This window comes from Varanus komodoensis, unplaced genomic scaffold (assembly GCF_004798865.1).
Source record: "Varanus komodoensis strain SLA01 unplaced genomic scaffold, ASM479886v1 scaffold32, whole genome shotgun sequence".
NCBI lineage: Eukaryota > Metazoa > Chordata > Lepidosauria > Squamata > Varanidae > Varanus > Varanus komodoensis.
In genome coordinates, this window is record NW_025335798.1 from 20,537,470 (window position 1) to 20,681,648 (window position 144,179).

General features: G+C 39.3%; 2 protein-coding genes across 6 annotated transcripts in view; both read left to right on the plus strand.

The window, feature by feature from the left end:
• Positions 1 to 2,495: 2,495 nt before the first annotated feature.
• KYNU (kynureninase) lies at positions 2,496 to 103,876 on the plus strand. 4 transcript variants are annotated; one of them, XM_044438198.1, is made up of 14 exons: positions 2,496 to 2,524; positions 4,482 to 4,669; positions 17,711 to 17,831; positions 37,088 to 37,170; positions 43,452 to 43,513; positions 46,085 to 46,156; positions 48,541 to 48,615; positions 52,430 to 52,576; positions 66,226 to 66,324; positions 66,841 to 66,914; positions 91,220 to 91,272; positions 92,880 to 92,965; positions 99,780 to 100,010; positions 103,270 to 103,876. In XM_044438198.1, exons 2-14 carry the CDS (start codon positions 4,501 to 4,503, stop codon positions 103,411 to 103,413), a joined length of 1,416 nt encoding a protein of 471 aa, XP_044294133.1. In that variant the 5' UTR covers positions 2,496 to 2,524; positions 4,482 to 4,500; the 3' UTR covers positions 103,414 to 103,876. The 4 variants fall into 4 exon arrangements, with proteins under 4 accessions (XP_044294133.1, XP_044294132.1, XP_044294136.1 ...); XM_044438197.1 differs by having other exon boundaries at positions 2,517 to 2,603; XM_044438201.1 differs by lacking the exons at positions 92,880 to 92,965; positions 103,270 to 103,876 and having other exon boundaries at positions 2,517 to 2,603; positions 99,780 to 99,869.
• An 18,487-nt stretch (positions 103,877 to 122,363) lies between these two features.
• The window catches only part of ARHGAP15 (Rho GTPase activating protein 15), a 438,685-nt gene continuing 416,869 nt past the window's right edge, over positions 122,364 to 144,179 (plus strand). Inside the window, exons 1-2 of one of the 2 annotated variants that reach the window (XM_044438196.1) lie at positions 122,364 to 122,496; positions 129,238 to 129,417. In XM_044438196.1, the coding sequence (XP_044294131.1) occupies positions 129,253 to 129,417 (165 nt within the window). In that variant the 5' untranslated portion in view covers positions 122,364 to 122,496; positions 129,238 to 129,252. The remainder of the gene's footprint in view (positions 122,497 to 129,237; positions 129,418 to 144,179) is intronic. The other variant, XM_044438195.1, reaches the window with a different exon arrangement.

A 144,179-nucleotide genomic window follows, 5' to 3' on the forward strand; every position in this document is an offset into this window, starting at 1 on the left:
ATTCTGTTTGAAGTCTGTGAATTTGCATATTATGTTAGGAAAGCCTTGTGACAGAGCCCTCCCCCCCACAAAAAATCCTTTCACTCTCTAACCCCCCCCCCAACACCCCCCAATCCCTAAGGTGACAGAACAAATTGCAACACTTCAGAGCATAGGAGGGAGTGCATTTCTGGATCCTCTCAGCAAAGAGAACTCTAACGACACAGCAGGAAGTCAGGTTCTGTCCTGGTCCTGTCAGGCCAGTTTTATCTGTACTGGGACTTGTCTAAAATGTAATCACTCACTGTAGCCTTAATGGTACAGCCCATTCTCCCATCTCAGATCTGTAATCTCCTCACTGGGATGCCTGTTTAGACCAAGCCTGGGCCGCTTCTGGTGCTTCACCAGCCCTCGCAAGCCTAACTGTCTCTCTTTGCCCTTGTCCAGAGGAGGAGCAAACCTCCTTTGCCTAAGTTAGGGTGACAGCATAACAGCTGCAGGGAAATAAGGCTCCTGAATAATGGTTGTCATATTACAGAGGTTGAAGGATCCTTGAATTCAGCTCCTTCAAAACTTGGACTGAGGCCTGTGTTTCAACCCAGGAGCTTTCACTCATTCACATCCGCAATCAACTGTAAGTACAAGTTAGTTCTATCCATACCTTTCCACTTCTCCCTCTATGCTTCAATTTCTGCTGCAATAGCTTAAATCAGGCATGGGCAGACTTCAGACTTCCAGGATCTACTTTGTTATTTATTTACTAGGACTCAAACATCCAGCAACTAGGGCTGGGTGAAAAGCGCCTACACTTAGAATTAAAGAATTTGGAATACAAAGGAAAAACAAATCCTTACTGATTTACCACCTGTCATCCAGAGATCTTCCACTAGATCCAGATCTTCTCTCTGCCTACCACTGTTTAAGTTTTAATTTCCTTGAAGAATCCACCTTGTATCCTTGTGGTTTATTTTTTGGTTTTGTTTGTGTTTATAAACAACCGATTTCACAGAAACTGAAATAAAATATCAAAATAGCATTATTTTCAGTAATTCTTTGGGTTAAATATTGGCCTTGCTAATTAAGGTAATTTATAATTTTGCCTTTTTCTGCCTGGAGTGTACTTGATAGTTACAAATACTGTACAAGCATGAAAGCCCCATTTAATCAATACAGTTTTAGTCAACAATCCTGTATTTGAGAGACAGGTCCACTGAACTCAGTGGGAATTACTTCTGAGTAGATACTAGAGGATTTCACTGTTCAGTGATTCCACAGTGCCTATTGATTCATTTGAGGTAGAAGAATTATCAAGCTGCTAAGGAGGAAGGGACAAGATACCAGAAGATTTACTTCTGCTCCTCCCTGGAGAGAAAACAAACCATAGAAGTATTTCCAGATGGGTCTTTCTAGTTGCTCTGCTAATTTTAGTTAAGTGTTGGTGTTAAAAATAATTTATTATTTTATTTATTTTTAAAAATCACATTACACCCTTTTTTCCTTACAAAGAACTCATAGTGCTTTACATAATATTCCTCCTGCTCTTAATCGCAATCTCATCCCCACAACAACAACCCTCTGAGGCAGGTTGCACTGAGAGTCCGTAACTGGCCCAAAGGTGGCTGCAGTTGGCTTCATGGCTGAGCGGGGGCTAGAATCCAGATTGCCTGAGTCTCAGGCCTGTGTATTGAACCACTAGGCCCCACTCTCTTTTCATAGGATAATGTTTATTCTACGTCAGTTAAACATGTATGCAGTACCAGTGACCATAATTCATGTTATACATGTATGGGTATACAAGTATGGGTTCTCAAGCTAGGTCTGTAACAGGCACATGGAGATTTGGGATTTCTTCATGGCTGATCTGTCCAGGAATTGGCAGGGCTTTAGTGACAATCTGTACTGGTGGCCCTGTGCTTTGGCAGCTACTCTCCATTTTCCCAGCAGGCAGACCAAGTCCTTGCAATTGGTCAGTAACTGGATTGCCAGATACCTGGATACTTTTCATACAACAAACCAACTATAAGTTGGCGGCAATAGGGCAATGTCCATTTCTAGCCTATATACCGTAGTCTGGCTGCTGCAGCTTTGATCTTACAATATGCCTGTTCTACACTGCAAGCACACATGGAGATTGCCAAAGCAAGTGGCAAGATCTTCTTTGTGAAATCTTTGTAAAGAAGATACAGAAAGGAATAACACAATAAACGAGAAAACTGGTATGACATTTAAAAAGCAGAATGAGGGCAAGGGGTGAGCAAAAACAAAACTCTTAAATCAAGGACAGCACTGAAAAGAGGATTATGAGAAATCAAATTAAACTGTAATTCATGTAGCAGGTTTGTGGTTCTGTGTGCGAAGTCTGAAGAGCACCTGCTCCTGAAGCTGAAAATGGGGGTGGTGGAGGGATCAGAGTACAACAGTGTTTTTTCAAAAAGCAAACAGAACAGTTTATAAAGGCAGGGAAAAGTGGGGCAAGGCATGAGCTGGACTTTGACAGAAAGGGAAAAAGGGCACACTTTCCACAAACATCACTTGTTAGCTGAAGGTAAGAAAAATCTGCCTTTGATTCCTAGAATCAGAAAGGAAATGGAATAGCAACTAAGGAGCTGAAAGGAGAAGCCAAAGTAAGTTAAACATAAAAGCAAGTAATGGAATAAAACGCTTATTTTTTCTTGAAATAATTCTGTTTTGTCTGTTGACAAATTCCTTCCCTGAGCCATGTAAAACATGGTGTTACGAGCATTGGGAATTCAGTTTCAGAGGGATGCAAGACATACCAGTTTTCTACAAAAATAATAACACTGGAAAAAACACTGTTTAGGAAAAACTCCTCTTGGATGTTATTTGCAAATGGTTTGGTTCACTAGTAGTTTGGGAAAAGGGAGTTTAATTTTTCATTGTGTGGTGTAGTGGTTAAGAGTGGGACTGAGGTGATGGGTATTCTAGTCCCCACTCAGCCATGGAGCCAACTGAGTGACATTGGACCAGTCACAGACTCTCAGCCCAACCTACCTCACAGGGTTGTTGTTGTTGTGGAAATAAGATTGAGAGCTGCAGGAGGAGAAAAATAGTAGTTTGGAGTTTTGGTGTATTTGATAGTATCATATTGCCATATTTCTGACATAGGTATGTGAACAATTTTTAATAACCTTTAATAACCTTTAATAACCTAATAACCTAACAATTCACTGAGGGCTTTCCGCATTCACTGGAAATGCAAGCAATTCAGCACATCTTTCTAGCAAGCCAAGGTTCTTAAAGTGCCAGTATCTAGTTCTCCTGAATACTGTGGCAAAGTGCCTTTCCTGTTTTTTACAGCCTTCCTACAATTGCTATGGAGTCTAACATTTCATAACTTATATATGAAAAACAGTTTCAGCTTTACTTCATCTTTCTTATTGACATACAGCATGAAAGGGTGAAAGAAGGTGGTGACTTATTTGAATGTTCAGATTTTCAGCCTTGCACTTAGCATCCCTTTGCTTACCTGAAATTTTGGGCGAGTCAAAGAAAGCAGCATGAAGCGGAGATGCAGAGCGGAAAGGCAAGAAAGGTCAGGGTGATCAGCCTGGGTAGATGTTTATTGGGATTAAAAAAAGAAAGACTCTAGATAAAAAATATACCATAGGTACAATTTGGAGGATGTGATTCTGTATTTCACTCCCAGTAGGCGTCTCATTTGCACTTCACATTGAACTGCTGCTTCCTTGTCAAACAGCAAGAAGCACACTAATTTGTCAAGCTGTGTTTTCCAGTCATGTGAGCAATCTGATGCTGCTGAAGCAGACCTGATTCTGAATCGAGTTCTTCAGGAATTCTTCACATCCCCATTGCTGGCGGAATGGGGAAAGTACTCCGTGATCTTCTCCTGGGACTAGGGATTCTCATGTTTAGTGTGGAAAGAGTTCCTCACTGCAGAACACTCTATTGCCTGTAATCGTACTGATGTTTGATTTGCACTGTTTTTAAAATCCCTGGACTGCCCATCTCCAGGCATGTCTCCAAATCTAAAAACGTACACATCCCATAGACAGCTTCTGTGAATCAAGAAGCTAAGGAGCATAAAGATTGCTCAGGCTTGAAAACACAAGTTTAAAAGTGGTGATGCACTTGCTATTTTCAGGGGCACAAACTGTAGAAACAATAGTGCTGCCTCAAGCCTGCTGATTCTGCAAGTGTGAATGACACTATAGAATTTGTTAGTGCTGTTGGAGCAGTGGTAGAACACAGGAGTTGTTGAAGTTGCTTTATATGGAAAGCATAGTATTTAAAGTTAATGGCTTTAGGGCAGCAGCAGCAGCAGCAGCAGCAGCAGCAGCAGGCTGCCTTGAAAAATGCTGGAATTTAGAACTTCTCATTTCTCTCTTACACTCCTAAACATTTCACTTTTAAAAGCTTGAAGTCTAACTTAACAGACATAGTTATAATCTTCACATCAGAGGCTAGCTAATATGCATGGCACAGAATCTAAATGGAGATGTTTTTCTGCTTTTCATTTTTAGACTGAGAAATAACTTGAAAATGGATCTGTCATCTCAAGGCTCACCAGTAACCATTATAGAAACCATTGCCTCACAGCTTGCGTGCAGTCCAGGAGATAAGAAACTTGCTTTGCACTTAGACGAAGAGGATGAACTAAAACACCTCCGTGAATGTTTCCATATTCCCAAAATGAAGGATCTGCCTCCAAGTAAGAATTGCAATTATTCCAAGGTGGCTTTGTATCTTCTTGCATAAATCTATAGGAATCATTTCCACTTAAAGGGAAAATGGCTCACATACAGCCACAGCTCTGAACACAGCAGATCTCCTGCATTGCTAAATCAGTATATCAAGGTGATACTTTATGCTCTCATTCCCATCTTGAATAAAATGGAAGAATACAATGCAGCACTTATGTGGTGCTTATGCTGTCACTCAGACTCCTTGAACACTATGGTGACTGATTGAAAATTATAGGCAGGAGTGTTTCTACTTAATGGATTTGATCTGCCTTCCTCCCAGATGAGTATTGCCCAAAGACACTGCTGCTTAGGCACACATAAAAGTTTTGAGCTTTTATTAGCGTTTATTTTTAAAAAATGTTTGAAGGACTCCTACATAAGTCCCATTATGAATGAGTAGGAATGGTGATTGTGTTTGAGGCAAGATAACTTGCAGCCTAAATACTTCTGATGATAACTAAGGCTGCCACATTCAGTTCACAAAATGGCTATATCAGTTTTTAAAAACTAATTTGATCAATTAAGACAATATTCCTTCCAAGTTCATTGGGGGCAGCAGGTGTTTAAAACTAAGTTATATCATTTACCATCTAAGAAGATGCCATCCATTTAAAACTGTATGTGATTTAATTTTAATAAAAGTAAGACTCAGATTCCCCTTTCGCACAGAGGTGAGAACGCTTAGGATGGTATATACAGCTTTTTCTTATATCATCTAAAACTATGGAATGCTATTTAAAACTTAAAACTGTTGTTTTATTCATATATATCATGAAGACAGAGAAAGTTAATGGGTTCAGTAGGCCATTGATAAGAATCATACAATTCATTGCCTAAAGGGTTTTTTTATAATCGGGTGATAGCTTTTGTTATGGGAGTCATATTGCTTTGGCTAGACAGGGAATTAAAACAGAGCGATGGCTGAGGTAATCCATACTTGCCTTGGATCCACTTGGAAATGATCCAGTACTTTTTCTTTAACGTTAAAACGGGAGATTTCAAGTTATTTTTCTCAGCCAATCCAAGACTCAGAAAAAATGAACTATATCTCAACCTCTGAACCCTGCCCCAATCAATAGAACGGGAAAAGGAACCTGCGGGAGTCCTAGGGCATAAGAGGTTGCCCACACTTGTGAGCTCTGAGCAGGGGATGGCCTATCCTAACCCTTGATTTTGCTCTTAAAACTAAAGCGGGGCTAAGTGCTTCAGCAGGTGAGAGTCTGGCAGGTCATGTGATCTTTGATTTATTGCCAAGAGTTTAGCCCATTCCTCAAGATTCCCGTGAGATAACTGCTATGCTGGGATAGATATCTTTGCAGTGCTAGGAAAGAGATCTCTTATGGCCATGTGAATCAGGGAAGTTGACAGTTCTCCACTGCAGTTTTAATCATGACTTAGGAACAAAATTCAAGGGCCCACTTCCTTTGAGATCGAAACCCTTAAGTTCTTTTCCAAGAACTTTTTCCAAAGGAGAATTTCACTTTAGTGAAATTAAGAGTTATTAAGTTTTATTATTAACTGTATTGAAATTTCTAGGAACAGAAGTTCTGAAAGTGCATGCCTTTTAGGGCCATGGGTCAATTAGTCAAGGAATTTATAATCATTGGTCTCTATCTCTTTCTAAAGAATTGTTCAAATCTTCTTCTTCTTTCATTTATGTTTCAGAATTATTCACTAGCTAGTGTATTAATAGCAGTTGGAAATTCTTACTTCAATTTTGGCTTTGAAAGTTCTTTTAAATAATTCTTATTAACGATTCTGTCAAGTGTGGGGATAGTTGTTGCAAATGTGAAACCATACATAATACACAAAATTCATAAAACATTTCTCCAGTCTCCTAATTGGAGGTTGATATTGGAGGGGGATTATGCTGAAACTTCTCAAATATGCATTTGTAGGTCCTTCATATAAACATCCTACAGTTTTGATTTCATAATTAAGCAAGCAGCTTGGCTAGAAAGTAACACTTTTCATCCTTATATTTGTGATAACTGCTATTGTGACCACTTTGGTCCGACAGAGTGGTAGAGTTAGGAATTGAGAGTGAAATAGTCTGAAGTCATGGAGGCTGTCTCTTTCCATTTCTCATCAGCAACAAATCCTGCACACTTTACAAAGTGTTAATAATTACTAATGAGCAAAACAGTGGTCTCTTCAATAGATAATGGGAACAAAAGTGGGCGAGACTGTATATATATTCAGTGTGTCTCTCTGAACTCTCCATATGTACAGCTCACCTCCGTGAGGTCTTTTTCAGTGGAGCCTGGACTGTCCAATTTCAGAGTTTCAGCAGTGCCCTGATAGGACTGGTAGCAATACAGTTACATAAGAAGAACAGTGTTGTAATCATATGGGGACTAAACTGAGGAAGAAATTGTTTGTCTTGTCTTGAAGGGTAGAATTTTGCTGTTGGACACATTTGCTCTGTAGAACTTAATAGGATGTATGAGAAATGACTTTCTCTGCATAGACTTACCCTAGATTTAATGTGAACATCTGGTTGAACCCTGAGAATGTATATATCTATGTGCAGATTAAAGGCACTGAAGGGGTTACTACAGCTGCCACATCTGTACAGAAACTACTCATATTTACCCACATGTGCAATCTAATCTAATATACCCACAGAAGACTGTAGCAGCTATTTCCATGGGAGAAACCTGGTAAGATGGAGAGTTTTGTTTTGTTTTTTTACATGGATGACTCTATTGCGTTCTTCCATGATTCACCACACTGCTTCCGCAGTTCACCACAGTAATGTCTGCAAAGTTCTTACTCTGGCGTAGCCTTAGGCCTGCAATATGTTAAATGCTTATGTACCATTTCATCTACGCTGTAGCGACCACATGGCCAGATGGCCACTTAGACATTTCTATGCCGCTGCACGTGGCACTCAGTATACGAGCATGTAGTTTGATAAGAAGGGTTCAAACAGAGTAGCTGCCATCCCGATGCTGCCTGTTCGGCGTGCGAAGGACCTCAGAGAGGAGTATCAAAATGTGTGCCTGAGGCTACTTTGTTTTTATTATTTAGTAAACTCTTTGGGATTTGTTTGAAATGTGAAGAGGTATACAAGTGTTGTTAATAAATCATCAGCGTGGCTCTTTTAGAACAAGTAGTTATTGGTTTGGTTTCAAACACTGCATGATAGCTTAATTCAAGCCCTTTTTACAGCAAGAATATAACCGTCTGATTATAGCCTAAGTATTTGCTCCATCGTTCCAATTGGAGTACTCTCTCAGCTGCAGCCCCATAATCATGAGGAAAATTTGAGGTGTTGGAGTTGCCCTAATAAAAGTTGTATGTTTTATACTTTAGAATATGGAAAACTTCCTGTTTCTCTTCCTCCCACCCTCCATTCTGCAGGGTTTTTGCATTCAGGTTCCGGCTATGGGAAGAGGAGACCCATACCTGATATGCAATGATTGGCAAATCGCTCTCAAATACAGAGCTAGATTGAATACTTACATACTGGGCCAGCTTATCATTGTCTTCCTGAATTGTTTTCGTCCCTGGTTGTTTTATCTTGCTGTGTCATGACATTTTTCCTGATATCTGTAATGATTTTTCAATGTTTCTGTGCTTCTACGTTGTTCTTACATTATCACCCATTCAGAATCCCATTCTTCTCCCTGTCATGCGCATGTGACCCCATAAAACACTCTGTCCATGCTCTGTGCTGTGTAGTTGGTTCTGCATACTGACTACCCATCAATGTTGGCATTTTTCTCTGCCAGAGAAGGGTTGCTTGGCTGTTCCCAATAAACCGCTGAGTCTGAGTGTAGCATTTCTGTGTGAATTTGAAGATTCTTTCTCTCCAGTCCTAAAGAGAGGTTTCCTGACAGTGGCTAAATTAGAATGCCTTGTATGTTATTTTCTTGCATTTCTGTATCTGTTGTCCAAATCTTGTGAGATTTATTGGAGCTAATCAGAAGAATGAGCAGTACAGTGCTCTGAAGCTTACTATCTTCTCTGGAAAGGGAATGCTGTTTGTGAGGTTAGACTAGAGTTATAATTTGACAGTGAGATTTGTTCTTCCCTGTGTCCATAAAAAATACGAAGCCATAGAAAACCTGAAAGAGCTCATCCACTTACCAAGCATACTTATATTAGTTACTTGAGTTGCATTGATTATTGCTTTGGGCATTTCCCTGCCTTGTTGACTGAAACTGATTCTTAGTGCAAGCTACCAGCTGTGTAGATCTTTACATGTTTGCCTGCTGGTATTGTCTTCTCCTCTCCCATTTCCTGTACAGTTGCTCTTCTTCTATGCTGTCATTCATCTACTGCTGGTGCTGCTATATTTTATAGTTTAGGAACTGTCCTGAAAAAGAAAATTACCAACCTGGTAGAGAGTCAAATCATACAGTAGTGTTAAATCTATCCAGGTGAGTAACGCTGAATACAAAAGTATTGCCTGTTACGTTTAAGGAGATCAAGATCCGACCTTTATTTTGAAGCATGCATTTTTTTAAAATTTCATACATCATCCTAATATTTATAATGTGGTTAAAATAGAACCATCATTGACAGAAACTAATCCTTTTTGTAAGTTTTTTTTGGTTAGTCTACCAGAAATGAGATAATTAGGCAGTTTGATTGATTAGATGTCTTTAATGGCTTTGTGTTAGCTTACCGATGGCACTTAACAAAACACCAGGCTAAGACTTCCAGTCATTTATCAGCTAAGTGAAGCCCAGATTAATAAAGATAAACTGAATATATAATCATAGAAGACCCTCAAGATTTTGCAATAGTTGTATAATCCATGTAACTAATCAATGAGACTTAAGTATACCAAAAGTTAAGAAAGCAGTAAACACACTTGTGGTAGGGAGGAAATCGTGGTGATGATTTCAGGGAAGACAATTAGCTTTATGTACTACCCTTAGCGAGGAGAGATGGACCGTGGAATATTTAACAGAATTATTTACTCTTATGCATCAGCTTACGAATTGATTTTCCACCATGATTTCATTCCATTAAAATGTGGTTCATGTTGGTAGTAGGATGCATATATTTTGCGAGTGCTTAACACACTTACTCCTCCCCCTTCCTCTGTCCAGCAGCACAGAGTCCACAAATCTGGCTGTGACAGAAATGGGGGGCACAGCAATTGGCAGAGCTGTGCACCAGTAGAACGTGGTTTCTCAATGGGGAGGAAATAGGAATGACAAGTTCCAGGATCTACTTGGGGGGAAAAAAAATGCATTTGTGTCAATTTCCCATACCAAGCTGGCCCTCCAGTGCTTATGGCCTTGATTTCCTTATGTAATCATAAGGTTACATAAGGTTAATGGTTGCAGTTGCTTTTGATTTGATTTATTTTTATTGATTATATATTATGTTATTATATTGTTGTATCAATTGTTTTTCTTGGATCTTGATTTTAATGTTGCAAGCCATCCTGAGATGTTATACATGAAGGACAGCATATAAATGTTTTAAATAAATGTACTATCTTGATTTTCTTATAAACTGTTGTACTGGACTGGAAGAATCCTCCTCCTCTTGAAGCTAGACTTCCCAGGGATGGATAATACTGAGGAAAAGTCTAGGCCAGGAGGCCCAAGGGTTCCTGTCCAATGAGGGGAGGCGACCACAGATAGATAAGAGTAGTTGAATTCATTTCTGAAACAAATGCTGAGTGTCTATCCAGCCATCCCCGACAAAGTGTCATTATTTCAAGCGAGAGACCAGTAGGACTCCAGTGAGAAGAAGGGCTTAGTTGGAAAGGAACATTCTTCAAAAGTGTAGCCTTCTTGTGGAGCTGATTCCTAGATGGGATCCTGGAAATTCTGGCTGTGTTAGTTTTCAGGTACACCATGGTAGCTGCTGGAAATACTTGGTGCTACCAGCTTTCGTGCCTCAAACCCTTTTTTCTCTGACCATGCTCTGTGATGGAAAACCTGTGCTGCTGGTCCTTTGTCTTCTGCTTGACTTGGCAACTTGGGCTGCATTTGGGTTTGACTGCTTACACTTGCTTGTGCTTCAGTGTGCCCCAGACTGACCATTTCCCCATGGTTTTCACTTGCCATATGAGTTGTCCCTTAATTTGCCCTACTGCGAAATCTGATCCAACTGAAGCAGGTCTTGCACAGTGTTTGGGTCTGGTGAAGATACACCTTCAGTTTATGAAACAGTCTATGTTTTCATATCTGCTACAAAATCTAAATCTTTTACAAGTTTCAGATGAGCATGTTTGAGCACATAGTTCCTCCATCCAAACTGATTTAATTCTGGATGCTGTACTGGCACCATGCTGTTTGCTTAAATAGAATATATACATTTCAAACTTGTTCATGCCTGCTGTTCCTGTCTACAAGGTGATGTTTAATCAATAATTCAAAGTTGTTTGAAGCTGGTATTTGATGAACCTATATAGGAATGGTTGTTTTTACAATGTTTTATTCTCTTTCTTTAGAATATCCTAGAAGGGGTCTGCCCACCCACCCCTAAAAAAAAAGCTAAAAGCTTCACAGCAAGCTACTGCAAAGAATGTGAGCCTTGGCCCATGCTACCAGGACTGTTTGGGAGAATCTCTGAATCCAGTCCATTGCTTTAACACCAGGCCAAGATGTTCAGGAAAGATCCTTTGAAAAATAAAATACACATGGCATACATTAATTCCATGGCACACTGTGCAGTGCTTTAGATGGATGACATATCCTGTAAATTCCAATGTACTCCTACCTGCCCACTGAGATCAGGAAATGAGGTCCTGCTAAAAGAACCATCCCTAAAGGAAGTAAAAGGGATGGCAAGTAGAAGGGCCTTCTCCTTTGGAACGGACTTCCCAAAGAGGTCTGCCTTTTGTTTCAGTACCAGGTGGAAACTGCCTCCTTTCACAGATAGTCTGAGACCTGATTTTAACACCTGACTATAATAGCTCACTCTACTACAACAGATTCCCTCCCTCTTCCCCCTGTACCTTATAATGTTTAATCAATTCATTAATTGTCATTAATGCATTTTAATGTTGTTAGCCATTTAGGCCTGTTGGGCTATTCAGCAGCATATAAATTTGAAAATAAATAAAATAACTGGTGTACCATCTAAATGAAGGGAAGCCAGTGCCTGGGCCTAGATATTTCCTTGAGCAGGAATCAGTAATACTGCAAAAAGTCTCCATGTCATTCAACATTCAGGTGAAAAAGGCAATCAGATTTATTGAAAAACAAAGCAATTTTCTTGGTGCCTATTTTTAGAAGTTTGAGTAAGTTTCTTTAAGAGTAATAGAACTTTGGGGAATGGTTGCTGATCTTTTGTACAAGCTTCAGTGAAGTCCACAGATTTTGCTTTTGATGCTAATAACTGTAAAAAATAAGTGAAGGATATATTTTTATTAACTTTAAATAATCCCATAGTGTTAAATTCTCAGTTGCAACAGCTTGAACACTCATTATCTCTACCATCTCTTCCTTACCTTTGCTAACAGAGAATTTTAACCAGAGATAAACTATTTGAACCAGTAATGAGACTGTGTGTGATATATGTCAGATGCATTTGGGGTAGTATTAAGAGGAATATCCATTTCTAACATTCAACAATTAAATGTACCACTCTATGTGTATTTGCAGTTATATTCTGTGTAGTCCTGCCACTGCTGAAATAGGATGCTGACAATTTGAACAGCGCATACAGAAAAGTGGTTTTATATATTATCAAACTTCTGGAATATGGTTGCAGTTGTATTTCTTAAGCTGTCTTCAATGCCACCTACAGGTCTAAAGAACAGTAGGCATAAGTATAATTTGCATGAAGCATACTAGCATGAGTGATCTTGCCTTACATTTATTTGTACATTAAATGGACCCCAGATGCTCAGTGCGATGTGGTGGTTATAAGCACAGGACTAGGACTCAGGTGATCCATTTTCTAGTCCTTATTCAGTGAGGGATCCAACTGGGTGACTTCAGGCCAGTTGCAGACTCTCAGCCCAACCCACCTCACAGGGTTGTTGCTAGGGGATTGAGAGCAGGAAATGGAGAATGATATAAGGCACTCTGATTTCTTTATAAGAAAAAGGCAGGTTATCATTCTAATAAATGAACGAATGAATGAACAAGATCATCCAGGTTCTTTATATACTTACATACTCCAGTGTGCAGTACTATTGTCTTACAAATGAGGGAAAGCACATCCCATAAAGTAGGTGTATCCTTTAAATGGGGAGAGGAAGAGAAGCTTATAATAGGTTAACCTCATGCTCAAACATGCCTTTTAGTGACAGCTCGCAGTATGAAGTCATGACATCAATCACGGGCAAAGCTGCCAAATGACTTGCAGCATGCTACCTCCTTCCGCAATTTCATGGCAGATATTCAGCAGGTTCACACAAGAAATGCAGAAGGCAAATATAATAGACCCCAGTAAAGCCTGGTGCTTGTTCAGACAATTAATTTATCCAAATAGTTTTGAACAGGTGCCTCAGACACCTTGATTCAGAAAGTGCAACATCATATGTAGAAACAGATTTCTCTACGTAGGACCTTGCCAATTTTCCCAGCTTGTGTAGAAGCAAATTATGTAAGGAATATTCTGCTCCAGCTCCTCACATAACTTCTACATACATTGTGCAAATTCCAGTGTACAAATTCAAATAGTACAAAACAAAATAGCTAATAATCACACTCCGTTGTTTACCTATTTGGTGAGGAGTTTATTGTGTGCAAGCCTTTTTTTATTATTTTCTTCAGAGTTTTTCCTAACAAACCTTTTAATGGAGCTAATGTAGAGCTGACTAGTGCAAGCATGACCCAGCAATAAGTTGTTTTGTTAAATCCTTATTGGAATTGCATTAAAATTAACTTAATTTTACAGTTTCAAGATGAAAATATTAGTACAAAGCCACATGATTTTAGTTATCAGTTAGATTGCTTTTGAGTGATAACCAGTCTCGATTCAATCCTACTTTATAGGAAAATAATTTTACTTCATAGCTTTCCTAGTTTGTCTTATACTCACATACTTAAAAACATATTTAATGTGTTATTTTACTACCCAATAACACCACTGCTTCAGGCCATGTACCACTAAGTGGTCATTTTATAAAAACATATTAGAATGACCAATAGGATAAGGAAGCAAAAGTTCAAATAACATCTTAATGAATAAATGAATTACATTTATATCCTACGTTTTTCTGTTTAAAAAACTCAGAGCAGCCTCCATCATTCTTTTCCTCCTGCTCTCAATCCTCTTTCCAAAACAGCAACCCATGAGGTAGGTTGGGCTAAGAATCTGTGACTGGCCCAAAGTTGGCTCATGGCTGAGCAGGGGTTAGAATCCAGATTGCCTGAGTCCCAGTCCCACGCTCTTCACCACTGTACCATATGACCCTTAAAAGCTATTACAAAGCAAAGAAGTAGTTGACACAATTTGCCAAGATACTGTGACTTGTAGGTTCTGGAGATTTCTAGGCAGGAAAATGGAATGAATGCAAGAACAAGAAGAGTCAGTCTGGATCAGAACAAAGGTTCGTGTAGTCCTGTGTTACGTTTGCAGAGTGGCCAGCAAGCGGCCCTGGGAAACCACAGACGGCCTGTGAGTTCAACAGCTCCCTCTCAGCCAGGTTCCCAGCACATGGTGTACATAAGCATACTGGCCCTGATACTGCAGGTGGCATATAATCCTAAGGACTAGTATTAGTCAGTAGTCTTCTCCTCCATGCATTCATTCAGTTGCCTTTTAAACCCATCCAAATTGGTGGCTGTCAGTGCATCTTGTGGATGTGAATTGCCTAGGAATACACACTGTGCAATGGGAAAATACTTCATTTTATCTGTCCTGAATCTCCCACCAATAAACTCTGTGGAAGAAATCCATGTTCTCACATTATGAGAAAAGGGCAAAAATGTATCCCTATCCACTTCTTCCACCATGCACAATTTTTTACACTTCCATTGTACCTCCTCTTACCTTTAATGGAAAGGACAAACAACACATCTTGTGGCAGCTGGGGAATAAAATTGCATATTCAGGTTGCAAGAAAAGAACAAAAAGTAATACTTTATGAAGAAAAAAGTTTCTGTTCCAGTATGAGCCTGCTGGTTGTACAGTTGGGTGGGTAACAAAGCAACAGTGCATTTTAGGGAAAACAGCTTCTATATGTTTTAGCAGTTTGTATTTTATGCCTGTAGATAGAAAAAGGAGAATGGGTATGCTCCTTTAGCTTTTAACTCATTACCTCTTCTAATGCTTGACTGGAATTGAAGGAGTCCTGGTGAAATTTACTGTTCTGAGACCCAAATAAAAGACTTGCTTCTTCTAATCTCAATGAGACTCTATTATTGTCCTTCAGGATAACAAAGGCCTGTGAACAGAACCAATTTGGAAGTGTGAATAATATTTACACCTCGGTTATTGCTCATTTTAGAAGGGAAGCTGATGAAAAACAGCAGAAGCTTCAGTAATATAGATTAGATTGAAACTGCTCTTGTGATTTAGGCTTTTTAAAAGCCTTTAAAGCTTTAATTAAGAAGTTATGTTGGTTGTCTCTTATTCTGGCAAATGCATTAGTGGCTGAATTCAAAGTAATATCACAGAAACCTAGTCTGAAGAGCTTTGGAGTTATTTAATCTGTTTTCCTACAGCCCTGAAATGAAATTGCTTCAGACAAATGTAAACTCATTATTATGCCTTATTTGTATAATAAGTATTTTATGTAAATTTTAATACATTTGCTCAAGCTGTCCACTTGTACACATTATACTACAAGCTATCAATGGCTGATACATGCAAAAATGTGTTTTGCCAATAAATGGGACACCATACCCTATGACCTGTGGCGGAAACCAACACCATACAGATTTAAAGATGATTGTAAAGACTTAATCACCTCTCTTGAACTCTGATTTATGGACATGATGTCTTTTTTACCCTGTAAGAAGAAAACATTTTGAACAGCTGTCTTCCTTTTTTACAAATTCTCATTGCCCACAGGCATTTCATGATGACGATATGATAAAAGTATAAAAATAGGCTTGTAGCTTAGGGAATGGACTAATACTGGGTATAGGCTATAAAAAGTATATACAAAAATTATGTATTAATTATATTTCTAGGAAACTAAACTACATTATAAATACATCTACAAATACATTTGTTTTTGTTTCTTAGCTGTTGTTGCAGTTTAAAATTTGGAATTAAATTTCATGAATGCTGGTAACTCCCTTCCAGAAAAAGGCACCGGCTTGGATCCTGACAAACAGTGGCAGAAGGGGGCTGGCAGAAGCCTGTTACTTCCACCTTGAATCCTTTTCTTATCTGAGTGGTCTTATTTGATTACTATTACTCTTCTTTTGTCTGAGTATATCAGCATCTGGGTTCCTCATTTTACCAGTTTATTTCTTCCAGAAAATTCAGTTTTGCTTTTGTACTCTGACAACTATATCATGTCAGAATTTTCATTTTATGTCTTTACTGATGGGAATGTTCTCTAGTTGGCCAAACCAAAACAAAACAACACGTAGTCATAGCAAGGGGCTTGTGAATTTGTTCCCTTTAGATAGTCTGTGCAGGTCCAGTCTTCAAGGTCAAAGTTAAACTTTGTGAATTGGTTTGACAAATTTCACCTGTGTTTCCTTGAGGAAAGTTCCTCATGTCCTTCTAGTTTTCAGAAATGCTGCTGAAGTTGACCCATGACTGGTTATGGCAGATTTTCCTGGAGCTGTCAGGGACCTGAAGATAAAACAGAAAGACTGAGAGATGCCCAGTAATCGTCATCCACCTGTGTTAAATTGTCTTCAGGCTTGCAAATTCTTGGTTCCTTAACTCCGATCCTTGCCTGTGAGGAAATCTCCATTACTTCATTACATTATTTACTTCAATAATGTACAGGAGAGACTCAGAAATAGCTTTGTTTTTCCCTGGAGTATTGTTCATACTACTCTGTGATTTCTGTATACTGTTTGATGTGTTCCCTGGCCTGAATAAACTTTCATCTATCTCGAGATGTTTGTATTTTCTTCCAGGTAATCCTTAATACTAAGTTCACTACTTTCTGCAAATCTACTTACCACAATGTAATGGGGTTTAAAATAGATGGTATTGGCTAGAGCCTTTATTTCTATGCTCCCCACAGTGTTCTGAAAGATTGTGGAGCCAACTGGTTCAGGCTGAGATGAATGTAAAGGAGTGATGGCAGTCTACCAAAGTAATCTTGAATTCTGTCTGCACCACAGGGAGCTTGGGTAGCCACTTTCTCTTTTCCAGCATGATCAGTGGTAGGGGTGATGAGGTTTGTAGATCAAAATGTCCGGAAGCCACAGGTTTCCCATATCTGCTCGAAGCAAACACGCAAGAATGCACTGTCCTGGGAGAAATTTGCCCTGACATTTCACTGATAGTACTCTCTACATTACCTGTGACAGACCTCCATCTTCTCTTGCAATGTAGATGAGCTGGGCATTGCTGACAGAACTTATATCATCCTGTAGCTTGACGGTTTGGTTTCACTGACAGCATCAACTCCTTGCACATACAGTTTTATATTTAAATGTAGGGACGGTGTCAAATCTTTGTGATGTATAGCATCAAGCATACCCTTAGTGCTGAATAAAAGTCAAGCTGTGATACTAATATTAATAATAGAAGCCATCTAATGCTTCAAGTGGGGCTCCTTTGGTAGATTTCCTACATTCTTGATCTAATGTTTTCCCCGTGGTATTTGCTGTTACTGTGCTTTTACACAGCTGATATATTTTCCAAATTTGTACAGGCATGGAACTGTCCCATGTAAATGTTATGATGTGTATACTTAATGAATAGAGGGAATAGAGCTGTTTATATGGTGATACTGGGCGTGTACAGGTTATGTGGATTTTAATCTGTCTGAAAGTACATCCCAGATTTGTGTATCAGAGACTTATCACTGCAATATAACAATCTAATGGTCATGTGCTGGGTTCATCAACTTTGAATCTGTCACCTTCTATGTGTAACATTTTATAGGAAGGATAGTGACAGTATTTTTAATGGCTTTCTTGGATTTTTCCCCATTTCAGCTGATCCAGTTTTAGTGAATGAAAATGAAGACTGCATCTACTTTGCTGGTAACTCTCTTGGCCTTCAGCCAAAGAAAATTAAAACTTACTTGGAAGAAGAACTTGACAAATGGTCTAAAATGTGAGTAATTCCCAGTGACATAAACTACTCAGTATGTGCATTGAGGACAACACACACACACAAACTTTAAAATGAGCAGAGAATTTAAGCTCATTTCCCAGTAAAGAATATTGTAGACACAGTGCTTTCACAGTAAATGAAGATAATTTTACAAAGATATGGGCTTTAACACAAAAAGAAAAGAAAATAGGAGAGGAGAGGAGAGGAGGCTGCAGTAATCTGTGCCTCCTCCCATTTCTCCTCCCATAGTGGGAGAATCACATTCATTTTATGATCAATCTTATCCAATTACCATTTAACTGTCCTGTTTCAAATCTCATTGCTGTACCAAATACAAGTGTGTAGTTATTGGTTGTTGCTCTTACATGCCATCACATCATCTTCCTAGGCACCCCTATGATTGAAAGTCTTCCAAAATGTCCAGTCCTTTCCCTGCTCAGCTCTTGTAAACTTGAAGCTGTAGCTTCCTTTGTAGAATCAATCTGTCTCATGTTTCATCTTCGTCTTCTTCTGCCTTCAGCTTTCCCTACCATTATTGCTTTTTCCATTGAATTCTCCTGAAAAGGCCAAAGAACAATATTTTCAAGGAAATTTTGGCTTCTAGGGAAAGTTCTGGCCTGAGTTGATCTAGGACTTACTTGTTCATCTTCTCTCTGTCCAGGATATTCACAAAATTCTCCTCCAGCCCATCGGTTTTCTTCCGATGATCTTTCTTCACTGCCTAACTTTCCCACCTATACACAGTGACCGGGAATAAAATACAGTGGATGGCTTGATGTCCAGTGAAACATCCTTAGACTTTATGATCTTTCTAGTTCCTTCATTGCTGCCCTTCCAACTCCCAAGCTTCATCTAAATTCTTAACTTCAATCTCCGTAGGAAATGATGACTGAGCCAAGGTATGTAAAATCTTTCACCATTTCATTACTCCATTGTTGACTTTCAAGATGTGTAATTCTTCTTTAATCTTGATGTGTGTTCATTAATATACAGCTGCAGTCCTGTTTTTGCATTTCTTCTTTTCACTTTCACCAGACGTCCTGATGCATCATCCATCAATTTTCACTCCTTCCTCTGATCCTAATCCAACTTTCTTTATTATGTTCTACATACAATTTGAACAGAAAGGGAGATAAAATACAGCCCTGTCTGTCCACAATATGGGTTGTGCATCAGGACAATCGAGACACACCCATTTATTTCAGAACCATCCATAGCTTCTCATGCTCCACACTGTTAAAGGCTTTGCTGTAGCCTATCAATTGATAGACTGATCTTTTCTGAAATTCTTTGATTCTCCCCAGTAGCCTGAATATATTTGCAATATGATTTCAAGTGCTTCTTTTCTATTTGAATTTATTTTGAACAAGAGACATTTCTCACTACTTGTAGAGCAAGATTATTTGGTATAACAACTTGCATTAGAAATTAGTCCAATGATCCTATAGTTCAGTGAAGGTGGACCTTTTAGAGAACGAGGGCCCAAACTGCAACCCAAAACCCACTTATTTATCGCAAAGTGCCAACACTACAATAAAACCTGAAAAATAACATTTTAGTTTACAAAAAACACCTCACAGCCAGTCCAGGCAAATATATGTATATATATCCTGGGCAGTGCACTGACCGGCCATGTGAAAGCTCGGATGAGTGGCGGCTCATGAGTCGCAGCTTGTGATGTCATTGCCAAGTGTGCCATAGGTTCTCAACCACTGGCCTAACCCTACCCTGGTGCACACCCCTAACCCTAATATAGGGCAAAAGTTCCATTGAAAAGGGGGCAATTTTGAAAAAGCCTTCCTTCAGTAGCTTTTTCTGCACAGCTCAACATTTCTGCCCATTCTAAACACATTCCAGCCAACAAAACCATGCCAGGACACCTTGTTTTTCTAACCCTAAGCCTGTCCTGGTGCACTCCCCTAACCCTAATATAGGGGTAAATTTCCACTGATAATAGAACAATTTTGAAAAAGCCTTCCTTGACTAGCTTTTTCTGCACAGCTCATAATTTCTGCTGTGCAGAACCATTCTAACCATCACAATCATACCAGGACACCTCATTTTGCTAACCCTAACCCAGTGATGCTGAATCTTTTTGAGACCGAGTGCCCCAACTGCAACCCAAAACCCACTTATTTATTGCAAAGTGCCAACACTGCTATAAAACCTGAAAACTGAGGGTTTCGTTTACAAAAAACACCTCACAGCCAGTCCAAGCAAATATATATATATCCGTGGCAGTACACTGACCAGCCATGCGAAAGCTCAGATGAGTCGTGGCTAATGCGTCGCAGCTTGTGATGTCATCACCTGGCACCACCACTCCTTTCCGAGCATGCGCATGGCCCCTGTGTGCACTGTTATCCGATGCTCGGCTGCTGGAGCGCTGCTGCGGCAACTTGGCTTGCATGCCAACAGAGAGGGCTCTGTGTGCCCACTGTGGCACGTGTGCCATAGGTTCACCATCACTGCTATAGTTTCTGTACTCATTAACTTGGAAATGAAATATATATTGAGCATTCACTTTTACTTTATTTTCTAACAGTTTGTTTCTCATAGGATTGCACTTTGAAGGAATTTGTCATCCTTTCATCTTTTCTGTATAGTTCTCTTGTATATTTTTCCCCATTTCCTATGGTCAGTAAATATGTCCTCTGTTGGCCTTTCAGCATTCCTAACAAAGATTTGTATTTCCCTTTGATTTCTTGAATCTTCTGGAAGAGGACTCTTCTTTTTCCTCTTGGGTTGTTCTCTTTTATTTCTTTGCCCTGGCCATTGTAATAATGTTTTTTAATGTGATAGTTTCTGAAAAGTTGCATTCTGTATTCAGATCCAGTTGCTGTCAACTTTTACTTTTGCTTTTTGCCTGACCTCTACGAATGAGAGAGTTTCCTCTGTCATCCGTCTAGGCCAGTGGTGCCCAAACTTTTTGGGGCTGCCACTCCCTTTCTTCTTGGACAACAACCCTAGAAGTGTCTTTCTTTCTATTATGTCTGTTGCTCTACTGCAAATGTTAAACAAACAAACATTGCCCCCTTTGATCTTTCCACTGTCCCCAGTGGGGAAGTACTGCTCACTGGGAATCACTGATCTAGGTCTTGCCTTTCCTTCTCTTCTCTTCTCTTCTCTTCTCTTCTCTTCTCTTCTCTTCTCTTCTCTTCTCTTCTCTTCCTCCTCCTCTTGCTATAAGAATTGTCATTTTGCATTCAGTCTGATGCTCTTCTGCTTCAAAATAAATTCTTTCTGTGTCTTTATGTTTGTAATGCAGAGTTTAAATTCCTCAGGAATGTTATGTAAGTTGTATTTTGTCACTGTGCTTCTGCCGGTGACCTTTTCCAGCTTTACTTTGATATTAATAGTTCATGGTCACTACTGGAGTCTGTTCCTGGCCTTTATTTTGGCAATAAAATGCTTCCCAAATATTTTATTTCTGGACTAATAAAAATGGAGCAAGGAATAAAAGGAACACAGTGATTGGAGTCTATTACCAACCACACAGTCAAGGAGAAAATGAGGATGCAATTTTTGAAAAGCAAATTGACAGTGTTTCAAGGAGTCATGATATTGTCATTATGGGGGACTTCAATTTCCTGGATATCTGCTGGGAGACAAACTCTGCCGAACATACCCCTCCATGAGATTGCTAATATGTGTTTTTGATAACTTCCTCCAACAAAAAGTGGAGGAAGGAACAGGAGGAACAGCTATCCTTGACCTGACACTAACCAGCAGGGGAGACCTAATGGACAAAGTGGCAGCTATGGAAACTGGTGGAAATTGACCATTCCATACTTGAATTCTTGATTCTAAAGGAAGCAAAAGCCAAATGTCACCAAATATGTACCTTGGGTTTTAGGAAAGCCAATTTTAATAAATCCAGAAAAATGATCAGTAAAATCTTACGGCAAGTGATTCTAAGGAGAAAAGGAGTCCAAAAATGGGTGAGAAAAAAAGAAACTCTAAAGTCAAAATTACAAATAATTACAACAAGGAAAAAGGGTAGAAGACAACAGAAGAAGCTATGCAACTTCACAAGAATTTAGAAATGATCTGAAAACAAAAAGGGACATGCCTTGGAAGGAAGGCCAAGCTACAAAGGAATACATGCAGGTAGCATGGAATTGCAGGAAGGCATCAGGAACGCTGAAGCTAGGACTGAACTGAGGCTAGCAAGGGATGCTAAAGCAACAAAAACAGCCTGGAGCACTGATAGGAAACAACTGGCCCAGCTTTCTCCCCTCCCTGCCCCTGGTGCCATGTCTCTTTTCATGCATTTTGAGGACCATTTGCAACCTCAGCAATGCAGCAAGTGTGCTTCTTTCTGCATCAGCTGTAAAGGGTTCGGTGTGGGGGGCTTGGCATTTGGCGTCTCAGCACAAGGTCACAGGACCATGGAGTTGGGACTCCGAAACCATGATCCCCCAAATTATTTTGGGCAGCCCAACTATTGTACCCAAAGACAAAACAAAATAAAAACTGCACCCAAAGTCAAACAAAACAAAAACTGCATTTCTCAGGCTTTGGAGATACATATAAGAGTCCATATTCTGGCATTTGAAATTCACATTTCAAAATATGAACCAGAGTTAGAAGAGTTCTACCATAAAGCTTGTCATAAATTCAGAATTTGGTACGACGTCAAAATTTAACATTGCAAAATTTAAAACCTTTTGCTGCACTGGGAAAAACATTTTATCTGGTCTTTGTTATTGCTTGTCATCCACTAAACCCCATATGTGCTGTGCATTTTATACAGATAAAAGTCTCAGCATGCTCCATTCAACATGACAGTCATTTACTCCAATTGTCTATAGTCACATCCTTCCTAATGTGATTTCTGCAAGAGTAGTAGCTCAAAATCAAGTTGGGACAACTGCAATGCTATTCAGCTTGCCTCTTAATGGCAAATGGCATGCAGATCTCCAGGAGAGGAACTGTATAGAAGGGTGAATAAAGCCATGTTCTCTGCTGACTTTCTAGGCATGTTTTCTTATCCATGAACAAGTTAACACATGGCAATCCTGTTAGTGCAGTTTGCATTAACTGCACTGACTTGGGCACTCATATTTAAGACTGCCTTGACAGTATGAAGAAGCATCACTTACCTATTCTCTCTCTAAAATAGGCTTTGCACTTAATAGAAATGACAGGCTGCTTTTTAGATCACCAGGAGTGAAGGAAGGAATGAACTTTGGATAGCATTTGTCTCTCTGTTGTTCATTTAGCACACCTCTGCAGTTTTGTCAGCCATTAAAAAAAAATTGCAGTCTTGTCCATTTATCTATGATTTTCGTACTAGATCAAGGAAATGGCTGACTTCATTCAGGAGGTTAAAGTTAAATAGCTCTCTTCACCATTCAAATGAGACCTGGAGAGAAATATTTCATCTCCCATACTTTGCTTTTCATTGGTTCATTTTTCCACATATTTGTCCTAGTGAAGGAATTTTTGGCAGAATTAGACATTCTCAAGTGAGGTAGCAGCAGTTTGAACAGGATTAACTGGATTCCATGGTTTTTTGTTGGGGCAAACCATATATGTTGAAACTGCTTTCCTCACACCTATAGCACAATCCTGGATGTGTTTATTTAGGAATTACTGTTGCTCAGCACAGCCCTCCAGTGTGAAGTACCGGTGAGCTACACTGCAGGATCGCTGTATACTGCTCTCTGGGCCAACCTGACAACAAGTGCGTATAAAGCATGGCGTCATTGTAACTATTGTCTCTGCTTCAGTTCAACTTGCAATAGGGACATAAGACATTCATAAAACATTACAGATTAACCATTCTGGAGGGGCTCATACGCAACCCACCCATAGCCCATTCCAGTTTGCAGTATAGGGACAATTAATTGCACTTGCTTTGGAATTTGTGGTAAGGAAGGTCATTTTTAAAACATTTCACACTAAATAAACAGTTGGACAGTAGGAACTTTTCTTTTTGCTACTGCTTTCTGGAGCTTGGAATGGACATGTTTTCATGGTTCAAAGTCGTGTATAATTTCAGTGCTTTAAAATCTTGGATGTCAGCATTGATTTCTGTCTCGTTTTCCTGAGTACATGCAAAATAGTCTCCCAGTGTGAACCAGGGAAGATCCAGTCCAGTAAAGATATGGTTCTATCTACATTTTTTAATATGGATCTGTTACAAATCTGAGAGGCGAATAAATTCCCCTACCAGTGGAGTTCTTCTTTACAGAGGGTAGCTATGACAGTCTATTACAGCAAGACAACAAAGAGTCTTGTGACACTTAAAAACCTAACAATTTTGTTCTGGCATAACTGCCGATTCAGTTCCAGATTCTTTACAAGTGTCAGCCAGTTGGCTGCCACTATAAGTTAATTCTTGCCAGAACACCCTAGTGTGTCTAGCAGGGCAATCAAAGCTGTTCTTTAGTCCAACTCTTAAGAAAAAAAATAAAAAAGATGCTTTGGATTTACTTGCCAAAAGCTTAAAAATTAATAAAACCTTGTGCGATATCCTAAGGATACATGGAAGCTTTGCAACTGTGTGGTCCTGCAGGCGGTGATGGGTTTAGTAAAGAGTCTTTTTAAGACAATACAACAAAATTCTAGATGTTAAAAAGTGTGTCTTTGTGAAAAGTGGGGAACATAAAGAACAAGAAAGATACAGGAGTAAAGCTACAGTCCATGCAAGGCACGTATGGCTGCCATTCAACCTATGTTTCGAGGCTTTGTTGTGCAAACAAGTAACAGAAGCCTTGCATTGCCTGTTGGTTTAATTCCACATTCCTGGCAGAACACAGATGCAAAAGAATAAGAAAAAAGATGCTGATATCGAACATGTATGGTTATGTGGAAATATATGCAGTAGTAGATCCATGTTAGTTCAGATCAGGTGGACAAAATGAATATTTTACAAAGAACAATTTGCAAAAATTATATCAAGGTACACCAAAGAAATTTATTGAAGAAATAAAAGAGGTACACAGTAGATAGCACTCTGCTGTTTCAGGAAACCTAAAGAAAATGTAATGTCAAAACAAGGCCAGACTAAAATAGAACAGTCGGAGAGGAGTGATTTATATTTTGTCAGTGAACAAAATCCAGTACAAACACATGATGGGAAAGGGTAAAATCTTTTGTCATCAGATACCTTTTGCTTCTGCTAAGCCAAGTAGTAGTGGGTGAAATTATTTAGCACTGATGGATACTTGTAAAATCATAGAAGAGTAGAGTTGGAAGGGGCCATGAAGGCCATCAGGTTGCAAGACACCAATTTACACCATCCCACTTAGATGGCTGTCTAGATTTTTTTTAATGTCTCTAGTGTGGGAGAGTCCACAACCTCTAGGTAACTAGTTCCACTGTCATATTGCTCTGACAGTTAGGAAATGTCCTGATATTTAGCATGAATCTGGTTTGTAGCAATTTGAACTGATTGTTACATGTCCTACACTCTGGTATGAGCAAGAAGAGACCTTGTCCTTTCAGGTATTTATAAAGTAATATCTGTTTCCCCTCAGTCTTCTCTTCTCAAGACTGAACATATCCAGTTGTCTCCTCATAGGATAGTGTTTCCAAACCCTGGATCTTTTTTGTTGCCCTCCTCCAGACCCTTTCTCATTTTTCTGCTTCTTTCTTAAAACTTGGTGCCCAGAATCTGGAACAGTATTCTGGATGAGGCCTGACTATTGAGCAGTATAGGGGAACTACTACTTCTCATGATTTGGAAGTAACACTGTTAATGCATCCCAAAATAACATTTGCCCTTTTGGTGACTGCATCACATTGTTGGCTCATATTTAGCCTGTTGTCCACAATAAGTCCAAGGCCTTTTTATTTTTCAGTTCTGTTGACCCATGTATTCCCCATTTGAATCGATGCATTTGGTTTCTTTCCTAGGTGGAGGACTTGGTATCTGTGCCTATTGAATCTCATTATGTTGCATTCAGCCCATTATTCAAACTTAACAAGATTGTCCTGGAACTTCATTCTGTCTTCCAGGGTGTTTGCTATTACAGCCAGTTTTGTATTGTCTGAAAATATGATTAACATTTCTTGTACTTCCTCATGTAAATCATTAGTCAATATGTTGAAGAGCTCTGGGCCCAGGACTGAACCCTGTGGCACCCCACTAGTTACCTTCCATTTTGAGAAAATACCATTAATGAGCACTCTTTGTGTCTGATATAGCAGCCAATTCTGGATCTACCTAATCGTTTTTCTATCTAGTCCACTTTTTGCTAGTTTTCTTAACAAGCTGTTGCGGAGCACCATGTTGAAAGCTTTGCTAAAGTTTAGGTAGATTATGTCCACAGTGTTTCTGCTGTCCATTTTGAAGGTTACCCAGTGAAAAAATGGGATTAAATTAGTCTGTCAGGATTTATTCTTGATAAATCCATGTTGACTTTTATTATTCACTGAATTCCCTTCAAGGTGCTTGGAGACTGATTTTTTAATAATTGGCACCAGAACTTAATGACTTCTATCTGGAATAAGCAAACTAGGATTGTACAGTGTGGATGCAAAGAAGACTGGTGTTATGCAAATCAGTTACAGAAACACAATTCTATGCAAATTCATAGTACCTTTAAAAATACAGTATCTCTAATTCTCTTTAGCAAGAGAAGGAGTAACAACTCTGTTACTTGCAGTTTGAATAAAGAGAATGTTTTGTATCATGCCACGTAACTTAATTGGATCACCACTGCAATGAGATCTTGGTTATAAACCAACATTTTACGGTAAGGTAATTATTAACTTTTAATTAATTTATTAATATAATTACCTTTTAAGGTAGTTATTACATTGCACAGCTCCCAGCCAAACTTGGGTATATAATGGTGCAAAGTTTAGGATAAGACTTTATCAGGCAGAGCGGGCTGTGTCCACAAAAGCTTGTGTCAGAATAAATTTCTTAGACTTTAAGGTTCCACAAAATTCTTTGTTGTTTTGCTGCAACTAACTAAAATGCCTACTGCTTGAGATTTATTAGAATGCTCTACTATCTTTAAAAAACTCCTTGTTTTTATTTTGTTCAATTTAGCAACAATGTTGCTGTTGTGACAAAATTCAAAAGTATCCTGCTTAAAGGAATTTTAGATCATATTTTACCCATGATCATGTTAAAACCATCTCTTCTTATTATCAAAACCATTCTGAAACAATGTTTGTTCAGATGTTACATGAATTAGTGTCTTTTTGTTTTTTCTCTTCAGTTATGTAATATATATACAGACCTGATATATCGAAATGCTGAGAAAATTGGGGCTTTAGCTAAAGTTTTGGAAAACCTTTTAAATAATCTTACTTTTTTATATCCTACTTATTTCATATGCATCCTTCAACTCATTCTGTGAAATGGTTAGCATGTCTTATATGCCTTTGAGGTTGGGAATAAGCAAAAAATAGGACTTGCTTTGGCTTGTAAAATTATTCTGATGTGTGTGTGCTTTAGAGTATTTTTTTTTTAAAAATCTAGGGCCATTTTCACAGTCCTCATTCTGTTCTTTGCTCACTATTTGAGATATTATTACACGCAAAACCTATAACTTATCTTCTTACCTTTTCTCTTACGCTACACAGAAATGGGCTAGAATAGGATAGTTAATAAAATGTTGAACTGAAATTCTTTTGGGTCAGATAAAATATTCGTCCATAAGACACATCCAAAATAATCCTATGTAATTATAAGTTTTGATTCCAGTGAAGCAAGTGACATGTACATTACTATTATTGTTTAATGCATATTTTTTTCTTTCGATTTTGATTTATGCTCACAAATTCGCCCATCCACCTCAGCTGATAAACACAATAATACCTGTAGTGGCTCATGGGAACTTTACATAAAAAATAGGTATATTACTGCTGTGGATCACTGAATCTTGTAAAATGATGGAAGAAATTGAAGTGATGCTATAAATTCTACTAGTTACAATGAACAAAGTCATATACTTCCCTTCCTGTGTTTACTTGGTATCACTGCTTCTGCCACATTTTCCTCCCTTTTGCAGCTGGAAGAAGCTAACAATATGCCCTAGAGCAGGTTGCCTGAGACAGAAGAGTCAGTCAGGCCTTGGCTTGCAAGCCACTTGGCTGACTTTCCTTTACTAGGATAGGAAGACATTCCAGTAGTAGCAAACATATGTGGGGTATAATGTTTGTCTGAGGACTATTGTGAGGATGGTCTCAGAGTACTATGAACAATGTTTTTATCTCATGTATTTTATTGCTTTTATTTATTGTTTTTATATTTCATTGTAAACTGCTTAGAGCACTTCAGTTATGGGCAGTGTAGAAATTGATGATGATGATGTGGCTCCTATTTTCATATGGTATTTTAAGCCAGTCAGAGTGACACATTCATAAATTTGCTTTTTCAGGTTTCATCAAAATGAATACAAAAAGTTTCCTGGACTTTATTCTAAATATTAGTATCACATTGGAAAGCTGGGTTGTTCCTCATTTGTGCAATGTAAATCATTTGAAAAATGCTTCCAGAAAAGTGTTCAAAATGTGCTTATAATAGATTATAGTGACCCAGAGAAAACTTTTTGCTCTGAAATGACATGTGGGAGTTGCAAACACCACTGCTAGCTCAGCACTCATTCAATTGCTTAGTAGGTCCCTTACCTACCTGCAGATACAATGGAAGGTGTATCTTAACTTACAAATGTTGGTTAAGGGTGATGTGTAAATACCTAGCAAGAAGCCAGGTAGAACATGTGGAATCAACAACATATCATTTTAAGAGTGTTAAAGGTGTTAAACTATCTGACTTGCAGCCAGACAGCTTTACTACAGAATTATGCTGCCTTGGTGACTGATTGTAAACAAAGCCAGTGCTGGATCAGCATGAATTTATGAAAGGCCCATTGGTCAGTTAGAGAGCATATTGTATATTTTATTTCTTTGCAATTTTTGTATGCCTCTCCACATCAAAGCAGATTCTGGAGCTGTGAACAGTGCAGACATAAAGCAAATACAAGAATAAAATCAATGTATTAAAACAGTACATTTTAAGACATTAAAAGCAAGAGACCATTAAGGCTGTGGCTGATCAAAACAAAAGCTTCCCAGAACAAGTTTGTTTTACACAGGTGCTTAAAAACAGCACACTCTTGGTCCCTACCTGCCAGACTTCCCAAGGCAGGACACTCCACAGAAATGGGGCTGCCACACTGAAGGCTCTTGGCGTGGCAGACTCCATCCACAGGTGCATGTGGAACCACTAGAAGAAAGTCTTCCACTGATTTTAGTGACCAAGTGGATTTGTAATTGAGCAGGAGCTGCGTACACTATGTACACCATGAGATTTAGGAAAGTTCTCTGAGATACGTATGGGTAAGCATTTTGTTTGTTTTTATAATAATTTACCCAAATTTGCAAATAAGTTTGTATTTGAGATGCAGAGAACTTTAAAAAAAAGTTGGAGAAATCAAACTTCATAGGTCTGTCCATTCAGATCTAGGGTTTTGAGTGCTTAGCTCTTGTGGTGCTTCCGTACTGTCAGTAGCCGCACCTGTTGAGTTGACTTCTTATAGAAGATTGCTTCCATGTTTCACTTGCCCTCCAAAACAATAATCCATTTTCAAGGAGGAAGGGCTAGGGCACTACCACAATTCCTCATTCCCTGGTGGAGCATCCTTCTTCTCCTCACTGCTTTCTTGGAACACAGAAACATAAAAACACAGAAACAGAGTGAGTCAGAAGGGGTCCCCCCAGGCCATCTAGACTGACCGCCAACTCCAACCAGCTCCACTCATGACATGCCTACCATGTGCATGTCCAGCCTATCATTGAACGCTATCACCAATGGGGCTTCAACCACCTCCCATGGAAGCCCATTCCATACCCTCAGGTCCTAACCATCAGGAAGTACTTCCTGGCATCCATCTTGAATCTTGGTTCCTTGAGCTTTGCTCGGTTAGAACATATCCTGCCCTCCTCCACAGGGTAAAACAGGTCTTGACCCACCTCTGTGTGACACCTTCTCATGTACCTGTATGTCACCAACAGATCACCTCAGAGTCTCCTCTAGACTGAAAAGACCCTCAGTCTTGCTGTGACCTCCACCCCCATTTTAGTATCATCTGCAAATTTGATCAGCAGACTGGTCACCCCCTCTTCCAGATCATTGATGAAAAGATTGAGCAGATCCCACTCGTCACCGCCCACCATCCCAATGATTCCCCACTAATAGTTACTCTCTGCTTTTGGTCAGTCAACCATGCCCTAATCCATCAGATAATGCATTGGTCCATCCCCAAACTCCTTAATTTCTTAATTAGGATATCATGGGACACTTTGTCAATGCCCTTGCTGAAGTGCAGGTAAACCACATCCGCTGCATCCCGTCCATCTAGCCACCTCAAAACCTTATCATAGAATTCCACAAGGTTTGTCAGGCAGGACCTGTTTTTGCAGAACAACAAAAACATAACAACAGCCATGCCCTCTCCAAAGTTGCACCTGCAACCCTGGAGCTGCAACTTGTGCAGAAAGAACCATGCCAGCTGTGAGGGTGGAGGAAAGTGGCTCCAAATTCAGAGTCCCAGTTCTGATCTCAGATAATTTTTCTGAAATTGAAACTGGTGTAAGTCCATTTCAGTAATGTTTTTACAGTTAGCAAAAGCTTATGGAGCATCACATGATTAGAACGAAGGATGTTGCTCCAGATATCTGCATTTAAATCTCTTTATGTCAATGTATGTAGATACATAGAGAGATAAACATACAGGAACACTTATGAATTTATATTGCTTGTCACAAAAGTATGAAAGCCACTAAATAATAATAAAGACTAATATAATTAATAATTCTTCTCCACTCTTGTGCTATGCTTTGTGTAATTAATATTATAGATGAATATGACTCTTTCATTCCACTCTTTTGCTAGTCTTTAAATGTTCATACTCTTCCTAAAATAAAATATTCTGCTATCCAAGGTTTATATCAGTTTTCCACAATAGCTTGGGAATTAGTTTTGAAATTGTGGATTAGAACTGCACGTGGGTGAGGGCAGCTGTCAGCAACTAAATTCAAAGGGGAAGTACATTGGAAAATACAAAAAGCAGGGAAATGGAAAATAGCATTCAGTGCTCTTTCATTCCACTATCTATAACTCATGGTTATTGAGTTCTTTCTTAAGTGCAAATTCTGTTAGAGTTTTTGAAGGATTAAGTGCAGAGAAATCTCTTTTAATTTTTCTTCACCTTTTGCATTTTCTCAACGTATGTCAGTGGTCTTAACCAAACAAACAACAACAAACATTCAAAACAGAAATTAGTTCTGAGAGTTTCATTCTCCCAGTCATAATTTTAATTTGTTCTCTGCAATTTTACAGTGTGCTTCAATTAATATCATATATTTTATTTAGCTTATAAACAAAAAAATCTATTGCTGCTGCTTCTGGTATTCTTTAGCATCTGCACACTATAGTACAGTCCTGAAAGCTGCACCAGAGCATATTTAACACAACTTGTAATTAACAAGATTCACATGACTGTTATTCACAGGATGCAGTCCCTGGAACAAAGATGGGTGAGGCTTTTCTCATAGCAAACACACATTCAATTTGTTTAGCAATAGCAAACATGAAAATGGTAAAAGCACAAGTCCTGGATGGATTGCCATTTGAGTGGTATAAAACATTTTCCAGTTCTCTGGCTCCCGTGCTTTACTGTTCAGGTTAGATTTGTATGTGGAACTTCTACAGCCTGAATTAGGACCTTGTCTAAGTCCCATCCTTCCCCAATGCACTTGACAGAGGTAGTAGACAAGTATGTCCTCTTCTGCACTGGTATTCCATTTATGCTTGGCACATCTGATTTGTGCTATTCAGAATTCATGGATTTGTCCATAAGGTGTTAAAAATAAACTTATTCGCTATGCTGATATTCTCCTGTTGCTTAGCTGGGAGCTCCAGTCCTCTCTTCTGGCTTTGATACAGACAATTACTGATTTTGAGCATTTGTCTGGTTATTCTGTTAACTGTTCAAAAAGTGGAACTCATGTCTGTTAGACATAATAGACCCCATAGGGTGTTCAGTAACTGTCATTTTAAAGTTTGGGAAGTGTTTATTACTTTTTTTGGAAATACTTATTCCTAAAGATATATCACAAATTCTTGAGTTAAATATAAGTTGATTAATGAGAAGTCAAGGAACATTGAAAGACTGGCATCCATAAAGTTAAGTCTAAGGGGTAGGTTAAATACCTTTAAAATGGAAGTATCACTTGGAATTGTTTATGCTTTATGCAGTATTCTTTTATTTATACCTGGCAGGTGTTTCCAAAAGTTTTGTTTTGGAAACTGTTTTGTGATTTACTCTACATAAATATCCTGGAATAGGATTAACTGTCAGCCAAGGAAGATTGATTTGGCCTCCCTAAGCTTTCCTTATACTATCAGCCTCTTTGTTGACTTGCATTACATTTTGTATTTTTCTGCTTAAATGAATTTCCTTTCCCTGGTCAGTTTTGGAATTTTCTTTACTGGATTGCCTTCCAAAGTAGACTGCATTGGGCTGCCATCATGCCAAAACAGATAATGTACCTCCTCCATTTGTGGCAGCTAGAAAGCTGTGAGGTGTATGTTCATGTCGGTTGTAGGTTGTTGTTTCTGTCTCTCTGATTTAAATGTTTTAATACTCTATTGTAAGCAGTGCTTTTTTTTGTCATAGAACGCACCGGAACAGAGTTCCGGCACCTTTTTTCAACAGATTTTCCAAGTTTAACTTTTGAAAATTTGATATTTGGGCCACGTGGATTTGAATCACCCTGTCAAACATAGCAGGTCATCGGCAAAATCTTTAAAACGGTGCATGCGGACTGCTTGTGTGTCGAATCCGATGCATGCATACTTTGTCCATGCTGGTTGTGATGGTGCTGCTCGGCTTGTGATTGGTCGTGTGGTCGCGTGCTGAGTGCTTACTGTGGGTGGCAACCATTATGTTTCATTACACAACTGACGTGTGTGTACAGTGATTGACTACATGTGAAAGGTAAATAATTTCATGGCATCTTTTTCTTACAAAAAAAGCACTGATTGTAAGAATGTGTTAAATACAGTCACATGTACAACCTTATTCATGCCTCTTTAAATAATACAATTAGAATGTTATATCTGTAACTAATTTGTCTATTTATATGCCAGATTAGAATCTGTTGCTCCAGAAATCAAGCTGATTAATTGGGAGTTGATATTCACCATTCTTTTCTGAGAATATGTTAAAAGTGGATACCAAGACAAAATTTTCTTTATCTCTTCACCAGTGCTATTCCTTACATTCTACTGAAGTATTTACTCAATTAGTGTCCTTTGTATTTTCCCAGCAATGGAAATCTTGATTCTACAAGCGCTGCCACTTTCTCTTTACAATACAACCTTTACTGTATCCTAAGAGCACTTAGAAGAATCGATTATCATTGTCTTGAAGAATCTGGTTAAATAAAAAAGCATATGTTTTAGTCATCTGTAAAACTGAAGAAAAATATGGTAGTGATAAGGTAGTAATATGGGAACCAAGATGACTTGTGAAACCAACCAAACTTTTAGTATTGGACAAGAGTCAAGGGCAAGAATATGGTCCTCACACTGCTATATGTCTGTACTGACTAGAAAACAGTGCCTTAAAACTATTAAAACAGTTCATAGATAGAACTTCTTTCCCACAACATTGCATATGATTCTGGAGAAACTGCAGCTTAAAGGTACTTGAACATATCTGGATCTTCTGTCTGATAATCGAAGCATTCTGGCATGACGTACTAAAGTGTTTGAATAGTGTTAACATGCCCCCCCCCCAAAAAAAACCTTCCTAATGAAACTGTATTGCTGTTTTCATTGTTTACTGGATAGAATAAGGGTTGTATTATACAGAGTTTGTGGCAACACTTGTAGAACCAAGTGTAATTATCTATCCCCTTCCTGTTAGAGATACAACACCACAGCATCCTTGAAGGATGCAGAACAGTTAAAGAATCAAATTCACTGTGCCTACACTATTATTTTCACCCTTCTGCTTTTTTCATTTGCAGTTACCTTCTCATCTCTTGAGGCTTCTCTTTATCTTGTATCTTCTTTGGATCTGTCTCACATACACAACTCTTCAACTCTTTGCAAAAATCTTGCATTTGCTCTGCAGTAGTTATCATTATTTTGCATTCAAGTCAGGCAATCCATTTAAAGAGAAATCCCCATGTAATGCCTGCTTTCTAAGAGCTTCTCTATATACTTCTGTTGTCTACTGATATTTTTAATTGACAAAAGTCCTAGAAAACTTCCACATTCTCCTTTTTAGACTGCGGGTCTTCTGCATCACTCAGTGCACAGAAAGTCGTCAATCTCATTGTGTATTAAGCAATCCTTGTAATAACACCTCTCCAATGGGCCCCATGTATTTGTTTAGGACCCATGTTATGAATTCTTCTCAGTCTCCTGATGTGATTTTGAATCCATTTCACCATTTTATCTTTTAAATCTTCCATCTCTTCTGCCTCTATGAAACCTCTCAGACAGACACTGAGACACTGATCATGATTTTCTTTTTCCATCAACCTTTCTCTTAAGTCATTTATGCCTTCTTCATCTCAAAAACCTTAGCCTTTTAGAGCCAAACCAAATCCAAGCCTCCACTTGCTATTTTTCTGTTTCTTTAGTATTTATGCTCATTTTGGCCAATGTCTCTTTTGCAGGTGTTAGAGCTATTTTCAAATCTGTTTTCCAGTCTTTCCTTAAATGTTCAAAAAGCTTTTTATATCTTTGTCAAGTTTGTTGGCCAATTTCATTTTCCTTCATCTCACTCTCTTCACCTTACCTGATGCTGTCTCTTCCACGTTTAGCAGATGATTCTGATAAATCAACACCTCAGTTTTGTTCCTGTTGCTTTTGGTTCTTCACTTTAGTTTCTACAAATATTATTGCTTCGATGTGTTGGCTTGAGTCATGTTTAGGTACTAAATACAGGCTGTCAGGGAACAGGGCAGTTCTGCTTTGCTGCCAGAGAGCCATGCCCCCCCTTTTCTCTTGACATTGCTTCTAATCCATTTTGACCATGTCCTGAGTTGACTTCTACATTTTGATAATCCTGATCAGTGCTGAATCTTGCACAAAATTACAGATGCCTAAGCATCAGGCACTTTAACTGGAAGTAGGGTTGCACTGTGCAATTCTTAAATACAGACTGATTTCATTTTGAAACTTCATAATCTTATATAAGCAAAAGTCGTGGTTAATCCCTTTCCTGAACATTGCTTAAAATGGCATATTTCTACTGCATAGTTTTGAAGTATTTTATGTCTTAACAAATTAATTTATTAATTTATAATTATAACTTTATGTCATTTGGAGACCATTTCCAGGACTTGTTTAAAAGACTTGTAGACCAGTCTTTGTTGAATAGATTCTGTGATGGTGAGCTACAAATATATTATAATATCTAATTAAACTATAACATTAACCATAACATGAGAAGCAAACTAAAAGCATAGAGTAAGGTAAGGAAGTTGTAAGTTAGCTTCCAGCATTTTCAGTTGAGCCTGAAAAAGAATAAGCAACTGGGGCTGTTCTTTTAAGTTTCTTTTAAGATAAAGTGGGCAAACTTGACTACACCAGTTGACATTCTAGCATCCATATTGAAACGTGCAGGTCTTCTGCAAGAGCAAGGGATCTGTGTTTATAAAACCATGCCTTACTGGATCAATGGACATATTTGGAATTTTGAAGGAAGTGTCATGGGTGCTATCAAAATAATTGCATAGCTGGTAATTAATAAAAAAACTCATTTCCAAGAAGGCATATTGGTGAGATAAAAGGAAAGCAACTTTCCCAAATAAAGGCAGATGTGGGGGCTGAGCTCCGCAACTGAATCCCAAAAATGATGGCACTGGAGAACAGCACTCCACATTGCAGCATGCTTGTGTTCATATTTTTAATGTTAACAAAATAACTTTTAAGTCTAGCAGGTGCAAAGGAAGGTGTACATTGGCATATTGGAGCCATTGAGCCCAGTGTTGGAAAGCCCAGCTTTACCGAAATCCAACTGGGACCAGAGCATGTATCACCATGTGTGTTAATTGTGTGTCTTAGCTTTAGAGAAATAATATATTAAAATGTTGTAAACATATTGCAGTGAAATAAAGATAGAAACTCTCTGGATGCTGGAAAAATAGTTTTAGTCCTTGAAGTAGCCCAGTGCATTTCAGCCCTGTATGATGTATGGGCTTTCTTCTGTGGTCAATATTAATAAATATGCCTCCAGAGATCTCAACAAACATTTATCTCCAAGATGAATCTTACTGCAGCTTGATCTAAAGGCTTGTCTGAATGACTGATACAATTTATGAAACTACATTATTGGTTGCTTTTTAAATTTCACCTTTTCAAGTTGTCTTTTGGGTTCCTAGGAGTAACACACAGCTGAATACAGAGGGATCTACTTCTGTAAAAGCATGCCTAGGTTTGTGAGGTTGCGGTCCCCTGCTCTCCTAGGGCTGTCCACAGTCTTGGGATTGGGTGGGGAGAAGAATCTGAAAAACACTGTGGGTCCAGGTCAGTCTCCAAGGGATCATAGGATTGCTTGTTAAAAGTTAATGTATTTTTATTTTACTGTACAAAATTATTTTCTAGTGCCTAGCAAATTCTTCATGTACAGAGATCACTACCTTGTTTTTGAACCCAATTAAAACCACCATTCTTTTTTTCCATTTGACCATCCAAATTCACCATTAAATATGAAGATCTGTCTCTGGGCATGACAGATCAATACCGGCTGATAGCCAGAGGTCTCTCATTACATCCTGGGGGCAACATGGACAGCCAAGTAAGTTTGAAGTCAAAACCATGACTGTCTCCTTTTGCATTCAGACTCTAGCTGGCCCAGTTGAATCAGAGCAAGAGGAGAAATAAGCAGAAATGAAGCTAACTGAGTATTAGATGTTAGGCTGCATTCTTTTTTTTTTTTTTCTTTTTGGACAAAATAAAGAGATAAGTTCTCCTTATCTGCTTTTTGAATACTGCAGCAATTTGTTTGTTAGTTTGTTTTTTTGTTCTAGCCAAGTAGAAAGTATCTTATTATGCTCTGTCCTAGCTTGTTGACATGATTTTGTCCAAATGCTATCCCACACTATACTAGATAATGGTAGATGTATTGCTTGTTTGCTGTGACTGCACCCAGTCCACTAACACAATTTCGTTTATCTTCTCTGCACATCACAATCACTACTGTGTTCTCACTGTTACCACCATGCCAAAGAGATTTGGATATGGATTGCCATCTGTTCTTTTTCAGGGGCGTTCATGGTCATTTCAATGGTAAGCGACCTTGGGCTTTAGGAGATGAATGCATCGTGGAGCTTATGGCTGATATTGTGGGTAAGAGAAGACAAATCACTTGTAGCCTTAAAAAAAAATCTTTCAAAGGTCCTGGACCTCTCTCCTCTCGCCACCACAATTGCTTCCTAAAAAGTATTAGATGTAACATTGTATTTTAAATCTGAATATCTAATGCTGACAGTAATATATGACCAAAAATATATCAAGAAACTATATATCAAGAACAGTGCTGGGCTCTGGAATTGCCGTAAAATACTTGGTCTAGAGCATTATACCAGAAGAAACTTGGCAAGTCTGCAAATGTCTTTCATATCACAATGAGCACATTACTATTCCTTTAGTTTACAAAGCAATGACTGCTGTTTCATGATAATGGCTAATTACTATTAAGGGAGCCAAATGTTTACAAATCTTAATAGAACAGAATTTCTTGAAATTTACTATTAACTGTCGGATTTTCTAAATAATTTACAAGGAAGGCCAGGGAATGTGAATAGTTAAACTGCAAAGTACATCACAAACAATATTCGATAGATCATGGTAACAGTTGCCCATTTGTATTACCCAAGGTCCGAAAAACAAACAAACCAAGCACCTGGAGATGTGCTCACTATCAAGGGTAAAGTTTATATTGTATATTCCCAGTCAGAAATGATTGGCGTATGAATGATATGAAAACCGTATCCTCAGTGTACCTTGAAGGACATTTCAAAGCATACAGAAAAACTTGACTGTGCTGGGGGAAGGATAGCACAGAAACCTTCTAACATCTGGGTTTGTGTGACAGGGTCCAGTTATTTTTGTTGTTGATAAAAGTATATATGATGATTTCTGTAACTATTCAAAGGCAAAAATTGGCAAATGGAAACCTGTCTTCAAGACAATGTTTCAACAAATCTGTCTTGCACACATATTGCTATTCATGCAGTTCTTGTAACTGAACCAGGTAAAAGACTACCAGGACTAAGACATTTCATATTCGCACCATTGTTTATATAGCTTGATACAGATAAAATGATGAATAGAATGAAGTATGGATTCCTTTCCAAAACAAGAGCTTCTGTTCCTTTTCTCTGATACATGTGCTTTTATCCATACTTCCAGATGGCAATGCCTGAACAAGTAGACAACTGTATATTGGGGCTCTTTTTTGCTTTAATCTGCCAAATAATATAATGCATACCATGGATAATTAGGAATGGATGACTTTGTTTGCCTGGTTGTCAGCTAAGCTTACATTACTGCTGTGGAATGGAAATTCATGGAGTCATTGCACTGTGTTTGTTAGAAGAGATTTACCTTCAATGGGAATAAAATGTGGTAACTTTCTGAATGTCTGATAGAACAATAGTTCAACAGATGAAAAAGAAAACACCATGCAAACCTGTTTTGGGCTCTCTGCTTCAATTTTTCCAATATGTAGTTTATTTGTGTGTGTATAATTTATTCACAGATTCAGTCATATTATACTTGCTGGTCAGTTAACTCATCCAGACCCTCCACATAAGGCAGGAAATCGCTGTATATTATATTTGTAGGCAAGTCCACCCCTCACAGTATGCAGATGACCCTTTGAAGATCTGCTGGGGTCTGGGCTCCGAACAATGGCCTGAGTGGAATGCACACTACTGAATGAGTAGTAGAGAAGGGTAGTTCGCATAGCAGTCAGTGTAGCGCCTCTCTGGGAAGTTCTGCCTTCCTTGACTTGGCCATAATGACCATCTGGCATCTTCCTCACACCAACGTCAGGATTGACAACCTCAGACATGGGGCCATATCTGTCTCCCAGGTAGCCACGTCCTGTACCATTGGCCCCATACCTTTCCTCTGACCACTGATCATTTAGTGATTTCTCAGCTTCTGTGTGGATTTTTGCATCTTGCAAGGCTGAAATGATTTTCCTAATGCTTCATGGCTGGTGGTAAGTATTTTAACGTAAAATATGCAGATATGTGACTCCACACATTTTAGTTTTGGTGCTGCCCACCACAGGAGGCTCATTGAAAGCTTTTTCGAAATTGAATTTGATTCTCAGGCTGAAAGAGATTCTCCATTCCTGCCATCAGTGATTATTTTCATCGTATGTCTAGGAGTTCCTCCAGCCACTGCAATGCTGGATCTGGCTTGTGTGTTCTTGCATGCCCTTCTCGTGTTCCTTCCTGTGTGGCCAGCATGATCTCTGAATGTGAACGCAATGGAGAGAATCCTCTGGAACTGAGAGGCTTCCTTTCCCAGTTCCTTTTGGACTGCTTGCTCCATCAAGAGACAGAGTTGTCCAGTCTCTGTGGCCAAGTGTGCCATACTCCATTCCCTGCTGCGGGATTGCCTTCTGGTCTTCAGCAAAGTCTTTGTAAAGCTATTGTTCCCAAAGACAAGCAGGGTCCCCAAAATAGCAATGGTAACCAAGAAGATAGGGAGACAAGAGAGAACAGCATAGCAAGAAACAAAGCAATTACTGGCTGTGAATACAACACGAGAAAATTTAATGTAAAATCTGCTAGACAGCCAATAAATCTGTTTTACACTTAGCTTGTTTCCCTGGTTAGAAAAAAAAATCTAGTTATTTTAATATCTGGGACCCACATATGCAGCTAAACCATTTGACATTTCTCAAATAAAAGGAGAACAGTAAAATAAAAATAAAACTTGTATCTAATTTTTTGCATTGTACCTACAGAATTCAGGTGCCCTCCTTTAATACAAGTGATTTTTTTAGAATTTATTGGAGCGTTTATCCACCCTTTCTCATGTCCGGGGTGTCAGCTCAGTGGTGCCCTTTCGCTGCCCTTGGCATTGCAGATCTTTATGTAGAAGCCTGTTCGTATTCTCTAGAATGAGGTTCCATATTGTACACACTCCGCAGCTGAAACTGTGAATAAAGGTCTGCACATTTTAAACCTGTTTTCCTGTCTTCAGGCATTATCTCATAGCACTATTTCAGACCAGAAGCTACTGAGTTTGCTATTCTGTTCAAACCCTCATGACCTCCACCTCCTAGCCCAAGTGGCTGTAAAAGTGAGTTGTGACTTGTTGCTTGGCATTAGCATCCAAGTCTTACGATTTTATGGTAGCAAATTTAACTTTGTTGATTCCTCATGTTAATATAATATCCTCTTTTTCCTCAACTGGAACAAATTACGTTCTCAAAAATTCCAGATTCTGATCGTATGGTAGCAGCCTCACCTGGGAATCAGCTACCTCTTTTTCCTTTAAAGTAAAAAGAGAAATGCAACAAGGGCAAATATAAGATAAAATGTGATTACAATACTCTTTGCTCAGGGTAGTATTTAAGATTAATATGTATTGTTTCCAGTAATATGTAGCACTGTTATGTGGAGGGCTAAAAAAGTAGTCTGTTCTCCTGGTAAATTTGACTTGAGAGAATAAACTATTTTTTGTAGGTGGCTTTCTTGTTAATGTTTTATACTTTATAGAGGAGGAGGAACTGCTGGAGCTGGGTCCGCAGAACAAAAAGTGCAGGTTGCCTTGTGGGATTTATTCTGGAAGAGAATCAAGGCAGTAAATTGTGTTTCTTTTGGCCATTTAAAGGTTTATGGCTCTATAACACCTTGCTTATTAAATGCGCACACATTTTCTTGTTAAATAAATGCTGCAATAGTAAATACATTGCAAAATGCAGAGCCAAGGTCACCAGAGGCCTAGATTCCAGTTACCTCCCTGCCCCCTAGTTCCAACACTGAACAATGTAACAGGGGAATAGAAATTCTCCTTTTTCCTTCTGCACTTTATTAATGCATTACAACCTGGGTAGTATCAGCTTCTCAGGGAATAAGATTAACTCTGTTGCTCATCTTGTGCTCAGCCAGGTCTGTACTGAAGACAGAATGAATACTGAACTGATTTGCAGGGACTGGAGGCTAAGAGCTGTTTGAAATATCCAAACATATTTTTATATCCACCCTTTTACTCTACTTCACACACACACTTCTGACAAGAGTTTGGCTGTTGTTGCACTAACCGTCTGACACAACACACTCTTTTCCAAAATTACAGTGGGAGCAGTGGCAGGGACATAAACCCTGCTTTTTTCCATTATAAAGAAGATTTATCAGGAAGGACTTACGGACATTTATGCTGCCCAGAATATGTGTTGCTGAGTAATGAGACAGAGAAAGAAAACTTCATTTTGTCTACTGGATACTTGTCTTTGAATATTGTAATAGATTAATTGGATCACAGAAGCATCATTTCCGAAATGCAGTGCAGGCTATGAAGAATAACGATTTTCCTAGGGCATAGATAAGGTTTGTTTTGTGGGCACTGAAATCCAATAAAGAAAAGCTTTTAATAATTATATAATTTACAAGGGACCAAGGCTTACATGACAAATGTGGTGTCATATTCAATCTAGAATATTGGCATGCATCTAAAGGTGAACTTCAGATTAAACATTTATTTTTGTTCAATGCTTTTGAACTGTAGCTGAAAAAGCAGTTATAGTTATACTTTGAATATACTTTGAAAAAGGATCAATCAGGTTATAAAAGGACCATAATATGGGTCTTACATTTCACCAGGTTGAGATGATTGTAGTATATACATTTCAAGAGTTAACATTTTTGACCCCTGGTAGAATAGGAAAAGGGGACGTAGGAGTTGCTACCACACTTATTTGGGATACGCATTTCCATATACATCTGCAAGGTTTTTTTTTCTTTGTTCAGGAAATATGCCCTTTCAGAAAACAATGACTTTGGAAAATGTAGCTCAGATGTGCTGAGGGAACTGCAACTGTACCCTGGAGCTGTTGTCCTGAAAAAATGGACTGCTGCTCTTTGAGAGAGCTGATCCAGACATGAACGGGTTTACCTGAATACACAGGAACACAAAGTTTGGACAGTAGGGTGCCTTTGTAGGGTAATTGGGGACCAACAGAGACAAGATCTAAGTTTTTCTGGAAGGAGCTTTATTGAAGCAATATAACACAATGGCAAGATACTGGTTTATTGTTGACGGCTGTCCCAGAAATTAGAGTAAGAAAGACAGGGGGATGAGAAGTGTGGGCGCCAGGGAGGCTGCATGGTGATTGCTTCAGCTTTGAAGACAAGAAAGGAGGGAGAACTGCAGGGGAAATGAAAAGCTGATAAGAGAGAGACTACCCTTCCTTACATTATACTGTGAGAGCAGAGGACCTTCATGTCAGGGTAACATTTAAGCAAACATTTTGCCTTGCAGAGTCCACTGGAAGTGTAGAAGAAAATTATTCAAAGCTTTGGGAGACTGCAATAGGCAGGTCACCACTCAGCAACCTGTTATCTGTTTAATACATGCAAAATGTATTTGTATGATTCACATCTCTTAATTTGGCTTTGTGGGTGCAGAGAGTATAAACCCCTGTATTGTGGGAGACAAAAAGTATTTGCATATAAATACTTCTCTTTGCCCTATAGCTATAAAATCATTGGCTGATGCTTCTATTTTCACACCCTTAAATATTAATCCTGAAGTGCTTCCTGCTGTGTTCTGTCTTCAAAAGTCAAACCAAAATTATAAGCTTTATAAGGTGCTCATGTGACATAGAATCTATGTCTTTTTGGTTAGTGTTAGTATTTTTCTCCAAACTCTTAATACTTTTTCTTAGACTATGTTCTTCCATTTATAAGTTGAATTTAGTCATCCTTTTTTATTTTATTCATTCACATCAACTAATAAGAATTAGAGGTACAACATGGCTAGTGTATTGGAAAGATCCATTAGATGTGCCTGTGATAGCCGTTGCATTTAATTACATAATTGGTTACCACAAGGTCCAGTGTTCATGACTGAATGTGATAGACTGTATTCCTGGCTTCCTACTAGTTATCTTATGAACCAATATTTTGCTTCCTGTAATGAAGGCTTGAATAATTATTCAGCAAATCTTTTTTTGCTGCTGCTGCTGCTGTTACGGACACACATTAGGCTATCAATGCATTTATGAATGTTTGCCCTTACACAATTTAGGCCTTTATATTGGAGATGCATTTAATGGGAAAAGTACACTGGTGCTGAATTTCGCCAAAGTGTTAATGGTTATAGTATATATGCAAGTGGATTTTAAGGAAGAAAATGCCACTCTTTGCTTTATTTGCTACAACAGATTGGTAAAAAATAATATTGTCCCTTCGAAATGGTGTACTGAAATAGTCAGGGAAACTTTTTATAAAATTGCCTATGGTGACACATGAACTATATATTTACTTTTCATTCATTAGGGAGACATTGACTAGAAGGCAATGTCATGTGGTATTGCACATCATTGGAACAGACCTTGCACAGGACAAAAGGAAAAGGGAAACATCTGTGTTATTGCTTTTCAGGGGCTCGTAAAGAAGAGATAGCATTAATGAACGGCTTGACAGTTAATCTACATCTCCTAATGGTAAGTCATAAAGAATATAAGAATTGCCTTGCTAGATCAGATGATGGTGTACAGAGGGAGAGAGTACAGAATTCTTTTTCCAAGAGAGCGTGATGCCTTGATAAGGTATTATTTGTTTCCTAGTAACTGATATTCAGAACTATATTAACTCACAACATGAAGATTCCATTTTAGTTCCCATGGCTAATAGCAGTTAATAGATGTATCCTCCATGAATTTGTCTAATTCTTATTTAAAGTTGTCTAAGCTAGTGAGCATTGCTATGTTTTGAAGCCATGAATTCCACAAGCTAATTATAATTGTACACTGTGCAAGGCTTCCTTTATTTTGTAGTCCTGAATTTATGAGGACATAAGAATATAAGGGATCCTAAGAGATCCACTCATTGTTTGTATGTAGCATTTTCCCTTAATTATCCTAAAGTCAGAGCTTTGATTTTTAATTAATAAAAACATTAATGTAAAGGTCTGCATGAGAAATGGATACCAAAAAGAGAGACCACTGTCCCAAGATGCCAACCATATGTTATTTATTACAAGCTCAATTATTCCATCTTTTCCCATAAGCACTTTGGTAAGACATCTTGCTTAGAATAAGTCTTCATAACTGGTCCCATGTATAGGAAGTATAAATTAGAAAAGATAAGCTTAAAAATAGTTTGCACAAACTATTTACGAACTAGGCATGTCAGTTGCCCAAAGGTGGCATGTAAGGCAATTGCTAACATACCCCTCTTACTTGCTCCTTGGGTTTTCACATAAGTCTCCATGCAGTAAGGAAAAAGTACTGAATGAATTAGTCCGGAATTTAACTAGAAACACACTTTCATCCATCAGTTGAACTGGAATGTGACCTAAGCTTTTTAAAAGGTTTTACATATGTTACATTTACAAACTGGAGGTTAGAGTATCTTCTTTCCAAACATTCACTGTTTTCATACGGTAATGTAATAGATTTTAATTATCTCCTATATCTTCAAAGATAATGCATGCATCCCTTTAGTACAAGGATATTGTGTTGACTACCACAGTTAACAGACTATGGATTGTTTAGAAGACACATGGGACTGTTTGTACATGTTGATTTTCACACACATGCCCAGGTGTCAGCAACCTGCGGCTCCAGAGCCGCACGTGGCTCTTGAACCCCTCTGCTGTCGCTCAAAACACGCACCGGCACAGCCGCTGATCTGCTCGAAGCTCCACTCAGGAAGGCAGCGCTAGCTAGTCAAGTAAATCAGCTAGTTAAGAAAATCGCTGCATTGCTCTGCTAAACAAGCTTCCTGCAGGCTCTCATGTTACACAAAACCTGCTGAAAGGATTCTCTTTGTCCAAATGTAATCTCCTTCATCTGAATGTTTAAAGCTGCACTTGGGACCTGTCACAATTCACAGCACTTGACTGTTTATCTGCTAATCAGTCACTAAACACACCTATGTCTCCGGCACAGCCACCCATCTGCAGACCCCTGCTGATTTACTGAGTCCCCCCCCCCCTGCCCCCATAGGCCAACCATGGATAAATGGAAGAAAAGAAACAATTCTGAAGAAAACCAAACGTCTAATGATACGTGGGTAGATTCATTTGCTTTTACTGCTGCTGAACTTATGTGGTTTGCTGTTTAATGCATGCAGCCCTTTAGCACTGACTTTGACTCTTCAGGAAGCTGTTTTCCTATTCAAAATATATGAAATGAGTCCTACTAGTTTATAATGTAAGATTAAAAATAACAGTTTTTAGTGACTGAAGAAGAGCTGCAGCTAAATCATAATGAAGATATACATAGCATTAAGGTAAAAAATGATATATGCAGTGTTGTCTTCATTTTAGATGTCAAAAGGGTTTTGCGGCTCCCGGTGTTTCCTTTTGTGTGGGAAATGGGTCCAAATGGCTCTTTGAGTGTTAAAGGTTGCTGACCCCCGCCCATGCCCATTCTCTCCATGATAAACAACCCAGGGTCTCCACCACAGATTCAAACTCTAGCTTGTTTGCCCTATACCAGGGGTCTCAAACTCAACTTACCTGGGGGCTGCTGGAAGTAGAGTCTGGGTGAGGCTGGGCCACATCAAGTATTCCACCACCGCGGTGGTGGTGGGCCGCTCATCCCGCGGCAGGCCCGGGTGCCACCAGCGCTTTGAAGGCCACAGGGCCCCTCCCCCGTGCCCTGCCCGTCCTGGCAATTGGCCCGTGGGCCACGAGTTTGAGACCCCTGCCCTATACTAAGCCAGAGTTCTGGGTCACAAAGCATTTTGGCTTATCTCAGTGTGGGATTTCACATGGGAACCAGAATTCATGTTTGTTCCTACTCATCTTGGAAGCAACTTGTTTGAAGGGGGTCACTGAGTCCACAGTGACTTTTATATGTGAATTCATGTGGGATTTTAAAGACATTTTCCCACTGAAGTAATTACTATTGCAAAATTTGAAGACAGATGTTAATTAAAGTACTTGATATGTAGCAATATCTGGAACGGCGTTCTTTCTTATCAAAAATATTGATGGCCAGATTGTATGGCATTTGATTAAACCTTCTATGTGTCAGTTACAAAATCTGCTGTTTTATTTTTTACAGTTAACATTCTTTAAACCTACATCAGATCGCTATAAAATCCTTCTGGAATCCAAAGCTTTTCCTTCTGACCATGTAAGGAATCTATATTGTCTCATACCTGTGTTCTAAGTTGAATGTTTCAAAGGCATACTAGCAGTTTTATCTGATTATTCATTACCTTGATCCTATCAACAACATAATTAAAGAAACACACACATACTAATCTGTTTGCACAGTTCTGGGCTTGGCATTTTTTAGTGATCGTGCCTTTATTCTTTTTGTTCAAATAAAACCTTGCAGAAGGAAAGATTGAATGGCCATGTTGATTGATTAGTCCTTTTAAAGACATTGAGGAAGCTGTTGGCCTAAATCAACAACTAGTTGTAAATGTTTTATTAATTCTTGTTGCTGTTTTACTTTATGAAACCAAATCAATACAAAGCTTACAACATTAACACTTTTATATCCCCAGACAGATAGGGAAATGCTTGTCAATGGTGCTTCGGATTACTAATTCAAACATCATTTGTGTGCTATAAAACAAGACAATAGTCCATGCAGCACGGATTTCAGCAAATTAATCTTCAGATTTGTGACTCACTGCTACTTTATCAAACTCAGTAAACACTTAGAAATTGATGAGAAGTTTGATCACTAAGGCACAATAAAAAACCTTCCAAATGCAATTCATATAGAGTGTAATTCTGAGCCTTTCTAGACTGCAAGACAGAGGTTTTGGGTAGCATTATCAGTTTTTTGGCTTGAGCAGAAGTATATTGTTGCTGGGGAAATGTGATTTTCCAGCATGAGGGCTGTTCCATTTGGAATACTTTGCAGCATACAATTGCAGGTGTCACAGTCACATGCAACAGTACTGAAGATGGTGCGAAAGCAAAACATTTGGAGAGCAGCATGTAATCCTGTAATCCTGTGGGATCAAATAAAAATGACAGGTCCCAAACAAGGCAACGTTTTCTGTTTGCCCATATGGGTTAGGCCATAAGCCAATCAGATGCCTGCAATCCTTCAGACTCAGAGGATTACAGGCATCCTGTGTTGGTGAAGTAAATGCAGAGGTCACTTCCTCTGTCAATCAAGGTCACTTCCATATACCCCTTCCCTAAGTGTGGCACCTTAGAGTGCAAGAAGAGGGGCTATTGCATAAGGGGGTGGAGCTTGCCTCCATCCCACCTCGGAAAGCCAACATCAACAGTGCCAGTATCAACATTAAGGTTAATCAATACCCATCCCAGATAGTCTCTGTAAGTGCTGAAACAAAGCGGTGACCAATCTGGGCAAAGCAGGAGCATAGAGACCTGTCCTGCATCAGGCCCAAGTATTTGTTTTTCCAACCCAATATTTCTCATGGCTTCTCAAGCACTCAGGCCTTTCACATTACCAGCTACCTAATATTAACTGGCACTGCCAAGCATCACACCTAGAATCTTCTGCATGCACTCAAAGCATACACTCTGTCATTGAGATATAGAGGGTTCTCTGTTTAAAAAGGAAAAAGAAGAAGTGATAAAGTCTGGAAACTCATTTCTTTCCTGATTGAATGTGGTTTTGGTGTGCTGCTTCAGTCAATGACTGTGCAACCAATCCATAAAAACAATTAAATACTGTTATTTAAATTGTATATCTCTATGGGAGGGCATGGAGGGCATAAAACACCTCTCTCTCTCTCTCTCTCTCTCTCTCTCTCTCTCTCTCTCTCTCTCTCATTCTATTTATATATATTCCTAATAGCATAATTCAATAAATAGTAACCCATTGCAAAACACTAAAATTAAATGGATAAAATATGTGTTAAGCAAAATGAAAAGAGAGTAACCTTCCAAAATGAAAGTGCAGCATGAATCACTAAAAGCTGTGCAGTACAGTTTTTAGCACTCACCTAAAGGCCAATAATAATGGGATCAAACTAAGCTTCCTGAAGAGGAAGTTTTGTAACCAGGATGCTGCTTCACAGAAGGACTTGCCCTGAGTCCTCAGTTCTCTAGGAACTTTGACAGAACCTTTGGCTTGTGATCACAGACTCTAGGCCATCCATACATGAGGGAGCAGGCTTTCAGGTACATTTGCCCCAAGCTTAGGGCCACATGAATAAGAATTGGGCTTGGAAATAAATAGAATTAAGTGAAAAGGTTTTGAGAGTGGTGTTACACAACCCAGTTGTAATTTCCAAACATTTTTCAAGAACAGCTCCACCTAGGCTGATCTATATGCAAGATGATTAAGGCATGGACTGCAATGGTCACCTTGCTCAGAAAGGGATGCATCTGGCACACTCCTGGCCACAGATGCTACTGCCGGTCCAAGAACAGAGCTGGATTGAAGAGCACCCCAAGGCTGCACATACTTCCCCTCTGTGCACATATTTCTTGGTGATTCTAACTGCTATAAACTGATAAACTAATGCTTATTTTGCTGTTTATGCCTGCACACTTGAAACACTCAGAATCTTTTGATTGCAGTATGCTGTTGAGTCTCAACTCCAACTTCATGGGCTTGATCTGGAGAAGAGTATGCTTATGATAAAACCACGAAAGGTTTGTAAAGAATGGCTTATATTTCTCTTCACAGGAACAGAGGTGGTGGTGGTGGTGGTGGTGGTGATGTGATCTCCCAGATCTGCCTGTTTTGTGAGTCTCTGTTAGGTAGGCCTGGCACACTCAGGGCATATCCTTAAAGTAGTTTCCATGCTCTGCTCAAAATAAGAAGTTTAAATAGTAGTCCAAGTGAGAAGAAAATACGACGTGGTTCAGGGCTCTCTTTGGTGACTTCCTTATACATCCTAGAATGCCTTGTATATGCTGCACAGATGAGTGAGAATCTGTCTGCACTCCTCTATGTTCTTGGGAATACACCTGTGACCTGACAGATCTGCTTCTCAGAAGACCTGTACAGGATTGTACTGACAGTTCTCTGTATAGTTTTTGCAGGCCCTGGGTATGATGAATGCATGCACATACTTGAGACCTTTAGACCTAGCTCCCACGTGGGTCCATTATAAAACCCTTACTGGGGCAATATTGTCCATACTTTTATGTTATACTTCATAGCAAAGGTGGGCAAATTGTGGCTGCCCAGATGTTTCAGCCTGCAGCTTCTCCTCATCCCTCCCTATTGGTTATGCTGGCCTAGGCTGATAGGAGTTATGGGCCAAAATCAGGAGCACCAAAAACTCTCAATCGCTGCCTGAGAAACATTATTAATTCCTGTCTAGGATATAACTTTGTCTTTTTCTGTTAGCTGCCCACACAAGGATGGGATGCAAACAAACACATTTCAGGTGTTTAAAATCATGCACGTATTGTAGGACTGTGGGCTTCTCTATATAAGTTATTCTGCGTGCATTTGTGATCCCTAACTCATGGAAGTTTGCCATGCCTTTTCACAATGTAGTTATCCTCTAGGGGTTCTTTCATGTTTTCCAGACATTTTCAAAGCTTATTTTAGAGTAAGGAAAATCTGCTGTTTTTATTTTAAATAGCACCATTATTTGCTACAGAAGCTTAGTGTATTTTCACAGTTCCACTCAGTACCTTATGTTGTGGAATGTAATATAGGAAAAGGCAGAGAGGAAAACCTGGATGTGTGGGGATGCATCTTGTGTTCAGGATCCTTCAGCAAAGAATCCAAAGCCTTGGTAAAGTGCTGGCTTCTATGCCTCATATAGAGAAGTCCTAATACAAACAGGTTAACATATTCACATATGGTGGGTTGAACTCAACTGATGCTTTCCTTTTTTAGTCCCTGTGTGCTCAGAATCTGCTGTGTACAGCTGGAACAGATTTTAGGGTGGGTCAGTGGTCTGTAAGGGGAATGGGGTATAAAACATCTAATGAATGTTGGATTTACCAAGCCATAGAGGAGGGCAAGGGGACAGGGATGTGGATGGGGACAGACCCCACTAAGGTTTTATTAAACATTTTAGTTTCTGAGCTTCCTAGGCTCAAGATGTGTGTGTGTGTGTGTGTGTGTGTGTGTGTGTGGATAACAAATGTAAATGCATGAATAACCTCAAGAATAAAATTATTACATTCCATATTTCTTATACTGCACTTCCTTGAGTATGTATTCATAAGTGTCACTCTGTATAGATACTATCTCCCAAAGAGGTCTTCTAAAGGAAACATACTTTTTCCTTTTATTACCACAGCAACAACTGACTTTTTCAAGGAGTTTGCAATTTAGATCATTATAAATGATTGCATTACTTTTTTTCCTTAGCATGAAGAACTTCTGTTAGTTTTCAGCAGAACTGTTATTGACCTTTTGATTCTGCTAAAAAGTATTTTCTAGAAAAGTGAGAAACTAGATGCCCTTGATAGATGTTCAAAGTTCATTACAATAATAGAAGTTACTTTCAAATCAGCAAATCTTTTCCTCGCTCTTTGCAGTGCTGTGTCTAATTTCATTTGGAGTCTTCACTGTTTAATTGATCCCTGGGTGGTGGTATGTTTTACATGATCCTTGATAAGAGGAAATGAGGGAAGGAAGTACTGTCTTTAAAGCTTCAAAAGTACATTTTTTCTTGTTGAAATGTCTCTATATTCAATGGCTTCAGGGGTTGTTCATTTTTGGATCATATTAATCCTATTGTTTCTGAAATACAAAATACAGTAAAAAATAATAGCCTTCTGTGGAATATGCAGTTTGTGTAAGAAGTGAAGGGGGATATGGAAGACAGTTTTTAAGACTTTCCAGGAGCAGGATGGCACAAATTTAAAATGTTGTATGAAAGTATTGCTGAGGCTGACCCAGCATGGCATTTTTATATTACTGTGTGCATGCCATGATTGGTAAAGCTTTCTAATTCTGAGAGCTGCATGCTAACATCTTGATATGGCTTAGAGACAGAAGATACAGAGTGATTGACACAACTTCTTCCTTAAGGTAGTATCTGTTGCAGCATTTGCTTTCCCCAGTAGCTTAACAATAGTACTTTTCTGCAAATTCCCAGTTTGACATCATGATTTATTGTTGTTGTGTTGGTATTTTTTATAATATATCAGAAATTCAGAATACTTCAAAGTAATTCTCTGAAATCCTTACAACATCCCTATAAGATAAGTTAGTTATTCATGTTACAGTTTACTGATCATGGGCTAAGGCATAATGAATAGCTTGCTTGAACTGTGGATTTCCTAATTTAAATTTCACTCTTTTAGTCACTACATTGCACCAGCTGTCAATTTTTTTTAATGACATACTGACATACTGAAAGGTTTTGAGAGTACATACACAGGTGTACAGAAGAACTCTGCAGGATCCATCAAGAGTCCATCTATTGCAGCATCCTATTTCACACAAGTCAACCACAGTGGCCTCCAGTGAACTTGCATGCAGAGTTTAAAGGCAGTAGCTCTGCCCTGCCGTTACTGCCCCAAAGAAGTTCATGTTGGCTCATGTTAGACATCATGACTAATAGGGATTGACAGACTATCTACTCCATGAATTTTTAAAACCAGCCAAGCTAAAAGTAACCATTTTAGAGAAATTGCCCAAGCATTCAAATTAGTTTGGATTTCCATGTGTCTGATCTGTGGATTCCACAGTGGACCAGCTTTTTTCAAGTCACACAGATTCTCCAGATTTGTAGATTCTGGCACATTAGCACAGGTAGAACAAAATGTTGGTCAAAAATCATCCAATTCTGTCAGTAGACATCAGAATGAGAGATTCCTGACAATCCTTGAAACATAGATGGAATGGATAGACAAACTTTATACATCTAGATAGTGGGTCATTGGCCCATCTTGGAAACAGGTTGCCCATGTAAAAATACATGAGTAAGTAAGTAAATAAATAAATAAATAAATAAAGTGTAGTATTCATTCATTCACCATTTAACTTTGTCTGTCATCCACTAGTTCAACAAGAATCCAATGTGTATGGACAACTGCAATTTGTTCCTCTGGTAATACTGTATTTTCTATTAGCCATTGTTTTTAGACAGATAAACTGAATGTTCTATGGGTAATGCATCGTCAGTAACAAGTTGCGTGAAGGTTCATAGCTTGTCCACCTCAGTGTATGCTGCTCTTTGCACTGGAGTTTAATTTTGTTTAATCCAACCAATTAAGGCAATCTTGAAGTGTTCAGGCAAGCAAAGCATGTAAGGAAGCAAAGTGAACAGCCTTTAAGAAAGATTTTACCATCTTGAAGCTATGTTACTAATGATTATTTGCCCATTGAAAGGTTACCCCAGGCCACTTATGTTTGTAGATTACTGAGCTTGCTTTTGATTGCTTTCTGTAGTCAGTGAGGCACATCATTAAAAAATAGATTATGAAACAAGAAATGGCAGTTTTGCTGCTTCCAGGGCTGATCTAAAATCTGTGCTTTACTTTATTTCAGGGAGAGGAGACCTTGAGAACTGAAGATATCCTTGCTGTAATCGAGAAAGAAGGGGACTCTATTGCCACAATTTTGTTCAGTGGTGTGCAGTACTACACAGGACAGCTGTTTGACATCCCCACAATTACGAAGGCTGGTCAACAGAAGGTATAATTGCTGCAAAATTCCTTAGATAAGTTTTTAAAAAATCACACACCAGCCCCACTGGAAAAACAATTACACATCATGTTTTGAACTATGTTCTGTCACTTTGAGAAAATGAACTACAGAGAAATGTCATCAGACATGGTTCCAGTAAAAATGAAAAGTAGCTCATTGCAAATGTAGATTGATTGCTGCTAGCGAACAGTTGTGTTGGTGCAATTTTGACATACAATGGCCAGCACATTAACCAATACTGATGTTGTTTTAAACCACTCTAAATTTTTACCTTTTAGATCTGTCAGTTCAGGAAATAATGTTGCAGATGGAGAATGGGAACTGGAAAGTTTGTAATAACAGATGTTATGGAAATTGCATTCTTTTTCTGCCATTAAGCAAGGGAACAAAACTGGATTAACCATGGTGCTATATATACTACAGAGCATAGCTGAGCAGAACATAGATGCGGTAGCTGTTGGAATAATTAGGTGTAGATTAGCAAGGGTTTCTAATGGTTTAATGCTAGCAACAATGAGAATCCCTTTCCTCCCTCTACATTAGACCTCGAAATCATAAAATACCTGTAGATATGTATGTGAAAGGATCTGTGTGAGATCATCAGTTCTAGTACTGAAAACAAATTCCTAGCTTCAGCATGAACTTACAACAGAGGAGGGTTTTCAGTTTATCTTCCTGATCCACTATTTTGTGACTGACTCGGGTGCCGGTGAAAAGCAGAGTAGATCCTGAGAGCCCAAAGTCTGCCCACCCTTGCTATAATGGAAGTTTCAGTTTTTATGTAAGTGATTGTAACTGACAGCTGTTAAAGCAAAACTGTGATCTACTCCGCTGTTGTTTGCACTTTTAACATGGTGACTGTTCATAGTCTATCACAAGATAGACTATCAGCGTCACTATTCTCATCCCTGGCAAAGATAATATGCAGTTAATTGGCTTGGCTAGCATAAGATGTGTATATAAATATACAATTCATATCGTTTATATACCTTTTCGTTCAGCACTGTATATGGTAAATGAAGATTAGCTCATCTGATGCTTGAAGCTGTTCTCCTTCTTAGGCTCTAGCAACATAGTATAAAATTATCACCAAAACTGACTACATTCACACTTCTCATGTGCTGTTGAATGTACCATGCCAAACCACCTAACTGGTAGGCCATCCTTACCTCTCCATGTCCATTGGAAAAATCATTGCCCAACTAGCCAATCGTCCTGTTGGTGAAAAAAATTACTCCCCTAGTTCTCTAGATTAGTTTTTATACTTGAAAGCTAGCTATCTTAGCTGTGAGAAGCATTTCATCTATGGATGGAACCAGCAAAACTAAATTCTCAAGTTATGGTAAATTATTATGCTTCCCTTTACCTTTTTCTAAACTATACTAAGTTCTATACACAATTAATATTACAGGCTATTAAGATCTGAATATATTCTAGGCAGTATCCAAGCAGTATGCTCTGCACATGGAGACTACCAATAAATTCATTCCAAAAGTGTCAGACACAACCAGTCCCATTGTACATGCAGTGCCCACTGTCTGTGGAATAGCTTTTTAGTACTTCCTTTAGAAAGTTCTGAAATGAGTGAAAAGGCTTTTTTCTGGATTAGAACAGGTTGGTAGAGCTCCCAGAAGCAAACTCTGCTGTTCCAGAAACAAGCATATCCACTTGTTTATGGTAGCTAAATAAATGCTTATTGTACAAGCATTTGGTGTTGTTTAGACTGCAGAATTGGTGTAGCTGGATACTGCTGTCTGTTAATCTGAGTCACATAGAGCATGTATAATTTTGTATCCTATAATTTTATATTCAAATGATTTCAGCATACTTTCAACAATAAAATCCTATGCATATTTACTTAGGATTCAGTCCCACAGATTTCAACAAGAGATACGTTCAAGCAATGTTTTAATGTGTCTGCTACAAGGCATTTTCTCATTTCTTGGCCTATTAAAATATGATTGAAAATACTTGGGTGAACTAAGATGATAGAAAGAGGCTCAGAGTACTGCCCCATCTAGCTCAGGATCATCTAAACAGACACTGAACAGAGTCTGTTTAGCATTTAGCATTTCGGGCTGTTACCTTTGTCAGCTGTATCTGGAGATGGCAAGGGTTGAACCTGGAAGCCTTAGCATACAAAGGGGAGGTAGGGCCTTACTCCTTGCTGTAAGATATGAATTAAATGGTGCATATATATGCACATTTTCTTAACGTGCATAATTTTTTTAGCTGGTGCAGTGTTGGCTATTTATGGATTTGAATTTGGGTTTTAGTATTTCATAGCAGACAAGACAGTTTCCTTGAATGGTTCTTGAAAGTCATGCTGAATTTTGAGGGTTTCAGTTCACAGGCTTACCAGGGAATAAATATGTGAGTTCTTTGTATTGTGTAGTCCTGCAAAAAACCTGGTGGAGTACAAGTATGGCATAGCCAGCATTTTTCCATGTCTTTCATGCGGTGCTTGGGATATGGGTGATCGTGTATTATTTATTTTAAGGTATGCATAGATCGCCTTTTTGCCTGACAGGAGGACTCCAAGGTAACTGATAAAGTATCACAATGTATAACAGTATACTTGCAAAAGAAGGTGACTTGTAAGGCTTGGGTGGAAAATGCCCCAGTGTCTGTTCCCTAGGCCTTAGGTGGCCTACTATTTCAGCAACAGCTCTTTGAAGGTACCATGTTTCAGGAGAGCGGGGGTGGTTCCCTCCCATGTGTACTGCCTAACAACTGGGACCAGCGTGGTCCCTTGGATGGGGTATCATCTTACGTCCTGGGCTGTTGGATACTTGGAATCTGCTGTCTCTTCCCAGGGACAGGGCCTCTGATGAAGGCCCTGGAAGGTGGAATGGTGATATAAAAACCCACACTCAGATCTGAGAAGCTGGTGCTTATACTGGTAAGTGGCATTTCTGCAATATGTCACTTCATGGAATCTTCATCCCAGCTTTTATGGAGCCTGCGGCTGCTGCTAATTTAATTTTATGCCCTAATTTAGCCTTATAGAAGGATAAAATTAGAGCCATTTTACATGGAAGGTTGTTGTTCTCAATGCACTTGGTTGTGCTAAACTGATTCTGTGGCTCCCCTGAAATACCCAGATTATCCTGGTCCCATTTACTTTATTTTACAGGACATGGTGAGTGGTTATCTATACAATTACTAAAGTAATTGCAAGACCGATTCAGCATAGCCTGATCTGCTGGAAAGTTGCCTTTATTTTTACTCCAACATATTAAAAATTATCAAGAGAGCTGATGCTTAATTTGTGTCAAGATAAGAAGAAGAATCTGTGTATTTCATCAGCAATTGGCTCAGGGCATTTTCCTCTGCTCCACAGCATCTGCTATTGCAGTATTTTGCCTTCTGTCAGGAGGGCAGGTGAGCTCCTGGTGGTGCTGACACTATTCTTATTCAGCTCAGCAATTTAACAGGAGACAGGCAGATACTGAGTATATCACCTCCATGAGGTAACTCATTTTCAGTGACTTAGCCTTGGGGAATTCACTAAAAAGACAGGCTCTATGGACATATCTCAGGGATTCTTTTTAACCTGAGGAATCAGAAAGAACAATTGTCAATTAGGTTTTCTTATCAAGAGGTCAACAGAATTTCAAGAGGTGTATCTTTTATTGGCTATGCCTTATCTAGCTAGACATGCTTTTAAAGGAAAGCAACTGCAGGAAGGGAGAGCTTCACATTGGACATGCTAGCAATGCTAAATAGTGAGCTTCCCTGTAGATATCCCCCTATTGATTAAGGATAGGTCATACTTAAACTGGTGATCTTTTCTGTAAAATAGTATATTTGTTCTTCATCTTTATTACATTTGGATGGTACCTAACCAACAACAGCATCAAAAACAGTCTAGGCAGGTTATAGCAAGTCACCAGTTTTCACATAAATATTTGAGTCTCATGAAACAAATAATGAAAACAGTCATTGTGTTGAGAACATTAAATAGAACACAGATTAGTCAGACTTTAAAACATAAAACTTATTGTCCATATTTATCTTCCATTATGACATTTTGTGGGCAGCAAACCACAGTGGGTGGGTTATCATATGAACAACCCATAGCCTGACAGACTCACCTGTCAGTCTTACCTTGGCTTGTGCCCCCCCCCCCATTCCACCTTCAGTGTTCCCATGGGTATTCCAGGTGGGCAGGGAGAAATGAGTCATTTCTAACCTCTTCACTTTCTGTTGGTTTTCCCAATCTCTTAAAAAAGTTTAAAAGGGAAAAAAGCCATGTTGAGCCTGAAATGGCTCATGACAGGAAGGTGGGAAAGCCAGTGCAAACATTGCATACATGGTGTTCATGGGCATTATATGACTGCACCTTAAGCCACACTGCACTGAAATATTGTGTGGACCAGGTTTATAGGTGTTGTGGTACTTACTCAACAATAAAAGAAGGGACCCACAATAAAGCTTCACCCCTGTGTGCATGGCAACAGCAGAGAATGGCTTTGAAAACACTGCAGAAAACTGTTGTTTAAGAGTGGCTGGGAATCCCTTTACCAATATAAAAAAGAGAAGAAGCCAATTTAGAACCCATTAACAGTTTCATAAGCTTATTATCAAATATTCATGTGTACCATGGCCTCACTGCATAAGTCACTGTTCAGAGGGTTGCAAGTTGTATTTGTTTAATTTGGTTTAAGCAATGACTATGGTTTATGATTTAGCAGAATAAACTCACCAGCCCCTTAGCCATTTTAGGAGAACAATAATTCACCTAGATGAGTCATGATATAATTTAATGTTTAAAACACTCTGAATGTCATTAGAAGGAAGTACATGGAAATATTACTTTATATATAAAAGTGTATTTGGAATGAAAGCTACATTTGGAAAGAAGTCTAGACCACAGTATCTCCATTAGAGCTTATCAGTTGATTTGTGTCCTGATAGCTAAATCACACTTTTACATTGGCACATGATAGAAATGCTGAAAAGGACTTGTGGGGTGAGGGTTATGGCAACATCTCTCTATTGATATTCATGAAAAGAAGCTAGGTAATAGCATTATAATATGCAAAATCGCCTCAACGGAGTTTTTCATGAGTGCCTAATGGAATTGTGCCTTGGTCCAAAGCTTATTTACTTGGATGTAAATGCTACATACTAAATGGGGCACATAAAAGTCGCTAGGATTTCCATTTTAGACATCTTACTGTCATGCAGAGTCAAATGCTTGACTATTATGATACTGTGAAGGCTAATTGACTTTCAGTATGCATTAATGTGTTTACAGCTATGCAACCTCAAATATTTCTTTGCCGTGTCTAAGGCAAAGGGCTCAGGATTCGGTGATTTTTTTTTTTTTTTCAGGGCTACAGATACATGTACCTGCATGTCTGCTGCTTACTCAAGTGCCACACTTAGCTCATTTTTCCTCCGGAGCCATGGGCACATTTTTGTCCCTGCCCTTTATACTTTCCCAAGGCATGGAGAGCGTTGAGAATGCACTTAAAGATTACAATGCACAAGGCATAGCTGATACCCAAGCCAACTTATCTTGTACTCTTATTTTATTCAAGAGGGAAATCCTTAAGTGAGGAGCTGAATGTATTCGAAGATTCCCGTGAAACTTTATTTTTAATGTATAACATATTTGTGGTATTTTTCATACACATTTTAAAAGTTTTGTATTCACATCCAGTGCCTTGCAGAAGTATTCACCTGCCACTACCCCACCTTCCCCCACACACTTGAGTTTTCTACATGTTGTATTTCAGCTTGGAACCAAAATGGATTTAATTGGCATTGTTACCACTTGATGTACACAAATATTCAACACTGAAAAAGTGCAAAATACTTTGCTTGTGGCACAAATGTTAAGTAAACAGAAACAAACTGGCCCTTCTTGGTAAGAAAAGTATTCACCACCCCTGGTATGCAAAACCTAAATACGCTAAATGCTTCCAGGAGACATTTGATGTAAGTATTTGCACTGAGTCTAACAGTGTGCAGTACCAGTACCACATGATTTCAGACTGAATAAATATACTTCTGGAAGGCCCCAGAGTATGTTGGACAACATATCTAAATAGACATTAAATATGGAAGTTTAATTTAGAAATTGAGACTCCAAGTCTCTACTACTGTTGAAAGCCATCTTGCCTAGTAGCCTTCAACACAGTTTGACTGCATTAGTGTCAGGTCACTGTGGCTTTGAAACCACTCTGGCTTTGAAACCACAGTGGCTTAGCCTGTTGTGGCTACAAAGCCTCATGTCTTCCAAACCCAGGCAACACAACATGTCCAAATGAAGCCCTCAGACCTCCAGAACAGCTTGGCAGAAACACAGGCAGCCCTGAAGACAGATGACCTCAGTGTCCAAACATTTGCTTACTTGCCACTGAGCAGCCCCACCCTGAAGTCTTGCTCGGGGCTTGACCAGGTGGCCCATGGGAGCTTGACATAGCACAGGTTAGTTCCTCACATTCCTGTTCATTGCTGAAGCAACAGGGGAGGGAGGACATTCTGCTGCTTCTGCCTACTGCCAGCCCTTTTGTCTGAGCATGGGAATGAGTGCTCCCCCCACCTAATACAGCTGCCAAGTCCCCAGTATAGTTCTCACGTGATGGCAAGGAAGGGCTGAAACCTTGATCTCCCCAGGAATACCTGCAGGAGGACCAATGGGAAGGTGGTGGCCCCAAGGCAACCAAGCCATACTGAGTAGCTTCCATGAATGTGTCTCCTGAAGTCATCATTGTGTCAGCAAATTACTGAAATGAATGATGGAAGAGCAGAAACAAGTTTGAATATTTCAGATAAGCCGAAGATACCAGAAATATAAAAGGAGGTGGATTTGCTTTATATTCTTGCAAAATAACTTACAGATTACTGAACTATATTGCCTAAAGATTTTGAGTGCAGCATTCATTCTTACCAGGAGGTTGGTTCATGAATGCCTTAGTAAGCCTTAATCAGGTACATCTCCCTATGTGTATATCCTTGAATGAAAGCAGGGACACACACAAGCGGGTTGTGTGTGTGTGACTTTTCATGTAAGTTGCAAGCCATCCACGGCACAAAGAGGGAATGAGCAAAGGAGAGTGGGATGCAGCATTGCAGCTGTGCATGTGCGCGTTCCTCTGGCCTTCTTAAAGGGCGCATGGCACAGAAGCCTTTGGCTTGCTGCTGTGCCTACTGCATACATATCATCTATAACTCTGGCCCTTATAGGCTTCGGAGAAGCCCCATGCCAACTATTTACTAATTAAGTTACTTATTTTCTTTTCTGTTCCTGTGCTGCAATTACTGTCAAAGTGAACAGCTTTGCACATAGACAGCTTTGCTATTAAATATTAAAGGAACTAAATTAAGCTTGAAAAATCACCTCAAGCTATTTTTCCATCTTCATTGTATAAATCAGAAGTCTGGCACATTGTGTGCAGATCTCAGCTAGGTGTGGCCTAAGATCGCTGTATGCTTCAGTTTTGTATAGTACAGTCACCCAGAGAGATGAATCTTCTGTGGGGCTGAATGCAACCCACCAGCCTTCTATTATTATTATTATTATTATTATTATTATTATTATTATTATTATTATTACATTTCTATGCCGCCCCTTGCCGAAACCTCGGGGCGGCTTACAACACGATAAAATACATTGAAATACGATAGCACATAATAAATTACCATTAAATACAAAAATACAAAAATTATATTGATTTACAAATATAAGATTAAAATTATCAGTATAAATTAAGTAAATAAAAATATAGGAGGAGAAAGAGAAGGAAGAAGAAGTTGCCCTGGCCAGATCATATGTTTTAACAATTAAAATGATGTTTAAATAAAAAGGTCTTTACCTGGCGCCGAAAAACCAGTAACGACGGTGCCAGGCAGACCTCTTTGGGGAGTGAATTCCATAGGTTGGGCGCCACCGCAGAGAAAGCCTTCCTCCGAGTACTTACTCTCCTAATTTCTTTCATGGAGGGTTCCCGGAGAAGGGACTCTCCCGCAGATCTCAAAGGGCGGTCGGGCATATACGGACGTAAGCGCTCGTTCAGGTAGCCAGGACCCAGGCCGTTTAGGGCTTTATAGGTCATAATCAACACCTTGAATTGGGCCCGGGCTTCAATGGGAAGCCAGTGAAGCTGACAGAGGACTGGAGTCATGTGAGCATAACGCCCTGTCCCCGTCAGCAACCTGGCAGCTCTATTTTGCACCAATTGAAGTGTTCGGACTGTCTTCAGGGGAAGCCCCACGTAAAGCGCGTTACAGAAGTCTAGGCGGGAAGTCACCAGCGCGTGTGTCACCGTCGCCAGGCAGTCGTACTCCAGGTAGGGGCGCAGCTGATTAATCAGCCGAAGCTGAAGGAATGCGTTCCTTGCCACCGCTGTCACCTGAGCTTCCAAAGAAAGCTCCGGGTCGAGGAGTACTCCTAAGCTGCGGACCTTATCCCTAAGAGGGAGTGTTGCACCATTCAGGACCAGGTCAAATCCACCCTCTCCGAAACCCGATCCGCCAACCAACAGGACCTCCGTCTTGTCTGGGTTGAGTTTCAGTTTATTTGCCCTCATCCATTCCCTTACCTTGGCCAAGCACCGGTTCAGCACAGCCACTGCCTCACCTGGATTAGTGGAAAACGAGAGGTAAAGCTGGGTATCATCAGCGTATTGATGATTCCGCAGCCCACACCTCCTGATGACCTCTCCCAGCGGTTTCATATAGATGTTGAATAGCAGAGGGGATAGAATGGAGCCCTGTGGTACTCCATGGCATAGCTGCCATGACGTAGAGACATGGTCCCCCAGCACCACCTTCTGGAATCGACCGTTGAGATAGGAGTGGAACCACTGCAGAGCAGTGCCTCCAACCCCCAATCCCGCAAGTCTATCCAGAAGGATACCATGGTCGATGGTATCGAAAGCCGCCGAGAGGTCCAGAAGAACCAACAGGGATATACTCCCCCTGTCCTTCTCCCTGCACAGGTCATCGTACAGGGCAACCAAGGCAGATTCAGTACTGTACCCGGGTCTGAAGCCGGACTGAAAAGGATCCAGATACGCCTGGTACCTGTTCTTCTATTCCAGATGAGCAGCCACATCAGAAGCACTATCAAACCCCAGATGAATCCCCATACACAGAAGCTGTGCTTTGCTTGATGGAATATGTGTCATGTGGGCCCGGCTTATTACAAGCTATATTTTAGATGCTGATGTCAGGACAATGGTTCCTTCTCGCTGATCCTTCCCTTGCTTCTCTCTCTGATCCTGAAGGTCTTTCTCAGTAAAGGAGAAAGAGCCAGCATGCAGGGAAACAAAAGGGACATTAGTGAATCCCATATAGTCCTGTGAGTGCAGCCAAACTGCCTAGACTCATTCTACTTCCATCTGCAACAAATGAGCAAACATCGAGGGATTCTTGTTCCAAGCAGATTTTTCTTTTTAGCTTTAGAATAGAAAATGCCTATTTTTCAATCTTCTGAAAATATTGTGCAGGTACTCTAGAATTATAATTTAATTCTAGCCAATAGGAAATATATTAAATACCTTTTATTTTTCTTCCTGATGTATTGAAGTAGCCTAACTTCATAGGTATAACGGATACCCCTTTTCTTATCTTCTTTCTCCCCAAATGAGATTTTGGCTTCCCCCGCCTCACCCCACCCTTTGGCCTGTTGTTGCCTTGAAGACACTTCCTAATTATTTCTACTTAATTTAAGGTTAAAGTAAGAAAAGATGTAGCTACACAAAGCTCTAACTAAAACATTGAGTTACATAAACTTACAACATGAAGTTTCCTTAATATAATTGCAGTACTAAAATACTTATATGGTGATTCTGTGATAGCAAAATTAGTAAAGTTATTTCATCACTGCTATGATTATTGAATTCAGATTTCAAGGATTCCAAAACTCAATGCCAGTAGTCCTTTCATCATCCGGTCCACATGTTAATCACTTTCATTTTTCAACAATTTGTTACACATTACTTGATGACTAGGAAGAACAGAATGTCTAGTGCTGTAATGAGAAGAAAATTGGAAAGCACCCACTCTCTGTTTAAAGCTAGGAATGGGGGAAAATTAATTTGCTTTGCAGTTCGATATAAACTGACCTAATTTGCACATCTCACAATAATATTTGGATCATAATACAAATCATATTAGTTTGGGAGTTATTATCTTTTGATATTTGCTTTTTCTGATTTTGCAATGCATTTGTCAGATCAAAACGTGTATACAAACTGCATACCTTTGGAAAATTGCATTAAAATACATCAGTTAGATAAAATAGCTTCTGGTTAGTTGCAATTGCTTGTAAAAAAACCATGTTTGTTATGGAAATGTATAAACACTTTCAACTTAAAACACAAACAATGCAAACTGTTGCAGAAAGGATATGGAATGCTGTTGTTTCTGAAAAGTTACAAAACTGTAGTTTGTTAAAAGTTAAATTTCATCCTATCTTGTTTCAAAAACTAACTTATGCTATCCAGAGTTCCTTCCTCTTGGTCACAAATGTCAGAGAGTTTAAAATCGTGATGGACTAATTTGTCTGTGTTGCTTTCCATAACGATAACAATTTTTCAGGAACAAATTCAGTTGGTCTGCTTTTGCAGAGAACCATTTGCAAAAGAAGCAACTCTTCTGTTCCAAGCCTCTGTTTGCTCATGTAATGTTAAAGTTGTTCAGCAGTATTCCAAAGGAGGTCAAACTCTATTTTTATTAACTTGATTGAAAAATATTGCATTTGAAGAAGTGTTGGGGGATGCGTATTGTGTGGTGGCTCATCCCATACATGGCTGCAGTGCTGGTTGCAGAAGGTGCGTGTGTCTACTTGCTTAATGCAAGAGCATAGGAACTGTACTGGATCAGACAAAGGCTCCCTCTCCTCTGGCATTCTGTGGTCAAACAGCTGCTTGTGGAAAACACACAGGGAGGACTTGGGTGCCATAGCACTCTCCTACCAGTATTCCAAAGCAACTGCTATACTGATGCATACCGAACGGAGGAACCAACTATCAGGATTGGTAGCTATTGATCACCAGCAGAACCTTATATTCATAGAAACATAGAAACTGAGGGAGTCAGAAGGGGTCTCCTGGGCCATCTAGTCTGACCCCCGGCTCCAGCCAGCTTCACTCATGACACACCTACCCTGTACTTCTCCAGCCTAGACTTGAGCACCCTCACCGATAGGCTTCAACCACCTCCCATGGAAGCTCATTCCATACCCTCAGGGTCCTAACTATCAAGTCCTTCCTGGCATTTAACTTGAACCTTGGTTCCCTGAGTTTTGCTCCATTAGAATGTGCCCTGCCCTGCTCTGTAGGGGAAAGCAGACCATATTCAACCAACTCTGTTTTTTAATCATGGATATCTGCCATTACCCTAATTTTCCACCAACATATTTTGAATTTATAAAGTATTGAATTTATAAAGTACTAATTTATAAAGAATTTATAAAGTGCAAACTCAGGATGTAGGAAAATGTGAGCTCTTAACCTGTGCTAAACAATCCTGCTGTGTGTGAACATTGGCAGTACCTTGCCAGATGAGAGCACCATTCATTTAGCCCAGCATTCTTTCCAAGAATCCCAGCCAGTCATCCATTATTATGTTATTGTCTACCTTTTGCCCACCCGTTCTGTAGTTTTTTACCGAGCACTTCCAGTTATATTTGGCAAGTGATAAGGCCTGCAAGTTCATCCCTTCATTTTGAGTGAATTTTATAGGCTGACAGCCTCATTAGTGGCTTCATTAGAATTAGCATGTCACACTTATAAATGCAATTACTTTCTGAGCTAGATAGTTTAGAAGAGATTTAATATACCAAAGTATTGCTTTAATAATTTAGATAGAGCAAATGACAGAACCAATAGTTCGAAAGCCTTTGTGTTATTATTGGATAAAAGATTTGGGTATTTATGACCTCACTGTTCCTTTTCCCACCTTAATTATATAAGGCTTTTAAAAATATGTATAATATTCTTCGATTTGTAGTCCATACAAAAAATGTACTATCATTTTTCTTCAGCTTCATAAATACTATAATTTTATACCTCTACTTTTTGTATTATTCTTTAAAAATGCTGCCATCAAGTGGCAATTTCTATGTATAAGACTTAAGTTTGTGTCTAATATTTTCTTCTGGTTTTACAAGTTCAATTCTTATAAATATCTGTATGAAACAATATTCTGCAGTTATGCACCCCAGACCCTGCTTCTTCATTTGCTTCTGCTTGTGAGGAATTTATTTCCAAGCTATAGAAATATGAGAACTACTTCTGGAATAAAGGAAAAGTACAGATACTTTAGGACCAAAATAAGCCTGCAAAACTGTACAAACTGATTTCCAACTGGAAAATAAAACCCAACTTTACAAAATATAGATGGATTAAATCTATAAACTTGTGCTGTATTTTCTGAATGCTTCTAAATGCTGACCTGTAATCAATGTGAGAATATTTCCATATATTTCATATAGTGTTGTATTCTTTTGTGCTTACACGTTGGACTTCCTACATTCATTTTCCCAAATCAATATTACTTTGATAGAAAGCAATTCAGGATCTTTCCAAAAGGGTTATGTTATTATGGAATACATATGCAAGATACTGACCTGGATTCCTGATAGTCTTCCCACAACTAGCTTGCCTGTTGTTGAGAAACAGTAAGGTCCTGGGGTGCACAACTTTCAGTCTACTTTCCTGTACCAGCCTTGCATGGTGATTCACTATAGGCAATGTCTTTTGCTTGGGTGCCTAGGACTGAAAAAAAAAGTTCATACATGTTTTTCCTGCAGCACATGGCAGGCAGCATTACCTTTTGTATTTGCTTTAGTGAGTCGTGTGGTTGGGTGATATCAGCATCACACATAAGGCCTCATTGCAAAGAGAAATACCAGTTTCCCTTCAGCGTGCAGTTCTGTTGCAATGATGCTGTGTGCAGTGAGGATACACAAGGGCTGAACAGAGGTTAATGCCTGTGACATCATGTCTATAGAAGCACCATCATTAAAACGATAAATAATACAAGCAGCATGCTAGATGAGACCTCTAGCAATATGCAACCCAGTCAGCCACCTCAAGGATCTGGCAGTTTATTTTATTTTTAAAAATTATTTTTTTAATTTTTAGTTTATTTTTTTCTCAAAATTCACCTTTAGCTCTCATGTTGAACAACAATCAGTGACAACTCTACTACCTTCTTTCAAAAGGATTCTTCTGCAACAACAGGAGGGAGCTTCCCTACCTGGACCCCCATACCACAATGTATATACCTACAACTGGACTAGAGCCAACTAGCAGCAGTATTTCACTAAATGTAAAATGTGACTTTTCAGTACCATTCGGAAAGGTCTTTAGGTTCTTGTTAACGTACCTCTTTGCCCCAGCTATTTCTAAGTCAGAGAAAGCATTATACTAGACCTTTTTACACTGTTAGGAAGTATGTATTTGCATGAAGAAGTGGAACAGGGAAAATTGCGGTTTTAACAACATGGCTAACCTGGATACCATATTGACAAATTGTGCAAAATCTCTCTGAAGCAGCTGTATGTCTGACTCTAGTTCTACCCCTTAACAGTTGTATAAAGATACATTCAGTTGTACGTAAACACTGATTTATGCATTTGCAAAGTAAATGTAAAATCCTTCTTTATCCACAAGGGTTGCTTTGTTGGATTTGACCTGGCTCATGCTGTTGGCAACACAGAATTGTATTTACATGACTGGGGAGTAGACTTTGCCTGCTGGTGTTCCTATAAGGTGAGAGCATCTTTAGCCTTCCAAAGTATTTGCAGCTATTATTTTCAGTAGTTGTGGACTGTTGGTTACATGATGTAAAAGGCATTTCATTATTTATTTTATCTAGCCTATCTTAGCTGTGTTACAGTTTATATCAGATAACCCATATGAAGTAATACAGACGGATTAGTAGAACTTACGTAAGATGATTGACATGAATTGCGTTTGGTACCAAATTAAAAATGGCTTTTAAGGAACATTCCCAAAAGATTCTGGAATGCCTGCTAGTTTCTAGCAAAATGAGTTCCAGTAATGTAGAGAAGCCACTGAAGAAACTACTTTGCATATGTTTATCCAGCATTACAAGAAGCTGTGCGATGTAATAGATGACACCAGTTCAAGGAATATCTGTCTTACAGGTTCATATACAAGTTATGCTTGAGTCAATCTGCAGTTTACATGAATAAAGAGGTTTCTTTGCTCTTATGTGCATGATAACAAGAAGAAGATACTCAAATGCCATCTTCTATTTTATAGTACCTGAATTCAGGAGCCGGAGGTCTAGCTGGTGCTTACATTCATGAAAAACACTTCCAGACCGCAAAACCAGTGTAAGTATTTTTCTCATTCCTCTATATTAAGTTCCATCCCAAATTTGAAAAGTGTTGATGGATACAATTCCAGGATTCAAAGTTGGGCAAACAATTCTACAAATCGTTACAAATGCTTGGAAATGTACACATAGAGTGCAATCCTATTCACACATACTTGGTAGTAAGTGCCATTAAGATTCAGAAATAACTTCTGAACAGACATACCAGATTGTACTGCGACAGTGTTTACTCAGAAGGAAGCCTGATAATAGTGAGAATTATTTTCAAGCATAGACACAATTACTAGGGAGTTTACTTGTGAGTAAATATGCATAGGATTATGCTATAAGCCAGCAAGGGTTATTTGTTTCAAGTTACTGTGCATTAAGACATCATGTTTTTGCATAGTACTATTAGTAGAAAGCTAAATTGCTGTGACATTTATCAATTAATACCATTCTATGTATTACAAGGTGTCATAATTTCACAGGCAGTGGACTGTATTCTTTTTCAGAAAATCATTCTGAAGATATCGAACAGGCATTATCATTATTGCCTTCATATCCAACTTTTTTCTGCCTTGTAACACAAGGCAATTTACATAGTCCCATTCCATGGAATCGTCAGAACACTGTGAGGTAGGTTGGCCTGAGAGTGAATGGCTGGTCCAAAGTCACCCAGTGCCATGAAGAGCCATCACTCCATATTGACTCTCAAACATAAACGATATTGCACACTGCATTTTAATTGCTGTTTCAAAATTATGCACCCTTTTGAAACAGGAATGTACATAAGTCTTCATACAGTCTTACCCAGACTGAGGCTCACATTTTTAGTTTCACACTGGAATGAAGAAGACTCTCATGATAGCTGGCCAGAGTAAAATGTGGACAATAGGAGGTTCTTCATGTCTGTGGACAGGAACTTTTCTAACTGCCTAATTGTATCATCAAGAGGGCAATTTCCTCCTATATAAGCTGTGGTTTATATAGTCTGTGCACAATGCTTGTTTTCCATCTGCCCACCTACCTGTGTCGGTTCCCTTGAGTGCTCTCTGTTGCGTTAGCTAGTCCTACTTTGTTAAAGCTGTATAACACTGTTCACACCAAAGAAATGACACAGTTGCATTTTAAGCTTGGTGTGATGTTCCTGTAAGTAAGTGTTAGTAGCACAGTATCCCAACTTAATGTAACGGATATAGGGTAGATTTGCTGGGGGGAATATACTCTTCTTGCTGCTCCTAGGTGCTAAGTTTCTCTGACAGTGGGAAAAAGAAAAACTAGACATTACAGCATGGAAAAAGCATGCAAAATATTTCCTTTCGCTGCATGTGTGTTTTATGGTCATTCTGAACTGCCTCTTTGTGATTACCCTATGAGGAATGCAGCTGAGGAAGTTTAGCATAGAAAGAACTCAAGTAAAGGGAGACATGAGAGAGGTTTTCAAATTATGTATGATGTGGAGGAAGTAGAGAAGGAAACATTTTTCTCCCTCTCCCGTAATGGTAAAATTTAGGGTCATTCCATGGAGGTGGAACAGGACAGATAAAAGAAAGTACTTCTATACTGTGCATAGTTAAAACTATGGAATTCAATGCCAGGAAAAGTAGCAATGGCTGCCAATTTGAACAGCTTTAAAAGAGGATTGGACAAATTCATGGAGGAGAAGGCTTTCAGTGGCTCCTAGCGGTAATGGCTGTATACTACCTCTAGTATTAGAGTCAGTGTATGATCAGCCTACTTATAGTGGTTACTGGGAGCTTGGACAGGAGGAAACTGTTGACCTTATAACCTTCTTGGGGAATCATGTGGGTAACTGGCCTGTGAACAAAATGTTGGATTACAACAGACCATCAGTCTGATCCAGCATGACTTTTCTTATGTTCTTACCCAGGTACAAGAGATAGAATCCTCCCTTTTACAATCAGTTGCAGGTCTTTGCTTAACTTAAAGGTCAGGCTACCTGGATGCCGGCACTGCGATATAGATGCCCTGGCTGAAGTAATCTCAAGACTATGCACTTCTGTTTAGTAAGCCTATTGAATAGTAAACTGCCCAGGTGCCTAAACAGTTATAGAGTTTATCTCAGAACTGGGGATTGGCCATTATTGGACAGTCAGCAGAGGAAAACCAAACCAAATCAATTCTTTTGGCACCTCCACCCAGCCAAGGGCAGGCAGCAAAATATATTGTAAATCTTTGTTTCTTGGTTCAGGTGCTAAGAGCATCTCTTCCAGGAAACAGAGAACTTGATGCAAGCAACAGATGGGATTGCATGAAGGATTGTCTGTGGTAGACAGCTGATTGTTGGGTTCTCCAAAATGAGAAACCTTACAGAGACATCAGGGCACTTCGCTATGGAAACTGTGGGTCTTCAACGAATCAGATAGGCAGCTTGTAAAGGACTGTGCTAGCTAGACTGTATGTTCTATTTAATTTGTCATTGGCCTCTTTAAACAGCTTACTGCTTTGTGTTCTGAACACTTTTTCCCAATGTGTTCTTGTTCCTAAATCCCTAATAAATCTATTACCCCATTTTCACCAAAACCAAGGCAGTGTACTATGGGGATGAAAAGGAAGCCCTCAGGAAAGGCCATGCCATGCTATTTGCCACACTGACTTCCTCCACAAAAGCTATGATGATGCAGAAAGGCATTTCACACATAGGCCTGTGTTATTCTTTTGAGAATCTGCTTTCTATTATAGACTTTTTCGAAATTATACTTTTGAACAGCATCATTAGATTCCTCTGGTTGGTGAATAAAATCAAAGTGAAATCTATGGCTAATAGCACTTTAATGGTGGCATGTTTTTATTAAATTATATCCAGATATAAAGCTAGGAGGCGTTAGGCAAAGTTATGTGTTATCAAAGCCTTTATAATCTATAAAAATGAAGTGTTCTTTGATGGCATGATGCATAAAAATACTTTTCAGTCCAGTTATTGCATACTGTAAGTATAGTAGCATAATTATATATTTAAAAATATCTTAATACATGTAAATATTTCTTTCCAGTGGTAATCTTTTAAGAGGCATTTTGATGCGAGCTAGAGCTTTAAATCAGGTTTCAGAGAAAATAGCTATTATGGAATGAGCACTGTTGCGTTAGATACAAGGCCTTGTCTGTCTAGACAGATAATAATATTATACACAACAGTCTAGACACAATAATTCTGATTAATTCTTGGAATCATCTTGGCCATTGCAATTCAGAACTGATTATGGGACTTAAAAGCAATTTAGAAGCTGATTCTCACACACTCTGACTTGCTTGACATAAATGTCAGGAAGGCTGACACTCCTTTAAACTCTTTTCTTTGCTTTCCATTGACTTGTCTACCTCAACTCTCTTACATTTCATGAATCTACTTTACTTTGTCTCTGAGCTTATACAAAGAATGATCTACTGCACTATGTAATTACAGTTACAGTTATGTACTGCAATTATATTTCTGCAAATATTCAGAAATGCTATTTTCCTTTAGTTTTCATGGTTGAGATTAATGAAATAGAAATAGTCTGAGGTTGTAAAGGTTAGTGTTTCTTTTAGGCAATCAACATGTCCAATTATATTCTTTTAATTATATAAATTGTTGCAGCCTCTAGTATTCTGTGTGTGTGAAATTTAGAGGTGCATATTTAAAATATTCAGATACAATTTGAGATTTCTTTTGGAGAAGGAAGGCAGCAGAAGGGTCCAAGGTCTACCATGTAGAAATTGGTTGTGTACCCTGTAAAAAAAAAAGCAGTAGCATTCAGGGAGAATTTACCATAATAATCCTCTTTGAAATTGGATATCAAATGCTGCCTATTAGAAATTCTAGCTGCTGGTGATGATGTCCCAGCAATATTGTAGGGTCCCAGTGGTGTGCGTTAAAAATGTAGCTCAGGTCACCAGTTGGAGGAACTGTATTGGGCAGAGATAGGTCAGTTATTTTCTTCAGTGTGTATGTGAAGCAGAGCTCAGTGTTACAAAAAGCAAACAATCATATGGGTGAAGATTCTGTATACTCCCTACATCATGCTATTGACTTGTCATAGGCACCATTGGGATGATCCATTTACAGATGAGTTCTTCTTTCCCTGATCCCACAAAAGAAACAAGCATTTGTGAAGCCTTGGGAACTTGCACATCCCTCCTTTAGACCACTAAAATAGCCTTTATATTTTATATGATACAACCTTCGTATAGCCATAAGGAAGGCTAAATAAGCCACAGTCATTCCATACTTCCTTTATTCACTCTTTCTTCTGAATTCTGTTGGTTGGCAGCAGAAACCACTAAAGATTTTTTCTCTTCATCCTGCAATTTCATGCAAGCCCCTCATTCTACTCCAGAGGGTTGAACAGTTTTGAAAGGTACAGGGCACTCCAGAGGGAAACCATCAATGCAGCTTCCTGCTGCAGGAGCAAAAGTCTATTTAAACAACACTGGATTTAAGTCTGTTCAGACCTGAGCAATATTACACAGGAAGAATTGTTTGGAAGCCTTGGGAACAACATTGGAGGTGAAAGTAGAGACTGCAGGGAAAGAATTGGCAGAAATGTCCAGTCCCTTCTTGCAACAGGAAGCATCTGCCTGAGGTAGACTGATTGAACTTGATCTATTCATGGTGATTTTTCATTTATTGTCTCTCTGATCTGTGACATTTCTATGTGGACATTTAAAGAAAAATACTTCTAAAAATGCACTGCTTAAGCATTATACATTTTAGTCAAGTCTTATGAGGTGGTAGAAGGGCTGCTCGCTCTCTCTCTCTCTCTCTCTCTTTCACAAGTTCAAGCCTTTTAGAGGAGCTAGATAGTGTGGCACATATGACATGGAATGAAAATGCTTCTAAATATGTCCAATGAGGGGGCCAGCCATTACATACTGCTTTTTCCTGGATAATTATACTGAGAAAAGGTATCATGCATGAACTAATGTGGGTAGTCACCTGTCCTTCCCTTCCTCCTTGTAGCCTTTGCTGTATCCATGAATACAATAAGCTCTTCTACTCACAGTGGGCACATATGGATCCAATCTATAGTCTTCCATACTTTGTGTAGTAGCAGTTAGGAATTAAAAGTAGCATTTTATAGTACTATCTACAGTCACCTGAACAGCTTACCATTAAAGATCAACAATGCGGGAAGCTAAGAGACAAAACCCAAACCCAGTTTAAAACTATGTATTCCTGGGAATGTGACATCGTTAAATAACCCTGTGTACGTATTTAGTATTTACATTAAGGTGACTCCTCCAATTGTGTTTCTTAGTGTAAAGCAGTCACATCCTCGTAGTCTTTCTCTTCTTTTTGTTTTCCACCCACATCACCAGGATGTTTCAGGTCTCCCAATAAGGCAGTGAGACAAAAGCGAATTTGTCTGTGTCACAGTATTCCATTTTATAGCTGATTTAAATGCAGAACAATTTGCTGTATGCCATACAATCAAATAGAGTAGAATTTAACTGCTATTGAAGTTGCAGACATTCTGCTGTGTCTCTTGAAGGTCTTTAATCGTCGTTTGGATCAAGGATGACACCCAGTGGCCAGACAGGTTCATTCCAATATATAACTAGCACTGTGATTTCATTTCCTTGCCTTTTAGCCTCCTATTAAAGGTGTAATTAAATTCCTATCTACTTGATCTCATGGTTGTCATTTAAATGATTTGATCTATTGTCTTCACCCTATAGCCAATATTATGGCAACCCTTTACTTTGTTTAATATAAATTTTTTAAAAAATAATTCTCATCTTTCATATTTTCTTCACATTATTGATAAGTATAACAAAGTCATTTGTCTGAAATTTATTAAATTATAACATATGCTTCAAATTATAGCTTTGTTAAACAAAATGCCAACAGGTGAGTAAAAGGTCATTGTTCTTATTACCAGTAAAACACTTAATACCTAATATGTCTTATCAAGATGTATTGAGAAGCAATTGTGGTCTCTAATATAATTTGTCTTGCTTTGGTTCATATATGAACATTATACCTTCTCAAAAATAAAAGCAGGAAACTGCATCTTGTGCTGCCTACTCTCTCTGCATTATGGGTTATTCATATATCTTCCTTTAACTTTGCTTCTGGGTCCATAGCACCACTGCATGCTAATGCTGGTGCTATTAAGTTTATGAAAGCTGACATAATGTAGAGGTTGTAATCTTGAGCTATATCAGGTTAAAATTTCCAGTTAGCCCTGAAATTCCATTGGTTAACCTTGGACCAATCATAGGCTCTTCCTGTCTAAACTGCTGGACAGGGTTGTTGTGAAGGCAAAATGTAGGTGGAGTGGTGAGAGGAAAACAGTATGTGCAGATCTGAGCTTCTTGGGGAAATGGTGGTATAACATGGTAAGTTCCCTGTAGGAAAGACCTGAAGCCAAAAGATTTCTTTCCATAGGGTTTGCCATGTTCCCAGTTTAGCATGTTTATGTCAGGCATGAGAAAACTCCAGACTGGGATAGTGCTATAGTGTGAAATAAAGTGGAAAGTTTCAGCATGCACCCAAACAATTATCCCTATGAATTGTTTAGAATAATCTTAGCTGCTATGTACAAAGCAGAAACTATTTCTAGTTGAAGAAGAGATGAACTAGGGAGAAATAACAAGGTGAGATCAATTTGGAATAGAAGGGTTGAGAGAAGCATAGATTGAGGTGGATTTTAGATGCTTGGGAATATTTGGTAAAATGAAAACATGAGGATGAATTTTGTTTTAATCAAGGCTTCTTAAGTAACAAGTTGCTGGATGCCTATGCTAGAAACTATAGGATAGCTTACGCTCTCACTATGGATAATAATTCAATAAGAATGTAATGACACATGATGGCCTAACAGTAGCAACAGGCTACAGTAAAACTGTGATGCCAACCATATTGGAATTAGCGACTGTCCCCAAAACTTGAAAAATGGTTCACTACAAAATAAAATTACATCTTTCCATCAGAAGCATGACAGTATTCTACCCCTTCTCTCCCTTCCCCTGCAAGCCTCTTTCCCACCCCCCATCCATCTCAAAATCTTCCAAATTGCTTCCCACCCACTTGCTCATTCTCCCACTTTCTTACCTGACTCTGTGCTGCTGACAGCCCAAGAGATCCCGTTGCTTGCCCTAATTTCTGATGCATCTGGGAAATAAGATACATAAGAAGATGGGAAAGCATTTTCCAGATCTGCTTGTACTTCTAAGTAACAACCTACTAGGCATCATAGTGGAAAGGAAGGAAAAACCAATCTGAAGTAAAGGCAAGAGAATGCTCCCAATATGAGCTGAGGAAAGCTTAAAGCTCAACTGGCATTTGATCTACCCTTTTCAAGAGATGAAGTTGTGGTTGGAACTTCCTGATATCAAATATTTTCTTATCCATAAACTAGTCCCTACTGTCTGTGACAAAACTTCTCACCAATGAAGAAAATTTAATAAAAGTTAATAATATTCATCTAGAATATATCCAGAATTCTTTTGCACCTTTTTAGAGGGCCTAATGAGAGATAATTACTATATTTTGCCAACCTAGTTTTTGAACTCACATGCAGATACACTCAGGCCTGTGAACTGGTATGGTTACATGGCTGAAATACTCAATTATAGATGTTCCTATACCTGTGGCTATAAAAGAGCTGCTGCAGGTGCACTCATTGCTTCTGTTGTACATACAAGTTTCTGTGTGTACTTCAGTGCACACAGTGCCTTGCAGTTGCACACAACAGACACATACGTAGAGGTCCAAGGATTGGTATGCAAGCCCAGTCCATCAAGTGGAAAGAAAACAGCTCTGGCAGTTCAGTAATGACAACCATTTATAGTGTCACCCACATATATAGTGGGTGACCAGATGAGAGAAACAATAGTGATTTGCATTTAGGCAAATGCTTACAGTCTAACTATTTTAGAGATCTCCTTATAGGCAAATATTGTAACTATTTGAGATTGGGTGCCCATTTCATGCTAAAGAAGGCACTGTTTTAGTACATTCATGTGTGCCAGCTTCTGCATGACTTTGTCTGCAGTATGTTTCATGACAAGAAAGAAGCAACTCCTTTCAGCCTATCAGCAATGGATGCTGAGACAAGAAAGCCCTGCTTGTAAAGTGCTGTCTATTCAGTGATTCATAGGATGGGTCCATAAAGATGGCTTTTTGTCCCTTTCCCTCTTCCTTTTCCTACCTAAAAATAAGAATTTAAAATACATGAAAAGTAGGAGCTCTGCCAAAACTAAATGAATACTCAGCATCCTTCATCACATAAGATAATTGGGGAGTACTCATTATCAGTTTCAGATGACAAACTTAAAGAATCACCATACATTGAAAGGGTCACAGATGAGGTTTGTAGAATAAATACATTAAGTAAGAATGAGTTGCTACATATAGATTGGGTCTGAAAGATCAGAATTTTAGATCATTAAAATGCAGACAGCCTATAACACTATCCCCTCTTTTAGAGAAGGCACTAACAGCTAGTCCATCATTATCACACACACACACACACGGCTCCAGACCCAGGCCTACAATTGGAAGGCCATCAAACAGGATTTCAGTACCATGCAAATTGATAGGGAGAGGATGTGTATAAATTAAATCTAGTTTGAGAACAGTGAATAGGGCATATTTATCCTTTCACACAGTACTAGATCTAAAAGACACTAAAATGAGCACATACCAAGTGTCTCATGCCATAAGTAAGTTGGATAAAATTAAACTGAATGAGATAAAAGAATAGTGAGGAAAGGTCAGAGCAGTATTAACTGGTAGCAGAAAGCATTGGCAAGCTATTGGTATAGTAATGCAGAAAGGCTTTGTAGAATAAATGGTTCAGAAAAGAAACAGAAAGGGGCATGGATGGTCTTGTCTTGATGGAAGACAGAAACAGGTGCGTTGCAAGACACAACAGGAATGTGCAGACACAGGAATGATAAAGACTGGCAATTGAAAGTGAACTGGCAATGAAGAAGTGGGAAGGGTGAGCTTTTTGCACCTCTTGAAGAACTGGCTGATCTCAGTTCATGCTGACTTAGCACAAGCAGAACTCACAGTTCCACCCAGAATTTCTCTACCGCCTCTTAGCTTTCAGTGGAAAGTACCAATAAGCACAATATATTCTGTTGGCTCCCAGCTGTTCCATTTTATGGTGACCCAGTTGTTTATATGCATCCACTCTAATGATCAGCATTCTGCTTTTGACATCAAAAAGCTTTAAAAAACCATTTACAATACAAAAATAGCAAGAAGTTATCTAACCCTTTTATTGTGATCGAAGGATCTGTCAACTAGAGTCCTCTTCATCAGAAGTATGAAATATTATCCTAATTCGGTAGGCACAAAAATAGAGGGGTAGATGGAAGCAAACTAAAAGGGCTCTGGATGTCTTTTTATACCAGTAGGTCTGTCACTCTTCTATAAACCTAGATGTATATGAATAAGCACATGTGATGAGTGTATCTTTTCTGTCATTCTAATTTAACACTTGGAAGAGCAAGCATTACATTACATAGTTTAAGGATTACGTTTAACCCCATTGACTTACTCTCTGTAAGGCACAGCAGCAGTGCTGTTAAGCAGAGGATGGTGATAAAGAAAGGTAAGCAAGTAGCAGGGGAAAAAAGGATGGGCAGAAGCAGCAGAGGACAGATGTGCACTCATTTGGTGACCTGTCCAGGATCATCTTTATGAGACAAAGGGATCACTTTGGTTCATGACAGAGCAGGCCCTGTTACCTTCTGGGAAACATTCCATAATTACAGACTCTGTGAAAGAAGTATCTCCTTTTGTCTGCCTGAATCCGATTGTTGAGTTTTATCGAATGACCCTGAAGTCAAAGAGAAAAACATTTCTTCATCCACTTATAATTACATTTATCTCTGACCTTTTGTTGTTCTTTCGAGGAACCTAAGGTGGCTTCTATGGTGGACCTCATCTCCAGCAACCTTATGAGGTCATTTAGCCTGAGAGTCAGTGATAGATTGCTCAGTGAGCTTCATGGCTGAACAGAGACTATAATGCTGATTTCCCAGCTCCAGTCCAGCATGCTAACCATTATACCACACTGATTCTCATGTGGCAAATGTGTTTTGAAATGTGAGTTACTCATTCTGTGAAACTAAGTTGATCACATGCATGATCTTTACTTTAAAATTATAGACTAGTGGCTTGAAATGCCAATAACTATAAGATGGACAAGTGTGAATTTGGATGTTCAGAAAAGAAGTACATCAATATGCTTTAAAAAACTCTGATTCCTGTCCTGCCAAAAAGTAAGAATGGATAATGTTTGGTCATTATTTGCTCATTATTTGCAGGTTATTCTCCTAGACTGATCATTAATAGGATCCAGTAATGACAATGGACTGTATATTTGCTATTACAGCTGACCAATTCAGGCAACACAACAGAAGTCTTTCCTCCCCTTTTCCCCCCCAAGCAATTGAGTTCCAGAATATGAATACCTTTCTCTAAAGCTGAATCCTCCAAATGAGTATAATTTTAAAAGATGGAAGGGTTATATTTGTAAAGTAACCAGGAAAATAATAGATGAGCTTTGTCTGAGAATTAAATTAAAATGGTACACATTTAAGAGGAAAGGGTTTATTGGGACATCTTATCTTAGCACAGGCTTATCAGCAGGTTGGGTTTAAAACTGAAAGGTTTGTGCAATAATATGGGTGGATACTCAGTACAAGAAACAGGAGCTGTCTAAGTTTTTAATGAAAAAAAACTGCAGGAGGTATGGGAGGCTCTATTTTATATATAATTGCAGATGACTCCCTAGTTACTCACAATTGAACTGGTTTGGTTTTTTGTTTTGCTATGCTTCCTAGCATCTGCTTGTCTTTTAAGCCTGTATGGAGCCAACCTGCACAAGGACTGCTAAAAGCATCATATGCAGTGGGTGCACAAGACATCAGCAGGAAGGCCAGTGGCCCTTGCTATGGCAGGAGATCAGAGCCTGCCTCTAGCCCTGTTTTGCTGCTGACTGATGGGTGGGACTGTTTAGAACAAATTTAGAAGCAAAACTACATTAAGGCACAAGCTTTATGTGAGTGTGCATAAAAAAAAGGATGACTATTGCCAGCACAACCCGCAAGCCATATTTTTTCTATCTAAGCATGTATAGGATTAGGCAAGTGGGTTTTTCTGTTTAGGTATTATAGCCTGCACAACGATGGTGCCATGTAACATTTGGCATTTTCATGAGATTCATTTGCCACAAAGTGAAGTTATGCTTGTTTTACATTACATAAACCCAATATTGTGTAAAGGTTTGAGTGCAGCGACAGACCCATCATCAGATTTCCACTCAGCCAAGAAGCTGACTGCGTGATCTTGAGCCTGTGATTGCTTTTCAGCCTAACTTACTTTAAAGGATTGGTGTAAGGATTTGGTGTGGAAGTATGGAAGAAAAATCTGATAAATAATACTTTTTCTGATATGATAAACAGAACAGTTTCTCAAGTAGCTGTCTAAATTTTAGAACACTTTTTCCAGATCACATTCTCCATGTTGCAGTACACAAACATTTTCCTTGCTGCTTCTTTGGACACTCTAATGTTTTATGCTAGCGTTTAGGATGATTCCTAAATATCAGATGCTAATTCCAGGACATCTAAAATCCCAAGCGCTGATTATCTTACTGTGGGTACACAGTTGTTATCTGACTTTGTCCCACACATTCATTTCAAGGTGGAAATGAAATTAACAGCATAACTGCATGAGGCTGCAATGACACTATGTTGGATTATATTCAGTGTACTGTTTATTCACTGTACCTCACCCCATGACAAGCCCATTGCAATTGATCAGTGTAATATGCAGAGGAAAATGCCCATTTTGAAGTAGGATTTAGGATAGAAAGACAGTTGAAATGACTGTTAGAGTGAAGTGGAGGTATATCCATGAAAATGCTTTATGTACAGACATACATACACAATGCAGCCAAGCTGGCCTCAATTTCAAGAATATAACAAAGGGAGTTATGTAAGTGACATCATTAACCATTTTGTTATGGTTAGTAAAATGAGATTAATATTTTAGTGTAAATGAGAAGACATTCAGCAGTTTGGTTTTCTCAAAGGCTTGTTCATATTACTAACAGGAATTACAGCAAAAAGGAATTCTTTTTCAAGAAGGATCACATTGAAAAATGGCAAAGGGGTAGCTGGGCTCTAACAGGATGCCCTGGTTGAAAATAACTGGCATGATAGTACAACATACCTTGGGGGACAAGATTAGAGAACTCTAAACCAGAGGAAGCTGCATTGAGATTTTGTGCAACAGGAAGTAATTTGTCTGTTCCGCAGTTATGAATTCCTCATATATTCAAACAAGATAACATTAAAAAGCTCATGAAGTGTATGACAATTTTACACCAACCTCACTGCACTCAAAAATAAGCTATTTTTTGCTGCCAAATGAAGACGGGAAAGCTTTTTAAATGCATCTAGCTCATTTGAAATCCAAAAGTTAAAACTTCCCCTGAGAAGATGCAGTTTAGGAATAAAGGCTTTGGCTAATTAGGTTTAATGGGATGATGTCTTGGGAAATGTAATTTATTAGGCCAGTCTAGGCACACAATAGGCCTGCAAGGTTCAGTTCTTGGATTTTCCAAGTAAATGGCAAATATCCAAGGACATTAAAAGAGAGTCTTAAGAGAGTGAGGGACAAACTACACATTACATACACCTTCATGGACAACTTTTAGCTTAAAAAGCAACCCCAAAGATGGAAAGAAATGAGTGAAGAAATGATAGGTGATAGGAAATCTTATCATTTCCTTGCTAACCATTTCCATTTGAGAAAATCCACTCCAGTGTACTTGTCTACCCATCAAGAATTCACTACATACCTTTGCATGTGCCACATAGTTTGCCCTGAAGGCATGTATTTATTTATTTTTTGTGCAATTAACCTACACTGTCTTTCACCCCCTCCTCTTTCTTCAGATACTTCTGTTTAGTTTAGCATACCAAATTTCTAGATGGGTTTCTCATTGAAACCCATTAATCTTTTCCCTTCACTACTCAGTCATTGTCATTCACTTCCCTTTCGTCTACCTTTCTCTGACTGGGAGAAAATTGCAAAGCATACACAGATGCTTTAACCAGTATTCGCCAATATTTCCACTGTGATCGTCTGTCAGTTCTTTTCTAAAGGTGAACATACAACATAGCTGCAGAACTGCTTTCTCAGCCATCTTTTAATATTACATCAGTAACTTTATCACAGCATGTTTAGTCATTTTATTTATAATTGAATTTATAATTTGCATGCCATGTGTGCTCACAAAGGTCATCTTAACACTGGAGACAACTGCCCACTAACAGAAGCCAAAGAAGCCCATAATGGCTGGCTTTCTTCCATTTAGCACCAGTATACAGACTTGTCTGCAATTTCTGTTCTTTGTGTCCACCAGCACTTTCATACTTTCATAATAAATGCACAGTAGATATTTGTGATCACACATAGCCATTGTGGGATGAGGCTATGAAGAAAACAGAAAAGATGTAAGAATGCAAAGAAGGTGTCAAGGAAGTGATAAACTACTTAAGAACAGTCTAAAATTATGCAATACTTCTGTAGCTGGTAGGTAAGGGGTGCACATTTTTTAAATCACATATATTTTTTCTGGATATTCCACAAATATATGTTGACATGTTCACGTGTACATTTATATATCCAAGCTTGTGAATAGCCAGCTTGTCACAGCCATGTTGGAGGAATCCTCAAAGGAATCGTCAGAAATTCCTTCCTAGATCAGTTGCTGTCAAAAGTCCATGAGAGCCATGCCAAGGGGAAGGAACGCTGCCTCTGAAGCAGAAGCTAAGGAACTTACTGGCCCGCACTGCATTGTCGCCATAGCACAAAGAGGGGCTGTTCCAAGCAGACTCTTGAGAAGAAAGCGACTCCTCATGAATAGAGTTCTGGGTAGAGAGCTCTAGTGGGTAGAGAGCTCTAGTGCAGTTCAGCTGAGCCCTTGATGAGGTTTAGTAGGCTCTGGTGTTAAAAGGCTCCAGTCCAGCCTTTTGTCTAGTCAGAGCTGCAAACAAAGCAGTTCTTTCAGGTTCCTGTATTCCTAGATCTTGTCTCATGATTGATGTGGCCCTGATTCTTGGACCACGTGTAACATATCCGATCACCTAGTTGTGTTTTTACCTATGCCTACTTCCTTTGCAACTCCTGCCTTAGCTTTATCCACACTGGACTGAAACATTTGTGCTCGAAAACATGCCTGCTTCATTACCTCTTTGCTCTGATCCTGTTTCAACCAAAGCAGGACATGGATCATTATAGGTATCTTGGCTTCTCTTGGCTCAGTCTCGCATCAAAATTCACAGATTCATAGTCTTGCACATTGAATGAGAACCTTTTTCCTCATACCAAAAAAGTGGGCTGGTGGATTCCATAAACTTACAGCCCAGGGTTTTTTTTTCTCCAGGTTTGGGATTTTGCTAATTTGCATTAACACTATCACACAATAGTTTTTGCTGATGCATATTTGGACAAGTGTACATTGACGCTAGTGCAAATTACCTCAAGTAGAATGAAATTCTGGTAAAATAGTCTGATTTGATCAATAAGCAGAGAATAAAATGAATGCCTGACAATCTGTGAAACTCAGATTAAGTGAATTGGACAAAATCCATGCAACTCTAGTTAGATTATGTTTCCGCACTGTCACTCATTCCCTTATTATTAGCAGCAGAAACTATTTTAAATTGAATAAGGTCTAGTGTCACCTTTATACATAGCATTGTGAGATATGTATTCAAAAGTCATTCAACTCAAAACACAATCTGAAATGATATGTAAGAAAGCAACACAGTCAAGGAATTCTTCTGAATTTCTGTCTTTTTAAAAGATATATTGATCTCTATGTTCAGGAAAGATGAGCCTTTCGTATCATTCACTCTGGTGCATGAATCGTTAGAATTATTTAGTAACAGAATCATAAAAGTCAGAATCACTATAAGGAACAAAGTTCATCTCAGGAAGAACTTTAAGAGCAAATGATGCTTTATCGTTAATGCAGCTGAACCACTCTAGAAAGTTTTATCACATTTTCATCAGCTTTTTTTAAAAGCAGCAACACATTGTGTTACTTTTTTCCATTTGGGCACTGAGTATTTTCTCGTGCTTTTAGAATAATTACTGTGAACTCTATTAACAATTGGTATGAATAAATTGGCTCACAGATTGATTTTTAATGTCTAAAGGAACACAGTGAATTGATATTCCTAGTAGTTCTTTCAAAAGTATTTCTGGCTGTTCCCTGCATAGATGGAGTATTTGGCTAACAGAAGTTATATATGATCACTCTGCAATAATATTTGATCATAAGCTTATTTAACAGTTTTAATTCTGCTTCATTAGCCTTAGAGGTGTTGTTTGGGTAAGGTTATTTTCTTAGGATTTAATTTATTCCAGCACTTTCTGCAGCTTCCTCACCTTTTTCTTTGCCTGTTCTCTATGAATGAAATTACCTTTCCTCATCACGAAAGCCTTAGAGAGCTCCAAAGGAGTTCTGTATGAATTCAACAAGGCCTGATTGGATTCTCAGTATAATGGCCATTTCTCTTTCACATACTCGGAGCACAGAAAACTTGTATCTTGTTATAAAAGTGAACTCAATCTCCTTTTGTTTTGACCTGAAGCAGTAATATGGGGGGACATGTTCAGAGATTGGTGTATTCCCAGTTGAACTGAATCTAAAAGACTAACAAGGAAAAAAAATCAATCTTTAAAGAGGACACTTGCACCCTCTGTCTTCAGACCTCTGTCAGCTGTAAATCACCTTGCATTTCATTGGACAAACTGCCTGTGTGTGTTTGTGTATTTCTGTGCATGGAATTAACATATCTTGGACAATTTACTACATTTTAAAAAATTAAAACCTCCACATAAGACACAGATCAAAGATTAAATGTGCAAGCACATTCAGTTACTTCTTGGACAAAATGATTACTCTGATGATTACTCAGAACGATAATTACTCTGATATAAAGTGATGATTTTAAATGTCACAATCAAGGCAGCATAGTTATGCCAGTCATTGGATCATAATAATGCTTTTTAAAATCTCTCTCTCTCTCTCAAGTTTTGTTACTAGACTTAAAAGATTGGCCATTTTTAGAGGTGACAGATGTAAAATTATTGAGAGAAAGATAGAGAATTGGCTTACTTCACCGACCGCTAAAAATGCCGAAAAGTTCAGCAGTAGAAGTTGCTATTTGCCTGTATTATTATAATCCTATTGCTCTGGTCATTTTGATAAAATTATAGTTTGTAATTCACAACTTTTCATAGGAATGTAGGATACCTTCTGCTCTGTACTAAGAGAGCAATCTGCTCATATTGTACTCTCATGATGTCCTCAAATGAAGCACAGTTGATAATGAGGCAACATTTGTACTAAGATGAAAAGGACAATGAAAGTACATTGCAGTAGCTACAGAAGTATCAATTTAATAATTTTCTGAAATTATTCCTTCTAGATCCTACAGATCTTCCTTAAAGGCACAAGGCCAAGTAATACCAAAATGAGACAACTACCTATGTTTAATCTTATTGTTATTTTTAGGTTTTTCAGGCTTAAAACATATATTTTACAATTTTACATGTTATCCTTAAGAATAGACTTGTGTTTTATGTTGAAACTGGGGAAGTGTGGCAAGAGTATATTTTTAGTTTGGAAAATGGAGATTTCTTTTTTCCTTACTTAAGATTATCTTTCAGCTTCAGCCTTGCTTTGATCTTGCTTGGGGCAGCATGCACTCTTGTTTGCCTTTGGACCCTACAGAAAGAATTTCCTGTGGGGTGCTGCTGATCTTGCTTCCTGAGAAATGTGGCCCACTCTGATTCTAGCACAACCCAAGTTACAATGCAGTTTGTCGTTCAACACAACTCCAGAGCCCATGACCTGACACAATATAGTGGGTCCCTCTCAAACCTGAACACAAAAAAGGCACATGGTGAGATGCCCAGGGAAAATATTGCAAGTTCAGGATGCAAACCACAACATATGCTATTTTAATAGTTTACCAAGTGCAGTTATTTTGCTTTAATTTCCTGTTGAGAGCACATGACGAATGCACAAATTGTTCCATGAAAACTGATGTAGGATTTTGGTAAGAAGGCTATGTTCAGGATGGGAAAACAAGCCCTACAATCTGATTTTGTTCTCTTAAAAAATAACAAAATCACAAAATCAGTAGTCAGTGTGAATGGGATTTGTCTCTTTCCCTAGAACACGAATGAACTCCATGATCCTCCTGTTTATAAATTATAAATGAGTGCGTAGTGCACTCATCTGGTATTCAGAAGCATGGGTCAAAGGAATATTTTGGAGGGTTTTTTCCACTTAGGTTCTTTAAACTAGATTTCCTTTGATGTCTACACCACATATACATAGCAATCATTATATCCCACGCTATTGCATCATTAATGCAACTACAAACGAAGCAAGTCAAGTTGTGAATGCCCAGTGCTTCATTCTAACCATACAGATGTGAAGGGAAAGCTGAGCTAAATAAAAACACTCACTGATAGGATTGCTCCCTAGAGTAACTGCACTTGAAAGCAGTGGGGGCAAATGAGGAACCCCTGGGCATGATTCTTGTGCTTTATAAATCTTCAGTCTTGCTATCTCTTGACTGGCAAAAGGGGAGCATTCTGTGAATGTAGAAACCGGGGCTCTGAAATATGTCTCGTAATTCCTAATTATATCTTGTTTCTGTCTTCAAAATTAGCAAGCAACTGTATAAATACTGCAGCTATTACCCACTATAGTTGTGGACTGTTACTAATGTATATTTTTGTTTGTTTGCTTCTTAAAAAGTTCAAATAACAATAAATATTAAAATCAAAAATATTCATACACTGCAGACAGAAACAGAACACACACATACACATACACAGAGAGAGAGGGAGTGAGGAATAAAATACATGTAGAAAGAATTTAAAAGCCTGGGAAATAGAGAGGAAAGGTTGTTGTTGGTACCAAACTGACATCTTGGTGAGTGCCAGGTAAGTCTCGGATGGATTCTAGTCATGGTGTTACCACTTAATAGGGTTTGCACTTTGAGTCACCCTCACACTTCAGAAGTAGAAGAGCTTTTAATCCTTTTGCACTATTAATGTCTGAGCCAGTTCATGTGGAGACAATTGCTCCTTCAGGCATTGTGGTCCCAAGTCATGAAAGACTCCAGAGAACAAAGTATAACTTTGAATTGAGCCTAGAAACATGCTGAAAGCAGTGCTGTTGGAGAAGCATGGGTGAAATATGATAATATGCAGTCGCTATTAGCATCTGTGTAGCCATTCTTTCTACTAACCATTGCAACTGTTTTCACAAACCTAAGCCGATTGAAGGTGTGAATTTCATTGTGAAATTGGTGTACATCCTGATAATAGCCAGTGTATGAACCAGTGTTGACCAGTGATTTGAACAAAGCTCTCTTCTCTGTCCCCTCCCCCCTGCCAAATTCTCTTGTGTCTGTTCCCCCATTCGCAATCTCCTCATGGATTCTTTTTGGTCCCTTTCCTCGTTTTTCCCCATGGTTGGAATGTCCTTCCAACGCTAGCTCTCCTTCTTTCCCTCTCTACTGCTGCTCCCTCTTCTTGCCCACCCGCAATTTCCTCCCCCACACCACACTCTCCTTACTGCTACTGCTGTCGAATGGGCATCATGCCACGTGTGTATTCCTCTTACCAGGAAATTCATACTCTTCCTGCCATTATGGCGAATTGCCTACAGGTTCCACCTTCCCTGCCTGCCAGTACCAATAAAGGTCCCTTCTCCCTAAGTATAGAGGCAGGGAGAAGGGACAGTGGGAATGCAAGGGACTGCAGTAAGGGAGGCAGTAGGGAGGAGAGAGTGAGGAAGGGATCTTCACTGGTGTTATATTGCTGATGCCTGAGCTGTGCATTATTATTATATTTATCTCCTACCTTTTTCGAGTAGTGCTGGACTGGGCCTAGTCAGACCGAGGGCATTGTTCCTACTTTACCTGTAGAGTAAGCAGTTAAGAGGCCAGTCATTACCTCATCTAACTTACAGGCTTGTTGGGGGAAAAGGCCCATCTTGCACTCCTTCGACAAAAGGCAAGTGTGTACGACCCCATTCAGATGAGCACCAAACCGTCAGGGAGTGGAATGAGACTCTTGCATATGTGGACACTCTGACTAGCACCTTCACACATGCTTTGCTCATGCATCCTAGTCACCTGAATAGGAAGACACATCAGAGCAGAAAGTCTGGAGGATGATGGAGAATGTAGTATTCCTGAGAGTTGGTGCAGTTCGGATATTACCAAAAAATCTCTGACTGACTAGTCATTCATAATTACAAATGTCTGCCAAAGTAAAATGTAAAAGCAATTAAGTGTGTTCTTGTTATTGAGAAACCAAAAGTATTTTAATCATGAGTACTGATTTTCACGCAGAATATTCTATAATCAATTTTAGTATAGCATCTCCCCCACAATTTTGCTGCCTCTTATTTTTATATTAGACGTTACAGTTAAGGCTTAACCTCTTAGCTTAAATAACAGGATAATATTTGGCAGAAAGGTATCAGCCCTAATGTTATGTATCCTCTCACCTCTTCTAAGATCAATACTTCCCCAGAGTTCCAATTTTACAGCCCCTTCCCAGGTCATAAATATTTATACAAGCCATTAAGATGGAGGTAGAATAGACCCAAATGCACAACTAAGAACAACTGAGAATTAAGTGAAACTATAAGATCCTGAGCTGTGTCTAAGGAGTTGTAAAACAGCACATTTTGTGTTTTTAGTTGAAATGGGAGGTGAGTGAAGGATAATAAGGTCACCATCAAACCCTAACTTCTCAAGCATTGGAGATTTCACTTCTCTTTAGAATTTAGTTTTCTAATTTCTGTATCCTTCATCGCCATTTCTACTGTAGACTCATTTTGGAAATACTGTCATGGGTGTTACAAAACTGATTCATATGTTGCCCTCTTAATGAGAAAACGTGTGGAACCAATCTGCTGTTTCATTGCTCCCTCACCCTTTTGGTCTTGATCTTGATCTCTGAAGAAGGCAGAAGTACAGAAAGCAGTCTCTGTACTCATTTGTCCCCCCAGGACTGATCTGTAGCCAATATCACCTCTCTTGTGAATGATAATTCATAGACCAATCACATTAATAAGCTGATGAGTATATTGACCTTCAGGGAAGCCTTCAATGCTAACTCCACCCTTGGCTGTAGGTCAAAGGAAATAAGGACCTGGATAGATTTTTAGTTCCACCTGGGCTTCAACACCTCCTTTCCACCTTGTTCAGCAGATCCGTGTGCATACCCATTCATCTCCCTGCCTTTTGATTCTGCTGGAGGGACCCCACTTTGAAGAACACTTCCACATAGTTGAAGCAGGCATAAAAACCTCAGGATATGTCTGTAGGAAGCCTGTTGCTATGCTCATTGCAAATGCAGGAGGAGTCCATTGTTCACTTTTTGTTCATTGAATTCTAGCAGTGTAATCCTATATTGGTCTTCAGAAATACCTGAAGGTTTCAGATTTTTCAATGCACTGAATTCTCAGTATTGGTTCTTTACATGTTATCCACTGATTTTGTAGCAAATTTGCTGCTGAACCTGTGAGTTGCCTGGCCCAGCACTACCCCAGAAGGCTGGGTCTGTTTGTAGCATTGATGAACATACAAGGTATTCATGACCTGCCATTTTGGCTTCTCCTCCCATCTGCATACTCTTTCTCTGTCTAGCACCCATCTTCACAGCCTGTATTTTTTAATGCTTCCTTCAGTTACCTGTTGTTGTAGTTTTTGTTGTGGTGCTGGTATACGTGAAATGTCCTGGTTCTTGCAAGGCCACTTTGCTGATTACAGGAGGGATGTCTGAAGGGGTTGTACTGAGGGCTTGTAATTAAAACTTTGTAGATTGGGTATACAGTGGGTATACAGGAACCACAAAAGTTTCTCTTTTTATTCCCTTCTCTGCTGGAGAAGTACTAGTACAGGTAAAATCAAGGAAGGTTAGAATTTATTTGCGATGTTCTCAGTATATTTGCCACACCAGATTAACATCTTATTTGCCCAGTGTTCACTGTCCACTAAATATTCTGAGATGATTCATTTTCATATGTTTTCTTGCTCTAGCTCTTCGTTTTGTTTTGTTTAGAGCATTATTTTGTTGAGCATTTTAATTAGTTAACCTTTTTTCACTATACAAAACCTATTAAAATGATGCAAGACTTGCAACATTGACTTGATTGAGATGTTGTAGTGCCAGTAATATGTAGTAACATTGTGTTTTATGGTAAAATATAGTGTAAAGGTATAAAGTGTAAAACTGTAAAGCAGTTGATGTTTCATATGTGATTCAAAGCATCCAGATTCAATCACTTGGGCATTAATTTTATGTGTTTTATATATTTTGATGATGCAGTGTTATGTCATAAGCAAATGCTATTATTTTGTTAGTGGTTTCAATAGAAATTTGAATGGCAGCAATAATACTAAGAGCTAGTATGAAGCTTTACAAGTCTGCTGCCTATAATGATACTCAATTATACATTAGAGGAGATTGTAAAGAATCTATTTTCTCAGAAATACAACTTTCACAAGTTTTAAAATAATCAAGCACTGTATTTTGTGCAATGTATTCTAATAGTTGTTTGTGTATAGGGCGACAGCCAAATGCCAAGAACCCACCACTCAAGAACCTGTGGTTTATAAAACCTATAGATACATAAATGAATAAAAGTCACATTACATACATACACAGGACGAAATGCCATGACTACTGTTGCAAAAAAGCATCATGTCTGGTTCTTGTATTGTTTTAGACTACTGCTACCATGAAATGTCTTCCCATGGACTGCTTCAAAGCCCTATGAAAATAATGCAAATTATGTCCCATTTCCAACCAAAGATTTGGGAAGAGGTAGTTCCTGTCCTAACCCCAGTAGGAAATTAAATTCTGGAGTCTTCTGTGCACTACTGCCTTCCCTATCACTTTCCTCTGAATCAAAAGAGAAGGTAGAGAAAGGGAGCTGAGTTTGGGTGCCTGAAAGGCTTTTGTGAGCAGTCAAACTGAGTGGTCATAAAAGCTCAACTCTCTGGGGGAAGCAGAGGGACAATCATGCATTCTTTTAAAAAAATTTGCCACTTTTGCCACACTTACATTGTTACATTAATTGCTGTCATGTCTTTTTGCAAATGGGGAATTCCTTTGCATAAAAGTGCTTCTACCCATTATTCATTTTGGTTACTCTTTTTTAAACGTTTTCCACTTCTGTGATACCGTTTTTGAGATGACACTCTTCCCTGGGTCTGCACCGTTTCTGTGTTTGCAGAGTTCCTTTCTTCCCCTGCCCAAGATATGATTTGCAGTATATGTTCAGCTGAGTCCATGCCTGCTTTGGCCCTCATTCCAACAGAGAATGAGAGTGCCAAGGCTTGTGTTGATCCTGTTTTAATGTATCTAAGTGATACAGGCCTATTGTGATACAACTTGGACGTGGGCTTTCCTTTCATTTTGCAGTAGGACGTAGCCACAGTTAGAAACCCGCCTTCATTCACAAATCACTCTTGCTGGCTTAGCTACTTTCTACCTCATCTTTGCAAAGAAAGCTTGGCAACCTAGTTCACAAGTTGATTGTAAGGCAAAGACAAAAAATATATGATTTATCCTGCATAAAAATGCTCTGTGAATGATAAATAATAGTAGCTCTAATGTGACAGAACAGCAGGGTAAATTTCACATGCGTAGGATACCTAAAGCATGCTACTATCACAATTCTCAATGCTTTTATGGACTGGGAAGCCCAAACTCATAAAGCTTGTTTCTTGTCTTACAATCTGGTAACGGCTAGCATTTGATTTTTATCAACTTTGTCATCATTTCCCAGTAAATCTGTATTTGTTTAGGTTCAGTACTGGTTTGAAAATGTGTTTATTTAGTCCATAGACCTTTCTCTATATATGTATATGTAATGTACTCTTCTGTTGCTCTGATCCCTGTCAGAGTTATCAGAGCAAAACAATAAAACAAGGATAATGACAGGTAGGCTAAATAAAGCAGAATATATAATAATCCTGAAGTTCAAAAATATTACCAACAGCTCCTGACTAATTATTATATCTTGCATATGAAACTCTTAGCATCATTTATACTAAGAAACTATATAAAATACTTAGTGCTTCCTATGAAAAATTAGGTGTATAAGCGGAAGCAATCACCCAGCAAAAAGGAGCAATTGATTACTTTAGACCATGTCAAACATATTGATAAAATTTGCACTTCCTTCCATTTTTGGTGGGATTTGTATGTGTAAAGAAATAAAATACTTAAATGACATATGGCATATAAACCTAAATTCCTTTTCTTTCATCCCCAATGCCACTCCCCATTTCCCCATAGCTGCTCCTGAGTGCTCAACAAGCTTCCAGAGCAGATTGGATGATGATGCATGGAAAGTCTGACATTTTCCATTTTGCTGGCAGACTGTCAGGGCTGGAAACAAGCCACAACATTTCAGTTTACTTTTCATGTTCTTACTTTTCTCATCACTCACCTTTGTGTTCCAGATGCCATTACATGTGTTTGATTTTTGAATTGCTTTATAGAGTGACTCCCATTTACCAGCAGCAGTAGTATGAGAGCCACTCTTTAGTTTCCTGCCAGGCATGTTCCAGAAATGTATGAAATTATAGAAGCTGAACTAATTACATTGTTCTTTCCCACAAAGAGAGGGACATGACATCCACAGCTCACCTGGACCAGCTTTGCAATAAGTTGAGTCCTTTCTCCCCACAGACTTCTAAATGGTGCTATTTGTTTTTGAGCCAATATGAATTTGATCTGTCCCCTCATTTGACAATTGGGCAGTGGTGCATCTCGATCAGCTTAGATGCTGAAATTGGTGGACTTAGGGTTGTCACTAGTAGTTGGCAATTAGGTAAGCTTTAAAGTTCCCATAATGTTAGTGTTCAAATAATGTTCAGAGCCAGAAGAGTCCAAGGTAGGAACTTTCCTGACCACAGAGAGTGGGCATTATGTGCTGAAGCCCAACTATATGGGAGCAGTTTAGACCAGATGCTACAGCTCAGACTTTAATCTGAGTGGAATTGAGCACTTGGCAAGGGTCTGATGGCCTTTCTAAGGCCCAATGCTCATATCTAACCCTGATCATTGCCAGGAAATTGTGAGAAAATGACCAGATTTTTGTGCAGTGTTGCCACCACTTATCTAGTTTTTATGCATATCTTACTAGAAAATGTGAAAGCAACATTTTACTGGTGTAACTAATCCTGCCAATACACTTATCCCTTTTCTTTTTCTTTTTTTTTAAGGCTAATAGGATGGTGGGGTCATGACTTCAAAACCAGGTTTCTCATGGAAAACAGTATGTATTTTTCTCATTCAGTATTATATAGGGATTTATATTACAAGTTATTTGTGGTAATATAGATTGGAGCAGATGTAAGTCATTTCTCAAAACAGTCCTAAGAATTAAAAAGAGTGTGCATATTTATAAAGTGCAAATTCTTATTACTCTTTTAGAGGACTCTAACTGGGTAAGTTCACCTGAAATTGCAAGGAGGAGTCAACTCTGCCATGGGGCCTTGTCTATCTTTGCACTGGTCTTCTGCACCCTCAGGATTCTGGCAGTAATCCAGTGGGCCACTGTGGGACTGTGTGGGGGTCCTGAAAGTTTGCAGCAGTGCTGGGGAAAGGGGGGAGCAGAGGTGCCTGTGGTAGCAGAGCAGAGGTGCCTGTTAGTAGCAGTGCAGGAACAATTGACGTCAGCAGTCTCTACTTCAGTTGGCTGAATCAATCTGCTACAAACTGAAATGTTTGGGCACTTTGGGGCAACTGTCAGGAGTCTTCAATTGGCTGGTGGTGGCAGGTAAGATGAGTGGAGGAAGCCTCTGACAACCTCTCCCAATTGCCACTTGAGAACAGCTTTCAGCAGTATTCACTGGATAGCCACTAAGCAAAAGCAGGGAGGTGATTTTACTGTTCTTGCTAAGCAGCTGACTTTTAGCTGGGCCAGACCCACAGTGGGTCCTGTCATTCATGTTTGAACACCATGACAACCCACAGTGGTTCAAACAACATCATTTCTAAGCCATGGGTTGCCAGTGTGACTGATATGCTAAAGCAGTCCCAAATTCTCATGACATAACAATACACCATTATTGAGTTTCTCTAGTCTGTAACAGCTTCAACAGTAACTAAATTCTGAGGTAAGCAGGAGGCTAAAACTTGTTCCTGCTGTGCGTTGCCAGAGGGCAAATCCCTTCAAGGGGTAAAATATAAATTTCAAGATAAAGAACAATACCCCTTCTGCCAAGAAAAACAGAAAAAATCAAGGGCTAGTGTTACAAGGAATATCCCATTCAGATGGACAGATGGATACTACAGACATATATATCCATGCGATAAGAATAAAACATATAGATATTAAGATGCAATATATGCAGAACTGATAATAGTCACTTATATAAGTACACCACAGGGTAGCTTCATGATTCCCATTAAGGTGGAATCAACAAGTTCTTTACATTTTATATAGCCCATTTATCACATAAACCCTCTGCCTTGTATGTGAAGTATCCAGGCATTTAATTTTACTATTTTGGTACTCTCTAATCTGGTTTTTAGGATTGCTTGATATTTATGGCTTGAAATCTTGGTTTGTAGGGGTTTCTTAAACTTGCTCCTGGTTTTAGCTGCCACATGAAATTGTGATTTAGCCAATTTTAGGAGTGTTGACTTTAGATGTGAGGGATAAAGAAAGGAAAGAGGAGTTGCAAGAAAGAAGCACTTGAGTAGTTGCTGATCGGACAAATCACAAGCACACGAGTAGTTCCTGATCAGAGTTATTTCTCGGGGGTTATGTTATCTGTAACGGTTACCCACACTCTTCCAAAAGTTTAATCACACCTTGCAATAAGACAAATGTTTCCACAAAAGCAAGGAATCTAATGGAGCATACTGCTCTTACAGCATTGCAGCTGACTCCTGGAATAAATGGATTTCGCTTATCAAACCCTTCCATTTTGTTGGTGTGTGCTCTTCATGCAAGTTTAGAGGTGAGCAATTACTGTCTCATGATAAAGTGCCAACAAATGAAGTGATTCCTGCATTATTAACCAACATTATCTTCCACAGAGTAGTAAAACTATGGCTGAAGACAAACATAGCACGCAAGGGACACTCACCATCTTTTGACTTTCTGTGTCATACCAGTGAATCAACATGAGCACGTCATTCTTGGTGTGTTAGCTTGCTTCCCTACTGGGATGTTGCAGCTGCCACATCTTCCTCTTTTGCTCCGCAGCTGTGTGCCTCAAATGGAGAGCAACTTGCACTGCTTCCGCTTGAGACACAGAGCTGCTGAGCACCTTGTATGAGGGAGAAGATTGCTGGAGTTGCAACTTAACGGTGTGTTAGAGACATGATAGTGGCTTCAAATATTGGAAAGGCTGACATATAGAAGATATAGCAGAGTTTAGCTAAACTCCCTAATAGTGTTAGGCTCTTCAGCCAGGGAATAGTCTACCTCAACAGGTGATAATTTCTTTTCTGGAAAAGCTTAAGCAGAGTCTCCATTGAGCTGAGGTTTGGATTTGATGAACTTCAAGATCACTTCCAACTATTAGTGATTCTATTACTAATTTTAAAAGGAAATGTGTTCTGGCACTCAGCTCTTTTTATATTATGTATGACTAGTGAAGGAATCACAATTTTATGCAAGGTTACTCAATTAACATTTCCCAGCCCTAAACATGAAGCTGAAAACAATCTGTGACTGTGTTTGTGATGCATCTTGCAAAGAAAAACTATATGCATTCACATATGTATAAAATGCACAAACACGATAGTCAGTGGGTGCATGTGTGCAAAACTGCTACGTGAATGAAAAAGGGACACAAAATATATTCACATTTCTCTACAGCCTCAAAAGGTTTTTAGCGCAATGCACAACAGGATGAAGCATCTCTAACTGTGCAAATATTTTCTGTGAAAATGAGGATGGGTAAACTTGTGCCCACTATAGAAATTAGGGAATGACCAAGAAAACTAGTAGCAGGAGCACTCCATCTTCTTGCTGTATAAAATAGATGCTTGCTGCTCAAACTGCCAGTGGATGGCTTCCCCAACCCACAGCCAATATTACCCTTCTAATGATGCTATATCAAGACATGGTATACAAGAGAGTTACTGCAGGAAAATATTGTTGCTGATAGTGATGATGTCACTGTTTATTATGGCAGCAAAATTCTGACTTAAAGCTGGTGTGGGCAAAAAATATATCTGCCAGTGTTTTGGATTTCAGCTCCCAGAAGCCTCTGTCAGCTTAATCAGTGATCAAGCAAGGTGAGAGTTGGAAGTCCAAACCACCTGGACATCTACTTTGCCTGTTACTTTTTAAAGCATGAGGAGAAAGATTCTACTGCCATTGCATCTGCTTGTTCTCCCAACTATTTATAGATTCCTCCTGCCCTTTGGGGAGAAATGCCATAACACCCCCACCCTCTCCAAACTTCTCAGGCTGTGAACAACTTACTCAGGGCATTTGAAAGTGGGAAAGATGTTTTCAGTATAACCTTAAGTGAAGCCAATTCTCAAATATTAATTGGGGCTACCTAGCCATATCTTGGTTCTACTTAATATTGTGCAATGTTGAATTTTTGCCATACAAGACAAATTGCACTCTCTTCTACTCTAAAACACACTTAGCACCAAGTCACCGGATTGATTTCTTATAATGGCAGCAAAGTAATACCAGTTGGGCTCATAAAATGCCAAGGTCGTTCCATTGCATTTAAAGATAGTATTCTCTCTTAATTCCTAGTTGGTTAACAGATGGTGAAGGCTATGCATGGAAAAGCCAGGCACTTTGACCACAATTATTTACATCTCACAATGCTCCTATAATGTAGAATCAGATATTTTGATTCCCTTTCTGAATTTATCTGTCAGTGTTTGAGTGAACAGAATGCAGGTGGGTGGACACTTTTAAAGTGTTACAAGGTTATCACGGGTGGGTACCTTCACTGACCGTTTTAAGTAAATTATACACCAAATCCTGAGCACAATTCCCAAATGGCATTAAAATGTTGGGAAATAATTGGAGCAGATTATATCCATTTGATAAATAGGATAATTATAACTTCATTCTCATCTATCTTTCATTTAATTTTTTACCTTTAAATTAGGTTTGTAAATAGACTAAAAACTTTAAGTAGACTTTAAATCAATGGGTTGCTAAGTCACAAGTGAAGGGAAAAAATACTTTCTCAGAAAGAAATCAATGGAAAGAGAGTAAATAATGTAATTTCCATACACGGAAGGTCCAATGAACTTTGCTGATACCTGCAATAGCTTCCTCATAGAAAAGAATCTTTGTGAAAATGGAATGTAATGATGTTGGCTCACTTTACATTTACATGCCAATTTCTGTCAAAAGCTAATTTAGTGCATGCAACTTTGAATAAAATATGGTTTATAATGTTTCATATTCTGATCAGTTTTTATGGCATACTTCTACTTAGCCTTCAGAAAACTTAGGTAGGGGCTGAAAGATTTAATGATAAATGGGAAGCTTATTCTGTACAATTTACTTAATAACAAAAATAGAGCTTGTAAAAATATCATGAGTGAGTTATAATTTTAATACAAATGCTTTGTTGTTATTTAAAATTAATTTCAAATGAATGGAAAATAAGTTAGTATTTAAGAATTAGAATAATTGCTCTGTGAGTTTCAGTCAAGTACTTATTAATTTAACTGACTCTAGAAGATATAACAATTACTGACTTTTGTGGGATCAGTGATCTTGATACTATATGTAACATTTGTCCAAGATCCCTTGGTAACCTTTTTTTCCTTTTTCTATATTCTACTTTTTAATGAAAATAATAAAAAAGAAAAAATAAATCTTGTTAAAGACATTCTGAAGCTATCTAAGAACTGAATAATTTTCTAAAATGGATACATTGGAGAATTATTAGTAATTTTAGAAGATTTTTCCCCTGTGTTAAATTCTACACTGTGATTTTCTTCTCCCACAGCAAGATTTCCCCCCCCCCCTATTTGGCAATTAATTTTGTTTGTCCTCAAACATCTTTTGTATGTTATGCGACCTTAGAGAGGCTGCTCTACCCTGACCCAGATGGTGCTCTTTGAAAGAGGGAGGGGGTCTGCTATTTCGCCCACTGCAGGGGGTCAAAGGCAATGAGTGCTCATCAGTTTCTGTGGTCTTGCCATTTTTGTGCCTGCGTTACTCTTTTGGCAATCAGGATTGCCTTGTACTAATTGCTAGAGTACTGTGAAATAGAAATCTCTCTGACAAGAGATGGCTTATCAAAGTGTCCGCGATACTACACTAGATTACATTAAACAGAGGGTACCGTTTTTAAAAAAAACACTAACCAATAACCTGGTTCACATGACACACCAACTGGCCATGGATAACTACCCAAACCTGTCATGATTTCTGAATGTTGGTTTTTTTTTTAATAAACAAGCAACCATGACAAACTATGGCTTATTCTAGGGTTTCTTGAACCTCACAATAGGTTGCAGTATCATCTGAACCTGGCAGGGCGATTTTATCATGGTTTGTTGGTAATAGCCACTGAACCACTCAGGGAAGGTGACGAAACCCATCACTCACATTTGCTGCAGTGACTGTGCTTCTACCAATATAAACATCCCAAGTTGTTCCTTTGGTTTTCATTTTTGAATTTTTGAAGCTTCAGAAAGAGCAGTTGGAGTCATTTTTACCTAACCCTGAAAAATGAGCATTTTAAATGTTTGGGTGTTGTTGGTCCTTTGTCAGTGCACATTCACAGCTATCCACTCCATATAGGTCATTTGCTTGGTTGCCAGGGACTGAGTACCCAGCTGCAAATGGAAGAGCACCAGTGAAATGGGGGAAAAAAGATACAACAAAAAGCAAAGGACAATGTCTCCCTGCTCTGGTTTTTAAGTGTTCAACTAAATCTTCTTGGGGTGACCATGGTTTCAATAGTGCTTGAGTTAGCAGTTACTCCAGATATCTCCCCCCCCCCCCACACACACACATCCTTCACATACTTTTCTGGAGTAGTTACTGCAGGTGGACAAATTCCCCCTCCATTTTCTTTCAAGCCTTTATATTTGCATATGTGTCCATAGTTTTTTTTTAGAATTATCAGGGAACCACCCTATCCACAACTGTAAGTGTTCCGAAAAGGAAACTCAAAAGCACATTATGATGGAGTTAATATTGCCTCTTTCTGGAGTAGCTGGAGACTTGGCAATATGTTTGAAGTGCTGATTGGAGAGTGCACAGAGCCATAAGTTTAGCAATTAAAACTGAGAGGACTGCATTGCTCAATGAATGATACTGCAGCCACCTCTTCTGGTGCAGCAGCTTTCCCCACTTCTTCCCCATTTACCAGCCCTTTTCAATTGACAGGTAAGCGAACGACTACTAGCAACTGCCCACAAATTAGCCTTTACGTAGTTTCACCTTGTCCTACCTTTGTTATTTTAAATAGACAAGGAAACTGACCAGGAAAGACAACACAAATTGGATAGACTTAAGTGTACACTTAATTGCAAAAGGCTGACAAAAAAAATTGTGCAACTTTTGAATTGGAGGGGGGAGGAGGAGACAAATTAGGTTTGTATCCTATTTTGGGGGGACAAATAACCCCCCCTCCCCAGGGTACTGGTGGGACTGCCAATGGACAAGGAGAGGGAGAATAATCTATGGCAGTCATTTGTCAGGCACACTGTGGGTTGTTCAGCAAACAACCAATCCACCATGGCTTATTAGCAGATTGCTTAAGTGTGAGGTGTGAACCTGCCCAGTGTAAGCACTGATGCAAAGTAAAGTTAATTTCATGCCTTTTACAAGGAATGAATTTTTGTTATGTGGACATTTTTCCTGGCTGCATAATTTTCTTTTAGATAGTCTCAGGTGGACAGTATTTTATAGCAGTTAGATCAGCCAGGAGGAATCTAAAATATCTCACAGTTTCCTGAAGTTTGTATAACAGCAGCTAATGGTTACCTTCCTCAAGGAAACAAGCAATATTTTTATCCTCTTATGTCCCCAGATCCCAATGCCATTAAGATTCTTGTGAGATTCTTCTTAACAGTTCCACCACAAACAAAGTGGGTCAGAAGTTCCATTAACAGAGGCAGGGGACCACAAGACATATTGACTCATTCCAGCAACAATGACCTTATGCTATTCATTTCTTGGGAATAATCTGGCGCTCTTTGGATCCATGGTTCACAGAAGGGAGAACAGTACTTAGAAGATAATATATCCTACAATGCTTCAGATGTAAATCATGACATGACTACAAGTCGCACACCAGCAATCACTCGTAGAGCCGTCCCTACATCCATCCTTTTACACCTCGTGGTAGTACAATACAATCTGGAAAAGGGGGGGTTAGGCCTGTAACCGGTTCTCCCATATGCCCTGCAATTCATGGGGCCATTTTACACACTCAAACAGCCCACCGTGCCTTATTCAATCATGTCCAAAAGGATATGAATTCATACCCCTTATGTGTAAAAGGGTATGAATGAGTTTGTGAGTATGTGTGAAAATCAGCATGTGTGCGCGTGTATTATGCATGTGGTGTGTGTAAGAGAGTATGGGCTGGTTACACCTCATATGTGGCTCCTGGGAAATTAGCCAGGAGAAAATGCTGCCTTTGAGCTGAAAAATTTTCCCCAAATTTGTCCCAAACCAAATCAATTATTTGGAGTCAGTGTAATGGTGTGATTAAGGATCTGAACTATGAACCCAGAAGTTGATAATGAAGAGGATTAATATTTAGAATGACAACCTTCTCTTCAGTTTGAAAGGAACTGTGACTTAGGTAGAAAGTTTAAAATAATGATCAACAAAGAAATAGGACAAGGCAACAGAACAGCTTTTCCAGCATAAAATCAGAGTTTAAGAAATGGTGGGTAACATCTAACAGGGCTGCTACATTATGGCTGATTCTTCTGTGCAAGCAGGACCCACAGCTTGTGCAATGAGAATTTAGTGCTTCTTGCTGTAAGCCCTGAACCTAATAGAAAAGCTAGCTTCCAGACTGAGCTCTGCTAATCTATCCCAATCAGGGTATGAACATTTCTGCTCATTTCTGGTTTTTCTGAAGCACTAAACATCCATTACAGAAGCACTGGGTCCCACCCACCCTTGGATACCATTGGATGCTACTCATTAAATGCCAAGGTACATATATATAGATCCCATTTATCTGGCACATACGTTTCAGGTAAGCCTTTGTGGAGAAAGGAGACCAGAGACCACAACTGAGCAGGCTCCATATCCACCCATTGTCCACCTTGGCCCTTGGCCCTATACAAGTCAATACAAACTATATATGTATTTTACCAACTCATCCAGGTACTTAATGGCTCAACAAAGTCAGTTAGGCTGAACAGTCTGAAACTGTACACACTATTTGCCAAGAGAGTTCTTTCTTCAGTTTCTATACTGCCCAACAGTCAAAGCCCTCTGTGTGGTTCACCAAACAAGATGCTGCTTGTTTCATCCATGTACCTTATGATGCAATTATTGGTCCCGAGAAGAGCTTTGGGAGGACACCTGGCCCCTAAAGGGTGAGCATGGATGCTTGAATCTGTCTTAAGTGTCACCATAATATGTAGATGCCCCTTACAGTATGTAGGGAGGATTTATTTATCAAAGTTGCTCAAGTTATTGGGCCTATTTTAAAGATATTTTAATTAACCATGCAATTTCCCCAAACTATTTTGCACAGTTAGCATAGGACATATGATAGTGCCTTTGTGGGGAAGAAAGTGCTGCTCTCAATTGTTGCTATACTGATAATAATGTACTTTTCCTTATTTTGTATCTAGGTCTTTGGTAAAACTACAATGAAACTTCTGAGAAGAAAATCTACTCTTCTTACTGGTTACTTGGAATACTTGATAAAGCATTACTACAGTGAAGATATAAATGACCCTGAGAAGCCTTTTGTAAAAATAATCACACCTCCTCAAATGGAGGAAAGAGGATGCCAGCTCACAGTGGCTTTCTCTCTTCCAATTAAAGCTGTGTTTAAAGAATTAGAAAAAAGAGGAGTCGCTGTAAGTAACCAAGGCTTCGTGTTGTTCGTTTCTTTCATGCCGTGAGTTGATAATTCTGGAATTTCTTGTGGATGGTTTGTGTAGGGCAGAGCAATGGTGGGGAAAGCCCCTGTAAAGATGTAGTAATTATCATCATGAGAAAAATAAACTGAGCCACCTTGCTACTAGCAGTACTTTCTACCCAAAAGTTAAATGGCTTTCTTCCCCTCTGCCCCTGCCCCATGGATGTCAACAAGTTCTGCCCTACTCCTACTGAAAACAAAGGAGCAGTGAAGAAGGGGAAACCCTGCAAAAACCACACTCAAAGCTCTCCTACACTATTAGTACAGGCTTGGATCTATTGGTAGAAGTTAGTCCTCTAAGTGGGCCAGTACAGCACCCTTTAGAGCATCAGAACTGCTCTGGAATGGCATGAGAGGCAGTGCTGGGAGGATGCAGGGGAAAGGGAGGACCAATTAAGATTATTTGTGCTTGGTCCTATCCACATAAAAACAACCCTGCAGGATCAGGCCAGGGGTCAAGCTCGTCCCCCTTTCTGTTCACACAGTGGCAAAACAACCTGCGGGAAATCCACCAATAGGAGCTGGGTGCAATAGCATGCGCCTATCTGTTTTTCTCTGCAAGTGATGCACAAAGGAATACTGCCTATGATACTGAAGGTAGCCAGGACTAGTAGCCATTGATAGCCAGGACCAAGCCTGCTTTGGTATTGCAAGCATATGGTGACAATGGGTGAGTTACTGTGATGCTCTGACAATTACATTTTCAGTCTGTGACTGAAGGGATAGTTTGCCTGGGGTGACAAGCTCACACTGCGACAGGCTAAGGACAGGGAAGCGGTCCAAAGAAAACTCAAGCACGGAATATTGAGACAAGGAAGGGGACAGACCATGCCTGAATAGCAGAAGAAAATACATAGAAGAGAAGAAGAGTTGAAAGTAAAAGGTAGAGGAGAGAGGAAAATAACACAAGGGCCTAAATAGAGAAAGAGAGTGGGGCCTGGTACTGATCCTAAAATATTAAGGTAGGTTTCTGGTTCTGACCAACAGGAGACACTCCAGAACAGCCTAGATCCTGACACATATAGGGCGATATTCTTTGTGGAAACATTCTAAGCATCACTTTGCTTGCATGGGGATTTAGTGCAATGGCCCTGTGGTTGTTGCACTCTTCTACATCTCTGTTGGGGACTGGAATGCAAATTGAACGATTCCAGTCTGTGGGCCATCATTTTGTTTTTGATATTTGTTGACATAGTCTTGTTTGGATTTGAACCAATTCATTTTCTGGACTTTGAGGTAGTTCTATTGCTTTCCTATCTATTCCAGGTACGTTATTACTGGCAAGTAATTTCAGAGCAGCTTTCACTTCACTTTCTAATATTGCAGGCTCCTCTTTGAAGGAGTCCCTCATCCTTTCATCTCTTCTGCTACCTTCAGTATTATATGCAGTATTCTTATGTGCCCAGTTTCAGAGGAGTTTAGACAAGGCAAACTCTTGTACCTATCCTGCTTGAGGGATCCTGTGGACAGCTGGTATGCTGCCATGTGAATGGAGTGCCAGATTTTATGGAACACTGCTTTGATCCAGCATGGCTTTTCTTCTGTTCTTATGGGATGTTGGATTAAGTGTCTTGCTTTCACATTCTTTGTATCTTGTCTGTTAAAAAATAGAAGGAAGATGGATGGACCACTGGTTTGTGTATAATATTGGTTATGAATTGATTAGAAGTTACTTTCTAATGCATAATTTTAAAGTGCTGTTAAACTGATACTGGCATGGTAGGCTATGAATTATTGCTTACTTTATGATTCTTACTTTCCTGCATTGTGAAAGGTATATTTCCCACACATTTTCCACACAAGAATTCGCAGAATCCCAGAGCACCAGAATTCTAGAACATCAGGCCTTCTAGGCCCACTAGCCATATAGGTGTCAGTGGCAAGATGGTCAAAGCTATGCCTGCCCTTTTCCTTATTGTCCTTTTCAGAGTCCATTCCTGAAAATAACCATTAACCACTAGGCACAGCACACTGGCACACAGCTATCATCTCTGAATGCTTTGTCCTATGTTCTGCTTCACTGCAGAAAGAGACCCATGTTCCCTAATCAGTGGCATTCCTCATTCCCTCATTCTTGCATTAGGATCTGTGCACCATCACCAATGCTTAGAAGCCTCGGCATGCCATAGAGACACTGTGAGACAGGATGTTTGCAGGCAAGGAGAGATGCAGTCGCAAGCCCTTGTTGCATTCCAGCAACAGCAAGTAGAGAGGGAAGACCTTTAAATGCTTTAAATGTGTGATGGTGATTTTGTAAGCCCTGTATCAAGGGATAGCAGGATATTTATTCCTATTTCTTTTATTTCTATCCTACCTTTGAAAGGGACCCAAGGAGAAAGCATAAACCTGCACAGCCCCTCTGTGTTATTCTCACAACAACCCTGAAATAGGTTACACTGAGAGTGAGAGACTGGTTCACAGTCATGCAATAAATTTCAGGCTGAGTGAGGACTGGAACCAGGACCTCCAGAAAGTCCCAGATCAATACTAACCCCCATACCACACTAGCTTTCCAATAGACAGTGATAACAAAGATGCCCAAAATGCAAGGCTATTGAAGTCTTCAAGGGATGAATCCTGTGTTTTTCCTGTGAAAAGCCTGATCAGTTCTGATTGCTAGCCATGGGGAATATTTAAGTTGTGCTGCACCACTGCAATACACACTGGAACATGAACCTTTATGAACTGCAGGAACAAGATGCATAGCAACAAGTTTCTATTCAGTCATATTTCAACATATGTTCCTGTCAGATTCATAGTTCATCATAAATAAATGAAAACATAGCAACACCTTTTCTTCATTTTTTCTTAACTTTTAAAAATTTGGGATGTAACAAAACATGGCATTTACGAGGGTAATATAGCCATGCCTTTACCCAGAGCCCTTGCCTTTACAGTCCTTTTCTGATCGGTTTAAAAGCACAGTCCTCTACTCCTTTATTTGGGAGTATCCCACACTGAAACCTTCTTTGTGAATGAACATGTATAAGATTTCTTTGCAAATGTTTCATACCAGCAGTCCTTGCTTTCGTTCTCTCTCTCTCCTTCTCCCAGAGACCAGAAATTGGGGAAAGGCTTGCATTTGAGCAGGGTTATGACAGGAACACAATCTCTTTCTGAGATTTGCTGCATTTCCTCTTTGACAAATGAATATCAAGCTGTATTAATTTAATGAATGTTTGCGTCCTGTTTTGCAGTGCGACATGCGGGAACCCAATGCTCTCCGCATTGCTCCTGTTCCTCTCTACAATTCATTCCGTGATGTGCACAGATTTATTGAAATTTTGGGATCTTCAATTGTATCAGCAAAGCAAAGAGAAAACACTAAAGTCCTTCCCTGAGTTTATTGTGGGGCCTCTTCAGCTTCTTTCCCTCTCCCTTTGGATTTCTGCTTTTAGACAGGCAAAAAGCCCATCAACAAAAGTGTGAACTAAGGAGGCAAAACAGCTTCCATGCGATGACTGCAAGGCTTCGAAGTTGGGGTGGCGGGAGGGTCACCATCCTCACTATAGGATTGTATCCTAATTGTATTTCTAACAAGGTGTCATCCATGCTTTTGATCATTCCTTCCTTTCTACTAGAATGGATATATTCTGGTGATTCCACCCATACATCATTTACAATGTGCTTCATATTAAAACTAGTCTTTCCACTGATTTGGACTCCAGAAGTTAATGAGCTTTATGTATTTTATGTAGGGGTGTTCTTTAGCATTCTAGATACTTTATCTGGAAATAGTTTTACTTCTTATGGCAAACTGAAAGGAGACAATTGCAAACTTCAAAATATCTTTTCACTGTATCATTAAAATATAGTTATGCCAAAGATTGTGCCAATCTTTGCATTGGCACAAGGCACCACACAGAATCCCAGAGATGTAACCTGTTTTATATTTTCAAAAAATATATATTAAAGGGTATTTGATTTTGTATTAAATTAAGCTCATATACCAGTATTAGTCAGAATTTTAGAATGTGTAAATTATGCATTTCCTTCCTATCATCTCAACATTTTGTTGGTTTAAAGGCCTTCACAATTTCTCACAGACTTTGCACTGAATTGTTTTACTCATTCTGGCCATTTATGAAGCCTAACTAAGTTTATCCAAGAAGGAACTCATATTTCAATGATATTCATGGGAGTGGGAGGGAAAAGGGAGTAAACCTAATTTACTTTTCATACGTGGGTTTTCAGGCAGTGTTCATTAACTATCCCCTTGCCTTTACTCATGCCATTTTATGATTTAAAACTATATGCTGCAGTTTCTGTAATTCAAAGCACCTTAAAGTCCAGAAGATAAAGAGCAAAAAAGAGTATTTGTGTGAAAGGAATATACATTACTTTATGGACCAAATGCCAGCTTCTTCTAAGAGGAGTCTGCAGACGAGAAATAATCCAAATTAATCAGATCTAGGAGACCCAGATAGAGTTTGGCTTCTATCATAGGGGTATATGTTTAGATGTCATACCTCTGACATTTCTTCTTACCATAACCCTAAGCCTGACTGGAGCCACCAGGGATCAAGGACCCTGCAAATACAGAGCACATCCCCTCTAAACATTGACTTTAGTCACAGCTGAAACAAACACTGTGTTTGTTTAAGTGTCTTGCTCATCTTTAAGATTTACCAATCTCCAACTATGAGAAGGTGATGTTACACAGCATTCACTTGTGATGCTTTTTTGTTAGTACTTTGATATCAAACAGCGGAAACTTTGTGATATATTTCATGGATAATACTCAAACTTAACATTAGGTGTCAGCATTTTACATATTATTTCATGAAAGTATGTCTACCAGGAAAGCTACAGCAGAGGAAATAAATGTTTTAAACTTTAGTTTCTAAAGCTTTCAGTCAACATTACTGGAATAAGAACACTAAGTATTGCTATTACCAGTGCCTCAAAGTGCTAAGTTCTGTCTTTAAATTTTGACATATTTAAAATAAAGAACTGAATTGCACTTAATTGTGCAATGTTCTTCTCCATATGAAATGGTATTTGGAAGGTATCTAAGGAAGAGAAAGAAGGAAAAGAACAGAAAGATCAGTTAAAAAAAATCCAGCTAAAATTAGTCATGACTGCATTTTGAAACATGTTGAATAGTGAATGATGAATAGTCAATGATTGTGTTAATTCATTGTACCAAAATAATTGTAGAGAAATAGTGGGCCACAAACCAGGTAGTGCATAACTCTCTTGTTCAAAGTGGTATATTTTACTTTAAAAACAAAAGCATTTAAAACAGCAATCCTTGTGCTGTTTGGAAAGCTGCTTTTACTTTACTTAAAACCTTCATATACAGATTTTGCATGATGTACAGGTGTACTTGAGCCATGAGTATACCAATCTAGCAGCAATTTTGAAACATACTTATATTATGCTACTGAGAGTTTACCAGCATATATTAAAAATGCAGTGTTTGAAATAGTCTTTGTGAAAATGGACACTTCAGAATGGACAATGAAATTCAAAAGTGTCAATTTAGTGCCTTATTTGTGGACAGTTCTCTATTATACATGGACTCTTCAAATAATTTTTAGTTTGGAGTAAAACAAGTGAGCTTTAAACTGGAATTAGAATCACTGACTTACAAAGTCAAACTTTTGTCATATTTGTGAAATGTATTTATAGGGCTCCAACATTTCTAACACAAACATGATAAAGAATAGTAATTCCTATTTTTAATGTTCCCTGTTTTTTATTACTTAAAAGTACTCTTCAATGCATCATTTTATGTTTCCTGTTAAATATAAGTGAAAATTGATTGGGGCATTTCTCCATGGAATTCTATCTTTATTTAATCATAATTGCTTCTTATTTGAATAATGACAGATGAACTGCTTCTTTCAATTGCAGCTTTAAAAAAAAAGCTTTGAAGTCACAAAAACAGCAAAGAATTTAAATCCTGAAGCCATTATAATGGTAGGGAAGACATCAGGGGAAAATGGAAACTTATGGTGTTGTAATTTTCCTGCAAGGAAAATACTTTTGTGGCTGCACACCATCACTTTTGGTAGCATCCACTAAATGTCAACAAAATGCCTCGCTCCTGAAACTTCTGGCTTGCCAAAATGACTTGTATGGACCTTAAAGCAAGGCATTATAAATACTAGATGAGGGACCATACAGTAAGTAAACTTCTCAGTGGTTATTTTAAAACTGAAAGCAAATGATCCACGAACAAAAAAGAAGAATGTTTTAAATTCAATGCAGCTGCGGAGCTGTATTTTGCCAATAAAGAGTTCATTAGATCTTTTTTCTCCCTGACATTTACATCGAGTCCAAAGTACATTTTAATACTCCAAGGTATGAATTTCAAAGTCCCCTTTATCTTTGTATTCAGTTTTGAGCCATTAATCAAATAATATGAAACAGCTTTTTTTTTACAAGAAAAGAAAAGAACCGCTAAGCAATGGATCATGCATTCAAAATGTGCATTCCAGACATTTTTACAAGGTAATATGATTGAAGGGTACAATATATGCATATCATCACATAATGGGTAGAAACACATTCTTCTTTTACTTAAAGCTTAGTCATATATATTGAAGGCCAAATTGATGTATTTGCATGGCATGCTGCAACTGGGCTGCCATGGTGTGCCTAACAAAGGACTGGCCTTGCTGTGGCTTGTTCTCACCCTACTCCCTGCTCAGTCCTTCAGCCGGTATCCCAGCATCCTTCAAGCAGAACCCATTTTGTTTCCCTTGCCAGCCTGATCAATATCCCTTTTCATTTCCATCTTTTATAAGGACTTTCAGAAAGACACAACTGGGTTGGCTGTTGCTTTTGAAAGGAATACTGTTATGTCGTCCTTGAAAATTGGGTTCTGGGTTCGTCATTTTCTTCCGATTATTACTCGGTGGTATTGTGCTGGTGTACAAATGCACTGTTCAGATGGTCTGATACTGCAGTCTTGCCTTTTTGATTACCGTGTACATTGCAGCTATCCACAAGAAATCGGAATAGCCCTGTTAAAAAAGGCATATTTTTAGGAAGCCTGAGCTTTCATAGCTATGAACACCTTGTTCCCCCATAAATGGGGTAGCTCACATTTTTCTACCCTGGTTTGCCAACCCCTTTTGTAAGAAAATGTCACTTGTGGCTTTGCTTTACCTTGACAGTTCACCTTTTGACAGCTATCAAGAGACTTAAAAGTTAGTTTGTTTGTGTTTTAAGAATCTTGCATTTTGTCAACAGAAACTTTCCACGGCATTGCCCAGGACAGGGTTCCCATTTCAGACCTGCACAAGCACTCACTCCACTTCTGTATGTTCAGCTAAAATGGAAAAACAGGTTAAAAACTAACACAAATGTCATGCACTTAAAAATAATAATAGAAAGGGTGACAAACAGGTTACAGTCTTGAGGGGCCACCATGAAAAGGAGTCTCCAAAAGCAAAAGGGAAGCAAAAGGGAAGCAAGCTGTAGAAAGCAAACAATGGTTCTACAGGGGCAACAGGGGATCACCAGCCATCTCCACAGTTGATTTGCCATGCCCCAAGGTCACCAGTGGGGCAGCCATCACTTGCCAAGCTCATGTAGGCCACTGTAAGGGTGGCAAGGGGATTCTGCCATTCTTGCCCTGCTGGCTGTTTTTCCCTTTTCTGTACCCATGCTGAGATCGGCTATTTTTGTTTGGATAACATGGCAAGACATCCTAGGTACACCTACAAACAGCTTAACCTGCAGGAAGCAGTCTAGGATTGTTCAAGACAACAACTTCATGGAAACATCCAGTCACTGTGTGAGTTAGATACATGAAAAAATTAACACCAAAGCTGAGTGGTCATAATATGACAGCTGATGATGTATGTACATGGGGGAAAATACTGCAAATACTTCACAATGTGTGTGAGAAATATTTGTCACCATATTGCCAAGTACATGTACATCTGCAGGTGCATAATTTCATCTTCTGTCAGATTCTTCTGTTAACACTGACAATATATTTTTACTTTGACCTGTATAACATTTCAATATCTACCTGGCTGGAGGAGATTATACTTAGTTACTATTCCTAGTGAATAGTTGTTGTTGTTGTTGTTTTAATGTTTACTATTTACAGTGCTTTTTTTGTTAAAAAAAAAAAAAAGATGCCGGAATTCATGTCACTGCTGGCAGTAAGCACTCAGCGTGTGACCACACACACCAATCCCAAGCCGAGCAGCATCCCAAGCCAGGTGGCGCGGACACAAAAGCAGCCTGCAGGCACTATGTTAATGATGTTTGCTGTTGACCTTCTACGCCGACAGGCGATTCAAAATCACTTCGTAAAATCCATTGGAAAAAAAGGTGCCGGAACACCGTTCCGGTGCATTCTATGACAAAAAAAAAGCCCTGACTATTTATCTAATGATCAGACACTCCTAAACTGGGAGGTGTCAGATTCCTATGACCTTCTGGGCCACAGCCATCGGAATGGGAGTAGGAGCAGAATCGAGATTGGTTTCCCCATTCTCTGATGTCTGATATTTTCCAAAGAAGGGCTGAAAAGAACAAGAGCACTTTGGAGTATGAGTGAAGGAGGCTGAAGATGTTCTCCTTCCAGCCCTGCCAGCAGAACCCTCCCTTTCCCTCAGATTTCCAATGCTGGAAGGGCACCTGGTGTCATTCTTACCGTATCAGCTGCAAAGGCATGAGGGTTGGGTCTCCAACTACTTTTCTGAGGTCAGAGCACTGTCCCTGGCCTCAGAAGAGTTTCCTGAGCTATCCTGGCACCCCTTGGACACATGGACCATACAGCCGCTCTCTTATTTAACTAGTGCTAGGCTTCCTCAACCGGAACACCAGAGCCAGGTGGATGAAAAAAGTGTTACTCAGGCAATGGCCAGACACATGGCAAGGCCATGGCAAGTAGGGCAAGTAAAGTAAAGCCAGAAGCAAAAGCAAAGTCACAGGCAGGCAAGGGTCAGATACTGATAAAGGTGTGGCAAGACTAGAACAGGTAAGGGTCCAAACCAGTGATGTGTGAAGAATATAGTTTGGGCTGGGACTCTGCATTTTCTCTGCCCTAAGTCAAACTCATGCTAAGCAGCGTCCTGGGCAGAAGGGAGTCTAGCTGTTGTATATTAGATTATGAATGCACAGGTATTATGAGCAAGGTCAGCTTGATCAGATGCCCCTGCCCATGTGCTGACCGCACAAGCATGTTCTGCTTCCACACACATGATTTGTGGGCTTTGCATCCTTAGTGGGAGATTTTTTCGGTACAATGAACATCTCTTGTCAAGATATTGGTAAAGATACTGTTGGAGTGGAAACTACAGCTAAGTCAGCAACAAAAAAGAGCTACCACGAAGTCTCCTGTTGTGGTGGCAAAGCAGGAATGTAAAGCTTTTTATAGGCTGGTCCATGAAATGGACTGGCACTTTCCCCACGATCACCGACATGTCCAGTGCTAATTCTGCAAGTATTGGCAAGGTGAACTGGCCTGCCTTCTCTATCCAGCCACCAAGATGAGCTGCAGTGCCTTGCAGATCTACCTGCTTGTTTTTATCTCACTCACCAGCCACAAGAGGCTTCCAAACCATCAGTTGAACCAGATGTGCCCCATTCACAGACGTACAGCCTGGGAAAGACATGGCACACAGGAGAAACAGGATATGGATATCAAAGAGGGAGAAATGAATTTATTTGCCTTGGGCTGGTGAAATTACCCTGCATTCCCTCTTATCTGAGCTTCTGTAAGGGAGTGGTCTGCTCTCCCTCTCACCTTCCTCAGTATAGCCTACTAGGATGGCTGGTGGAGCAACAGCTGGGGAAGTAAAAGGACTAGGGATAGGGTGCGTGTAGGATATGGAATGACCCTACTGTTCCTCCAAAATGAAAGTCTTATGAAAAATCGGTGGACAATTAATGAGTGTCCTTGTTGATAAGTTGTAGTCTGTCATGTACTCTTGTCACCCAACCTCTCAGCTTTAAAAACACTTCACACTGTGATTCTAGCACACCCTAAAACCAAACAGCATTTATTATAAAGAAGGAGGACAAATTACCACCCAATTTGAGGCCATATGGCCACAGATAGAAGGAGTTTCTGTCATGGCTGGGCAGAAGGAGCATGTACGGTCAAGGCTGTTGAATGTAACTCCAGCTTGCCTCTACGATGCTGCAATGCCTGCTTGCTGTCTTAGTAGACAGCAAGGCCAAACCACACTGGGACACAAAGGGCTAGATACACCATGCAACAGAGTGGCAGTATCCAGTGGGTGGTCAAGTCATGCTACAGAATGAGGCAGTACCCAGCAAGGGTTGGTAGCTCCGACAACAGCAGAGGGGTGTGTCCATGCTGAGTTTTGGTCTGAACTTTAAAGAGCTCTCCATGGTGGCACACCTATCCCAGAGGTGGGTAGCCCTTTTAAAGTTCAGACTGAACCCCAGAGTGGATACACTACCGCTCTGACATTGGAGCCACCAGGATCTATCAGTTTGCATGTTTGTGACTTGGGTCTCCTTCTGTCTTGTTATATGTTCAAACACTCTGCAAGTGAAATACTAGAACAGCAAGGAATCCACTGTGCTTGAAGCTTTCTGTTTTACATGCCAGTCCTTGATTCAGAGAGAGGATTTCACATGAAGAAACATTCAAGGCCAAGTCTACTCCTGTGCTGGGAAGTAGTGCTGTCAATCTCAATATTTAACCATCTCATTCCATTGCACATAGATGGGGTTTCATTCTTGAGCCATTAGTGCTCTGTGCCCTCCAGTTATAAAGCAGATCCACTGCTCGAGTTGTCTAGTCCATCTGTTCTTATTTTTAAACAGGTTTCGAAACATATTTGTTTTGTTTGGGTTTTAACATAAAGGTTTTCATTATATATCCTACTTTTGTTGTGTACGTTTTGCACTTAGCTTGTTTTAACCTGCTCACTCTTACATTTGTTCAGACCTACTGAACTTGCTATACTGATACTGAATTGTATGTTGCATTGGAAGCCACCATGGGAAAACTGTAGTTTTGAAAAGAAATATATTGAACACTCTGAAAAGTAAAAATAAACATGTTACTGCCGACTGTGTAGTATCCTGTGAACAAGATCTTGAAAATACAGTGTGAAAGGCCGGCTATAACTGGATTTGAAACAAGGCTCAGTTGAAAGGAAGTACAGTGAAATTCTTGACCAAATTTAAATATGTTTGAAGTTCATTAATCTCCAAATCTGCATTAATTACAGGGACTCTCATTAGCATGAATAACTTGCATAACTTCTGTCTTAAACTTAAGAACCTATGATAATCAAAACAAATCTTTGGGAAAAAACATTAAAAAGAAAGTTTTTACCTTCTGGTGTATATTTTAATATATACACTTCTGAATGTATAAGAAGTTGTTTTACAGAGGCTTTGAGGGCTTGATTATTCCTTGATTTTTTATTTTTAGTTAAGGAACAGATATAAACTAGTTTAATTCCATCAGCTCAAGCATGCAGTAAAATAAGACATTGTTTTTGCAAGACTGTTCATCCTTTGAACTGTGTGACATTGTCTCAGAGGACAAGATGTTTGATGAGTTCTGTACTTTAAAGCTTCTAGTAAGAAAAATTAGCCCAGAATCTGTTTTGTGTAGAATTGTGTATGTATGTATGAAATCATTCAGTCTTCAAAAGACCACAGGGGGAAATGGTGTCATTTTCTATTTCCTTTCAGTAACTTTCTTTTAAATTTACACATTGGAAAAGTTGAAGAAACAAAATTTTAGTTGCTTGTTCTCTTAAGAAAGTTTAAGAAACATACAATGCAGTTGATGTCATACAAATGACATAGTGTTATTCGTGTTATATGGATTAATAAAGGGGCATTTGCTGCTAGCTGACCTAGTGATATATATGTATGCTACTAAAAGCAAAGTAAAATGGACATACTATATTTATTTAACTGTGGAATCCAGTTGGAAGTCTTATTGGGTTCAGTGGGACTTGGAAAGTGAGCGTAGGATTCTTACTAAATGCATATTTTGCTACTGTGATCATCTCATCATCAGTATTTTTATGCCAGCCAATTTGCACAAATTTCTTGCTGTGGTCAACATACATTTTCATCAAATGGTCCTATATCACTAACTGCATCAGTTTCTTTTCTTTTTTTAATTGTGTTGTAATGTAAAAATGTAAAAATAATTTAAACTGCATTTAATATTGGTTAATATGTGAAACATGTTTAATGTAGCTCAATGTCTTAAAGAAAAATGAAAAATTACAAATAAGTACAAAAACTTATACATATGTTAAAATATACATGTTAGTAGCATAACTAAAATTACTACCATTGGTAAAGTTGGTAACAGATGTTAAAATAATCCTGGACATATTTATTCATACACTGTTGCATATGTTAGGTATAGGAAGCCCACTTATAGAAAAACATGCAAAGGCAAAACAAATGTTTTAAAGTAAAATAAAAACCAAAATTATTAACATACTGTGGTTACTTCATATTCCTGGAGTTATATAGTGAGTTTCTCAATAGCAATGTCTGGACAGGATTTTTTTTAAAAAAGCATGTTGATTAGTTTTCAAGTTAAACAAAAAAGTGAATAAGGATAAAACTAATCATTCCAAATTATTAATATCCTCACCATCATCATCACATCCTCCTCTTCCTCCCTTTTACAAAGTTAGCACCATACTTTTGATTCTCTTTTGCATGCAAATATTAAGCCAGCTTTATCATAGGCTCATCCACAGAGCCCTGAACCATACTGGACAGGCCTAATACAAAATGGTAGATTGGGTATGGTCTTTGTTGAGAGCACTATGAATTGGAAGGAGTACATGCCATTAGCTGGATAAGAAAGAGAACAAAAAGTTACTGAAATGCTCCTTGAACTCATTCACTGCTGCTACGGAGTGCTAGATATATGTGGAGAAAACTTCCTGGCTAGATGTCTTTAAATATCACAAGAGACATGGAGGACTCTCACAGTCTGCCCACATGGCATACTTCCAATATGGATTGCATGCATGCCTAGATGTACATCTGCATCTCAGCTGTCTGTCCTATATTAAGCACTGCATGCATACAATCAAGCATTATGATCAACACACACCCGCACAAACACACACATCTCCTAGTTGGTGTCAGCCCCATGCATTCAGCCTGCCGATCAATGCACATGTAAAACCAGAAATCCACCAAATGAGACTTTTCTGCACAATAATCTGCCTTGCCGAATCACAGCAATTTCGTTCTTCAAACAGAACCTTGCAATTAAGAAAGATAATGTTTATATTAAATACATGAGAGCCAGTGTGGTGTAATAGTTAAGAGTGATGGAGCGGAATTTGGGAGATCTGGGTTCTAGTGCTCAATCAGCCATTAAGCTCAATGGGTGACTTTGGACCAGTCACAGACTCTCATCCCAAGCTACTCACAGGGCTGTTGTTGTGAGGATAAGACTGAGAGAAGTGGAAAATTATGTGGGCCACCTTGGGTTTCTTGCAGGGGAAGGAAGCAAGGTAGGCATAAATGCAATATGATGATAACTGTAGGCGTGGTATTATATTAAGAACTTGTGCAGGATTTGGCTTGCACTTGTTCATTTTTTAAAAGAAATTTCTGCTTGAAAATGTATAGAATAAATGTTAATAAAGAGCTTGGAAGATCACAAACCATATCAAACAACAGGCCATCACAAAATACAATTAAATTTATACTCTGTTAATTGTATTAATCAACAACAATAGAAACAGCACACAGACGTTTGACTCATGAAATTTCTTGACATTTCTAGGCTTAGTTATGTCAGTTTCCCTTTCACAATAATGAATTAGATTAATTAGACACACTAAACAGATGCATTAACTGATTTTCACAAATGAAGACAAATTTCACAAATTCAAACTAAAAGACAAATCAAATTATGGTACATTAAAATATTATGAATGAAAAGGCAAAATAATCTAAGTGCAAATTAAAAATGAAATACTTGCAGAGGATCATATTGTCAAAAATTGTTGGTAAAAAGCACAAAAATAAGGATGGCAAATTGCATCTCACTAGTCAATTCCTGGCTCCAACGTATGTAGTGGGCTATAAGAAATCAGTCAACAGCGGCAAGGCTAAATGGTTTCAACAGTCTTCAGAATGTGCAAGTCAGTGAGCCAAGTGTATCAGTGATAATCTAGATGTTATTTGTAGGATAGGAACAGAGGTTCACTTGAAAGTTACAAAAACTAATTGAGTCTGAATTAATCTCTTTCCAAATGAGGGCATATGGATTCAGCTGGTGTCTCAGCAACACCTCCGTCTGCGCCGGGATAGAGGTCCCACTTTCAGTAATCTATGCTCTGATAAGTTCCGTGTTGGATTACTACAGTGCCTTCTACATCAGCCTGTTCTTGAAGACTGCTCAGAAGCAGCAGTTTGTAAATAAAGGACTATCTGGCACCAGAAGTTCTCTGCATATAGCACCAGTGCTCGCCCACTTGCATGCACTGCCTGTGTAATTGTTAGCCCAGTCCAAACTGCTTGGCGCCAGCTGACCAGAACATTTGAGGCCTTCCTCTGAGTGCTCACCTCCAAGGGAGGCTAGAAGCAGGCAGCATGAAGGAAGGCCTTCACAAAACTGAGAAGGTAGCCCCTGATCATAAAGTGAACTTCTTATCGAGATTTGCCTGACACCAACTTTGTTATTCTTTCAGCAGCAGGTTAGGACTGCCCTCTGCTATGAGGCATTTAGTGATATCTTGGGACATTTGTGTCAAGCTAGGTGCCATGAAATAGTTTCAAGTTGCTCAAATAAATTTTGTATGACGCTGCCCAACCCTTGTTACTTTCTTCTTATATACTGTTTCTAGAAGGCTCTGGAGGGGGCATCATTTTGCTAAAACTGGAGGTAGATGTGCTTGCAGATTCCATTAAGGGCCTCTCTACCTTTTTCTCCATAACTCCTTTCTCTCTGCGACTTCCATTAAGATCCTTTTTACCTTTCTCTCCATTGGATCGCACCTGAATCCAAAACTTGTTTTTGCCATTGAACCATGTTTAATCCTTATCCTTCATACCCAAACCATATCTCTTCACCCATATTCTGAAAAAGAAAAAAAAGCAGCTAGTATGCAAAGATTCTCTTGTCACTTTCATCAATGCTTTGCCAGAAATCCGAATGTACAGCAGCCCTACAAAGCCTCGGACACACCTGTCACCATCCCTACCAACTTGAACACAGCTTTCAAGTCAAGGTCATCAGTCTTCAATCAGGCACTTTTGCTCCCTGTATGAGGCTACAGAATGATGGGAGGAGCACCAGTCATCTGGCAGATCATGGGACAAGCCTTCTTAGGCTTGAGAGATAATATATTGTGCAGCCCTGTTTTGGGATTATGAGTTAGAGAGCATGCCCCAGTTTTTTAAAGAGGAAAAATATCCTTTTGATATGCCCATTTAATACTTTTTGAGTTTTAAAAAAGTGACTGCAAATTCTATCATTCTGAACCTTTGTGAATACTTGTGTTGTTTTTCCTAAGGGAGAAGGGATTACTTCAAATGACAAAAAATAGACAGTTTGGTTAATTTTCTTCTAAAAGTACATTTTCTTTCCTTTTCCATTCCAATATCATTGAAATCTGTGTGTTTTTTGGAATATGGGCAGTGGTAAAGAACCTGACATGTTTTGCAAGTTTCAGTTTATTGTTGAAACTGAATCTGATACATATTTTTTTCTTTTTCTTCTTTACACCACAGTACTTCTGTCATGGTGCTCTTAGCACCCAAAGGTCTAACATTCTCACAAATGAGGAAGCTCTGCATTTGCAGTTGACATGTTCCTAAACCCTGTCAAAAGCACTCTTTAAATAATGCATCAGCATGTGCTTGTGCGGCTGGCTTTATACATAGACATTGGCTATTATAAGGGAGGTTTGTTGTCAATGGCACCAGGCACAGCTTCCAGCTTGTCAAATATCAGTTCTGTGACAATGTCTTTTAATGACAGCAACCCCTAAATGAGAGGATGCACAGTTGCTCGCAGCTTACTCATGGGTGGGTGGGGAGGGATATTCACACATTATTTGACCACCTCCAGCACACCTCTACAAAAATAATTATATCGGCCACATGCTGGGGGAGTAGAGAAGCCTCTAGCTGGGTCCTGCAGAGTCCAGTATGATATGTGGTGCCGAAACTTCATGTCACCAGGAAAACAGAAAGTCAATAAATGCAGTTAGAGAAAATGCTTAGTTATTTTGTACTGGAACTTTAATCACAAGTTTTGCTATAGAAATGATGGTTCTGCAGTCTGACCGTTAAGCAAGGAAACTCACTTTTGATTAGTCCCCTGTCTGGAGTGGATGCTCCACCAGAAAATGACAGCCACACACAAAGGACAACTAACCTATTCAAAATATTAGGTACTTGGATGAGGAGAAGGCTAAGCCCCAACACACCAAACAACTCTTTTGAACCCAGAACTTTCTGTACCATTAGTAACCCTATTTCATGAAAGGAAAATGCTTGTTATTTCTACTAGTCAACTAATTCTCCCACTTTGTCTCTAATTAACTTACCTAAGGTTGTATGATTGACCACAGGTAGGAAATTCAGTACTGCTCTAGAAGATTTAGAAACATGATCACTGCCTGATCTTCAAAAATTTACAGTAAATCTTACTGATAATGGTAGACCTCTGTGCATGCATGTTTATGAATGTACGTCACATGACTGAATACTAAATATTTTTCTCCACATAGGAAACTATGTCAGAACAAAGGACTTTGACCATCCATTGTACATGTGAGCACCTGTAGTTTGAAATCATATGGCTGAACTAGTAAATGAACACCAGTTAGATTATTTTTCAGTATCTGCCAGTGGTACCCCAAAGCTATGTCCAAAGTGGAAAGGTATCAATCAATCAATTAATTAATTAATTCTTCATTAATTCTTTTCTTCATTAATTCAGTTTTATTCTTTCAGTATTCTTTCATTACAGTAAACTTAAGGTCTCTTACAACAAGATGTAATATCTGTAAAATTCTTACAGAGTTGTATTTTATTACTCTTGGTTTTGTTGTTGCTATTTTAAAGTTAGCTCTAGCCATTCCAAATCTTAGCTGTTGCAATCCAATTTTGGGAAAACCCTAACTGTAAGACTTCCACGATTATCTTTCATATTATAAATTATATTAAACTTAATGAGCTTAGAACCAAAGATTTTGTTTTCTGGATGAGGCATTCTCATTATGTTGGTGTTAACATCCACATCTGATTAGTTGCACTGCTCTTGATCTTCCCCTGATTTAAGACATAACCTGTGCATATTCCATAAGAAATTAGCCCACTGGATTCAATGATACTCGTTTTCTGCTGTATACAAGATTGCAACCTTGTGGTAATATGTACACTTACATGATATGTGAGCCTTTTAAATTGATGGAGCTTTCAGTTTCTGTCATGTCACATTCATATCGAAATTTCAGATATTTTTAGACAGGAAGTTAGAGAGACTCATGTTTAAGCAATATGTAAAATAACTACCTTTTATAGCAAATGGGTACCATCTATGACAAGAGGAAGCAGTATTGCAGGCAGTTTGCACAAGCATTTTAGAAAGGAAGAAACTGCCCTTCTTTTGATAACATACCCAACCTTCTTCATGGACCTCTTTGGACCATTATATTGTTATCTATTGAATTGGATCGCAGTCCCAAAGATTTAGGGCATGTTACAAATTTACAACAAAACTAGAGGCCCATCACTAAAATATCTGGCTACTTGTTTCAAATCTTAGCTTTCCACTCCACCTTCTAGTCATATGAATCTATCCGATTAGCTGAAGCTCATACTCTTATTTTATTTATAGATGATTTTCCCTTTCAGAATGCCTTAAGAGTAGTCTTCCAAGGTTTTCCAGAGGTCAACAGAGAAGCAAACAGAAAGAGAGACAGGGCAGAGATACAAAAAAGGAGACAAGGATGTTCTGTGTTTCAGGCTAGCTTCCATAACCACTGCTCCCTGCAGTCTATGGTTCTCATTTTCTAAATACTGTTTGATCAGGGCACTGTGTACAAGTGTCCTACATGTGGGCCTGTTTCCATCTCTTTGCCAGAGATATTCCAGTTCCTCCCTGATTGTTAAGCTTTCATTAAAGAGGTAAATCTCTAGTGCTTGGGCTTGTGGCTATAGAAAGCAAAACATGAAGAAGCCCAGTTGTTCATAGGATTAACTAAAAAGTACTGCACCTCTATTTGTATATTTTATCAAATCAAAGTGCAGTTGTATATGTATGTTTAAAAAGAAAAAAGTCCTACAACTCCTACCATATCTTAACCACTGTGGCTGACTATCAAATGCTGTGACTTGTAACTTTTTCTGCATATAGCTGCTGTTATTATATCATTATTTTACATATATTAGGCTACCTATATTTCTGTCTATTTTTCAGTTAGTTCTTTCCACATAAGTGTTGCATTCACTGCAACATTTTTGAGCATGGGGTTGTGATTCTTTTTATTCCTTGACTCCTCACAGGCTCCGTATATCCCTACATTCTCAGGGCTTTTTTTTTTTTTTTTGGTCATAGAACGCACCGGAACAGCGTTCCGGCACCTTCTTTTGATGGATTTTTCCAAGTGATTATGAGTCGCCCTGTTGGGAATAGCAGATTGGTGGCCGAAATCATTAACATAGTGCCTGTGGACTGCTTGTGTGTCGGCGTGGCACTGATTGTCGGCGCTGATTGTGAGGGCGCTGCTCGGCTTCAGACGCTGCTCAGCTTGGGATCGGTCGTGTGGTCATGCGCTGAGTGCTTACTGCCGGCGGCGACCATTGTGTAAAAGTGTGACCCCAAGACGTGAGTTCTGGCACCTTTTTTTTTTTTTTTACAAAAAAAGCACTGTACATTCCTATTCCTCTTTTAGGTTCAGAGTCTCTCATCTAATGGCTGCCAACATGTCTCTGTGTCAGCAGTCCCTGTGATATAAACTCAGCTTGCTGTATCATGAGTGGAGCCAGCTGGAGCTGGGGGTCAGACTAGATGGCCCAGGAGGCTCAGTTTCTAAGTTTCCATGAATCACTGTGAATTGATTCTACAAAAACATATATAAACCCTACATGGCTTGGGATCCCAATACTGCTTCTCCCTGTATGACCATTTCCAGCCCCTGAGGGAAGCTTCAGAGGCCCTGCTGCGTAGGCCATCCCAGAGAAGCTTGTGCATAGTCTCTCCAAGCAGGCCTTTTCTTTGGTAGCTCCAAGTATAGGGAGCATTCTTTCCAAGGAAGTTCCCTTGGTACTGAGCCTGTACTCATTTGACATCAAAGAAGCATTTATTTATTTTTGAGGCCTTTCACTATTTACCACCAGGGTTGTTTTGTGTGTTCATTTGGGGCAGAGGAGCAGGATTTGGGTATATTGTGAACAGGGCCTGAGTAAGCATCGTTGGACACTTACCAAGGCCATACCCCAGCAGGGCTCCACTGGCAAGAGACACGATAGTCACTCTTCCTCTTCACTGCTAAATACCTGTTTGTTCTGCTTCCTCCTCCTCCGGCCCAGAAAAGGGCGATGGTGAGGAGCAGCAGTCAATGCAGGTGGCCGCAGGGGGATATGAGAGAGGGTGAAAGCAGGAGCAGCTGGGGGAAATGGCAGTGAGAAAATGTCCTCACAACGGATGGGCCACCCTGAGGATGCCTGAGGGCCTGCCAAGACCAGACGGCCTGCACTGATTGTGGATGAACACATTGTGTATGTTATTGTTTTCATATGTCTCCTGTGGTATTTGTTTACAATACTGGCATACTATTTAACATATTAACATCTGCAAGCACTTTACACAACATTTAGTGGTAAGAAGCTTACTGCAATGCTCAGGCCCTGCTTGCTTAGTTAACTTAGAAAAGGAGACTCTGACATTATGCACAGTGTAGATAGGGAGACCTTTTTTCTTCCTGCTCAGGATAATGCTGGAACCCAGGTCAGCCCATGAAGCAGGCTGGTATAAGATTAAGGACAGGCAAAAGGGAGCAGTTCCTTACATAGTGCATAGCTGAATCAAGGAATTCACTTTCATAGGATATAGTGAGGGCCCACAGTTTAGATGGTTTTAAAGAGGAATTGGACAAACAGAGAAGCAGACTCCAGGGTTAGAGGCAGTATGTGCTCCGTTTGGGGAAGATGGGTGGTAGGATGTTGTTGACTCACTCCTGTCCTGCTTTTGGGCTTCTTTTGGGTAGCCGGGGCGGGGTGGGAGGGTCGGCAAAATGGAGTTGATGGACTTCGCTCTGATCCAGCAGGGCTCTTCTATAAGTTAAAACTAATGGGAAAAAACCTGTAGCATGTTGTAATATAAATTCAGTGAAAAAACATTTAAGATAGTAACATGCAATAGTAACATGTGGGCTTTAATTCATCATGCAAAGGAAAATGGGGGTGATTTTCAAATTTGCTCCTACTCAAGCAGCAAACTATCTTGAATGTGTGCTCTGCTGAGAAGCTTTGGGGTTTTCAACATCTATACTATGGGTAATTTAAATTTAAAGCATTGAGAAGTACCCAGAGGCAGGCTAAAATGGATGGAACTGCATGTACTCCTCCTCCTATGCCCTGGATGTATGCACTGACACACAATTCATGCACACACACACACTGGGCAGTGAGGGAGGAAAGAGTGACGGTTGGGAAGGAAAGATGACAGAGATTAGGTCTGAGCAAAGCCCAGGGCAAAAGTGGGGGTCAAAGAGATCCTTTGATAAGGCTGATCAGGAGTGCTGGGAACTGCTGTTATGGGGCACTCACAGTGCCTCAACACGATGATTCCCCAGAAAGCCAGTTCTGTTCAGTCCTCAACTTTCCTGGTGAAAAGTTCCCCAGAGAGGTCTGCCTGGTGCCGTCATTTGTTTTTCGGCGCCAGGCCAAGACCTTTTTATTTAAACGCTATTTTAACTGTTAATAGTTGTTGATTTTAAATTGACCAGGCTGTTTCCACTATTTTATTTTGTGTATTTTATTTATTTGATTTTTTTTGCATTTTATATGGGATTTTAATGATTGTAAGCCGCCCCGAGGCTCATGCGATGGGGTGGCATATAAGTTGTCTAAATAAATAAATAAAAAGATGAGAGGTGAACAGAACTCTGAAAGGCTGCCACCTCAAGGGCTACCAGCACCCTAGTGGACCAGCATAATTTGATCCTTCTGTTTCTCAATAGTAGCCCTGTTGAGGCTTGGAAAATGCATTCCAGACACTTTGTGGCAGTAGCTCCAAATGGTACTTTGTCTTTCTTGTGGGGAACAAGAGGTAAAGGAAGGAGCAGAGGCCTCAGGAGAAGACAGGCAGGCCAATTAGGACAACTGGTAAGCAGGTTTGGAATCATGGACCAGAGCTTCCCCATCCCTGAAATAAGCCAAATGTTTCAGATTCTTAATTTCTAGAATGACAGTCATAGAGGCTATAGGCAGATGCCCCAGGACTGCTGCAAAGCAGAAACTTTCCATGCCAATTGCTCTACCAGAGGTGGGAAAAGTGTGCTACCAGTCTTGGCTTGTGTGGCATGACTGGGACCGCTACCTTGCAATGTACTGCTTCCCAGCTGAGGGAAGTATGTGGTGTGAGGACGGAACGGCCTGCGCAGAACGCACCTACCCATCCGATGATGGTGTGCTTGCATAAACAGCCCCTACACCTATGCCTCAATATTTTTTTGAGTAAGCTTGTGTTTGCTTGCTGCAGCAGTGAAAGGAGGCCATCACAAAGAGAACTACTGCAGACTATGGATACAAGCCATGAGGCATTTTCCCTGCATTGTCATGAATGTGGTATATACCTTCACTATAGGAAATTGTTAAAGGGACCAGGGGATGGACCTGGAGTTAAGATCTTTCATGGATTTTCAAATAGAAAATTGATTGAGCAGAATCATTAACAGTTGCAAATTAAGCTTCCCTGAAATGCAAAACCAACATCTTAGTTTTGTATACAAACATAAACTACTTGCAAAGTTTAAGTTATATGTAAATAAATAAATAGATGGTAAAAGCTAACTGAACCAAGTATCTGCCCCCAGCATACCAAAGAAACTTTCTGCAACACTTTTATTTTCTAAAACAGGAGAGGAAAGGGAAGTTAGTTCAAACATCAACTATGTTAATTCCTCATTGTATTTCCTTTTAAACTATAGTGCTTGTCCTCCAACACTATGGAGTCACTTTAATTCTACGACACTTTCATGCTAGAACATTTTCTGGTAATAGTGTGCTTTCAGTATGCAAAACTGCATGTATGACTTTCTGTGGGAGTGTTGAACTCCCTTAAGCAGGAAGTGGTTTCAATGTGTTTTCCTCCGTGCTTGCTCTCTGTTGCTTCAGGCAAAAGGAGAGTGGTAGCCTTCAGATATATACCCATTACATGTTTTCCATTTCCTTTCTTAAAGTTGCAACTGGATGACGGTGCATTGGCTAAGAAAATGACCTGCAACTATCTGTAGGTAAGGGTGCTTCGTTTATTTCTCCGTGTAGCCTGCCACTAAATTTATAAGACAGACAACCATGTGGGGACGGGGGGACGGGGGGGAGGGCGACAGACAGATGCCTTTTCATTATGTGTAATGTACTACGTAACCAACTGACTTGTTTCTCCCCACAAGTGCCGCATCCTGGCACACACTTGCACAAAGGCTTGCTAGGAACAAACAACCAGACACCACTCTCCGTTTTTATATTAGGTGCATCGCTGATAATTATTTTTACATTTTCAAAGTCTCTTAATTTCTTTACAAAATGTCCACCAGATTTTGCAATTCACCAGCTCTGGAACCCAGGCCAGTGAGCAGTTTTATTGAAGGACCATTCCAAAAAGGGGATTGTGCATGTAGGGCTAGTGAAACACTGCATAAATCAAAGAAGTGTTGACAAAGCTACATTAGCAAATTTGGGTTGGATACCCCACTGCTGAAGTGTAGCAGCAATAGTAATAAACAGTGGGGATGCTAGTAAAAAATAGTTTCCTGTGGGCATATCATTAAGAATGAAAAACATGCTTAGCTACAGCAGCACATTTATACAAAAAGTCAGTGGTGGAGCCATATCAGCAATGCAAGAAGTAGGAGAGATTTCTCCAGATACTGATACACAGAAATGTCCAACAGAGGCGACAGAACACCTTCCACCCACCTACAACCCGCTCTGCTCTGCGATGCTCATAATGAGATAGGCTGCCACCTGCATTGTTAGGAAATGGCTGATAGGAAATGGCTGCCACCTGCATCGTTCATTGGAATTCAGTTACATATTTGTGATCAATGGCAAGTGATTTTTCTGAAAAGAAATGCATCTCTGAAGGTCCTCTTTTCCAGAAGACTTTTTGTCATTGTACCTACTGCCCCACAGCCACAAATTTTAGGCAGTTATATCTCTTCTTTCTCCTCAGAGACACCTTCCACCTGTCTCCAAATATCCAGTATCATCTTCAGCTCCATAGAATAACTGTTTAGGTGGGTACTTAACTGTCGGGTATTGGCATGCCCCTCTCCTAGGTAAAGGCCTTTTCTAACCTAGTGTTTTAAGCATCCAAACTGAATCTCACACGTTACATCAATCTGTGCTTAGAAACTGTATTTGCAGTTTTGATGATCCACACAGGAACAGGGGAAGCTGCCTTAGACATCAAACTTTTGTCTGCCTGTACTAGCCAGAATGGTCAATACTAACTGGTATCAGCAATCTAGGATCATAAGCAGAGAACTTTTGCATCACCTGCTACTTGATCAGGTTTTCTTAAATGAGAAATTTTCAAAACCTTCTTTGTCTAGCAAAGTGGCAGGGTATGCCTCTTTCTTCCACTGATGGAAGAGACCCATATGTATGGAGAAACCCAGTTTATGAGAATCTTTCTGGGTAAAACCAGCTTGCATTTGAGCCTATTCTTTGATGGACCACTTTAACATTTATAGGCATGGGAGAGTAGAGGAAAGAAGGATCAGGTACCCTTTCCTCCCAAACATGAAGTTGGTTTACAGCCTGGTAGATGTGTTATGCTCACACCCAGGGAGAAATCTGGACCCTCCCAAATCAGATGCTCCTGAGAATGATCCAGACCTTAAGTCAGATGTTTCTGGAGAATAAGACACTTCAACAACCCTGAGGCTAACCAAGAAGCTCCTGGGCCTTAGGAAGATGGCTTCATACCCCACCTCTCAAAAGGTAGAAAGCTTTGCTTCCCAATCAACAGGGGATGCTGAGGCACCACCCAGCCCAGGAGAACACATAATGTACAGACAAAGGCCATGACCAGGTGAAGGAGGCCTGCTTACTGAAAAAGGCTCCTGAAGAGTAAGTTTCCCACAAGGAGCAAGGCCCTTCAGGTAGAACTGCTGCCAGGGAGCCTGTGATGAACTGCAGTTGAGCCCTGGTAAGGCTCTGGAAGCTTTCAGCTGAGACCTCCTGGCTTCCAAACAACCATTAACCCATGTGGCGAGGCTTCGGCGAATGGGGCAGCATAAAAATGTTTTAATAAATAAATAAAATAAATGTGGCATGCCTGTAAGAGCTGTTTGCTGAGGAGCTTGGGCAGGCAGGAGTTTTGTAGCTTGCAGTATCCTGTGGGCAGCTGTTTTGCCACCATGTATGCTCATATATGTATGTATGTAAAACATTTGTGTCCCATCCTATATCTGTCAAGATCTGAAGACAGTGTACATTAGGGGGAAAAGTGTGCTGCTGCAATGGACTGGCTTTCTATAGGCTCTTACTAGCCCCAGTTATTTGTTTCATGATGTTCTTCTGTCCTGCTGACCTTTGGACCCCTGGTTGATCCTGTTCCTTGAACTGCTTTTGTGGTGGACACCTGACTTGTGCTTTGACCTTGGTCATACGTTAGATTAGAGCCTTCTCTTGCAATAAGGAGCCTTCTTTCTTGATAGGTAACACTGTACTCAGACACTTACTTGTTTTCTGGCTATTCTTGCTTGGACTCTTGCTCAACTGATTCAACCATTCTTCACCATGCCCGTTGACTGGGTTGCAGTTTGACTTGCCCCAGCACTGAGGCTGAACCAGCCATAGCAGAAAATCTGTGCAGATTCTTTATGAGAATTACAATAGAAATTACTGCCTCTATCCTTCACCAAACAGATGATAATAAGACAGATCTCAGAACCAGTTTACAGGCCTTTATTTGATGTTTCAGTTTTTCTTGGAGGTGGTGTCACTTCTCTTTCCTAACTGAGAGTTTCTCTGTAGGCTGGCTACACAGACACACAAACAGAGAGAGAGAATGAGAGAGAGAGAGACACACACACCAAAAACTGAGTCCCTTTCTTGATTATGTTTTGAGTGCAAACCAATGGGCTGATAATTTTATAAATGAAATTTTATAAATAGAATAATTGCTATTTGCAGAAATAAGAATGGTACTACAATAGCAATAAGAAGAGCCATGATGGGTACAAACTACAGTGAGAAATGACATGATGTTTGGTATCTTTTGAGGTGCCAATCTAAGCAATGAAAACTTAAACAGGAGAGAATGCAGGATTTAGCACCAGGACATAACACCAGCTTTTGGTGCACATATCTTATGAAAAACAGCTGGTATAGATAGAAACTTGCTGGCAAATACTTGGAAAATGTCCCTTTGCATTTCATCCAGAAGATGGCATTCTTTGCATCAAAGTGTCCATACTTCCTGCAGCTCTTAGGCTTTCCTTATAGATTTCCCACCTAAAACAAATAGGGCCTGACAACTCTATATTATGAGATCTGACAGATTTACTAATAGCCCAAGGTCCCACATAGGAAAAATATCATGTCCACGATATAAGTGAAATGGCTGAAGCTACAAAAAGCTTTATGTGTCTATGACTAGATAAGCATTCTGAAGGTCCTGGTCTGAGAACATGCTTAATATTTGTGCTATGGATACCTTACCCATCACATTTGTTTTGCTTATTAGAATACAATATATTTGTCATATTTTACTTCAGGGGAATACATTTTCCTATATCCATTTGAAATTTTAAATATATGTCAGCATTGCACATTCTGACAGAGATGACTTCTTCTGAGATTACCTTTGTGTTAATATCTTCAAGTTATTCCCTTTAAGACTTTTAAAACAAGTCATTTCTCTGACATGATAACTTTGGACATTTTCATGTATAACCTTAAGTCACCTTCACTGGGTTTGGATGATAAGACAACTCACAGCTTTTGGGCTAGTTGTACAAAATGGCGACTTGCATGTACCATGCACAATTCTTGCCATGTAAGAATACCATTCCTTTGGCCAGGTACCATAGTAAAGAGTTGAAATGCATCAAGTGCATGGTCAAGGTTGGGGTCCAGAGATAGTCTGGGGATTCTTCTGGTCTATGGACTCATTGCCTAGCAGAATCTGGCCAAACTACAGAACTGGTCTCAGAACTGGTGTTGGATTCCCCCAGATTGTTAATCTAGGGGAATTTCAGTGCTGCTTTCAAATCCAGTTTGTCTGGGGTTGCCCATGAATTCATGTCAACCGTTGCAGCCATGGGCCTGTTCCAGTTGGTCTCTGGATCCACACATAATGCTGGGCGCACATTCGATGCTATATTCAGCTCTCAACCGCTGGTTTTTCTGTATCCTCAGTCTTGGCTTGGTCAGGTCATTACCAAGTCTAAGATCACAGCCCCCTTTTTGTGCCCCCATAGAAATGATGGACCTATTCGAAAAGTACATCCCTGAAGACTTATGGAGCCAATAGATTTCCAGTCAGTCCTAGGGGGTCCTTTGGCCAGTTCTGCCAGTGATCCTGTCCCTGGTCATAACTTGGAATCAGAAGTTGACACAATTGCTCCTGAGCATCCTCTCCATCCTGCTTCCAAAAGAGCTCCCTGGAATACAGAGAAGTGATTATATATGAAGCAGGAAGGACAATGCCTGAAGCATCCATGGCAAAAATCAAGATTCATTTCGAACAAAACGCTTTATAGAAAGCATCTTCGCTTCTATTGGGTGGCTTGTATTGCATCCACAAATGCATCCCCAACAGAGCTACTTAGGGTGGAAAGGGGTTTATATCAAGCCCTGATGCCCTCTAACCTATCTTTAGCACTATCAGTTGCTCACTGTGACACTTTTAGCAACCATTTTGCAGATTAGAACCAAGCGTGATGTGATTATGGAGGTGGAGATTGACACCTCCATAATCACATCCTTGATCCAACAACTCCTTGAATGGGGTCATCTGGATTGATTTCAGTTTGTAAGTTCTGATGATATCGACAGGCTACTTGGACTGGTGAGAAAAATCATCTGACCTCTCAATCTGTGTCCATCCTGGCTGGTAGTCCAGGGTGGAAGCACTCAGCGAGCTACGATGTCTTGTCATCAGTGTCTCCTTCAGAGAGGGCAGGTTTCTTGCCTACCTGGAGGAGGCTATTGTACTGCCCCTCCGCATGGCACCTAATCTGGACACCCTGGACCTTAGCAACTTTAGGCCAGTCTCAAATGTACCGTTTCTTTGTAAAGTGACCAAGAAGGCAGTATCTCTCCCACTCCAGGCAGCCCCAACTAACTCCTACCACTTTGGTCACTCTGGTGGATGATCTGTGTCTCAGAATTGACATCTGCTTTCCCAGATTCCCACCTTAAGAGGGAATTAAAATATATCTCTTTCAACAGGCCCTCTCAGATTAGTTCTCATGTCATTTCTATTTAATATGTTGTATTACTCAATATCACTCACTGTTGGTTTAATTTCTTGTGAATTGCACATAGCCTATGGGAACGGGGTGGTATATAAATATTAAGATAAATAAATAAAAATAAATAAATGTACTGCAGCCCACCATGGCTTTAATGCACTGCATCTAGTCTACATGTTTGGATGCTGCCAAAATCCAAAATCTGAGATGCTCCTTGGATTTTACCATTTTACCCTATCAACAACTGTGTAAGGTTGGTTAGTGTCTGGTCAAGGCTGACCAGTAAGAGTGATGGGCAAATTGACTAGGGCACAAGTTGTAACTAGGCTTGGCTAACTAAGAAACTTTGCCAAAAAAAAAAAAAAAAGCTTACTTCTCAGTTATGAGGGAACTCAGATCCCATCATGTGCCTGATGACAAGATTGGAAGTGCAAAAGAATCCAATCCATTCTGCAGGCCTCCATAATTCTATAAAGCCCTTTCAGCAGGTGGTAGTTCCTACTATTGTTACATTGGCAGGAAGACAGAGTCTCTGCCATTTTATCTTCCTGTTCCCTTTCCCTATCATCTGGAACTGCAACAGTAAGCCTTGGCATGTACCTCCCAGGGGTCTAGGCACCTGTTTTGCTGCCATATCAGCTAGGAAGGTAGGAGAAAGATAAAAGACAGAATTACTTAGTCCCCATATTGCCACCTTCTGAAGGAGTAATCCAAGGCAATTATTTATTGATTTTTTAAAAACTTTATTGTCCAATAGTCTAGGATCTCTGGGTGCTTTTATTTTTTGGAATAGTGAGAGATTTATTCTTGTAATTGGCACAGATTCACAATAACTTAAAAATAAATGTGGAAGCACAAGTCAATTAAGCTCAATTTTTTGACAAGTTATAGCCAACAGTCCCTTTATCTCCTGCATTTGAAGTATTGTTGGGTTTGAGTTTGGATTTTGGGCAAGCACCACTGTAGTTGCTGTGTGAGTGAAATCCCAAACCCAAAACCTCCCCTTCCTACCCCAACACCGACACACCTTTCTCTGTACTGTACTGGCTATTGTTAGTTGCATGTCCCCATGATATTTTAGTTGATGCATAAACAATGGTATAAGTTAATTTAAACACTCAGTAAGTGACACAGTCTTGGATTTAAGTTCCTGCATTGGTCCTTCTAGCACAATTGGAGGCCATGCACTTCATTTTTAGCCCATGAATAAATTTGAGATCTCTGTCTGAAATGTGAGTATGGGAAGACCAAAGGCAAACTAGAAAGCCTGCCAGCTGGATGTACCGAAAAGGTTATTGAAAGATTACATGACAGAAGAATGGCTTTTGAGATAAGGATAATCTTTTATGTAAACTGTGCTCCTTTCAAGCCAGTTAGGATGAGTTGGTGAGTAATAAGGTGTCTTAGATTATTGATCCCACCAATAAGATGTCCTGATATTTAGAGATATCCATCTAGTTCCACTATTTCATTTTTATTGAATAAACTGGAATAAAGCCTGGATTAATGCATAGTTTAACATTATCAGCTGTTATATTTTTTCAGGCTGACGTATTCATCATGCAACAGTTAGCGTCTTCAGATATCAAGGCTGAAAAGCTACATTCATCTCATGAATGCAAAGGTGCTGTTCAGATGAGGATCAAAAGTGCTAACAGCCCCAGGGACAGACAGAGCCAATGCAAATCCATGATACTGTCTGAAAATGTGAAAGCCACTGAACCTGTAAGTACTATTCTGTCCTGATTTTCTTTCTCTGTTATTCTTTCATTAATGTTATTTTTGAAAGGTTCTGAAATTTACTCAATTTCCTGTTCAGATTTAGGGTAGCCTGTTCTTCATGGAAGCTGGACTAGTTTGATTCAGCATGGCTTTTATGTTCTTGAATCTGTACTCACTTACCTGTGCCCTCATAGACTCCATTTACCCTCTGTTTAGAATCCTCTCCCAAACTTCCTTTTTAAGCCAATCCCCATTCTAAAATTAAAATTTTACCTTTGACAGCTGTCAAAGGTAATTGTTCCAAGAAATGGGGTGAACTTTTGCATGTCCCTGAAGTAGTGGAATCACAGGAACAAGTGCAATAGTGAGGGCTCTTTTGGAACACATGAATCCAAAAACACCAATGAGTATTTGGTCCTGAAAGGAGTTCATGATGCACCACTCCCTTTTTGTGAGCTAAGACCACTTACTCCTTTGGTTACATTTGACCGCTTTCCCTTTGACAACTGACTGCTTTACCTTTGACAACTGTCATATGCAAGCAAAGGTGAAATAAACTTACTTGCAGCTTCTCTGGAGCAATTCCCTAGATGTGCCCCTGATGGAACACCTAAGCCTTCCTATTCCTGCACTTGCAAAACTGCAAACATCTGTAGTTGCAAAGTGCAGGTAAAAATATGGTAGTACTTTGAAAAAATGGGGGGGGGTTGGAAAAAAGCAGCCCCTCTAAAATGTTTCTGGGGCACTTTGAAGAAGATGTGCATAGCTGTCAAAATTAGGAGTGCAAAAACTGACTTCACAGCTTTTGTGATTTCCAGAAAACAAAGCAAACCAAACTAGCTGTGGCAAGTTAAAAGAGCTAGCAGTCATGATGGCAGTGAAAGATAACTTGGGCACCCTGCTGTTAATGCTGGGAAACATTGGTTGTTTGGCAGCAGCCAGTCCATCATGGCTTATTGCCAAGGTAGATTATCATGACATGCAAACATGTCTGAACCAACTGTGCATATGGTGGGCCAGTGTGCAATCTTTAGACATGGGCAGTTTATACAGGTGTAGCCTACTGTAATAGCCATTCCATTAGGCAGCTCTGGACAATGTTTGTGGCCAGCAGTAGCCCATTCATTCACTGGCACGTTCTCTTTGGCATTTTCGATATTAAAGTGCTTTGATCCTCTGATGCATGCAGTTGACCTATAAAACAAGGAGAAGCCTGTACATCATGAATCAGTGTCTGCTTCATACTCTTGTGTACTACAACATAAGATCCTGCTTCTGATCTCTATCACACTGAGAAAGCTAAAAGAAAAATACAAGCACATCCTAGTCAGAAGAAAATATCAATGCGTGTTATAAAATACTACTCCTCTCGGCAGAATTAATAATAGTTTAAACCTAGAGTCTGCAATGTCTGTAACACATAAACAGCAGAGAGAGCCAAATGGCCGTGGGTTTCTTTATTTTTTGTCCCTTCTGAAAGATCTAAACACTAATGCTTTGGAGGTGAACTCTGTTGCCAGTCATGTTCTTCCCCTTTACTCATCCTGTGCTACTAAACAAACTGATTGGTATGAGCCTCCCTTGGTTAATTTTCTTCCATAGTGCCTGCAACTTGCAGCTGAGGCCATATGATGTTGCAAAATTATTTATGCAATGCTTGTTGTTTGGGACTCTAGCTCTCTTTTCAGCTCACAGCAAACAAGTCAAAGCGCAACAACTATTCTGGGTTCTCCAGCACACACACACATCCTGCTCCTCTTTTTGGAGCCATGTGAACCATTAATTGGCTATTCTGCTGATATGATGAGCCCATATGAAATATTCAGTTCTTAACTGAGATAGTAAATGGAATAAGCTTCCTGCAGTTGTGAGGGTTTTTTTTTTTCAACCTGCTATTTTTACCCCCATGTTCAAATACAGAATTAACCACAGCCGTTTCATCAGCATAGCTCAGCAAAGACGTGATTTTAATTATTCTCCTCTCAGTTGGCAGAAGTGAATGTTTCGTTCAGAGGAACTGGTATACCATTTCAGGACAGAGGTGAGGGGGCCCTTTTGAGATATCAATGCGCTAACTGATGAAACATTCATTTCCTTCTGTTTACTTTCCAATTTAAAACTATCACTTGCCTGTGACACATTTGCATGTAGTATTTTAAAGCACGCACTCAGGACCCCATAAGTGAGATGTTCTTTGGTTAGAAAGTTAAAATAATGTTTACAGTAATTTATTTCAAAACAGAATAATGTATTATCCATAAGAACTGTACCTCTGAAAAAGTTTAAAAGTTAAGTATATTTAATGATGCCTAACATATTTTATTGGCTGTGTTTAACAAAAGGCACTAGGCTGCAGTTGTTTTTGACAAGCATGAAAACATCACAGCATGAGACTGCAAAAGGAATTATGTAGAGAAATTACAAGTGATCCATCTCTCAATGAATTATCCACCTCAATAGCCTGCAGAACTCAGCTACCAATTAACACCTACTTTATTACATGTTGGGATGTACTTAATAACTTTCATGTGTTTATGCACTATTACCTTGACTGATGCCTCTTGTACAATTAGGCATAATTGGCATATCAATATGCAAAAGTTAAAAGGATTAACCCTCTTAAAACTAATGAGCATTTCTGTATCCAGCTGCTAAATGAGACAAAATTAGCATTTTTCACTTTTGGGCAGGATTTTATCATGCAGTTTCTCATTGTTGGTATTACCTTGTTACATAAGTTTTGGTGTTGGTAGAGAAGTGGGGGAATAATATGTAGGGCTGAATTTTTTTTTAAGGCTTCTCAAAAGTTGCATCAGAAGCAAACATTTGCTGCAGGGTTTTCCATAAGCATAGCAGTTGCAATTTATGTTCTTTTGTAGGAAGCTGAAAAAGTTGTGTTTTCTTAGCAGCTAATTATAGAGACGCAGGGTATGTCATTTCACCATGCAAACTTGGCTCTGATATAATAGATTGAAAGCTTGCCATGCTCCTAATTTCCTCATTCTTTATAGTATTTTCATCTCTCTATTTTTTCCATGCAGAGTTTTTGACTAGCTATTGACAGAGTGAAAAGTATTTTGGCATATTTGCTTGAGCAAGCCTGTTAAGTGGCTGGCGAAAGGAAAGCAGGAAAGGCCAAAGACTTAAGCAAAAAATCCAAACATTTGAAAATATATCCTGAGAAACCATAGGGATTCTGAATGGAAGAGATTTACATATAATTTGGTATTGCTTGAGTGTCGACAGCTCAAAGCAGAAAGGCATGATGGATAATGGATCTTTATTGAAAATCCTAGAAAAGAAAGCTTTTCTAGACAAGTTTTGCTGCCTCATATTTTTGGAAATAAATAATGTTTCTTGCATATGTGTGCCATGCACTGTGTATTGCAATTTGTGGAAGGAATATGAGTACATGGTCCTTTTTGCATTTGGCAAGACACAAAGCAAGTGCAGCAAAGTTCAATATATAACAGGTTACCAACCAGAGAAAGTTGGGATTAGTTATAACCAACCTCATGATAAAATATATGCATCTTTCTTGTAGGTTTATTTATTTGTTAGCAGATCTTTCTGACTTCAGCAGGACTTCTTAATGATAATCTTAGAGGTGAGCCTCTAAAAATCTCCCAGCTGATTTTAATTTCACTTTACAAGATTTATTATAAATAATAAATTACCCTATCTAATATGCACTAATTCAGAAGATATATTTTTGCACTAACTTTTCCATAAAATTCTTCATTTACTTATTATAGAATAATAAGAATATTGTTATAGCTTTACAGAAGGAAAAAATAATAAAAAAGAACCTAATTTTTAATCCAGAGCTCTGTTCATTGATTCATTCTGCTTCAATGGAAATGTATAGTCTTACTTATTTTAGGGCCACAGCAGTCAGTTAATTCATTATATCATTTATTAAAAATTGTTATTTAACTGAGAATGTATCTCCACTTACTCAGACAGAGGTTTTCTAAAATAATAATAATAATAATTTTTAAATGACTTTTTCAAAAAAAAAAAATACAAGTACATACAAGAACCACAGGTACCAGGTGTCATTCTAGAAGAGCTTTTGCCTGCTCTGCAAAATGGGAAAATAGAGTCCTCCCATTTCTATCATGGGGCTTCCAGCATACTGTGTTCCATGACACCTGCCTACATTATCTAAAAACTTTGAAATTGATTAAATCAAATGATATATTCATATAAATTGTATGCAGACTTAATTGGTTAATCTATTAAACAATAAAATGCCATATGATTAATTATCCAAAAGTCATTGAATCAGGTAGCAACTCTAGTTATTTTCACTTACATTCAGACTTAGTATATCATAGTATATCATACTAAGCCTGGTGTATTGGATGGTTTGCAAGAGTGCTGCCGCTCCCCTGCTTGCTGTATTGTACCTGTGGGATTAACCTCTAATGGAGCAAGAACAAGTGCTCTGCAAAGGAACCCTAGACATGAGCAGAAACACTCCTTAGAAGAAGCACTCCTGCCTCATTCTAGAAATGAGCATTATAGCTTGTTTCTGACTGCTTCAAGAACTGCCTGTATCCTGTTGGGCCCACTAGCTGTTGGTTCCGCTAGCAGAAAAGAAACATTGGATATTGCCTGCTGAATTTGTCTAACCCTTCAAGACTATATACACAAGCTGAAAAATTAAATAAAACATAGCTAAAATGCATATATAAGATATTTCAACACAGCCATGAAGTATCAACCATCCTTTGATCTAGTACAATGCTTCATTTTATTTGTGCATATGGTTGTCTTTTCTGTCACTTATGGTTGTACTCAGGTAAAGGGCTATTCTTTCCCAAAGATGTTTAACTTGCTTACAGCATTGTGCTTGGCAAAGGAGATTGAGGATGTACAGTGTTCTCTTAGTAACACTGAGGTTTGTGATTATATAGAACTGATGCTGCCAACCAGCAACTTGTAGGATGAAGAAGCTAGGTTTGTCTGTACTTCTGCTTGGTTTATTTATTTATTTACAATACTTTTATTCTGTCCGACACAATCCAGTCATCCCAGGATGTCCCAGGTTTACAGTGGGAACACCCCTGCTGCCAAGAGTGGTCAGTCTTTGTGTACAGTTTCTGGGGAAGGAGGGTGGGATGAAGCTATTGTACTCATGTCCTATATATGGTATCCCACAGGCGACATAATGACCATCACATGAACAAAATGCTGCACTCAATAGATGCTTGATCGGATTGAGGATGGATCTTCTGAACAATAGGGCTCTGTAATTGATACTTCCCCAAAGTAGCACAAATCAAAAGGCTGTGCATAAACGCTATTAAGCAAGCATTCTTACTTCATTTCCTGTTCCTATGTGTTGCCACCCTGTCTATAAGTATTCACCATTTTCATCTCTTAAACTACAGAGAGGTGCTCTTTGTCCCACTGAATGCAAATTCAATGCATGAAACACCTTCATTTATTGAAGTGTAGAGTAAGAATTATAATCAGTGCAGGCATTCTAAAATGTTGATGGGTTAGATTATTTTTATTTGATGAAACAGACTTGCTTGTCTTATCTCTCCCATATACTATCACACAAGCAGGAAGCAATTTTCCTTTGTTTCTTGTCTATACTGTCCCCTCTTCAATGACTTGCAAAAGTTATGACTAGCCAAAGAGACAAAATTGCTAAAATTTCCAGCACTTTTGTGAGTGGAGTTTTTTGAGCTATGTGAGCAGGAGAAGGGATGTTGTGTGTGTTTACTTGATATCAAGCTTATAAAGAAGTTTGAGGCTTTGTTTGTGGAAATTATCCAGCAGTAGATACTGATATTTAATTAAAATGACATTAAATCACATTGAATTGATAAGAGTTGGCATCCCAAAGAAAGGTAATTGCCCGTATTGGTTTTGTACAAAAATAGAACTGCTTGGAAAATGTGCAGCCAACACATACTGTTGACTCCATTTATAGATCAATATATGAAAATCATTGATCAGGCAGGCATGTGTAACTGTGACACTTTGCATTTATTTTTTTTTTGTTTTGTTTTGTTTTTCTGCAGTGTTAAAGGATTATCAGCTTCCAAAATATTTTGACTTCTATGTAAATATGTAGTCAGTTTAGAGTTAAATAAGTCTACAGTTCTTAAAAAATCCTTCTAGTTTCATTACCCACCCCCCCCCAGCACAACCCTACCCTTGGTTATAGCTATGGGTAGTTTTAGTTGACAGATAGACTATTTCCTTTTTCTAAAGGTCATTAGAGCACACTTTTAAAATGTGGATTCCATGTTCCTTTACTCTTTCTTTTGACAATTTGGTTTGATCTTACTTGGAAGAAAATTACAGACAGTGGCAAAAACCTTTTCTCAGGCAAGGCTGGGCAAGATGCCTATAAGGTGGTTCTCTAATAAAAAAAAAAAAGCAAAATAAAAACTTGCTGCTTCCGCTCAAATACTTTTAGGACACAATCCTATGCATGTTTAGACAGAGAACAACACCCAGCATTCCTCGGCCAGCAATGCTGGCTGATGCATGCTGGGGTTTGTAGGATTTGTTTCTAGCTAAAAACGCATAGAACTGTGGCCTTACTGCTCCTGCCATCTCCCTCCCAGCCAATTTCTACTTTTATCCTTGGAACAAGAGCTAATTTTCTCAGCTTGTAGTTAACACATACATGTTGCACATGACAGGCACGGTACTGAATTATATTGCACCACCATCTTGACATTTAGTGTAACGTGCCATGTGACAAAATGACAGTATCCAAGGGGAGACATTCTGGCTGACGCTTTCAAAGAAGATGGGATTTTATGATAGGTCTAAGACTAGCACTGAAAATCATCTGTTCTCAGCCAATCCTTATTCTCAACAAATTAACTTTCGTGATGGATTGGAACACTGGCAGAATGCAAACTACCATGTATTAAGTGTCAACTAACTGCGGTGTTCATATAATCACTGTAAAACAGCCAGAAGGTGAGGATAATTTTATTACACTGTGAACCAGCCAGAAGGTGAGGATAATTTTTGCAAATTATCAAAACTCCAGGGATAGAGGGGAGTGGCAAAATTCTCTTCACCACTTGGCAGATTGTTCCAGAAAACCAAGTTGCAAAGTGGGTATATGGGCACCACGGAAAGATCTACAAAAAGGAAGGTTTAACTTATTTTTCATAGACCCTAAGGACATTTAAGAACAACATAATTCCGTTACTATCATTAGTATATGATAAGAACTCAAGAGGATATATGTTAGATCAGACTTAAGGCCAATTTCATCCTGCATTCTATTCTTACAGTGGTCAACCAGATACCAATGGGAAGCCTCAAGCAGCGCATCAAGTGCTCTGGCTCCTTTGTGTTCAAGTTCCCCATCTAGCGGTATTCAGAGGCAGAAAGTCTCTGTTACTGGAGGTTATATATACATAGCCATCAATAGCCTTATCCTCCATGAATTTGTCTAATCCCATGCGATAGCTATCCAGACTGGTGTTCATCACTACATTTTCTGGTAGCAAATTGGCCATATCTGACCCAGTTCACATTTGCTGTTGCCTCTGCATGCTCTAATCACATTTGTGTGGAGGCCACTGACAAGTATGAATTGTCCCTGTGAATCTTAATGATGTTTTGTACAGTACGTGGGGAAAATCATGTATAGGGTGTTAAAATAATTAATCAATGTTGTCAATGCTATATAGAAAACAAACTGTCAGCTTCTTTCTAGAAGTCTTAACAGAATATTGCATTTTCCTCTTAAATGGGCTAATCATGCCTTTTTACTCTTAAGGAACAGAAAATCAATGCATCAGCTATTGAGATACGAATTAGTCAACCGAAGTTGCTTTTCTTCGCAGTGCAATAGAAGGCCCAAGTGGGGCTTTGAAGCAGGCCAGCAACTTCTGTCATAATATGTGTGATATTTAACATTGTTCATTTTCAGAAGTTAAGGAGTGCTTTCCCATGAGATTTTATCATATGTTCTGGTACTTATCCAATGTCCCTTTTTCCTCAAAAAAATCATAGCAAAAACATGCTAGATGAGTTTTTGAGGTGGTCTAGTTGGCTTACCTTTGGGTTACCTTACCTTTGAACAAGGAACTGGCAAGAACTTAGGGTACTATGCAACCAGTTCTACCTCCTTTCCTCTTTGTGCACCAGCACTGCATCTCCTCTCTTCCTCACCTTTTTCTAGTTGTGACCTTGTTAAGAGAAGAAAAGCATTGATTGGTTTGGGAGTGGAAGAGGAAAGATTAACAATCATATGTCCTTCTCTGTACTCATAGCTCTGTCTACAGGTGTGGCAGAAGAGATCCCCAGCATTGTATAGTGCCCCAGATACTGTCTAGAGACCATAGGGATAACTTTTCTACTGTACCACTGTTCTGTGTCATTCATGGAATCCTAAGGAGTTTCCAGATGTCATTGTCTTATACTTGTAACCCTTCCATGTTTTACCAGAACTCTTTTCTTACCATGGAAATAGAAAAACAATTAAGCAGGGAAAGATGGAATAGCCATGCAATGTATCTTGACTAGTAGCACTAGGAGCTGTCTGTCTGGAAGCATCCAGGCTAAATATGATGAATAGTATTGCATTGCTAGTGGCATGCGATGCTTGTTGGCCGTTTCTGAATTTTAGCTTATTCCTGTGGCATTGCATCATATGTAGAAGGTTTACACATCAAGTAAGATTAACTATTACAACTTCTAACAACTTTTAATCTATTCCTGAAGCTAAACATTTGCTGTTTTCATTCCATCTGCTTCAGCTGAAATGTAGCTGTAGTTCCATGACATGTCCTCCCTGTTGTGCAGAATGGCAGAATCAACCAGAATAATGCACAATATTCAGAGCATGCTCGCAACTCATCAAATGCCAGTCCTGGATCCATTTATACATCCCACCAAAGCTGAGTGGCTATTTTAAGGATTACAACCTGCAGATGGGGCTCCAACTGTAGTTGTAACATTCTTGGGAGCAACTTTATGTATTGCTTTTTTCTTTCAATACAAGCTCTTATTTGGCCATGAGTATAGGTGTTCCCAGCACTTCTACACATGGCACAATAAACACTGGCATTATACTTCACATGTGGTCATGTACGGTTCAGTTTTGGCTTGGTTTGGGTTGGGTTTTTTGCCTGCAAAAAGCTGGCATGTGAAGTAATCCTCAGCTTGTTTCTTGGTTCCAATTTCAACCCAGCTGATACTGGTTTTGATTAAGGTACCCTTTATCCCTTACACCCCCTAGGAGAGCTGTTTTCCACTAAAGGCCCACCATCCTAAAGGCTCAGGTGATGCTGAATGTGAAGTGCGTATTCCAGCAATAGGCTTTGTGGCTGCAGCTGAACCATAAGAGAATAAAAAGTTTCGACCACAGGACTGTAATATGTAAAGGATGCCTGAATCAACATGGAAAGCAAAGGAATATGCTACCATTACTCACTTAAATCAAATTGCTTCAGTGGGATTTGATCACAGCTATCATCAGCTGACAAACAGTGTCCTTGATAGATTTTCCTGGTTTGCAGGTGCACATGTATTGCTGAGCATCTGCTGCATGGCTGGGAGGCTGTGGGCTGTCATGTGGGCTGAGCAGCAGTGCTGATTCGGGGGACAGGCTTGTGTAATCAGGTCTTGACCACCTGGTGGGCTAATTTAAATGTTCTCACAGCGGCATGGCTCAGGGGTTCCCCATGAAGCAAAGAGAACCTTTAAAGTGCACCCATGTATGTGCGGATGGAGACAGATGACCATTTTGCCATACAGGATGCACTAAATTTTCGATTGCGCTTCTGCTGGAGCTTCACAGCAGAAGGAAGAGGGGCTGCTGAAGGGCAGAATATGCTGCTTAGGAATACTGCTCATCCTGCCACATAAAACAAAACGAAGGACCTCCTTGCAAACCAGAAAAAAGCACACCAAGGAAAAGGTTCTTGCTTGCCCAGCTCTGCTGCTGGGCTACTTTGCAGGGACTTATTAATATGAGGAAAACAATCATAACCCTTGAGTGCATTCTAGGTGCTCAGCAGGCTACTCCTGCGCTTTGCTGAATTTGTGGACCGAGTCCTAATGGCCCAACTAGAGAGACTAAGCGCTGTCATCCGGCCAGTAGGTCTGAGTTCACAGCCTTGTTTGAAGAGAAGTCTGAATTTTGATTTTGGACAAGTGAGAAGAACTAGTCCTCCTACGAAATCACAGCAATGGGAACATTCAATTCTGCTGGATAATGAGCAGGGCAAAGTATAATACATTATTGCTATTTCTAGGTCCAATAATTTATTCCCTTCCATTTCTTCCAGAAAAGATGATCTTAACTTTTAAGATGCATGTATGAACTCTATGGAGGATCAGATATCACTAAGCCTATTGATTTCAATAGGCTTAGGCATGTTTAAGGTGCCATCACATCAGGAAAGAGAGAATATTTTGCAGAGACATTTTAAATTATTTGTGTTAGTAAATTTTGTTACATTTGATTGACAACAAAACTTAAAATATTAAGATTTTATTGATATGCTATCTGGCAGGATAGCAATGCAGTATATATTTACTGTTGCTTCCCCAGCAGCTGTCTGTTAGGGCAAGTTTATTCCTGGCCAGACATAAAGAACTTTTGAAAAGGTTAGACATTGTAAAAATCTTTCCCCACCTCCCTTCCTATGATTTCTTTTTCCTTTTTCCTTATTTTTAGCTAGGCAACACTCTAATAGTATTTTATGGCAAATATTTTTTCAGTATAATTGTTTAATCCAGATTTAATTTATTTCAGATGCCTTTATGGGAGGAACAAGCCATGTATCTTTTTCCTTAAACCAAAGCAAAACGCAATATGATATTATTACTATTACTACTATTCTTGTTTTGCAAAATTCTAGGCTTTCACGTCTCTTCAGTGCTCTAAGATACTGTGTTGTGAAAATATTTTACTCTATTTACCAAGTAGAAATTAGTCTTGCCAAAGGTTCTGAAAGTTTTCTTCTTCTGCCTGGCTCCTTGTACTTCAGAGGAAAATGCAGCCCTGTAAATTAGTGAGCCTGCTATGCCACTGCGATTTTAAACTTGAACTTAGCACAATTCGTTTATGATTCACTCCCGATTGAATGCTGTCACAAATGTATGAGGGGGATACATTTTTTTGGTAAAGTTAGTCCTCTGATTACTAATTTGAATCAAAAGCTCTAACCTTGTTAGCATCTGGACTTATTTCCATAATAACAACCCCTTCAGAACCTACAAAGTAATGAATAATTGACAACAAATGAAATGTTTTGATAGTTGTCGGCACAAAGCATGTTTAATGTTTTGTGTTGCTTCCTAGCTAATTATGTAGATGACACATTTGTCAGACCTTGACTGCCATTAGAAACGTGTTTCCAGAGGGGAGAAAAACAGGCTATTCATAGAGTAATTAACTAGAATGCTCAATGACCTGTGAGAGATTCAAATGGCTGCCAGTTCAGACATTGTTTTGTTACAGAAGCAGAGGGGTAATTAAAATTCCAAATTACAGTGCTATGATGAAGCATTTGTTTGTTGACAGTATACTCTTACTCTAGTTTGTTAATTCTTTTTTTTAAATGGCTTCTAATCCATTTTATAGCTTTAGGAGTTCTGTCTTTGAATTTACTGACAACTAATATTATGGCAAATTGCTCTTCCAGGCTTTGGCAGTTTCATGGGAGCACAAGGTGGGTGGGATGGAATAGCAGCTCTTTCCCCTAAACTGACGTACCATGTGCTGTCGCCGAAGCGCCACTAAACTGCAGCCTATCTTGCAAAATGATATGTTCATAATTCCACACGGAAGAAGATGTCTAGTTGCAGGAGGAAATGATTCAGAGAAAAGGATCATTATCAAACAAATTGAGAAAGGTGCCTTAAAACGTTACCAGAAAACCTTAATAGAATTGGCAGAATGATGAGCGACATTTAGGCAAACATTCCCGAAAGCAGACGGAGTTGAAGGAAAAGGGGGTACAGGAAACAGAGGGTTTTAAAGGGAAAATCTAAAAGGAGGCATCAAAACCCCAAACGACACTATTTACCTCCGAGTATATCGTTTCTTACAAATGTCCACAGCAAAACATGCACGTAATGAAAGACGATGTGTGTGTTTCTAGAAAATGTATTAGGGAATTGATTGAAAGAGGCCGAGGTGGTAAAGTTTCCTAACAATGAATTTAATGCAAGCTCAAGTGAAATATTTATTTACTTAGCCAAAAGTGAGAATAAGGTGCTGTTAAAAAGATCTGACAGAAGTCACATGGTGTTTGATGCAGGGAAGCTGACAGCGGCATGGAGTGAGCGCTGATTATCCTGAAGACACTGTCAGCTAGGATTGATTTCTACTTTCTCCCTTTATGTAACGGTTCCTGTAATACAGCTGACCCCGAATCACGTTACCTTGTCATCTCTCTGAATGGATCAAGAAGAGATGAGCTGAAAATAGCTAGGCACTGACCTTGAACTTGCCAGAACAGTGAGAAGTGACAGTGGCTTTGTGTATGTGCGCCTGTGTGAGAGAGTGGGTTATATGCACAAAAATGGCAAAGCTGCTGTTCGGTCGAGTTCACTGCAGCAGCACAAGGGGGCAGAGCAGCATTAAAGATTACAGGTAACGCTCATATTTGGGTTCCTTTCCTTCCTGCTTCCAAAGTGCTTGCTTGTGCCAGCTGCCTTCTCTATTTCCACATCAGTGAAATCTTCCTTACAAGCCACAGGGTGAAAACCTGAACGAGAGCTGGCCATTTCTGCCGAACTTGTAATACAGAACGTGTGATGACTGCTTCACCTTGAAATCCAGGTGCAGTTATGTCAGGGAATGGTGATGCCCCAAACTAGAATTCGGTAGAAACATTCTTTGGAACATTCTGGACAGCAGGCTGCCTATGGGAGCTCCGTGGGGCTGAACCACTGAGAGAGCATAACTAAGAGAATTTAGAATAGGAAATGTATCAGATAGTTGGTAGGTTTTCTAGATTTATCGTTTTTATCCTATCATTTTGTGCATGTTCATGTTCATGTGGAAACCGTACTTTGCAATTCATACCTCATCTATCATCTTTATCTATTTTATAATAGATACACAAGTGCAAATTTTGGGAGGATATTGATCAATTTGCTTCTCTCTCTCTCTCTCTCTCTCTCTCTCTCTCTCTCTCTTTTTAAGATCTCTCTGTTTGGCTTTCTCCTTCTCAAATACACATGGACACACAAATGTGTGCATATAGCTGTGTGGGTACATCTTGGCATCATTAGTACCCAAAGCATCTACTGCATGGGGGCTGGAGTGTTACTGCCCATAGGGAAACATTTGGAAGCTGACACTAAAGTACCCTTCCAAATGAGTTTCTTCGCTTCTTGTGGTTTGAGATTTTATTTTATTTTCTTACTGTGTTTCCCAGCTAAGGTGTTTGGTTAGAGTCCTGTCCTTGGCTTGGCAAGAAGGGTGTTGACAACACAAGGGCATCCATGCCTCCTCCAAAGGTCAGCAGCCCTTCAGGCCTTGGCTTCAGCACAGGCTTTCTGGGCCAGACATATTTGCTTTGTGCCTCACCACTTCTTAGGGTCCCTGGGGCTCTTCAGCATATCCACTATCCTTTGGTATAGCAAATTGGAGGTTGATCTACTTGATACCTTCTTTTGGCACAGAAGCCGTTCTTCGGTTCCTTAGATACAACCTTGTTGAAAGGTGTGGGCTAGAGGGAAGTTTTGCACTAGAGAGTTGTTCCTGGTTTCATTGTGCTGGGCTTTTAATAAGGGACCCTATTCCCTAATGCGTTGGAAGTGAGTTTATTGCTACCATCTGTTTAATTGCCCTCTCATTTTTCTTTGGGGAATCATGAAAGTATTTTACCCTGCCTTTGAATCTCTCATTTCTTTTAAAAGACTGGGTAAAGTACACATCAATTTCCAAAGAGTATATGAAAAACTGATAAACAGCAGCATCTCTGAACAGTAAAACTCAAGGAAAACAATTTTTTAGATGAATGTTTGTTGTTTGTTATCAGCAAACACAGTGCTTGCTGTACAAGTAAATAAACAAGGTTGTGGATTCTGAGGTTGTATGTTTTTGGTTTTGTTTGTTTGTTTTTAGTTTTTCCTCTTTTGAAATTGTTGATTTTCAGCTCCTATCTCATAATTTCTTATTCAGCACAATTTATAGAAGGAAGAGACGCCTCTTAAGAAGGAGAGATGTGCAGATCACAGAAGCTGTCCTAGTGAATTAAAGGTGCATCTGGAAAGGTCCATATATTTTAAGGACAACTTTATTAATATTACAACTTAAATTCAAGCCACAGACTTAGCTAAAAAGAGATAGAAGTGTGACAAACATTTCATTCAGTCAAACACTTTGCCAGTTACTACTTTGTCATGATCCAGGTTTTGGAGTAGCTCAGGCATACTGTCTTTGGTGGCCCCCACCTGGCTGACTTGGTCATGGTTTTGATGTTGACATTGAGCCACATCTGTAAAGTCCCTGGTGCAGCTGCTTGAACCACTCTGGCCCAGGTCCAGATGGATATTCTTCAGTAGTTGGGCAGCAGTGGGGAGTTCATACATACATGTGCATCCAGTGCTCACTTCAGGGCATGCATTCTGTCCTGTGCTGAGAACTGGAGGGGAAAGCCTAGCTGAGGTGTTGGTAGGAGCTCAGGCCACAAACACATAATCGTCGGGGGTGGGAGGAGATGCATAATTAAGGCGGCGTCACCAGAACTTTTCTACACACAGTTCAACGCCCCAGTGAGGGAAGGAGAAATAGCTGCCAGCAGCAA

What these genes read in the sequence shown, in the direction of transcription:
- KYNU (XM_044438198.1), top strand. Translation starts at nt 4,501, where the DNA reads ATGGATCTGTCATCTCAAGGCTCACCAGTAACCATTATAGAAACCATT. An exon ending in AATGAAGGATCTGCCTCCAA is followed by an intron (nt 4,670 to 17,710) that starts GTAAGAATTGCA and finishes TCCCCATTTCAG; the next exon opens with CTGATCCAGTTTTAGTGAAT. An exon ending in AAGCTTTTCCTTCTGACCAT is followed by an intron (nt 46,157 to 48,540) that starts GTAAGGAATCTA and finishes TTTTGATTGCAG; the next exon opens with TATGCTGTTGAGTCTCAACT.